The sequence below is a fragment of the Callorhinchus milii genome, unplaced genomic scaffold (genome assembly GCF_018977255.1).
Source record: "Callorhinchus milii isolate IMCB2004 unplaced genomic scaffold, IMCB_Cmil_1.0 Scaffold5, whole genome shotgun sequence".
Classification (NCBI taxonomy): domain Eukaryota; kingdom Metazoa; phylum Chordata; class Chondrichthyes; order Chimaeriformes; family Callorhinchidae; genus Callorhinchus; species Callorhinchus milii.
In genome coordinates this window covers 35,157,292-35,301,470 of record NW_024704746.1, presented here as the reverse complement: position 1 = coordinate 35,301,470, position 144,179 = coordinate 35,157,292, and the positions used below count along the sequence as shown (strand labels likewise).

The following is a 144,179-nucleotide window of genomic DNA, read 5'->3' as shown; positions in this document are numbered from 1 at the left end:
ATAGAACAAACACTGACCTTAACAAAGTGTGGTAGAACCAACAGGCAACCAGAAATTCTCCACCGTTTATCTTACAATCCATTATTCAAGGTGGGAAACCAATAGATTGAAGGAACCAAGGAAAAAAGGATCAAAATATTATAGGATTTACTTCAGGATGGGAAATTCAACTTTTTGAAGATTTGTCAGTTAAATACTCATTGCTTTAAATACCCAAAGCTTAAAGGATTATTTAAGAAATTGATTGGAAAATGGCAAATGCTTTCCGATTCTAATGAAATGGATCTATTTATTATTAGGTGCTGGTGAAAGATAGTGAAAGACAACAAATAAAGTCGAAGATACGTGTTAGATTTCTGGGCCTGTCATTTTGATTATGAGTGCCTGAGGGAGCATGACCCAAGACACCGGATTTCACAAAGCTAGTGGAAAAGGATTTTAAAGAGAACTTATTTGGCACAAAAAGATAACAGAGCTGAGCTAATTCAATTTTACTTATTGCGCCAAATATATTAGACACAAGCTGGAGAAGTTACAGCTTATCTTTATTTAAATAAGAAATGGAGTCCTGTAGCGTATTGGTTAGAACACTCGCCTCGCAAGCGAAGTGGACCTGGGTTTGATTCCCGGGAAGGCGAAATGTTGGGCAAGTTTCCTTACTCCACGCACCTTGGTTTAATTAGTAGCAAGTAGGAACCTGGTTGTTGGTCGATTGGCAGATTCCGGGGGTAATAATCCATTAAAAATAAATTTGATCACACAATCCACTGCTGTACGCAATTGGCTGCCTCATTTCGCCCATGTAATATACACTACACAATATATTCTGTGAAGCGCTTTGAGACGTCTTAATGACGTGACAAGATGCTATAATGAAATGCAAGGATACTTATCACAAGAAATGAGTTCCACCCCAATTGTCCACAATTATTATTTTTCAGCAGCGTCTGTTTTTATGAATCTTTGTATTTTACAAAGCACAACATACAATACAATATTGAAATAGATAACTATTCAGATGTATACAGATAACCACTTCACATTATGTTATAATTATATTTACATTGGATATACTAATCATCCACTGAACAAACATTTCATTTAACAAAATTGAAAATATTGACAATGTTACGAAGCTACATTTTACCTAGTGAATCCTCAGGTTCATTGCTGATGATAAGATTAATCTAAAAATTAGCTGTACTAGGAACTGTAAGCATGTTTATATCTATTTCATTTGGCAGCTGCATTTGTGAAGAGATTTACTTGTTGGTAAGGCAGGCTGAATTTAAAATAAACTCTAAATTTACTGAAACAGGAAAATCTGAGTTACTGTGAAGTGTAGTGACTGTGTATTCTTCAGATGATAATTTGAACAAAACTGAATTATTTTTATTCAATCTTTCATGAGAGGTTCATCCAACAAGAGATGTGAAATATCAAAGTGTGATACCATCCTCATTAAAATCACTTCCAATAAAGTCATTGCATCAGTCAAATTGTTGGTAAGATTTAACACTGCAGGATACGTTACCTATAAATATAATAATAATCCTTGCATTTGATATAATGTCTTATCACATCTTCGACACGTCTCAAAGTGCTTCACAGAAAATGCTGCAAGTGAATTGACTGTATATTTTGTGGGCGAAATGCACCAGCCAATTGCACACAGCAGTATCCCACAAACAGTCCTGGATTGAGTGACCAAATCATTATTATTATAATTTTTTGAGGGATTATTACCCCTGGAAAAAAAATTTGCCAATCGACTAACAACCAGGTTCCTATTTACTGCTAGGTAAACAGAGGCGAGTGGAGTAAGGAAACTTGTCCAATGTTTTGCCCTGCCTGGGAATCAAACCCAAGTCCTCTAGGCAGGTGCTCTAATCACTAAGCCACAGGACTCTCATCAATAGAGAATCTTTGTATGGCTAATTTAAAAAAACATTGAATTTCTGATTGATTCAAAATCATAGCTGGACTGCTTAGGTTTATACATGTTGAATATCAGCTTGCTATATGTACTTACCAACAACTTACTGATATGCATTTGTGCTACTGCCACTAATGCCATGATTTTGGCCTGCAGAAGGTTCCAGACATGAATTAAACAGCAAAATTCTAAGGTCAATCTCTAAACTTAAATTAGTGTTTTTTTGTTGCTTGCTTATAATATAGAAGCCTTAAATTTTGGTAAGTGACTGGCAACTTCTGAACTCCATCCTCCTAAAAAAATATATATTTATCAATAAATCCTGCAGGAGGTGGGAAGTGAAATTCTTCTGACTTATTCTCCTGCTCTCTTCTGACTTTAAGAATGATTTCATAGCACATATCTGGTCATAATTGATCACTAGCTGTCACTAAAGCCATACAGTGGGTTAATAGAGGGGCTGCTGCCCTATTCTTCCCTTTTGGTAGTAGCTTCCTAACCACCAGCTTTTGAGACAAGTAAAACAGCCTTGCCCATTTACTGTCATTGCTACAAGATAAAACCCCTCCACCACCCAGAGATACGACTCCAAGTTAATTCCAATTGGGGGGTGTGGGGGTGAGGAGAGAGGGGGAAGGCTGGGTGGGACCAATGGATTTTCTGGGCAAAGTTGTTGAGCAACTTTTAGCATCAAATTTAAGCAAACCTTGGACCTCACGATGCTGAGACTGACCCAACTGGATGAAGAATGTTCAATCCCTCACACTGACAGCTCTCACATTGATGACCAGTAAAATCCATGAAAAAATTCTAAATCATAAAGAATGCCAATGATGCCTATAAATTATTTGACTTTTACACTGACACCACATTAGCTCTTGATTGAGAGCCATTACAGAATCTCCCATCTATAATTATAATTTTTTTTCCAACAGCCACATTATTCACAAACTGGAATGTGATCCAGCCTCTGACTCTGACCACCAGTTCTATTAATATTTCCAATTTGTTTTCTCGATAAACACTGCAGATGAAGAGAGTCGAAAAACTGCTTTCAGTTAACCCTGACCATTGCTTTGCCTGTTCTCCGTTGTTTAGAGCAATACAAGTATCAATTGCAACCTCAACATTCACTCTGTGAAGTACAAGGGAGTTACACAACTCATTGTACCGTATTAAGTACCGTCTGTTGTTTAAAGCAGTTTTCACAAGTTGTCTCTCTATATAATTTTCTGCCCACAAATATGGAAATTTGTCCTATTGGATAGTCTGTCTGCCTTTGTAGGTTGACTTGAATCTGAAAGCCAACATTTACTCTTTACAGTAATGGTTCTTGCACACACTGCTGCTGTCTTAATCAAAAGGATATATAACAACAGGAACTGGTAGATGTTCAAACTAAAATTGTCATCAATTCTGTTTACAAACCATAGAACACAGGCTAAAGACAAATACAAGCAGAATATCAGAGACCAAAGAATATGACCCTACACTGAAAACATTTGGCGTTGAAGATTCAATTTATACTTTTAGAAGAGGTACTTTTATTATCATCTTGGTTCAATTAAAGCAAGAGGCCTGAAGGTAAGTAGAAAGGTTATCTTGGAATACTCTTCACAAGTTTTAGATAGCCAGATGATTGTAAGTTCCTTGGCTGTCAGGTGCAGCTTAAATGATTCCCTTGGTGCTTCACACACGTCACACAGTACATCTCAAAATCAAATGATTTGCAGTTAGGAACATGTAATCAAATGGGTCACTCTGGAAAGTCTTTCAGACAAAAGAGATCATATGTTGAGTTTTGTGCCTCTTCATTGGATCATGTAGAGCAGAATACAGTATAATGTATAATGGAGTCCTGTAGCTCAGTGGTTAGAGCACTCGCTTTGCAAGTGAGAGACCTGAGTTCAATTCCAGGCAGGGCGAAACCTTGGGCAAGTTTCCTTACTCCACACAGAGCCTAATAATAATCCCTCCAAAAAAAACAATAATAAATTGGTCATTTTCAATCCACAACTGTTTGTGGGACACTGCTATGCATAATTGGCTGCCGCGTTTCGCCCACAGATATACGGTCAATTCACTTTACAGTATATTCTGTGAAGCGCTTTGGGACGTCTAGAAGACATGAAAAGCGCTATATTAAATGCAAGGATTATTATTATTATTATATAATGTCCCAAACATGATATTTAAGTCACCCACACACAGATCTCCAAATGAAAGAATTCACTGGTTTGTGCAGTGAAAGTTGGATTTTATACTGTGTCACAAATGCTTCTCAGCTTCTGGTTCAAACCACATATTCACTTGTAAAGAGATCATGCAGGAACTCAAACTCATGCAATCAAATATTACACAATGTTCATTTTGAAAACTGATTCAAAACAAGTCTGACAATCCAAGCACTCAAATATAGTCTTGTATCAAACACCAACACTTCAGCAACTCCTGAGGGGACATCAGACACAATGTACAGAGGAATTACGGGTGCACTTAATCCTGTTACTAACAACCATTGAAAAGAATATATAGATTCTCAAATCCTTTTCAATAGTTGTCAATTATATAATTAAATGAAATTGCTAATTCCCTCTGTACACATGGTTTACACATCTAGCAATAACAGACTTCAATTGTATCTGCCTGGTTTAATTGGTAGCACTCTCACCTCTATATCAAAATGTTAACTGAATAGTTCTGTGTGTGTGTCTGGGCTAGAATATTGGAATTGAGTCAACCTTCTGTGGCGATCTCAGTAGTCTGGTTCTTTAGCCAAGTGTCTGGGCTAGAATATTGGAATTGAGTCAACCTTCTGTGACGGTCTCAGTAGTCTGGTTCTTTAGCAGAGTGGATCTGGATGACTTCAAGTCTGCTGATGACACACAAGTTATTCTGGATTGTTGACTTGACTAGTCGAGCCCAATAATGGCCAACCTTTATGGTCAGCAAACAAAATCAATTTTCTTGATTGAATATTTCTTGATTTATAAGAATAATCCTCGCATTTGATATAGCGCCTTATTACGTCTTCTGGACCTCTCAAAGTGCTTCACAGAATATACTGTAAAGTGAATTGACTGTATGTTTTGGGGTGAAATGTTATGTATTAAATCAAGGAGTATTCAATCACGAAAAAAAACGAAAACATACTATGGATCAAAAACGGATTTCCCTGGACTCGTGCAAATATCCACGGCCACTTCTGGCCCGTGGGCCACAGGTTGGCCATCACTGGTCTAGCCTGATACTTGAGCCCAGTGCTGGGGAAGTGCTAGATTATCAGGAATGTCATCCCATTACCGGCAGTGTTTTGATGATTAATCAGCCTGTCTAGGTTGTCAATAGGATTTGAACATACGAATATCGCTACACTCTTTTAACCAAAAGACAAGAATACGTACTGTGAAATATTGCTTTGTACTGGGAGGCTGTGTGATTGTCAATTCCCCTTTCTATTGTTTCACTCCTTTCTCATTTTTTCATCTGCCTGGCCGGATACCTCTGTCCAAGAAAGATGCCTCCCAGCCTGCCCCTCTTGTATGTGACCAGTAGGAGGCAGTAGAGATTACCAAAGCTTGACTCTTTCCTCCTAATTTTACTTCCTGTCTCCTGTTGGGAGATTGATGCAAGTGGATTGGCAACTGTGACTCACTCCTCAGTCGGTTGATAGCCCCCAAGCAACACTGAAGCCTTTAGAAAAGCAGCACGCACACATGAAATCAAAAACATGCAATCCCATGTGATTCAAAAGAGCCAAATAAAGTCACCGTGCAATCAGCAGGAGGAAATTTGTCCAGCTTTGGCAACTTCTCTTTAGCTAAGAAATGATAGCATATGCCTAGAGCTATCAAAAGATCAATAACGAACATTATTCCCTGGGGTTTGCAGTTCAATTGTGAAATTCGAATCATTTGTCAAGTTTGGACCAAAACAGATCACATGAGCAGGTCCTGCTCCTATTTAATGCGGGTGTAATTTGTGGTTATTAGTGCAGGTGATTTTTAAGTGTTCAATGACGACATTAGCTAGTTTGCACATGAATAGCATTCATCTGTAAGCAAATTGATAAGTCTATTGAATGTTTAAAAGCTCCTATTAATAGTCACAAAATTATACCCTATTAAAGAAGACCAAAGATAATTCAACACAAACACATCCAACTTGCAGATTGGCAATGAAGCAAAATTTTTAACGTGCCTTATTTACCAGTAAACTTAGCAGATTGATAATAATAATAATCCTTGCATTTGATATAGCGCTTTTCACGTCTTCTCAACGTCTCAAAATGCTTCACAGAATAAACTGTAAAGTGAATTGACCGTATATTTGTGGGCGAAACGCGGCAGCCAATTGTGCACAGCAGTATCCCACAAACAGTCGTGGATTGAAAATGACCAATTTATTATTGTTTTGTTTTGGAGGAATTATTATATGGAGGGATTATAATGATGGTGACATTATATAGCTCCAGTGTCTATGAAGGGAGCAAGGGAGAACATTTTTTTTCCACCAGTATCGTGTGTGTGTGTGTGAAAAGGGGAAGCCTACTGTTTGACCTAGGTTCTTGTGTTTGTATCAGAAACAATTAGTCACAAAATGCCCACTTCCAACATGAAGTAGGATTAAATTATTACCATGTCAGGGTGCTATAATTTTATTCTTTGGCAAAGGAGGACGACAGCAGAGGATTACAGATTACTATATGTGATAATGTTTTGGGGGTGTTTATCTTCAGTTTCCCTATAACAGATGTCAGGCAATAAATTTCTTTACGCTAAAATCTTATTGAAAATCGCACGATCAAAGGCACAATGGTGAGAAGGATTTTACCTTCACTGTGAGAAGGGAGAGAATGTAGAACAGCCATGTGTCACTTTCATTACATGATTTCAAGGAAAAGATGTGCCATCACTTAGTCTAGAGATCTTTTGGTATTCTCCCTCCAACATAGTACAAAAGAGAGAGCTTCTCAGGAGTTCACATGCCCTCATGGGATGTCATAATCTTCAGGAGGATACGCAATATAAAAGGTGCAGGAATCCTCGTTTCTTGCAAAAGGTCTTTAGATTTCTTTTTATAGAGTTGTCTGCTTCTTCAATAGGGTGCAATTTTTATTTGACGTTTACTATTGAAAGGCTATGCAGATTGCCATTTGTGCAGAAAGCCTTCAAAGAGGTGCTGGGGAAAAGCCATGTTATATAGTTAAGGCACTCACCTCAGAATCTTTAAAGAGAAGCTCATCACAATCACTTAAAGTGAAGCTATATATATGAAATAGAGAGGAGAAATTCCACCTGAGCCAAGATTTACTGCATTAACATAGCATTTTAGAATACTCAGAATTTGACAAATTGTCTTACTTTTGAAGCTGGATTTCTGTAAGATCTTTTAAAAAACTGTGAAAAGACCACTTTAATGTTAAGATTAATTTCAACAATTTACTGATGTTTGAACACACTGAAATTTTACATTAATAGAGTAAATATAGACCCAGGTGGAATTTTTTCCTGTTTATTTGTGAATGGACTCTTCTACCAAATATTCTGGTTTGTGCTCTAACATGTTGCACTGGTATGCAGCTGGTAATAAAGTTTTTCAGTTTTTTATCACTGTGGGAACCCTTGCGTGTCAACATAGCCCCATCTGTCTTATGCTAACCTGTGTTTTATGATGTTAAACAGAAATTTATCTGTTAAATAAAATTAAATAACTAGCCACATATTCTGCACAACATTAAAATAGCAGTAAAATCATCAGGTTAGTCAGTGAGACAACCAACAACAATGCTGCCCACAAGAAGGTTATGACACGAAACTCACAGTATCATTTTATTTATTTATTTTTTGCCTCCTGCCTTTTCCCTTCCTATTTTAGGTGATAACGTTGGTGTGTGCTTCCACATGCTCCAAGTGCACTCTGATCCCCAAATGACCATTCTGCACCATAGCCAAACTGAATCTTGTCTCCATTTCCTATACACACATACACACACTTTCCAGCAGAGGTCACTGGATAACAATCAATACCTGATCTTTACTCTGCTTAACCAAAAGACATTGAAACCAAATTTAGAATTCTTATTTGTGAGTTGGTTAGCATCAAGTGGAAACCGGGACCTTCCTGGTCCATATGGCTCAGTTCACAAAGCCTGACCTCACCTCATTTGGGCTGTCCCACAAACACAAAATCTGAAGAGGGTCCAGGAGCAGGAACCCTAGTTATTTTTTTCCTCCCTAAGAAGGTTGGGTGAATCTCGCGGTCCCAAACAACCCCAACCTCAGACCAGCAACCTCAACACAGACAGAGATTCGAACCATCAAGGTCTTGGTCAAGTAAACTGCAGTCTGCCCACTAGAGAACAGAATAACAAAACACCCCTCACATCAGGAGAAAATCATAGCTTTCTTCAACCAGCCATGTGTTGCTGCTGCATTATAGATGCCTTTTCTTACCCATTTCAGGTACTAAGTTGTTTGAATATTGCAGGATAAAAATGTACATTAAAGTACCATTGTTACTGGAAAACATTGCGGTAAGCCTATGCTTTGTATCCAATCGAAATTCCCTTGATGTTTAATTCACACTGCATGCGCACGTTGGCTAACACTGGCTGTTCAGTTACTCATGTGGAAAGCTTCACAGTGTCACAGTCAGTTTATGCAATGGCTGTTCAGTCTCTAGATGAAATACGTGGCTTATTGTTCTCAATGAAAATTAACCATAAGCAACAAAATTAGTGCTTCTAATTTCATTGGAAAAAAATAATAAAAATGAATCAATATGCAGAACCATTTGGTTCTATTTACAAGAATTACAAGCTTTATTGTTGTTTTAGATAATCTGTCCTCCACCAGAACAAACATTAGCATTAGTACTTCCATATTTATTGGATTTAAATTTGAGTTTGATAGCACAAGTTCTTTATAGGAACAGGAGAAGGTCATATAGCCCCTCAAGGCTGTTCCGCCATTCTGTACTTCAACTCCAATTACCTGCCCTTGCCCCATATCCCTTGATACCCATCAATATGAAAGACAATGCGAGTTCTGTGTGTTATAAGAAAACACAGTAAAAAAAAACTGCTGTGCAATACCAATTTGCTCAGTTAACAAAGACAATTTCTGACTAATTAATCTGTAAAATATAACATAGATGCTCATTTTAACAGTCAAAGTATGAAAAAATTCCAAAAATAGCTCTACTCTGTACATGTGTAACAAAACTTGCTGGTTATAAGCAATGTTCTTGGAATGTGAGGTATTACAATGAATTACTTTATTTGACAGCTGTACCGTGAAAAGCAACTACCACCTATTTACAGAAGTTCGACTCTAGCATTCAAAATGAATATTCCACTTGATATACACAATTATTTTAAAGGGTTAGGACACTTTAAAGGGATTCTAATCATTGAATTTGATATTTCAAGACGCACTGAGTATCAGATAAGAAAGAATATTATTATAGATATATTCTAGATTTGTCTTCTTATAACTCAAATTAAATGTGGAGATGCAATGTAATCTAGTCTACCTCCACTTTTTGGTATATCAAAGCCATTCAATTCTTACATGCATTTAATATTATCATCAGAAACGTAATAAGTTGTACCTGATTATGACTGCATAGTGGAGTTGAAAGCCTTAATTGGCATTTTAAATAAACAGATGCAATCTCTTTGTGTTAAGGGGTTTTACATTTTAGGCTACTATAACTGGGCACTGTGCATCAGATAGGGTTTCATTTTGTTCACGCAACAAGATTGTATCAGCATTAGAACCGGTGTCTGGAAAAGAGCAATGTTAATCAGCAGCTCCATGTAGCTCAACATCGGGGCAAAACAAAGCACTGCTCATCTGCATTTTATTACTTTGAAGTGTCCTAATTATGATCAGTTTTTACTGAGGATTAACTTGTGAAATTCTCCAAGCTAATTTGGTCTCTGGCCTTTTTAAGTGGATGCTAGTTTTCACAAGTGTTACATTTAGTCATTTTATGAATATCTCAAATCAAGCAATTTTAGACATTTGCGAATCAGAAGTCAAAATCATTGTATCAAATCCAATTTGTGAATATTACTACTGCGACCCGACTGTTAATAGAAGGTGAATGCCATTGTAACCTCTCTATCAGCACAGATAATGAGCTGCTTATGTCTAACGAGTTGGCCTTGAACAAGCTGGAGTTATTCCAGCAACAGCAGAGTTAGACTTCCTCCCTTAAGTGATCTCACACTGCCTTACTAAAGTACACCCCTGTGATTAAAGTAGTTACCATAATTGTCTCCAGAACAACATGAAACCAAGTTCCAGTTTCCACCTTTTATTTACAATGACCTCATATCACGGTGACATTTTTTTTATCCTTAAATACGGTATTGTGATTCAGAATTATTCCATAAGGAAAACTATATGTATGGGCCTCAACTTTTGTGATGACATTATTACAACTTTTTATGGGGTCTATTTTGAATCGTTAAGAGTTTCCTTTTCTATGCTGTTACAAAAGCTTTGGTCTCCTATGGGTTTATTAATAACGTATTGGAAGGATCCAGCCTCAAATTAACCAGATCTAACATATTACAATTAATCAGACAACAGATCTGTAACAACAGAGATAAATTTACCCTCAGTAAATGAACAAGGCTTTTACTTGTCTTTTGTGTTGCAGATTAGTTGTCCCATTAACCGAACATAGGAAGTGTAATTGATGTGGAACTGATGTATTGCTTCGCCTCAACTGAAATGCAAGCAAATATTTGTTTTGCCTGCAGCTGAAAGTTACTCTGTTTTAAATGTGTGCTATATATCAATACTATTGTGTACAAAAGTTTTGTGTGCCTACACTATTGTACACAAAGTAAAGGTTAATTAATGATTATCTGCAGGTTGGGAATCAGGTAATGCATGACAATCTGCTCCCACTTCAAACATTATCAAACCATTTGGTGGTATTAGAAGCAGCTTTTGTTTCTGGGCATTGACTAGGTCACAAGATTGCAAGGGAGGTTTTGAACAAGAAAGCCCTTTGGTCCAATTCATCGCATCTTTCCCGAATATCTATCCTACCAATGAAACATCAGGCTGTGTCTCAAATGAATGTAGTGTCCTAAACTTAACCCACGCTTCTTGGTATCACCAGAAATGCAATGGAAATAATTACTTGTAGTTTATAAGGAAATAATTCAAATACTCTGGATTTTTATCATTTTTGTTGTCCGTTGCAAAGATGGTCTGCTTCTTAACACAGCTGTGAGAAAGCATGGCTCCTAATTGGAAGAGAAATTAGATCTAATTTACGAGACTTAGAAAGGGATTTGTAAATAGTGAATATGTCATAGTCAAACCTGTGGAATGCCACCCAGATGCTGATCTTTTGACTTCTGTGAAATAAAATTACAGCGGGTCAGAATTGAGGGAGGGAGGGATTTGCTATTTGCAAGAGAGACCCCAATAACACATCTGTAGTAATATGCTGAACTGTAGAAATGACTTTAAAGCAAATATTACATTATAATAAAATATTCATGCTCTTATTACAACACCTTATAGAAAAATATAAATATAGTGTGCTCAACCCATTCTGAATCGCTTCTCATCAATGAGTTGGTGAATGTCAGCAGAAATGACATTGTTCTCTTTGCTGTTAACTTCCATCTGAAAGGTAAATAATGATCGAGTCACTGCAGACACGTATAGACAGAACTGAACAGCAAGTGGAAAAATACAGCAGTGTCTTAGCTTCAATGTGGAGACCATCAATGTTAGTAACTCGCTATGCCCTAGAGTATCAGAAGACAGAAGTTTTGCCATCTAACAAAAGCTTCAACCAAAGGGGTAATCAGAATTTCATTAAAAAACAAAAATGCTTTTCGCATTTCTCTGTAAGACTATTATTTATTTCCATCACTCCTATAAATCTCTTAACAGCACTTGATTTAACAATAGCTTATCAATTCTTCAACTAACTTTGATAGCCTGATTCTAACAGTTTCTAATACACCCTAATCGTTGCTCTAATATGCATTACTAATGATTCCCTCATTAAGAGGGAAATTAGGTAAACCATTCCCTCTGCAATTATGACCTTTGTTGTAACCTACTATTTGTATATTTGGTACAAAAGACCAAGATTTCATTCTGCTGTGTAAAAAAGACTTGTCGCAAATAACCTTTGACATGTTCTCACAAAGTCTGCTACTTACTCTTTTTAACAGATTCAGCCTGATGATTTGCTGGGTGAAATCTTGCTTGCAGCTTTAGAATTCACCAACAATTGTGAACGTTATAGTCTGAACTTCACTGTGGGTTCTGCAATTTGAAAAAAAGGTACTTTAAAAATCTGCAATGCACAAGTTAAGAAATTAAAATATTATATAAATATTATATTTATGTCTGCTAGTTTTACATTCCTGGGTAGAGTTACTATGTATAAATAAATATCACTAATTAGTTACACAAAATTGTTGAAAATTAATTCTCATACACATCTGTCGGTGATGCAGACTTCCTTTAAAGGGCATGTGAATGACAATTAATCATCTATATCCATCTGCTTGCACTTAAAATTACAATTTTACAATAATTATTCCTGTTTGGGTAATTTTATGTAGTCTAAATAATCTGAAACGATTGGCCAGAATTCAGACAAAATCATACATTTATGTGCTGTGGATTCTCAGGACCTTTGAGGTGAATGATGCAATTTTTGTTTTAGGGTGAAATGGCAAGTGCAGTGTAATGTTTTGCTTGGTTTGCAAATGTAAACAATTAATATGCGAGCAATAGTGCTCCCCATCTCGAGAATTAAAGGGGTGAACTACCAAATGACAGCAGTTTTCCTAAACTAAGGGGAGAAGATGGTCAAAGTCCAATTGATTCAAAATCTTATTGATCTAGGATCGCCTGATTGCACCAACATGTGAATTGCAATGAAACCTCTGTTTGCATAGATTTTGTCTGCATAAACTGATATCATGGTAAGTTTAAACTACCTGCATCTGGTTCAGGTTATATTTGATCAATAACCTACTAAATACACAGTCTCAACATTTTAAAGTATACCCTGTGAATCGCTTTGATATGCTTCTCTTGAAGTGAAAGGCGCGATATCAAATGTAAAGATTTTTATTATTATTATTATAGAATAGGAACAAGGGCAGTGCCTATTATTTTCCATAGAACTATTAAACATCTACTAACCATCTTTTTTTATTATTAATAATACACCTTTTGCTGTATTTATGAATTCCTTTTGTAAGTCAGTCCACCCCTGTAACAGTAGTTTAAAGGAATATTCTATTATTTAAAATCATTAAAAGATTAATGGTTCCATATCCAGATTTTGCCTGCATATTTTGTATGTTTTTTATCTGCAGAAGTTCTTGTTAAAAAAAATGATAGCTTTGATCTACTCACTTTCTCTAATATTGCTAGGACCACTAATTTCCCACAGTGCTGTAAGTAGCTTGGTGACCCTTCTACAATTAGGAAAGTATTTGCAGATTTATTTCAAATTGTAGTTTAGAAAAAAATGCAAAGCACGCTAAGATCTCACAATTTTGCGTCCAATTAAAAACAAGCCTCATTAGATAATTATTATGAATCTCTTAAATTTATGTGTTTGACATCAACAAATTGCCTTTCATATCACATCCTTGGTGCATAGTTCAGGATATCAGTAAAAACTGAGTCCTAGTAGATGAATCCTTTCAAGAGCCACCGATTTGTAACATGTTCTATAAACATTTAACCTACTGGACCTTTAACAGTTTGTTCTCCTGTGTGGTTTGCTCGAGCTGATAGCTATTGCTTAGAACAAAGACCGCTGTGTGCAGTCAAATTGCAAGTTCTCGACAGGTTTCAATGCTGTGAGGCTGTCATCGTGCACCAAACAAGCCAGTCTTGATTAGGTGGATGTGATCTAAAAACTGTTGGTGTACATTCTAATATGGAAGATCTTTCCTTCTCCAGAAGAGACAGCTGCCTTGTTCATACTGCAGATTTCCCATTGATTTAGTGAACACGTCCCAGCACATCAAGTTCAAGACTCACATTTGTGAAGAATTTTGTGCTGTTTTGGCTGTTTGCCAAGATCACCTTGAGGAGGTGGTTTGGCCTGGAAACCTATCCACACCACACCATTGCAACTATCAAGACAAACAATTGGAATTGTCTCTTAAAATTGCTGTTATCCTTCCGCTAAGCTGATCTCTTTAGTTCCTTTTTCCATTATTTCCTGAGTTCTAAATGAGGCAAAGACTTGGCTTGCACTCCAGTTTAAAATGCCAGCATGGAAGGTTGGCCAAATATATTTGCTTCCAGATTACCAATTAATAAGCACATTTAGGAAGATGAACTTTGTGCATATACAGATATAAAACAGATTTTGCTCAATTGAATAAAGTGAACATCGAGCCAGGAAGTTATAAATTGTACACTTGGCACCAAACAAATTTGAGTTGAAATCATTGTGGGAATATCCACCTCTTCAAACCCAATAAAGCACACCATAACATACCATACTGTTTTTTTTACTAAATTGCTACAGCAGTTCTTTATTAATAAAATAGTTAATTCACAGTCAGAAAAGAGAGAAGCACATTCTGCTAATTTTATTTTTAACAATTTTTCTTTGTCAAATTGTCATTTGCTTCCCTTTTCTAATATTGAGTGGGGAATAGTAATGGAGTCTGTGTAATGGAGTTTTGAAAAGAACAACAACAAGTTGCATTTATAGCACCTGTACTGTCGGAAAAGAAACTAAATGCAGACATAAATAGTAAAAAAGCAGCCTTATCCTTAAGCCATCAGCACAAGTAAATTCTAATGCCCCTTTACATAAGTAAAATAGCTCTTGGAATGCATTATCAGCGGGTGGAATCTTTTATTTATTCAGTGATTTCTCTTTGAAAATGTTCTTTTAGAATGTGTTGTCTAACGTGATACACTAACTGGGGATCAACTGTGGTTTATCATTTTTACTCTCATGGCATTTAATTGCTCTGTTTCTGGGCTGTGGAATTATTGACCACCAAATGAAAATAATTTTCTGCATTTAGCAAAAAATTAGTTAATCATATGACAACATCAATGTTACCAGGATCCAACCAGGGTATGGAAATAGCTGCACATTAAATTCTGCAGAGTTCTCTGCAAAATAACCTTTTTATTCATCTGGATGTGATTACACGCTGCTGGATTTTTTTAAAAAAAACTTCCTTTCTGGTCAAGCACACATTTTACATATGACTACCTTCCAGGTCCCAGAGATAACTGAAGCGTAGTAATCCATACGGATTTGTGGTCTCACAGCTGGAAGAAAACTCTGCAGAAATGGATTTAACCTCTTTGTGAGCACTTGTGCTGTGAACCTTAAGAATTGTTAGATACACACTGTAGGCAACATTTACATTTCTGCTCAGACTGCAAATAAGACAGACTAAATTAAGGTGATTAGAATCAAAATGAGGAATCCTATTCAATAGTTGAGACTATGATTACAATGAAAATGTTTGACTTTTGCCTATAAATGCACTAAATGTGGCAGCAAATTATGGGTGAAACTACAGGTGATATGTTTTGACGTTATGCTGCGGGTTCGAAATCAAAAGCAAAGTTCAATGTAAAATTTGAATGATAGCTCATTCTAATCCCTGATGGATTAGGAGATCACCTCCTTTGGGTTTCCAGAACATCTCTATACATAAGCAACCCAATGCCCTATTGAACTACAACATTTTGGACCCTTGTATTATCTGGCATTTTTGGTGTCTAATTTCTTGAAATTAAAGTAGAGAGTCTCTCCCTATAATGACATCTGTATTCTTGACAATTTATCTGCAATAACAATAACAACTACAACAACTTGCATTTATTCAATGCTTGAATTGCTGGTTAATTCAGTGAGTCCATGCTTCTATTTTTTTGGCCAGTTATTAACTTCCGCACACATTGGCTCCTCTGCACAATGGTAGAGAATAAAAACGCCAGTCATTTCCCAATGCTATTGTGGGAGAATGTTAAAACACTTCTCAAGGGTCACATAAGAGCCTCTGCTGCAGCCAAACAAAAAAAGCATTCTGAGCCTAGAGTACATAAAAGACACGACTCAAATAGCTCATAAAAGAGCTCTGGTACAGGCCAAGGAAAACACAGTGACCTGCTCTTCTCAAGCATAGAAAAATTACTTCAGTAATCTGAAATGCGATATCATGACAGGGGCACAAATCTGGGAAGTAGTTCACATGTATTCAGTGCAAAAAAAATCCACAATCCAATCATCAGGCATCTGCACTGGAGCGTCAACCTGGGCTATGAATTCAAAGTCCTGACATGGGACTTGAACTCACAATCTTCTGACTTAGAAGCCAGAGTGCTCCCAACTGAGTCGGGCTGACAAATGATATCCAATTGTGGTAAGTGTTTACTTGCTGAGTTAAACAAGGAATGTAAAATGCAGTGACTGTATAATATGCAAAGATTAAGGGATATGGTTTTCTGCTTGGAGGTAAATTAACATGATATTCCCTGAGTTTGGGGACAAAAGAAAAGCATTTCTTTACTTCAAACTAACCACAAGTGTGAATAACTAGATTACGTTTTCACACTTAGCAGCCCACAGGATTGCTTAATAATGGTTTTAATTAATTACATCCATGGACTGCTTACCCTCAGATGAGAGCTTTGTGAGTCTTATTTCTGTAGAAACAAATTCAGCTTTGTGATTTATTTGTACGCAGTTCACAGGCTGCTGAATTCTGCTCTTAAACTCACAATGTACCTTCATTTCATCAGCTGTCAGTCACAGTGGATGAAGAGGAAACAACAGTTTGCTGAACGATGAGATTTGGTAATATATTTTAGTTTTTGTGTGTCTGAAACAAGATCGAATAATGGGAGGATGGTACAGTTGAGATATTCTTGAAGGATGATAACAAATGGGCTAATGGGCCTTCTTTATCTACATCTCTCTTGTGGTATCATTAGTGGAGAAACATTGGACTTTCGAAAACTAGTTAAACTTTTGAGTGCTCTGACTCCAATATTAGATGAAGCGTACAACTGTTCAATACAGAGAGGTTTTTTTTAAGAGTAAGATACTGAAATATTCCATTTGCCATAAGGCTTAAGTTCATCTTAATGCATTTGCAGACATGACTCCAATTCCCAATATTTCACTTCATTCTAATTATTATTAATAATAATTTAGAACCGTTTTTGTACATGTTAATGTTTTAAATGGGTGGAATTCATTGAAAGCAGACCCAGGTGGTATGATGTTTACATACTGTGCTGTTGTATCATACCTCAAAGATGGAAATGAGAAAATCTGAAAAACATAAGGTACTCAATTCTGTAAATTGATTGTGGTATCTTTTGATGGGACTATTTCTATTACAAAAGCTGTTCTTTGTTTAAAAATGTTTCATGCAGCTCCATTAATCTGTTGCACCAGTTCTCAGCCAAGGGGATAGACCGACATACAAATTATATGTTCAACTACTTTCAAAGGTCACATCAGTTGGTTGAAATTCCCAATGACATAGTCTGCTTGTACACCTTTCTCTAACAGGAGGTCATTGCAAGGTAGTCAGGATGTAGTCTGGAGCAAGAACCCTGGCTCATCTATAATAATCCTTGCACTTGATATAGTCCTTATCACATCTTCGAGATATCTCAAATTGCTTCACAGAACATACTGTGGGCGAAACCCAGCAGCCAATTGTCCCACAAACAGCCGTGGAATGAGAGACCAATTATTTTATTTACTTTGAAGGAATTATTACCCCTGGAAAAGTGATCTGCCAATCGACTAACAACCGGGTTCCTACTTACTGCTAGGTAAACAGAGATACGTGGGGTAAGGAAACTTGCCCAACGTTTCGCCCTGCTGGGAATTGAACCCAGGTCCTCTCGCTTGCGAGGCGAGTGCTCTAACCACTAAACTACAGGACTCTTATCTGCTATTCCATAGCCAGGAAGGTTTCCTATCTGAAATTAATGGACAGCATAGATCTAGGATCATCCTGATCGTCAAACCACTCAATGAATTTACTTACTGAGCCATCATGTAGGGAGAAAATGTTTTTACAAAATTTATGCTGCACAAATAATTCAGTTTTTGATTTAGCACCTATAATATTGAAATGTCTCAAAGTGCTTCACAGATCCTTCCAAATATAATGACTGTGTGTACCTTTAGGCAAATACAGAAGCCAATTTGTGCAAAACATCCTACAAACAGTGATAAAATGAAAGACCGATGTTGTTGGCAACACTCCCCTCTCTCTTTTTGAATCGTGTCATGGGATCTTTAACATCTACCTAAACTGTCTGATGGGACCTTGGTCTTTTGAAGGCACCTCAGCCAAGTTAGCATTTCCCCAGTAATATATACTGGGCTCAGAGTCCTTGAATTTATCACCAGGTTTGTGTACATCAGCTAAGGAGAACCATTAGCAAAGGCTTGAAGGAAACCACGTACTGTGCCTTCTTACCCAAAGACATACATGTCTCTTTAAGTGAGAGAACTCATGAAGTGGGGGGGAGAGTTGAAAGAAAGTGCACTTCCTTCTTGTTTGACAACATAGTCTGACAAAGAAATAAGAAATTTGTATTATTGAGATAACGCGAGTTGGGATTTTTGCAACATCTGACGATACATATTAAAGTTGTTCATTTCCTTAGCTTGCTTATTATTAATATTTATTATTTTCACTAACACTATGCTTTTCACAAAGGTATGTAAGTACAAATTTCAGCAGCATTGAAACAAGCACATCTTCTTCATCATTTCTACTACTACCAGGGATTTGAGGAAACATTCCACAAGTTTCAACAGCAAAGTTATCTTGCAAACTACACGCAAAGTAAGATTTTAGAATGCTTTGCAGAGACACTGCTGGACACCCAATGCAGAGGAGAAAGCAGTAGGTAGGTGGCCATATGAATGGACAGTGAGTAGGTTTTTAGGTGGCACAGAAGAGCGGAGATGGAAGAGTTGGGAAAGGGAGTTTCAGAGGTTCGGTGCACAGCGACTAAAGGTTTCACTGTTAGCAGTGGGGTAGCAAATGTAAGTTTGCTGAGTGCAGAAGAATGAGCACAAGAGTGAGTTTAGAGAAGATCACTAAGGTAAGGAGCAGCAAGGGTGTGAAGGATTATGAAGTTGATCCGCCAGGAACAGTGGAGCTTGTTTAGGATGGGGGTAATGGATATGCAAAGTTTTCTGTGAATAAGGATGTCAGTGGAGGAGTTTTGGATGAACTGGAGCTTGTGGATAATGAAACTGAGGAGGTAAATGAGAGGGGCATTTAGAAAGTCAAATCTGGAAGTGCTGAATACATAAATGAGGGTTTTGTGAGTTAGGGGCATACAGTGAAGATGCAGAAAAGCAATCATTCAGATGGCTTACAGTTTACTGACTTTGAATAGCAATATATATATATACATACACATAAACACAGATAAAAACATTACCAAATACATTTCTGAAGACATAATGTCCTACCAATTTTTAGATGTCAAGTGGTGCAGTGGAGATGTTCCTCTCTCCAAACAATGGAAGATGGCTGTTCTGTATCTAATATCTTCCCATGCAGGTGTTGTCCTTATCTTGTTTAAATGGAAAACCTTTCAGATCTTGTTGAATTATTCTGCTCAAGCTTTGACAAAAGAATCCAAGATATTGTGACAAAAAAGTGTACAGATTGTCTTTTTAGTTCTCTCAGGGAGCTGCTGGATTGAATGCATGTTCTCATGAAAAAACCTGGATGATCAGCTTGATGTTCATGCATGATCTTGCTACTATTAAGTCTCTTCTTTCTCTAGAAGCATTATTGCTATACTTATTAATGTTCTCTGCTTTAAATGTCGGATTTCGGTAATTTACTTCCTAATTGACACACCATGAGACAATTTTATATTCTGCTCATAGGCTTAGCGAAGAGCTTTTTTGAATGATATATCACACAGATGTCTGCCTATATTGAATATATACTTATTTAATTTTTAAGTAAGTACCTGCTCATTTGACAAAGGGAAAGCTGAAAGCGATCTAAGAGAGTTAGTCGATTCATCGTTTAGAGTGTCAATCATGTGAAGCAGCAATAAAGAAGGCTGTATTGCCAAAACGCTAATATTAAACAATAATCCTTGCATTTGATATGGGGCCTTATGACATCGTAAAGATGTCTTAAAGCACTTCGTACTGTAAAGTGATGTGACTATGTGTATTTTGTGAACTTGCATTCAGATCCCCAGAATTTATATTCCAACCTAGTGCTCTGGCCACCTATAGTAGCATTCAGTTTGGGGTCACTGATGTGTTGTAATATATTATTATACTATTCCATTATACTATATTATATTAATCCTCGTGTATATTATAAAGGTTCTTTTTACATAAATAGCCTTTCTATTACATCATCATACTCAAAAATAAGTTCCCCTCCCTGTAGTTTCAAGTACTCCAGGTTGCGACCCCACATGAAGGGCGCCATATAAATGCAAATTGTTGTTGTAGTTATTTTCCTACGCTCTTTGTAGTTCCCCATGTAACACCCCATTTCTCAACCAAGAAATCAATCAGACCTATTCACGGGTTTCTATCATTGCTAATCTGTAATAGAAGTCCAGCTCTTGCCTCGTGTAAAAGTATTGCATCTACTCTTGACACCTTCCTGTGTCAACCACTCAGCCATTCAATCACCAACCTCCCGTTTCCCCTGTGCCTTTGTTTGGGATGCCAACAGCACACTTCTTAATTAAGCAAAGTTAAGAACCAAAACGGGAAATCATTACTTATTTGATTTGGGCCTTTTTATTCCAGTAGTGGTCTAGAGTTGAAGCAGATCCATCAGAATACCTCACATGAGCTGCTTAAGCAATTTGAAAGGCTTTCTGGTAGAAGGAAGCCACATATGGAAAATGTTTGCATTCCTCACGCTGCAAAGCAGAATGAATAATATGTGGTCGAGGTACATGTTTAAAATTATTACTCTTTCCATTGTGTTGTTGGGCCTTTAAATATGCTGTATAGTTTGTCTGATACCTATGATTACAGAAATTCTACCCAGAATCATTATCTAAGTTTCTTAGGCCATTTCACAGTTGACTGGAAATCTAAGCAGAGCCATCTTAGTGTAATTGAGCAGAAAATGATTCTCTCAAAGCTCGCTTTGCACTTTGAAACAAACAACTCAGGAGAAGAAAGCCATCTGCCACAAACAGTCCTATTTTAGTTATATTGAAATGAAAAATGTCAAATGTTTCCTGCCCTTTTTTCCTCCCAAAAGTGGGTTCGGGGAGAGGGGCATTATATTAACAATTTTCCACAGTTCAAAAAATGTTTTAAATTACACTTTGCTCTGTCGACTAAAGATACCATTTGACTTAGCATAGTGAAACCAACTTAGGTATATACCAAACTGATCCAACGTCCAGCAAACTTCAGTTTGTCACTGTTTCCTAAAAACTCTCCATCACGGAGGTAACCCTCATATAACAATTGCTCATGCACCCACGCCAGCACGTTGACAACTGAATGCTTCTTCAAGTGTTTGGCTATAACATGCCAGGCCGTATCACTATTGATTGCACTTTCACTGATAAAGAAGATTCTCATGAGTTATTAGCTTTTCTATTTGTGACAAGAAGATGGGAATGAACCATAACCGTGTGATGTCCTATGTTGATGTTGATAAGGAACAAACAAAGAATTTTAATGCCACAAAGAAAATATCAGTGGCATCTCAAGTCACAGTGATGGCTATTCTTCACTGATGTGTGCATACCTTTTTGACATCCCTTGGTTTTGGCTATATCATAATCATTTGGGCCCTTCTGTGATTTAAGACACTTTAAGAAGAGACAGTGATCGATTGTTGTAGGCTGGTTAATTGCGGAGAGCATTTCAGCCAACTTCAATTTTCTGCTCACATTCACATACACACGTGATCCAACGGGATTATAATAATAATCATCCCAGCCTTGGTTATATCGCACTTGTCATGTTGTCAGAATGTTTTTACAGGATTTTTACTGTGAGTTATAGTGACTATTTGTAGGCAAATCCAGCAGCCAATTTGCACCCAGCAATGTCCCACAAACAAGTCCTGTAGCTCAGTGGTTAGAGCACTCGCCTTGCAAGCGAAACACCTGGCTTCAATTCCAGGCAGAGCGAAATCTTGGGCAAGTTTCTTTACTCCACACACCTAATAATAATCCCTCCAAAACAAAACAATAATAAATTGGTCATTTTCAATCCACGACTGTTTGTGGGACATTGCTGGTGTGCAATTGGAATTCGTGTAATTGGAATTCGTGTGCAATTCGTTTCGCCCACAAATATCAATTCACTTTACGCCATATTCTGTAAAGCGCTTTGAGACATCTAGAAGATGTGAAAAGTGCTATATCAAATTCAAGGATTATTATTATGATTATGATTATGATTATTATTATTATAACAACCATGCAGGGAATGACTGTTTTTTTATTTGAGGTTATTATCAGGAGAAACTCCCAATTCATTTTGAATGGTGCCATGGGATTTTTAAAGTCCACCTGAACAAGCAAATGGAACCTTGGGTTAACATCTCATCTGAAGGACGACACCTCTGACAATGCAACACACCCCCACCAATGTACTGATTGAGTCCACAACTGTCTTAGAAGCAAGAGTGATACTAACTGAGCCAGGATTTACTTAATAGCTACCAGGGTCAAAATCCTTGGTTGATATTTCCCCTTCCCCAAGGCATTAGCACTAAGTCTAATTCTAGCAACCCAACTGCCACCCAGCTAACAAAATACTAGCTTAGCACAGACCAGGAGCACAATCTGTGGCCTTCTGTCCATGTGGCTAAATGTTACTTTGGACAATGATTTTACCCATTAAGTTACTGCAGAATCCATCTCTTACAGTTCTAATTTGATTCCAGTGATGTGCTCCAAACATTGCTCGCAAACCTGTTTGTCCGCTTTCAACATGAGAATCCAATTGGATTTGACATGTTCTCGTGCTTTTACCATAAGTGAATCAAGAACTTTAAGGGATATGTAGGAAAGGTAAAGAAATGAGATTAAAAATACAAAGACGTGTAGTAAAACAGAGGAGCAGGCTCAGTATTCTGGACAATCCACATCTTATGTGTATATTTCCAACTCTAAGGAAGTTTCACATCCACCTCTCACCTTATACTGGTAGAAGCAAGACCCATGGCCATAACCTGCTTAGCAGTTACTGGGCGAAGATTAGATCTGGAGCTGAGAATCGTGATTTTCCTTCCAACTGGAGTTCTCCTCTGTCCTCTTTACGTGTTCAAACCACAGAATGCTTGACGTGCTGAAAATACAAAGTAGATTGAGACAACCTTGCATTTTCACTCCAACTGAAATCAACCAGAAATGGTGCTCGGTGGAAGTTGCAGGGTAATAGTTAGGGATAGGAATGCTGTCTGTCTGTTTCTATGGCTGCAGCTAGAGCAGGAAAATATTTGATATTCTGAATCAATATTAAGGGTGCTGTGAGACAGTTGATTTGATTCATGAAATCCCTGCCATTCATTTATCTTTGATCCTCAGAGGCTACTAACTCTCACCATCCTTAATGATGCATTCCTATGGATTGTTACTGGATAAAAGATTAACTGAAAACAAATCAGATTTTTTTTTCAATTACGAGAGAAGAGCAGCAAGGGAAAATGTTTACTCTAGCAGCCTTCCACTTTTTTTAATAAAGAATATGAAGCATTTTGACAAATTAGGTTTCATTTTAGCCTTACTTTTTTTTCTTTAAAGACGCTGCATTCAGCAAAAGGAACAGCATCCTATCCTGATAGGATAAGGTGTGGTGTGCCGGGGAAATGTTGTATGTTATTTCCAGCATGTCATCTGTAGCTCCCCCCAATGACATTAGTAAACCTGAATTTTCCATTTTATTATAGAATTTTGCTGAACTCCACCTAAAAAACAATTAGCATGCCCTTGGTTTCTTGTGATTGCTGTTTCTACATGTGTAGACATCCGAAAAAATTAACAGAATTTGAGCAGAATATTGGAACCACTGTCCCGAGCAGGGCTCAGAGATTTAACTATGCAGCCAAGGGAAATGTATTTATACACAAGCTGGCAGATCTTTTCCAGTTGGGAGAATCTTGTCTGTTCTATCCGAAGCTGCTTCTATCTTCCTACTGTGAAATTTCAGACAGCTTGTCTGCCAAATCCTAGCCAAGCCTATTAATATTTATACCTTCCATTCACACTTCAGTCAGAGCCTGTAAGTTGCAGATCCTTCTAATTTTGTAGCTATTAAGATGCATAGCCCCCTTAGCTATTTACCCGGCAGTGAAGGAGCCCTTGCAATCAACTTACACCCGGAGAAGAAAGCACAAATCATTACTGTTCAAATATTGTTCTATATTGTGTCCATTTGTAGTCCATCAAGAAACAATCAGGAGCATTAATGCATTCATTTATATCAGAGACACAAGGTTTTTGTGAGAAACTCTTCCTTTGTGAGAGAAGTGCTGGAAATCAGTCGATGGAGGAAATATCTTCTAATCTTATTTTAATGGGTTTCATCTGCAGCCACTGTTTGTGGAAGAAAAATAGCAAACAATTCTGACTGAATCTTACGCCTTTCTATTGGCTCGCCCCACAGAACTCACTGAGGAGCAAAAGTAGTCAGCCTTTTCTCAAGACACTGGCACATAAAATTCTTCATAAATAGCTGAAAGAACTAAACATGCTTAAAAACAGAAGATTCAGAAAACACACAGTAGATCAATCCAGCAGTGGAAAGAGAAGACACATGCATTCTGAGTATGCATTCATAACCATCATAGAAAGGATACTAAATCCTAGAGGAAATGGAACTTCTCTTCCTTTATTTTAAATCCCACTTGCTCCCTGTGGAATGAGAATGTGATTTTTTTCTTTTTCAAAATAGTGTACATATTATAAAGCAAAAATATCTAAACTATAAACTGCTTTAGAAACTGCCTGTGAGGGTACCATCAGATTCTATATAATATGGTAAAAATCTAGTGCGGAGCCTAGAGTCTATCCTGTGATAAAATATAGGTTTGAAAAGCTCTTTCTTCACTCTGTGAGCACTACAACAGCACTGTAAGAATAGATTTTACTCTTACACTAATTCAGTCAAAAGTGCAGAAGAGGCATTTATGTGTCATTTAGTTTGACACCATTGCTGATGTTTCACAGTTAGATAAGTTTGCACTACCCCACTTTGTTCTGAAGTGGTGAGGTGGTGTAAGGCCAAAAGCAAAACCCAGCATTGTGACTACGAAATCACCCAATCCATAACATTGCCACATTCTAAATAGTTCCAAAAGTTACAAAACTGCTTTGGGGATTTAATGCCAGTTCTGTCAACGTAATAGTTCTAAATAAGAAATAACCGATTGTTTTTTTTATGTAAAAAGTTAAACCTCTAAGGGCCACAGCACGGCTTTGAATTATTTTTAAAGACATAATGGTTCAAAAAAGAAGAAACTCAAGTGTTTTGAACTTAATTTTCAATCATTCTGTATTGTAATTTTAAGGATTGCCATTATCAAAGCGATGGACAATATATTAAATTTCTGTATCTGCAAATTTCCATTGGGAAATCCAGAAATCTGAACCGATAAGCTCAGCTTTGTAATGAACTAGTTGACATGGCAGACATCTTCATCTGGAGAATTGCAATCAATTTTTTACAAAACATTTTGGCAAGTAAATCCTTTTGAATAATTTTAATTCAGGACCATGATTCTTATATTCTTTTACTGCTGCAAATGTCATTTTGAAATGCTAAAGGATATTAGTAATTTAGAATGATTTAGAACTAAATAACAACGAAAGCTTCACTGAAGCACCACACTGTGAAAGACAGAATCGGTCAGGGTAAGGTTACATAGTTTAGCAGCATTATCAATATTGTGTTTTTTTAAAAGTTTCTTCCTTTTAAAAATGGAAAAGCTAATATTCAAAAGATGATATTGGAGTACATGACCCACTTAGAATATAAATTAAATCTCTCCCTTAGAAACGTAAAGTAAAAATAATAATAAATAATCCTTGCATTTGATACAGCGCTTTTTCATGTATTCGAGACGTCTTGAAGCACCTCACAGAATACTCTATAAAGTGAATTGACTGTATATTTGTGGGCAAAACGAGGTAGCCAATTGCGCACAGCAGTGTCCCACAACCAGTCGTGGATTGAGCAACCAAATTATTATTGTGTTTTTTTCTTGAGGGATTATTATCAAGCGTGTGGAGTAAGGAAATTTGCCCAAGTAATAGAAAGCTATTTGTACCTAACTCTGTTGCTCCACCACCACCCTGTCCCCATAGCCAATTTCTTTACAAAGCTACATAGTAGACTACAACTACTAATATTCATAAGAATAATAGTAAAGATGATAATCTTTGCATTTAATATAGCACCTTTCACATTGGGAGGATGTCTCAAAGCACTTAACGTAGATGAGGCGAGTTCAAAGCACTGATGTGGAGCTTGTTTACTTATTGTGTGTCAATCTTCCCATGATAAATGTAGATATATATCACTTATTTATCTATTTTAATATAGAGAATTTACTCCATAGGTTTTGTCCTAATACACTTCAGTAGATGTTGTTTGTTTTCCGAAATATTGACAACCCTTATTATCCATAGTGTCATAATTTCATCATTACTGTACAATTTATAAATAAAAAATTCAGACAAGGCAAAATGGTTTTATTCTGTATGTAACTGCATGGGCATCACGTTAGGAGAATTAATGATGAATCTGCCCAATAATCATTTGTCCCAGGTATGCCTTTTATTTCAAAAGTGACTAGTTTCTTCCTGATCAGACATGTGTTGACAAATCTTTGACTAAAACATGGACTGAGCTAAAAATCCATGAATGAACCACTGTACATTTAGGTGCTTTTATAACTATATAATTAACCAATAAAAGATATTACCGAATAATCTGTAATTCTTTTAATGCTGGTTAATTACTTAAATCCATGACTATTGGTCAAATCTGCATTTTAGACCCATTAACTTAATATTGCTAAAATAATAATAATAATCCTTGCATTTGATATAGCCCTTTTCACATCTTCTAGATGTCTCAAAGCACTTCACAGAATATACTGTAAAGTGAATTGACTATATTTGCGGGTGAAACACAGCAGCCAATTGTGCACAACAGTGTCCCACAAACAGTCATGGATTGAAGTGAACAATTTATTATTGTTTTCTTTTCTTGAAAGATTATTATCAGGCATGTGGAGTGAGGAAACTTGCCCAAAGTTTTGCCCTGCCGGGAATCGAACCCAGGTCTCGCTTGCAAGGCGAATGCTCTAACTACTGAGCTGCAGGACTCCAACCTGAAAGGGTTACTCCTTATATGACTAATCAGGATCCATGAGAGAAATTGCATTCGGACTTTTAGAACATGAGAAAATATGAAACAAGAAAGACAATTTGGTCCGTCAATCTCACTCCTCTCACAGTGATACCCAATCATGGGATGCTCCTTGCCACTCTATTTCCCGGAGTACAGTATTCCATAGATATTCCCAGAAGCCTCAAAGAAAAGCTCCGGAAATATTAATCCATCCCTACATCTCCACTATTCAATTGTAGCGGCGTTATGTCAACAGATAGCCTTTATCCCTATTCTCTTGCTCTGCCAGGCCCCAGTATCACAGGGAGCATTGAGGCCCGTAGAATTTATTCAGCTCAATCTTCAGTGTTGCTTATGGATGAACAGAAACAGATATCATGGAGGGAGGCAATTTCAATATAAATTGCTGCCCTGTCTATACAAAAAAAACCTTACATTTTCATTTCAAAATATCCTGCTTAGAAAATATTGTAATATGAAACACTGCCAAGATCCTTATTGGGCCATAGATTTTTTCATTACACCAAGGGTGATATTTGATGTGCACATCAGGGAGCAAGTCCATAAAGAAACCCAGATACAACAACAAGAACAACAACTTGCACTTATATAGTGCCCTCTACGTAGGGTAGCGTCTCAGACCAATTAACAGTGGTGGATCCTGGAATTATATCTCAGTCCACTCGACAGCCAACCCCCATGTTTCCTTATGGAGCTAATATGGAAAAACTGTTAAAATTGGAGCTGCTTCCTGCTTTGACTCAAAATAACATGGACCGGGAAAAGAATCCACATATAAAAAAAGGATTTTGCTTTTTAGACCCATTATCGTATTAATGCTAGAATAATAATAACAATTCTTGCATTTGATATAGCTCTTTTCACGTCTTCTAGACGTCTCAAAGTGCTTCACAATAATCGAGCGCTCTTTAAACCAAATATTTTCGGAAAATATAAATGCACAAAACAAGACAAGGCCCTCACAATCCACCTGACTCGTCCCATTATCTAAAGTTACATTGTTCAATATCTTTCATCACCAATCCCATTCAGAAGAACACAGAAGTTTATACGACTCGAAAAGATCAATGCAGTCCATCTAGATAGTTCCAAAGCAATAATAACTTAAGAATCATTTGCTGCTGTCTCTCATACCGCTCAATTGAATCATTTGTCAAATAGCTATCCAATTATTTCTGGCAGCATCCAACAGTAGCCACTTCCACCACCTTCCTGGTTGATCTGTTGCACACACTCACGACAAAGTCGTTGACTCTAAACCTCATGTTCACATTTCCCTTTTTACTGAGAGCAGGGATTCTTCCCACTCAGCTCCTGCTAACTCTGCAAGCAAAAGCCCTAATGGTTAGGATGGTCCTAGATGGACAAGCAGTGGGAAGTTTGCCAGATATTGCTCACAACGTTAAGCAATGCACTTTTAGCTGTTTGAACTCTAGCCCCAACACATACTCTGAGGTTCCCAAGGTTCTTTCTTGCTAACTTGTGCCTAATAGTCTCTGGATGTATGAAGATTGGATGCATCTCTCCAGGGAGAAAGTACGCATTGCATTCCAGACAGAAAAACTTCCACGTGTAGGTGCCAAGCATATATGGAACTGTGTCTGGTTGGAAACTCTTAAGCATTAAGGCAGGTGACCCCATCACTCCCACCCTCGCCCGACTCCACTGGCTCCCCATCCCCCAGAGGATCGAGTTCAAGATCCTCGTCCTCACCTTTAAGGCCATCCATGGCTTTGCCCCTCCTACCTTTCTGACTTGCTGACTCCCTACCTCCATTCATCGGGCTCCGGCCTGCTCCAATACTCCTGCCTGACCTGCCCTACCATCGGTGGCCGGGCTTTCAGCCTCTCTGCCCCACACTCTGGAACTCCATCCCACGGTCCCTTCGCCTCACTTCCTCCCTTGCCTCCTTCAAGGCCGGTCTCAAGACCCTTCTCTTCGACCGTGCCTTTGGTCTCCTTCCTACCTCTCTGCCTTCCCTCATCCCTAACTACCCCGCCCCCATGCTCAGGCCCTGACACCTGACTGTTCAGTGCTTTGGGACGTCCTCCCGACGTGAAAGGCGCTCTATAAATGTAATTTTGTTGTTATTACGCATGTGACAGATACCCAGCTGTCCAACAAAAATTTACCCTTTGAGTTTGATACTGTAATTCCTTATTGTGGACTTCATAGTTTTATCAAACGTATTACTGGATTAGTAAAACTTTAATAAGATCAGTTGGGTGAGTCTAACTTTAATAATCTGGTTTGATATAGGTGGAGGAGAACTCTATACTGAAAATCATACTCTCTGTCCGATGCTTAATAATACTAATAATGAACCTTGCATTTGATTTAGCGCCTTATCACGTCTTCAAGAAGTCTCAACATGCTTCACAGAAATACTGTAAAGTGAATTGACTGTATATTTTGTGGGTGAAACGTGGCAGCCAATACTGCACAGCAGTGTTCCACAAACAGTCATGGATTGAGGTGATCAATTTATTATTATTATTTTTTGAAGGAATTATTATCCCCCAGAAAAGCGATCTGCCAATTGACTAACAACTGGGTTCCTACTTACTGCAGACATGTGGAGTGAGGAAACTTGCTCAACATTTCGCCCTGCCGGGATTCAAACCCAGGTCTCTTGCTTGCGAAGCGAATGCTCTAACCACTGAGCTACAGGACTCCGCAAATCAAAGTGCTCAGAGCTCCAAATCCTAATTCAGATCCCTCGCTAAAGCATATGGAGCTCTCATCAAGGGAAGACTATCAGACAGGATTACCAATTCATCTGATGAATGAATTATATGATATGAAGCACACTGATCAGGTAGATTAGCAATATACTATTAAATCCTGTTAAATTATTTTGAACACAATAGGTTGGAACCAAAAATAGATTAGTTACGACCGTAAGTACATGTATCAGAACTGAGTGCGCCAATACCTAATTATGTGAGCAACACATTAGGACTCTAACAATTTGCATACATCAGCAATCTGCATATATTAGGGCTACAAAGCTATTAGTCTTATTATCAAACATTTAAATCTATATTATTTGCAGGCTGTTATGCCTCCAGTAACAATAATCAAAGCTTTGCAAATGAAGCTGAATAGTGTCTATGACTTTATGATATTATCCACTAGAGGTCAGTATTGATTTGTTCATCTTCATACTGAGCATGTGCTTATAAATGAAAATATACCTTTACAACAGGTAACAGGTAATTGTGGCACAGTTACTTAATGTTATATTTAAATACTATTGAAAGGCATATCAGTGTAAAATCCATATAAGTTCCATATTGCGATTTAAATCTGAAGGGCTCCACATTCTTACAGAATTGAGGGAACCTCATTTCTAAAGATCACAATGTTTTATAATATATTTTATGTTATATAACATCTGGTCCATTACATGAAGATATATATCACAGAAATTCTCATCTTTACAAACCTGCATTATGGAAATGTAGAAACTAAAACAGGTAAAACTATTTTAGGACCAAACCAAACAGGTGCTAAATATTAAAAATAGAAAGAACTGTGAATACTGGAAATGCATCTGAAAGAGAAGCAGAGGTGAGCATTTCAGGACTGCACTATCTTCTGAAGCATCAACCTATCTTTTGCGTTCAGATGCTAGTCGACTTGTGTATTTTTGGCATTTATTTCAGAGCATTACAGGATTTAGAGTTGAAAAATATTCAATTTCTGGGAGAAAATATTGATATTTCCCAGCTAAAAGGAAGATGTGAAATTCTTCTTCTCTTGAAAGAGTGACGGACCAAGTGATTACACATCCCATATGCTTACTCTTAAATGGGCTAGCACCAGAGTGAAGAATGAGAAAGCAAAGAGAAAATGCAGAAAATCTGTGGCCCTCCATCCCCAGCAACACAGGAAGTCAGATTCAATTTGAATTATTTTCAAATAAATTAACTTATTCCAGCTTTTTCATTCTGCATGCACAGGGGAGACGTTGACTAAGATCAAAACTAATGCATGCTGCATCGCATTTCTGATTTCACACTGCACCTGCGTCAGGATGTGTGCCTGATGTGTCGAGAATAACAAGTCGTAGCTACCATCCGCATAGGTTGGATAGCTGGAGGCACACTCTGGTTTAATTCTATTCCATGTAGTAACACTTTTACGCCATGATTCTATTTCATTTGGGTCCAAAAGGTTTTCAGTAAACGAGAAGAAGATCACAAAAGGAGCCCGAAGGGTATGTGAATTTGTAACAGCATTACCGTTTTAAATGCATTCTTCACAAATAGTAACATACAAGGTCTGTCAATTGACCATTGAGGCAACTAGTGGAACAATTGCATTATACAAACGTAACAAAATATTGGGCATGAAAAGGCCCTTCGGTCCATCAATGTTGCTCCTTTTACAGAGCTTTTCCAGTCTATTGCATAATGTTCCATTTACTCTTCCCATTCAGATTGAAGACCTTCTGTATGTTTAGTTACTATGTATAACCTCTACATTTCTACACTTTTGACAGGATCATTTAACAGAATACAATTTCTTGAGGATCACATGAACAGTAAGAAGCATGATGATTCATATAAATTGAGCAGGTTGACACCCTTCCCTCTCCACCAATGTAAAGTATCGCTTTCATATTTTCTTCTATCAAAGGCTGAGATTGACAGAACTCATTCAAGCTGATGAAACATAATAATAATCTTTGCATTTGATATAGCGCTTTTCACATCTTCTAGACATCTCAAAGCACTTCACAGAATAGACTGTAAAGTGAATTGACTGTATATTTGTGGGTGAAATGTGGCAGCCAATTGCGCACAGCAGTGTCCCACAAACAGTCGTGGATTGAAATGATCAATTAATTATTGTTTTTTTTCTTGAGGGATCATTATCAGGCGTGTGGAGTAAGAAAACTTGCCCAAGGTTTCACCCTGCCGGGAATCAAACCCAGGTCTCTTGCTAGCAAAGCAAGTGCTCTAACCACTGAGCTACAGGACTCCACACTGCAAACATGTGGAGAATTGCCATTTGGGTGAGGTACTGCAGGGTTCCAGTGAAGCCACAAACCTAGAAAAAAAATAGGAACCAAGAGCCTGAAGGAGAGAGAATGCAGATGAGAGAAGAGAGAAAGGAAGCTTGTGTGATTTGGAACATTCGTTAGCAAAAGTAGACAACTAAACGGGAGTATACCTATCCTGCAACTGTGGAGCTATCTCTCAGATGTTAGAACATTCTCTGGCAAAGATCAATTGTATTTTGCTTCCTAAGCATATAAAGGAAAGTGTCTCCGACGTGTTTTGATACTAGCAGAAACCTAGAAGACAAGCAAGATTTAAGTGCAACTTCTTTTCTACCAAATATTGCAAAATATTTTAATAGTGGGCTCTTGGAAAATGATCCTGTTTATGTTACATTGGAACAGGCACACAATGAGTTCAGAAATCTAAAGAAATCTGTATCACAGATCATTCCTTCACTAAAATGAATGAAAACCTGAAGCTGAAAACTGAGCTATCATAAAATGTCATATTGGTTTCAGCAAAACACAAGAGTTTATTTACAGTGTAGTCCTGATCAGAATCAAGGCCTGCATTAAAGTAACTAGACCATAGTCAGATTAATAGTATATCAAACACAAGGAATATTATTATTATTAATAGCAAATAAGGTGACAGCTATAGACATACAGAATTGGTTCAGTGCAGAAGATTGGTTTCTTATAATATGATTTAACCTTTAGTGGATGTATTTTTTTAATGACATCTTAGAATCATTAAGCTAGTAGCAAGGCTACACAACTGCAAAGAACCAATGATAAGTGAGCTAATTGAAACCTGACAGGGAGATTTAGCCTTAAACAGGGAGGCTAGCTGGAAGTTGAAAGCCATTTCAAACATTATTCTTCACATATCTCTGACCTTTGCCACCTATAAGGAATGAGTTTTGAACAGATTTTGATATTCAAATCAGCTTTAATTGGGCTAGTTTTTGTAGACAAAAACGTGAATTTAGGCTTAATTCACTTAATCTGGCTACGGGTGTGCATTCATTTTAGTTAAATAAAGTGTGTACAACTGTGCCTGTGAAGCAGCACAAATTTTCTGTTTTATCCAAACTAATTGCCATGTTATTACTCTCAGCTTGGAACAGGGAGTAAAATGATCATCCACTGCAGCCCATGACTATGAAGATCAGGTTCAAATCCCAGTCTGCTTGATGGTTGTGGGTTAGGAAGAGGAATGTCACATCACTATGCAGAGATTCCTCTGTTGGTTGGTGTACAGGTATAGAACCCAGGTGAGACTAGGTACAGGCTCAGCTGTGATGCCCCTCCTGGTTGATCAGCCTGTCTCCACCCATGAATAATGGGAGAGGTATTGGTGGGCAATATGTACTCATGGGTACCCCAATGGGAAGGAAAAAGTAATCTACGATCCAAACATTTACAGATAATTATACAGAGTAAAAACTACTTTCTTTACTTCTAAAACCAAATAAACGAATAAAACTGCATTAAACTTGAGCCTGCAGGCTATAAAAGATGTTCTCTTTGTAATGGCTTCCTTTTCCAGTGGAAGAGTCACTCACCCATCTAATCTGGCAATTCCTCTCATTATTTTAAATACCTCAATCAAATCACCCCTTCTGGTTGAAGGAATTTAACTCCAGTCGACAAGCATGTGGAACTAAAAAAAACTAACCACATTGCTTGTATTTATTGCCTTTTGTTCATCCTTTTTGCAGCTCTTAATAACCTCAAATGATTTCCCTTTTCATTCCATATCCCACATTGCAGTTCCAAAACATCTCTTTTTGAATCTCTTGCAAACCACATCCTCAAAAGATCTCACCTATGACTGTCATAGCTTCAGGGAACAAACTCGGTAAATAAATCCTGAAACTCACATGCCATCAGGATGTACTATCAGTAACAACTGGGAATCAACCTGCGACTACAAGGATATACATGGAAAATTTTGCTCCGATACCTGGCTTGTGTGACTCAAGCTACATCTACTTTTTTAAACCCATCATTAGTTTAAGTTCTGGTCTTTGCAAACTTTATTCTAAATGTTGCATTTGAAGTTGTTTTTAAAATGTCACATTTGACAGCACATTCACCTTTATTAATACTTCCATAACAAGGTGCCATTAATTTTTAACAAACTGCTTGAATTATCCACTTCAGACTACTAGACTTCCAGAATATCTGTGTGGAATATGATTCTGCTATTAATTTAAATATATTTTCCATTCCAGACGAGTTATTGCTTTGAAACACACTGGATTGAAACAGTTGTGGTTTTCACTTCTCAAAGGGGCCTTGCTTTTACACAAATAAAATGCACTCAATGATGGTTATTTAAATAGAATTGATTCCTTTGCTTTCCATCATGATAAACTTGTATCTAACGAAATGACATAACAAGATTTTTATTGGAGTTAATCCACCTCCCATCATTAATTTTCTCCTCTTTCATCCCCCTATTTCTGCAGGTTTCTGACACCTTTTTCATTGCGCTGAGTTATGCCTGGTCAAACACTGGTTACCTTCAGGTACTTCTCCCAAATAGCTATTAAACATGGACAGTGAGGTGTTGGCTAACAATTGACAAAAAGAGGAGATAGATGGGGGGAAGGAAGCATGTAGTCAAGATTAATCCTGTCCTCACCCAAAAGTGTCTGGATTCAGAAACCTCTGGCTGATTTTCCACTCCCAGACACAGCATCATCGAAGCCTTTGAGATCAGTTAACACAGACTGGGATCTTCATTGTACCTCCCTTCAATCTGGATTTGGAGAATTCAAATTTTGCACCAACTACACCAAAGTCGGAATTAACCTGAATGGTGAAGCAGAACCTATCCTTCTTTAAGCCCTTTGCATTTGTGCTTTGGTATCATTCAGTACTTAGTAAATCACATGCAGACTTTTCTAGGATTGTTTCTGATCATGTTCAGTAAGACACTTGCTTTAGTTGAACTCCAAATGTGTCAAGGCAGGAGACCCCAAATAGGATCATTTGTTGTGTTCTGACCACAGGAATAACAAACATAATGAAAGAAATTCAATTAGAAAAAATAAGTGACTAACTCACCAACAAAACCAAATTATCTAATTTATCACTGTTTCCCTTAAGCTTAACCGTACATATATAAATGGCTCAAAATAAGATGACTGCACAAAAGCTTCATATAATACAAAGGTAGCTCTGTAATGTTAAGCATGATAATTTTTAGGCAAATATGAATAAAAAAAATAATAAGCCGATGCAACAGGCACACTTCGAAGAAAGAGGATCGGATTAGTCTTTGCAGTTTTGGATCAAATAAGCCAATATTTTCTATGCCTTTTGGGGGTTCCCTCTGATGAATAATTCACATGCTGCAGTTAGAAATAGTTTGCATATTGACAAGATAAAAAAGACTGCTTTGCCTGGGTTAAATTTACAATGTAAAAATTTCCTTTAAAATGTCAAGAAGGTAATTAATTTAAGGTAGTTTGCCAGGCAGAGATTCTGACCTTGTCAAAATAATTTCAATCATCCTGGCTGAGAGGGATACAGTATTCATTTACTTTAAACCTTTGTTCTTTTTCGCATTCATTACATGATCCTCGAAGTCCCTTGGAAATAAAAATTAGAAGCAATTACAATGCTTCCCACCACAGCATTTTTCCCAGTGAATTTTTAAAGGATGTACAAACACAGGCTGCAAATTACCACTGAATGGGGAGCAGCAGACAAGATAGACCTTTGACTTAACAGGATATCAGAGCTTTGCAAAGCAGAGTGCAATACCTCCACATTGAACCAGCGGTGCGAGCTATGGAGAAGAAATGCATAAATGCAACAGAATGTGTTGTCTCCATGGTTAAAATGTTGCTGTTTTGTTCTCACACTTCCTATATTTAGCAGAGATATTTTTTGTTGCACTGAACTAACTGCATTTTTCAGAAATAATAATCCTTGCATTTGTTATGTGCCTTATCATGTTGTTGAGACATCTCAAAGCTTCACAGAATATGTTGTAAAGTGGATTCACTTTAGTTGGTGGGAAAAATCCAGCAGCAATTCGCCAATCGACTAACAATCGGGTTCCTGCTAACTGCTAGCTAAACAGAGGCGTGTGGAGCAAGGAAACTTGCCAAAGGTTTTGCTCAACCTGCGATATCACAGCAAAAGGACTTATTTACATGTCAGCTTGATGGAGTGACGGGGGAATGGTAAGGTGGGTGTTCTGGAGCGATCAGCTCATCTGCATTCTTCATCCAGACCAATCTTGTGAGAGGAATCCAACGCCATACTGCTAGCTCGTGGTGGGTTTACTTTTTGTGTATCATGTCGAAAATTGGCAAAGCAATTCGCAAGCATTTACTGTCAAGTGTAAGTGACGGTTTTGCAGGTGAATTTCCAGCCACTGCACTTACAAGATCCAAGAAATAAGTGAATGAGGTTCCCTTAATCAGGAGGATTATTGGTCAGGACACCGGAAAAGAGTCTTCAAATAATGTCATGGGATCTATCTGAAGAACAGATAGACAAGACCTCAATTTAACATCTCATGTGAGAGATGGCTCCTTTAACATTGTACCTCTCCAAGTACTGCTCGGGACTCTCTTAGCCCTGAAATAGTCTTAGGCCTTGAAATCACAACCTCCTGATCCAGAGGTGAGACTATGAGCAAAATTAATCTTTAACCAATGGTCAGATCCTTAAGTTTACAACAAGGAAGGTTTGGTTACAAAAAACTAAAAATATAAACTTTTTAAAAAATATACCCTCAGAGGAATGTAACATAACCTCATTAAAAATAAAAATACTGCACAATCAATTAGAAGCATTGCACTCGTATCGATTATAAGATCAGACATAAATGGTTGGTAAATTTTAAATGGAAAGGCATTTGTGAACAAAAAATTTACCACTACAAAGAGTAGTCTTGTTATGAGGATCCTTTTGAAAAAAATATCAAACAGCTAAAAAAAAAACAATGATTGACATTTCCTTCAGGTTTGTATTCAATTAAATTCTGCTTTTTTTAAGAATATATTTTTCTTTAAATGACATTCCATGCATTCACACGAGTGACAGACCTGAGCTCATACATGTTATTGTAATATTCCTTGCATTTGGTGCAGAATCCTATCTTTGGAAAATTTCAAAATCAGGATTTTACTGCAGAGTGTCGTGATGTGTGTGTTGTAGGTGAACACAGCAGCCTTATTTGCAGCCGTAAAGTGAATGATCAATTTAACCTTGGGGATTGGTCAGGGCACTGGAAGAAACACCCTTTTCTTTTCAAATAGTGCCATGGGATCTTTAACATCCACCCAAACAGATAAGACCTCTGGTTAACATCTCAGCTGACATCGCACCCCCAAAACTGCACAGGAATATCAGTCTGGACTATGATCGTATAATCCTGACACGAGGCTTGAATCCTTCTGACTCGGAGGTAAGTGTGATACTAACTAAGTCAGTTACAGCCGAAACCTTGAGGCAAAGAATAAAAGCCAGTGGCAAATGTACCTATAATCTTGAATTGACCTCTACTCTAGAAATCTCAATAATAATATAACACTCAACCTTTTAAATTTCAATCTCTCCAAAGAGGAAGATATTTAAATGCAATTGGTCTTCTTAGCTCCTATCATGGCTTTTCATGGAAAAGCATGATTGAATCATGATGAGTGGTGATGAAATCTTTTGTTTGTGTCTTTTTCCCCAGGATAACCAGGACAATTTCAGAGGCCTTCAGTTATGGGAATACTGGATTTATCTGACAAATCGAGTACATAATTTCCAAATAATACGGGTTTAAAGTGACCAAAGTAATAATCTTCTCACGAAAATCTGTTTGGACAAATTTGTCTGTTTTAGAAAGCTTTGGAGCTGGAAGAAGATACAACAGTATAATTCGCAGCCTTGTGCATGCATTTGCAGACACTTTGGGCCAAGTGTTTTTACATGAAGATTTAAGAGGTGATTCTCCATCTATCAATAAATTTACCAACCTTGGAGAAGTGAGTGCATTGGATTCTCCACTGGATGGTAAATTACTGAATCAAGTCTCTGTTAAAGTACAGTATTCGTTATCACCTGACAAGGTCAATGCTGAAATATCTACAAAAGGAGTTCACAGAAAACTGATTCAACAAGGATTGGAGGAACTCAATGCACTGTCTGTATTTACGCGATGTCAGCAGATCAGATGAATAGACTTTTCCTGCATCTTATAATTGTAAAATTTGTATTGCTTCGAGGAGAAACTAAATCCAGTACCTCGAATGGGAGTTCTCCATAATGTAACAACACACGCTTTAGAGCACTTGAGCAAAGGATTCCATGTGTAATAGCAGATTTTGTCTCTGTCTACCTCCCTTCTCCCCCATTGTTGTGCAGTATAGTCTGAAGTATTGCAACAAGAATTGAATGACAGTTTAACAAAAGTTGCTAAGTTTCAGTGCATTTTAATTTCAACATTAAATGTGAAGCTTACACAATGCAGAGTATAGGATGGGTCTAACAAGCATCCATCTTCAGTTGAAAGGAGGGACTACAAGACCTATCTCTGTCCAGCAACTTTGATGTTCATTCATGTAAGACACCACCCTGGAATAGTTGCTGAAAATGTGTTACGTGTCATATCTCTGCTTCAGCAGAGATGATCAAAAACAACGCCATGAATAACTTTAGTTCACAAATTCCTCCCTCCCCTTCTGGTCTGAATGGCAAATGCTTCAGTTTGATGCCAGAGTATACTAATGACATTTTTGACATCTCTTCCATCTTTGGTAAAGTAACATTGGGAAAATCTGAAGTACTCGTTTTCCATGTGCCTAGGTTTGTGTCACTTGTACTGATGAGGGCTGATCTAGAACCATTTTCGGGCACATTTAGGTTGAAAGTGGGTGTAATTTGTAGTATTTCATGACAAATAGTTCCTCAAATAAGGATTTCTTTCAGTAAATGGAAACACTCCACCCTGACTGATGGGACTCCCAGTCTACTTCAGGAATTAAAAAAATACTGTTGGCAACTAGCTTTTAATGAATAATTCTGTGGGTGGGATATTGTTTCCTGGAAAGTTTTAAACAGCCACGATATTTACTTTTGATATATTTAATGGTTTGCTATCCTGCTAGAGGACGACTTCATCAGTGATTGAGAAAATATGCATAAACACAGTGGGAGGATTGGGAATTGGGACACAAAGATTACAGCCAACATTCTACAACTGACAGCAAAAGACGGGACAGTTTAAGGTAGTCAAATTGAATTCTACAGGGTTTTACTTACAATTCATTTTAAATATCCATCAAAAACGTGGACTGAGGAGATTTCATTTCAGAATGTAAGGGAAGAGACCACCTTGAATACTGCAGAAGATGCCTTTCTTTGTTTTTGAAGACAGTGTATTACAAGCCTATGTTCATTTTTCACATTACAGAGGGAAAGAAGTTATAGAGGGGCAAAACAGAGAATGCTGCTGATCACATACAGCAGAAGGCCAGAGGGAATTTGAGAGAGGGAGAGAGAGAGAGATTGTTGAAAAGAAAAGTCAAGGATCAATAAAAAGATGAGTAATAAAAAAGATGGCAAATAAACTGGAAATATAATACAGAAAAACAAGATTTTCATAATTAAGGTACTGGTGTCAGAACCTATTAAAGATCTATATTTTGCCAAATTGTAACAATTGCATGTCTTATAAGACTTCAATAAACCCATACAAGTGACTCCCATGATGCTATGATAGGAAGAGCAATTGTATTCTGAAGCAGTCAGTGGTGGAATACTGCAATTTCTGGAGGAACAAGGATTTATGTCCTTCAGGGGGTGCTAACATGTTGCTGTATATCAACCAATTAAAGGTACGCCATTTGCCCTCCTCCAGCTGATTTGATATCTCTCTCAATTCAAGATTACTCAAGAATTGAAGAGCAAATCAAAGTTTACTTTCACGCATTTATAAACGGGACATCGTTGTAATTGCCAGAAAAATTCAAATAGGTTCCATCCATCCTTCTGAGAAACCATAAGATAGATCTCTGTCTTAAGATTTAAGATTCAATAGAATCTTAGAAAAATTCTTACATTCAGCCTTAATTTAGAATCTGCTTTTCAAATTTTTGTCAAGATTAAATTAGGACACCTCTCGGCTGGACTACTCCAATGCCCTCCTCGCCGGTCTCCCATCCACTACCATCCATAAAATCCAAATCATTCAAAACTTTCCACCCGCATTCTCACCCGCACCAAATCCTCTCTCCGATCCCCGATCACCCCAGTTCTTGCCAGACTGCACTGGCTGCCTGTCCCAGAGAGGGATTTCAAGATCCTCACCCTTATATTCAAGTCCCTGCACTCCTCTGCACCCCCCTATCTCTCTGACCTCCTCTCTCCTCAAAACAGTACCCGTTGCCTTCGTTCATCCGGGTCTGGCCTCCTCCTCATCCCCAAAGTCCTCTGCTACACCGTCGGCGGCCGTGCCTTCAGCCACTATGCCCCGAGACTCTGGAACTCTCTTCCTCACCCCCTTTGTCTCGCTCCCTCCCTTCCCATTTTCAGGTCTCTGCTAAAGACCTTTCTTTTTGACCGCGCCTTTGGTCACCTTCCCCCCCCCTCCCACTCCCCCCCGGCTCGGTCCCGTGATCCGTTACTGTAAAGCGCTCTGAGACACCGTCCAGCGTGGAGGATGCTATATAAATCCAAGTTGTTGTTGCTGTTCACACAATTTAAGGATTTTCTCAAAGTCTTCACAATCTTAAATTTTAAGGCAATAGTTTTAAGGCCAAGACTGTGGGAAATTTGACAATCTTGGATACTTGTTTCTTAGACTGTTTAGAGCCAGTGAGACCAGCTGGATCCATATCTAGATGGGACCTTTTTTTTTAGCTGAGGTCCTGTAAACTGCAACCACGCGTGAGATCAGTGCAAGTAGGAAGCAGAAGGAATTAAAAATTCAGAGTACGCAGTCCAAAACCAGTTTATACTTCACTCTAGGACTAAAATCAATATGTTTGTTATTATCGGAAGCAAAGAAATGAATGCCCAGATGAGCAATAAAGTCAATAGATTCATTCAACCTCCTGAGAAAATTCTCCGAATTCCAGCCTATCCCTTCCTTTCCCTCCTCCGTCAGAGGTTTTAAGTCTCTTAGAAATTTAAGACTCTTATTCGAAAAGAGCATGTCTTTTCCTGGCCAACATCCCCCAAATAAAAAAAATGGTCTTTCACAAGATCTCTAACCATTGACATTTGTTGTAAAATACACGTTTGGGCATAAGACAAGGAGGATTGATTTGGTTGAGAGAACTCCACAGCTGAATTCTGTTATTGGACGAGTCCATTGTGTTAAAGCCTTTTTCCTTTTCATTTTCACTCTACAATAAGTAGGTAGGATATATTCTGGTAACAAAGCCAGGTAGCCTGAGATCGGATTTGTCCCTAAACACGCAGCTCCAACAGGACCCAGGAGTTTCCCCTCAACTCCTTTCTTCCTCTCTACACTGCGAGGAAATAACACACTCGCCAACCTGTTCATACAATGGTAGGATTGTCCTGCGTTGCACAATGATGGCACATTGTGGGCTTTTCCCATCTCCTTGGTCTGCTTGCAATCCCAAAACAGCATACAGCGTTTTTATATCACATCCTGCTAACTTTAACGTGGAGCGTGGTGTTTTATTATGACTTAAACCTACTCTATGAATAAGAATGAACTTTATTGTGAGTTAAACTGCCACGAGGGGCCATGGAAAGGAGAGAGAGGAAGACGACGGGGTATCTCTTGGAGCTTTTTATTCTCCTATTGAAAACAATGCCAGTCATGGATGCTCTTGCAAAATTCATTCTGCCTGGGGCAAAATGCAGATTTCCTGCCTTTTCACTCTCAGATTGTTTGTCAATGGGACTGCATATATAGATGCGTTTCAGAAGCAAGTCTTGCCTGAGGCAGGATGACTTTTACATGCACACTACAGGTTCCAGCATTTGCGGCAGCAGAAGAAAGCAACTACCAAATCATGAATAGAAAAGAAAATAATGTTTGCTTTCATTAAAAACACCACTAACTGAAGTGCAAATATAACAATTATATGGATACGATGGTATTGGATGTGACTAGATCAACAAGACGGATGTACAAATATTACAAAATATTAGTGTTTTGATATTTCACAAATATAGCATGCTATTTTCACTGTTGTGTAGTACACTGTCTTAAAACCTTAGATCAATAAGAGAATCTGATAAAGTGTCCAACCAGTCCCACCTTGTTAAAAACTGGCAGCAATTTCAGTCAAATCTGTACCGCATGCATGTTCAGTGAGGATTTCACCTTCTGTGAGAATTTCACTCACAGACTAGATGCAAGCAAGCAATGCCACGAGAAGAATGAACAGAAACACCTTTTCAAAATTGCCTGTCCTTTCTGACTCGCACTTTGAGCATTGAAAATGATGGGCAATTTACAACACTCTATACAGATTATAAATAATTTATATACAAATAGTTCACAATGTGAAACACGCTCTCAGATTTGGATTGCATTAGATAGACATCTTGACTCTATTTTGCCCTGAAAAGCTTCCACTCATGTGGTTATGTCTATAAGGCATTTAATAGGACCAGAGAAACAGGAGTAGCTCATTTAACCCATCCAGTCTGCACCACCACTTATTTTCAGCTCACATAAGCTCTGCACCTTTCCAATCCAATTTTCATATCTTTTCTTCAAATCCCTAACAACATTGGTTCCCAAGCACCTATCAATCCCCTCTCAAACACCTCAATTGATTTTACATTTATGACCTTGTGAGGCAGTGCATTCCACATTCTCACAACCTTTTGTGCGAAGACGTGTCTTCTAGATTCATTTTTTAAACTGTTTAGATCCAGTGTGTTAAATGTGTTAAATGGACGCTCTTGAATTGGTGAGCAGTGAATTGATTTCAACCATTTTTGTAATAGCAGATATTCTTGCAAATTCCCATTTAATAAAACAGTTGTTTTTGTGTTTTGCATTCAGGACATGCATCCTTTCTGAGCCAGGATGCACTTTCAACATCAAAGCGCAGTTGTTCCAGTAAGCCACCAGGTGGCACTAACATCTACACTTTGCAAACACATGGTCATAATAATCCTTACATTCGATATAGCACCTTATCACGTCTTCAAGATATCTCAAAGCGCTTCACAGAATATACTGTAAAGTTATTTGACTGAAAACTTTGTGGGCATACTTATATGGTAAGTACAAATATAATCCACATTCCCACAACCTTTTGTGCGAAGACATGTCTTCTAGAATCATGTTTTAACTGTTTAGACACAGCCTTAAATGTGTTAAATGCACATTGAATTGATGAGCAGTGAATTTCCTCAAATGAAATGCTTTACAATAATAAAAATCCTTGCATTTGGTATAGTGCCTTTCAGGTTGGCAGGACAGGATTTACTGTGAAGCAGAGAGGTTGTGTATTTGTGGAAGAACGTTGGTCATCCCAATCTATGCTGAGTTTGGTGATTTTAGTGAGGTTACAGTTGAGGTAAAAATTGGCTTCAGTGGGTTAGGGAGGTGGGAGAATCAACCACAGTTACTGCTCTTGAATGTTCACCAATGCTGGAAGGTATATGCGTGTGTGAACGTTGGGTTAGGACAGGATTGGGCTTGGCTGTGATACCCTCACAATTGTAGAGCCTGCCAGCACTCATTGCCAAATCTACATAAGGAAAATGGCCACTTAGGTGAGCCTCTCAATGGTGACAGTGAAACTGCACTCCAGTAAAAGAGAGAAACACAAAGTTAAACATCTTTAGGAAAGGTGGTGAAAATTAGCGGGAACAACTAAGAAAAGCAAATGTTTGTGGGAAATAGTGAACTCATTGCAACCCAATGGTTCCTTCTGAAAGGACAGTTAGGCATATAATAATAATAATAATCCTTGCATTTGATATCGCGCTTTTCACGTCGGGAGGACGTCCCAAAGCGCTTCACAGAACGCACTGTAAAGTGAATTGACTGTATATTTGTGGGCGATCGCGGCAGCCAATTGCGCACAGCAATGTTCCACAAACAGTCAGATTGAAAATGACCAATTTATTATTGTTTTATTTTGGAGGGATTATTATTAGGGCTCTGTGTGGAGTAAAGAAACTTGCCCAAGGTTTCGCCCTCTGCCGGGAATTGAACTGAGGTCTCTCGCTTGCAAAGCGAGTGCTCTAACCACTGAGCTACAGGACTCCACAGAGTAGGCAGAGATAGGGACAAGTTCAATCCCTGGGAGACTTGCTTGCTCTCTTTCTCCTGAATCGCATAGATCTATACTAATAAAACGCCAATGTCTGTCTGAGCTTCAAGAAGGATCTCAATAACCGAATGACGTAGAGACATGATTTATACCTCATTGGAAAGGTCTTGCGTCTGGGAGTCACATAGGCATATTTGTTATGGGGTATCTCCTTTTGTTTATGAGTTATTTCAGTTTTGCGTTTTTCACTGCAGTTACACCTGATTACCGCTGAGTCAAAGTGAGGCTGTGGTATTGTGCATCACAGAGCACCTATGTATGTACGCACGCAATGCAGTTACACATGGTGGCCGTGCCAGCTGACCGTTACACTGTGGCATCCTGCATCACAGAGCACTCACGTAGTCAAGCGGCCGGAATAAAATAAGGAACACAGGCAAAGCTAAGCCACGGCAACAGCAACAACAAAATTACATTGATAAAGCGCCTTTCGCATTGCGAGGTCGTCTCAGTGATTATAAATTATACATTTATATTATTATAAAGATGCCTAAGTGAAAATCAAACCTTTCAAGGATAAGTAAAAATGCTAGACAAAAGAGAGAAGGCCCATTAAATGAAACTAAAGAACAAAGTCCTTCTACAGGAGTCCTCCCACATGAGGAAAGATAAAGATGAAATATCTGCCTGTGTGTCAATCTACAACCATATGGGATTCTTCGGTTGCAAGCGGAGCTGCAACGGGTACAGCTAATAGTGTAATATAAAATGTAAGTGATTCAATAACAATTTGCATTCCTCTAGCATCCTTCATGTAGAATGATGACTCTGAGCGCTTTACAATAGTGCGCAGATACCGAGCGGGTGGGGGTGGGTGGTGGTAACCATAGGCATAGTGGGAGAGGTAGGATTTAAGGCAGGATTTAAAGACAGATAAAGATGGAGCAAAATGGATGCGTCAAGGTAGGGAGTTCCAGAATCTGGAGGTATAGAATTGGAGGGCCTGGCCACAGATGGTGTATACGCGTGGGGTAGGCCAGGGGATGTGCAGAAAGTGGGAGTTGGCCTCACAAAGTGGGCGAGCAGAGGAGTGGGTTACATGATCAGAGCTGTGCTACAGCATAAAGGGTGTATGCCAACAACAATGCAGCTGACTGATGAATCATAGGATGTGGGTTCCAGTCACTTACGCACAATCAATTAGCGATCATCACAAATCTGGAAGAAAAGCTAAGCACTTTCCTGCTTCCCAACAGCCAGCTCTTAAACACCACGGACCGAGCAGTCGTCTCAATGTGGCAGGAGATGTGATGTGGTGGGACTCAACATAAAGGGGACAAGGGAAACAACTATAAATGCAGAAGGAGCACAAGTATTTTTATTTCTCAAAAATGAAAGCTAATGGACAAAACTATATTTTAAAATATAACTTCAAACAGCACTGTTGAATTGACAATGCATCATTGGGATGTTAAAATACAGTATTATTAGTTTTTAGTCGGCCTGGCCAAATTTCAATGCCCCAGGAAGAAGTTCACAGAAGTTATCATAAGCCACACCACTCCAAAGAGCCCAGCTAAAGCCTTGTGCCCATTAGAATTCAATGGCCTGTGGAAGTATAGAATAGCGAATCCATTTAGGAATTATTCATCATTTGGGAATGGAGTGTTTAGGAATTGTGTAGTTTTAACTCTGTAGCTAGGATGTCCCATAACTCCTCGTGATATATTCTGTTATGCCACAGTTGGGGGTTATCACCAATTATAAGGAGTTTTAACTGGGTAAATAGGGAGAAATTAATTCTGTTGATAGAGGAGTCAGTGACTAGGGGATACAGTTATAAGATAACTACAGCAACAGCAAAAGGAGAATTTAAGAGGATTTTTTTTCGCCCATTTGTTGGGATGTTGAATGCCCTACTGACTAGGGTGGTGGAGAAGTCCATTGTAGCTTTCAAGAAGTAAGTAGATAGGCATATGAAAGAGAGGCGTTTGAAAGGGTATGGGGAATATGGCGGGATGGGGGCATTGAATTGGTCTCCTTGCTCTGTGAGCCAGTGTGCACTTAATGGACCAAATGACCTCATTCTGCTCCTAAACATGGAATTATACAGTACAGAAGGAGGCCATTCAGCCCATCGCGTCTGTGCCAGGTCTTTTAAAAGAGCTATTCAAATCAATCCCATTCCCCTGCGCTCTCCCCCTAGCCCTGCAAATTTCTCCTCCCCAAATAATTATCTACTTCTCTCTTAAAAGTTGTTATCAAATCAGGCAATGCATTCCAGATCACTGTGTGAAATTTTTTCTATGATTCTACATCTCCATACCTCATTCATTAGCTGTAGAAAATGTTTTGTCACCATTTATAATGGGATTTCCGATTTCAAGCATTCGGTGAAAACATCCCTGAAGCCAGGGAACAGCACTTGCTAATCTCCACCGGTGAATATTCAGAATAAAAATGGATCAATACAGATACTGATTTTGAATTCAGATACACATTTGAATGCAAAGTGTGCAGTTCCACAGATAATGGACAGGTTTTGCTGGAGTCACCTGATAATCAGTTGCAGATTAGTAATGCCAAGAATAACATATCAGTTTGCAACTACGAACATATATTAATAACAATCTGCATTGAAAGTGCTTTTGGTGCAAAACTCAACTTAAACCAACCTCTGCCATTTGTTTCAGACTGTGTGTCATCTTGGATGTGTCATCCTAAACGTGCCTTAATAAAACTATGTTTGCCTACAAAGTACTCAGTCACTACACTTCACAGTAAATCCTGTGAAGTCCAATGAAATGTTCTCCTGATGTGAAAGGAGTTGTATAAAATGCAAGAATTATTATTATTATTACATGCACCAGGCCAGTACATGTATTTTTGTGTAGTTCAGAACCATATCAGTTCCATAACAGGGTGGAGTTAGGCAGTACTTTATCATTTACCTGCCTCTTAGAAACACAGAAACATGAGTAGGCCATTCAGCCCCTCAAGCCTGTTCTGCCATTCTCTAAGATCATTGCTGATCTGTACCTCAAGTCCAATTACCAGCCCTTGCCCATATCCCCTAACAAATAGGTCAGGGCATCTAAATGAATCCACACAGAGAAACTGACAGATCTTTGATTGCAAAGAATGGAGAAGATCCGACATTTTACATGTATCCATCAGCTAATCCATACCTTATAACCAAGAACATTATTTTAAATGGAACATTTGCTCAGGCGCCATACATCTACCTAATGGGAACATTCAAACTAAGGGAAGGTTTTCCTTGTCACAAGCATGTACTGATTAAGACAAGTTTACAGTACACTTTATGTTTCTTCTGTACCCACAGGACATCATTCAACATATTTCCAATTTGTATTAAAGATCTCACTCCACCTCTCCATCTATTTTTTCAGTGTACTTATTTTATAGCTCCACCTGCTTAAACTTGGATCGTCGGTCTACATTTCATGTTGCATATCATAAATAAAAGGCATTCAAAATGATAACATTGATGAAGGCCTAACCAACACATCTGTCTAAAAAAATTGCCTGGAGCAGCTTTTACTATAAGAGAATGACATATTGAAGTGACTGTTATAAAAGGCTTTATGGCACAAGGGGTGTGGCAGATGTAAGAAGAAACAGCAGCTCTTTAGCATCTGTTGTGACAGTGATGGATCAGGGTGGTGATCTCCTTAGCAGGGCAATTGTAAATCCATTTGTATCAGGTGGACAACCTGGTTTTATTGTGTCAATGTTGGCAGCTTTCTGTTAAAGACTAGCCTCTGGCTTTCAAATCATCAGGTGGCACTTCTAAACCTGGAAGGACTCCAGTACCTGGAAGAGTACATCTGAGAAAAGTATATTTTACACATCATTAGATGCTCGCATTGTAAATAATACCCTACTGTTGCTCTGAAGGTGAGTTTACGTGTCTGTTGAGCACAACTGAACACAATGACTACATCTCACTCTCAGCCATGCAGCTGTAACCCAGTTGGGCCCTCCATGGGAAAGTGACTTTCAGTAAGTCAGATTGATGTATTTCAGTTGAATTGTACTTGTGAATAGTAATCTGTGAACTTCAGAAAAAATAATCTGATGTGTTAGAAAAAGAATGGAACACAATATATGAATTTGAAAGAAATTAATAATGCAGAATCTGCACTCAGCATTTAATAAAGAATGTGGGTTGGTTAAGGACTATGTGTTGCTCAATCCCAAATGACAGTCATTTGGTATCCACTCTTCAAAAGGGATCTCTGTGTGATCTCATGTTCTGCATGTGATTTTCAAAGACTCTGGATTTGATCTAAAAGTGAACATGTTAGCAAATTTTCCAAGAGAAAATTCTCAAGTGGAACTTTTCCCCTGGAATTTTATAAATAATCACTTTACAAGGTGCTCTCGGAGAGCACAAAAACATATGTTAGTCTGCCTTTTTCCTTTCTCCTGCTTCAGTGATCACTTCCCCCAATATTTTAAACTAAATTGAGTGCTTCGGAAATGAAACTTGAAAGAATCCCTAGATGTCTTGAAGCTCCTGAGGGGTTCTACTGGTGAACACAAGTTCAATTTCCAATGGTCAGAGAATAAAATACAATGGGAAATTGTACATATTTTAATTCAATCGTTTTCTAATGTACTGTATTTTCTCCCCTTTTTAGTTGGAAGCCATTCAGTTGACAAGTATACCCAGTGCATACCTCAGCGTCATCTCCGGTGAATGTGTCTCATCTCTTCAAATAATTTACAATGCAACTGTTCAAGATAAAACAAATGAAGAAAAGATCCAAAGTGGTTCAAAGTTCAGGAAGTGCAATGGCCAAAACAGGGAAAACTTCTTACCCATATGGCTGTCAGACAACCTCCCAGCTGAAAGTTTGAGATGATTTATTGGCTGAGCAGAGCCATGTACAATGCAAAACAAAATTACAGACACAGGAATTTTACAACATGATTACATGCAATTGCCAGCATGAAATACCATTTGGTTATGTTTTCTGAGCAAACTGTACTCGCATTCTCTCTCCTCACTAACACGTGAACTAGCAGAAGGCAAATTGCAGGGGTTCAACATTTAAGCATTTATAATCAGAATAGTTTAAAAGTACCTGCTATTTTGATTCAGTTAGTTTCTTGAGAAGGTTCAATGCAAATAATACAAGTTTAGTATTATAATTGCAATGTTCTAATTTCAATTAGGATTCAACTCTTGTTACTGAACAAAATGTATATAATAAATACTAATGATAATCCTTACATTTGGTAAAATGCCTTATCCCGTCGTAAGGAAGTCTCATAGTGCTTCACAGGAATTACAACAAAATGGAGTGATTGTGTGTTTGTAGGCAAATGTGGCAGCCCAATTGTGGACAGCAATTTCCCATAAACAGTCATGAAATGAATGACCAAATTTATTTGAGGGGATTGCTGTCAAGGACACTGGGATAACACCCTTCTCTTTTTGAACAGCACAGTGGGATCCTTAACGTCTGCCTGAGTAGACAGCACTTTGTTATCTCAACATTGCGTTACAATCCCTCTCCAACTTTCACCACTCTGCTTACAGAACCAAGACTATATATCTGATTTGCTGAAACAAATGAAAAACTGCTCTAAAAATAAAATCCACCCGAGACTAATCTCTGACAGCTCCCAGCTAAAGTTGTGTGTTAGTTATACACATAAACTGATGCCTTTATCCATCTATTTCCTAATTTTCTGTTCTTTGCTCATTAGGGTAGCCTATTTTCACCACACCTTTAGTAGGACTGTGCTGCAATATTTGCTATATAGTGAAAGTGTTGCTTATAAAACTATTAGACCAGTCAGACGCTATTATATGCCATCAGTCATATGCCTCTATTACCTTTGAATAAATAAGCTGTGTTTTTACTACTGCACAGTACATGAATTGAACACCCTAAGGCACGTGTTGTGTGAAATAAGTGAAAAAGTATTAAAGTATAGGCTGTGAGCGTGTCATTGCCGCTAATTGCAGGTGTTCACCTATGTGCACGTATAATGAGACATTCCCTGAATCACTGCAGTTAGCGGCAAGCGGACTTGTGAGCAGCAAACAGACTTATCATATATTATTTTAAAAATACAGCTGGCAGTGACTTCAGACATTAACTGAATCTGGAGACTCTGCTGTTCATAAAATGCTCTTCATTCTCATAGTTTATGACGCTAACCATTCAGATGAATTACTGACTTTTAACTCACTGCAAGCCATTATTAATTATCCCATGATTTTATTGCAAGAGTAGGAAAGATTAAAGGGCAACTCGAGGATGAATGCTTACCACAAGTGAAGATATTATTGACAATGTAATGTAATGTGTTTTACGAGCTGTTGTTTACTGCAGTTGGATGAAATACTAATAGGTGTACTGGTTTAAAAAAATCTGATTAGTTATTTCCTTTAGTTACAGAGGCCTGCATTTTCCAGTGGGAGTGAAGAAGGAGCTTACTGCCAGGGGCAAAACAGCAGCAGCAGAAGCAGCTATTTTCCATTGCTGGCAGTAAGCCTGCGTTTCAAATATTTAACATTTTCATTGCTGGCATCAAGCCATTTCAGTGCCCGAAAAGAAGGAGATGGCCAAAACATCCAGTCCAGCAGTGAAGTATAGGTTACCAGGGAAACTCAGCAATATTGATACCCCCTTACATTCCATATAAAATACGTGTGAAGAGAGCTTTGTTTTTTTTTAAAAAGGGCTTTTTTCATTTGTTCCTATCACTTGATGAAGCAAAGCTACAAATTGGCAATTATGTGTGTTTTTTTTAATTTATTCGCGTTTTAATAATAATCCTTGCATTTAATAATATCACATCATTGAGCAGTCTCAAAGTACTTCGCAGAATATATTTTAAAGTGGATTGACTGTATTTTGTGGGCAAAATGCAGTAGCCAATTGCATAGAGCAGGGTGCCACAAGCAGTCGTGGACTGAGTGACCTATTTGTTTTCCTTTGGGAAGGATTTTATTGAATGTGCTCATTGTTACCAAATGTTACCAGACTGAGATGTAAGGAAAGTGAAAAGCATGCCTCACCCACCCACTCTTCACAAAACTGGCTTTACTGCTAACTGTCGTGAGGTAAAAACGTTACCAAGTGGTCTCGCTGATTACCAGGGCTTACGTGCCAGAACATTGTACTTATGTTTAGCCTTGAGATCTAATAATCACGGAAAATAAGCAAGAGTTTATTGTGTAGTAGTTTGAGACAAACAAGTCATGTGATGGAAATGACCTGCCCTACAATTTGTACATACGCAACAAGTCACTGGAGTTTCCAGTGGGCCCACCAGGAGGGAGATCAGAAATCTTGGCTCCCATCAACAAGAATGACCTGGTAATAATGTTCTTTTGCTTTTTGTTTGAAGGCACAAAACTTTGCCGAGCTCCTGAATAAATTTACAGCATAGCAATGTTCCATTTGTCTGCTTGAAACATTCCTAGACAGACCTTCAGGAGCTGTGAGTCACTGCACACGAAACTGGAACGGCCGTCAATTACAAGTGCATAATAAGTAGCAAGCCTTGCTGGTACTAGACAGGAGGAAATTCAGAACAGAACAATATAATGACTGAAAGACTGAAATAAGAAGTTGTGATTTTCCAGTATATCCGCAAGACAAAACAATGAAGCCATTTCCATACCTTTCTTCACTTCTGATGAAGGGTCACACCTGAAACATTAGCCACTCTTATTGAGATGCCAATTGACCTACAGTGCATTTCAATGCTCTCTGTTTACATTTCAGAATTCTAGTTTTCACACTTTTATTTTTTTTAATCTCCATACTTATCTTGGTATGTTTCTAATCATGTGTACCCAAGAATGTTTTGGATCCAAATGTACTCATGCATTTAGAACTGGCTTCTCTCTTTCTCGATTTCTTTTTTTTTTGCTCCTGTTTTGTTCTCCACTCTCTTCTTATTTAAAAAAAACATTATTTTGCTTCTTTTCAGTTTATTTTGCTTCTTTTATATTTACCTTAAGCTTTTTTTCCCATTTCCTCCTGTTTTTCAATCCATTTTAATCTTTCTTTTAATTCTTGTTATTTTGCATTCCTTCCCCTTCTCATTTCGCTTTTCTCCAATTATTCCTATATATTTGTAACATGGACTTGTCACGACCAGTCATGATAAATACTGTTAACCTCACAATTGCCATCTGTGTTTGATATGACTGAGCTTTGCTCAGTTGGGCTGTGCGGTCTGCTTGTTGGGATTATAGATAACATCAAGCAAATGCCACTGCTGCAATAACACTTTAAGCTCCATTCACACAGTGATACATTTTCCAAGATTTTTTAAGTATACACCTCTGTAGAATATATTGCCTTCCTGCAATCCACCTCTGTAGAATATATTGTCTTCCTCTTAACATCTCTGCATTCTTTTTCTGCCCTCCTCTTCTGCAGCCCACGGATTCACCCTGGGATACATTTCCATGGGTGCCAATTTCCTTCCTGTTAACTCAGCCAAGTGGTCATTCTTCATGTGCTAGCCAACGAGTGGCATCAGGCAGAGAGGGTATCAAAGAGGCCCCACTGTGTTCTCACCTGTCTTACCGACATCTATGCTTTTCAGCAGGGAGCGCTGGACAGCGCGTTGCAGGAAATATCAACCTACAGGAGATGACTTGACCTTCGCAAGCTGAGGGCTGGGAACAACTTTTGTGCCTTTGCGGTCCTCCTTGCTGAGATAAAGAATATTTAAATAATTATATCTTTCGCTAAAATTTACAGGCTATAACAGCCCACTGATAAGTTTATTGCGTGTGAATGGAATTTGGAATGTTCTAAGCTTTCACAAACATACATTTACCGCCTTATACTTTCAATTTGTGGAGTCCTGTAGCTCAGTGGTTAGAGCACTCGCTTTGCAAGCGAGAGGCCTGAGTTCAATTCCAGGGAGGGCGAAACCCTGGGCAAGTTTCCTTACTCCACACAGAGCCTAATAATAATCCCTCCAAAACAATAATAAATTGGTCATTTTCAATCCACGACTGTTTGTGGAACATTGCTGTGCGCAATTGGCTGCCGCGTTCGCCCACAAATATACAGTCAATTCACTTTACAGTGTTCTGTGAAGCGCTTTGGGACGTCCTCCCGACGTGAAAAGTGCTATATCAAATGCAAGGATTATTATTATTAATTAGGTAGCATTACGTCTCACACACTGAGGCACTTGGATTATCTCTCACATTGCAGTTTTCAGATCAAATCCTAAAGGGGGCTCATCTTAAGTTGATCGCATGTTTGAACCTGGTCACTATCCAAACTTGCTTTTTTTTCTCTCTCCTACGTTAGATCTTTTTGTCTGAGGGAAACAAGTGTTTTCCTCATGTTCACTCAACTGGCAGAGTAAGTCATTCTGATGAAATAGAAAACATTAGGGATTTGAAGCCAAGTTATAGAAGTCACTTGGGAAATAAGTTTACCACATTGCTATAAATTCAAAACTGGCAAGCGTTTGAATTTCTGTTTAAACGCGTCTCCAGACTGTCTTACTTGGTTTCATGTCAGGCATATGTTCTCCAATGTCTCCACAGTCCAAGTTTGCCTCATCTGGTTTTAACTTTTTTCAGCTTTTTGAGACAACCTCTAATGGTAAAAGCAGCTGTTGGCATGCCTTCCTACAGTGTACATGGAAAAAATTACTAAAGTATTTTAAGCAGAGATGCTGCTCTATTCTCAATAGAAATCATCTTAAATGGATTTTTCAATGCAGTAAAATGAGTCAACACCAGGAGGTTTTTCAGGCCTGTAAACAGGGTTTGCAGACCTGTGGCGAAAACAGCTGGAATTTTACAGCTGTGATTGGATATATATATACATTCACACACTACACACCACACACACATATATACAGTGATGTATACAAACAAGAATAAACTGCTACTGTAATTGTTTTTTATTTTAGTCTGAAACTAAACCAATAAGCTTATCTGATGGTTCTGTCAGCAAAGGCAGTGTACAGTATGAAAAACCACAGCAGCAGCTGCAGCATTGTAATAGCCCTCGGCATCTTGCCCACAAGGGAGGGTAAAATCAGCCAGGGTTCCACTCTAAATTTCGCACCCCCCCAACCCCACTGCCACCACCAAAATGAATACATGTAGACATTGAGCGAGGAATACATCAACTTCAGTACATTGTTCCATGTGTTCAGATAGCTTGCTAACATGCATTGCCTGGGCTAAAAGAGAACAAGTGGCCAATTAGCCAAGGTCCTGGAAAATGACCAGAATCTATGAAAATGCTTCCTAGTATATGAGCCAGCACCTTACAGAGTGGAATGATGTAAACTGAAGCATAAAAGATAAAATATCGAAAGGAGAAATAAAATTATATTATCCTCTTGTTTGACATGTGCTGGTAGTATTTCTCCTACCTTGATTTATTTTTATTTCTCTATGCCTCTCATCTAAGAACTGTAGATAAGCTACCACATTTGGAAACATAAGGCCATTCTATATCATATCTTATTTTATTATTTATTTCCAAGTTGTCCTTTTTTTAAATCATTATTAACAATTTATGTCTGGTCTGCCTTGCTATTTAGGTTGACATTGGTATTCAAAGAAGTCTTTTTCCTAGTTATCCTGCTTCACATTCCACTTCTAATCCAAATATACAAGTCGCATATCTCACTGTTGTTTATGGGATAACACTGGTATAGATTAGCTGCTATGTTTGCCTATGTAACATTCAATATTATTTCTGATCAATTATGTTTCGTAAAATTCTTTGAGACTTTTTTTACTTGAAAAGCTCTATATAAACACAAGGGTATTATTACGGTGACTGGGAGGCTTGTTAGAATCCATGTTTGGCTACAAATGCTTCTTTTTGAAAGCAGATCGTGTTCTTAGGATTATGGTTTCTCCTAGTCAGTAAATTATATTGGATTATGTTTATACAGAATTATTAGTAGCTGCAAGTGAGTTACAAAGTAATGTAATTGAGAAGCACAAGTATTTTTATATCAGTTAAGAACAAAGCTCAACTGCAATGACCATTCCTTGATTTTTTTTTGATTCAGCAGATCAATTAATGGGTCAGGAAATGACTCACTAATATTTGTCCCTAAAATGGTCACCTTCAATTCTTTTCTCAGAGTATCTGATTCTGATATTTTGCCCTTCAAGGAGTTGAAGCCGTCCTTCAGATGAGACATCAATCTGAGGTTTCTTCTGCCTGTTCAGGTGCCCTCCTCGCCAGTCCCCGACCTGCTTACTCCTCACTCCATCCCGTACCACCTCTGGCCTCCTGTTTGTCCCTCGTCCCCTCTGCACCATAGGAGGCTGTGCTTTCAGCAACTATGTCTTTAAACTTTGGAACTCTCCCCCTCAATCCCTCCTTCTCTTTTTTCAGATACAACAGAAGACCTTCCTCTTTGACCGTGCTCATGGTCACCTCCTCCCTCCCCCCGGCTGGACGTCAAACGCCACCACTGTTAAGCTCTCCAAGACGCTGAAGGGGGCTATATAAATGCAAGTTGTTGTTGACATTAAAGATCCCATTGCACTATTCAAAATGAAAAGGGTGTTTCTCCTGGTGTCCTGGCCAACAATCCCACAGATAAAATTTGTCATTCACTTCACGGCTGTTTGTGGGGCTTTGCTGTATGCAAATCATCTGCTGCATGTACCTTCAAGTACACAGCAAAATCCCGTGAAGTGCTTTGAGGCATCTCAATTACACAATAAGGAGCCTCATCAAACACAAGGATTATTATTATTATCGTTGAAGAAGGAAGACATACACGTGTTCAGCACAATGCAGCTTAAATCTTCCTTTGAGAAACGTAGAGCTCAAGTATATCTGACCATGAGCGGTGACATTCGTGGAGTTCTATTCATGGCCTTACTTAACAAGATAAAGTGCTCAAGGCATTGCAGCTCGAGCATTCATTTAGGACAAGTACAACCCAGAGTCAGAACTTCCCTTGCAGCAGCCTTCAGGACCTGGATGGGTGAGCAATCTTTACAGGGAACTGACTCAGGTAATTGTATAAGAAAATATACAGCAAATCTGTTATCTTATTCTGCAATCTTGAATCAGGAAAACACTTCAGCAGAGTTCCAGTAGCTCAGTGTTCAAGGAATCAGAGACTTTACATCGAGACTCAGTGAACATATAGAACATACCATAAACTGACTGTAAGAGTACAAGGCAAGCTCATATCATTAAATGCCCTCCATCCTGCAGGAGCTAAGTCAACCATCAAATGAGTTTGTTACAATGAACCTTGTTCCAGTTGAGAGACCACTATTCCTCACAGACAAAATCCCATTAAAGAGTTGGAGCTCAATTATAAGCATTAATTCAATGTCACAGGCAAGAGACTTGGTTTACATCAGGGACAGCTTCCCAATGGTAATGTGTCACATGCCAGTCAGACACTGGCAACAGATTTATCATCTTCTTTAATTCACTTACTTGGAAATGACGTGAAAAAGAACTTTGAACATGTTGGGGCTAATAGTCAGAATCACCAGATAAGGATCTTGGTTTTATGTCTCATCCAATGGCACCTCCAATAATGTAGCATTTTGACAGTACTGTACTGGAGCCTAGATTTTTATTTGTGGGGGGTTCTTTGTTTTCTCGCTTCTTGGGGGGGCTGGGGTAAATCTGGGGGGACCAACAACAAGAGAGATGTAAAGTTAGATTGTATGCGAGTTGGAATGGGGGACTTATCCCAAAAATGAACCTCTGGTCTTTTTTATACAGATATATAGAAAGGAAAGAATGCGTCTCCATAATCTTCTGACCCAGAATTGAGAGTGCTATCAACTGATGCATTAAAGATGTCCATCCAAATTGGTAGCATTCAGATAAAATTTCCAGGAGACAGGAAAATAGCCAACGATGTCTACTCTTATGTGCCGCCACAGAATATGCCTTCATTTCCAAGGAATTGTGTATGTGGTTTAGAACATAAGAATTAAGAGCAGGAGTAGGCCATTTGGCCCCTCTTGCCTGCCCCACCATTCAATAAGATTATGGCTGATCTATTCTAACTCCACCTACCCACCTTATCCCCATATCCCTTAATCCCTTCATCCACAAGAAATCTATCAATCTCAGTCTTGAATATGTTCTAGGACTGAGCATCTACAGCCCTTTGGGGTAGAGAATTCCATACATTCACTACCCTCTGAATGAAGAAGATTTTCCTCAACTCAGTGCGAAAGGGCTTACCCCGAATTTTAAGACTGTGACCCCTGGTTATAGTTTCTCCAACAGGGGAAAAAAGTCTCCCACTATCTATTCTGTTGTGCCCCTTAATAATCTTATTGGTTTCTTTAAGATCACTTCTCATTCTTCTATATTCTAGAGAATATAGGCCTAAATTACTCAACCTATCCTCTTAACTCATCCCCCTCATCCCTGGTACCAACCTGGTGAATCTGCGTTGTACCCCCTCCAAGGCAAGTACATCCTTTCTTAAATAAGGAGACCAAAACTGCACACAATACTCTAGGTGCAGTCTTACCAGGGCCCTATACAGTTGAAGCAGGACTGCCCTACTCTTATATTCCAACCCTTTTGTAACAAATGCCAACATACCGTTAGCCTTCCTAATTGCTTGCTGTACCTGCCAACTAACTTTTTGTGACTGGTGTACAAGGTCACCCAAGTTCCTCTGAACACTAACACTATCTAGTCTCTCCCCTTCTAAAAAATAATCTGCTCTTCTGTTTTTGCCACCTAGGTGGATGACCTCACACTTCCCTACATTATACTTCATCTGCCACCTATTTGCCCACTCACCTATCCTATCTATATCTTGTTGCATTTTTTTTTATGTCATCCTCGGTGTTTACTCTCCCTCCTAGTTTAGCGTCATCCGCGAATTTGGATATATTAAGTTCAATATCCTCATCTAGATCGTTAATCTAGATTGTAAATAGTTGAGGCCAAAGCACTGATCCTTGTGACACTCCACTAGTCACATCCTGCCAATCTGAGAAGGATCCGTTTATCCCTCCTCTTTGTTTTCTTCCCGTTAGCCATTCTTCAATCCATGCTAATATATTCCCATTAATTCCATGGGCCCTAATCTTGTGGATCAACCTTTTATGCGGCACCTTATCGAATGCCTTTTGGAAATCTAAATACACTACATCCACTGATTCCCCTCTATCTAATCTACTTGATATGTCCTCAAAAAAATCTAAAAGATTTGTTAAGCATGACTTCCCTGTTGTAAAGCCATGTTGACTCTGTCTAATCATATTGTGATCCTCTAAGTATCCCACTATGATATCCTTAATTAAGGATTCTAGAATTTTCCCTACCACCGATGTCAGACTAACTGGTCTATAGTTCCCCATCTTTTCTCTCCCACCCTTCTTAAATAGTGGTATGACATTTGCGATCTTCCAATCAATGGGAATTGTTCCAGAATCCAAAGAATTTTGGAAGATCAGACACAAGGCCTCCACTATCTCATGAGCTACCTCTTTTAAAACCCTTGGATGCAGACCATCAGGTCCAGGGACTTGTCACTTTTTAATGCCAACAATTTACACGTTTGATCTTATTCCTCTGNTTTTTTACAAAGTGCTCATTACCTGGAGGCACCATAGATACAATGTCTGTTGTTACACCCATTGCTTCACCTCAATGTCTGTTTTTTTTAATTGTTTATGCACAGCAGTAGTTGCTCCATATTGGTATAGATGTTAACTTACCTTGGACATATCATAAGCGAGAGAAATATGACAACTACAAATTCACCAGAGCCAGCTTTCAGAGAGGTTTTAACAAAAAGGCAACATTGAAAAAAATCACGGGATCTTAAGGATCATTTTCAGACAGGACATCAGCTTCATGAGCCTACCTCAAAGCCCTGCACCTAATGGCACTGGCTTCATTCATCATTCTCAGTGCTCTAACATTCATTCAACAGATTGTACATGATCAACAGATACAAATGGATCCAGGTTCTCGTTGGCAGAAACTCCAGAGAAATATTTAATGCCACTTTTTCATGTATAACTCTAAACATAACTTGCATTTTTGCTGCTCAGGAGTTATGCTTACAACTGATGCTTCCGTGGGGATCAAATGAGCTGACAGCACCCAACTGCCTTACCAGACAGACAGAAATTCCAACAGGTTTGAATTACAATCAGTCGGCCTGACACCACAGTATTTGCGACCCTTATTTTAGCCCTTAACACTTCTCATATGGTCCTTACTATCACTTGGGAAGCAAACAGCAACGAGAATGCATTGAGTGTAAGGAACAAGAAGAAAGGTAAATTACTGACTACATTGTGGTGGTAATCGGTCTTTGAATGAAGATATGTGCCATGTAGTATATATTATTGATTTGCATTACTGTATTTGGTCAATAAATAGCCTTGTGGTGTTTTATAATAAAACATTTCACCTTAAAACACAGAATTTTAGTAACGTTTGTATGAAAGGTAAAGGCTACAATGAGTCATTTACTGACCTTATTTTGATATATTTTTACCCATTAATATATTGGAAAGTGGTGCTCTTAATACAAGAGGAAGATCAGTTCTCAATTGAATATTGGCTGGAGCATGTTGCGTATACATTCGTTCAAAGCCTGTCAATGGAACGGTACCTTTTACAATAAGTACATATTGTGCAAATTCCTTGACATTTGTCATTTTGTGATATTGCCAGTATCGTTGAGATATTCCAGTGTTCTGCTCACTGACATTCAAAGGTTACTTTCTTTTATGATACCGTTCCTTCAGGGGTACTTAAAATTATTTGCAAAAGGTTAAAGGGAAAGTTTTTTTATATTAAGTATTTTAAAAGGATTTTCAATAGCCTAACCTATCATCTGCACTGATGTTGTAAATTTACCAAACTATCCTGTTTGTGTGTTTTGCTGATCTGACTTCAATGAATTGCTTAATATCAAAGACTGACTGATCTTAAAACTATTTATTTCTGGGAAGTTTTGTTTGGCAGTGTAATCCATGAAATCAAAGCCATGAGCAGCTCTGTTAGTCCCAGGAATTGTGGTAATTAGAAAGTGACACTCCCTCAATGCCTCAGTCACCCTATCCATCTCTATCCATCTTCAAAAGCTGCCTAAAAACTAACCACTTTGATCATACCAAGTTTCTCTCAGTGTCTTGGCCCAATAACCCTCTAGGTAAAATTACTCACTTTATAACTATTTGTTGGACATTGTTGTGTGCCAATTGTTGGTCACGATTTGTCTACAGATACACTTGCCAGCAGTCCTCTGTGAAATGATTAAACATTTCAATGTTAAGGGTATTAACTGCAAGGATTATTATTATTATTATTAATATTGAATCCTACTGGTAATCAGATACGAGTTGAACTGACTCGCAGGAACTCCGCTCCAATGCAACTTTCTTTCCTGGAGTTCCCGGCAATTGACATGAAGCACATCCGATTACCGGCAGCATTCATTATTAGCGAATTAGCATCTTCAAAATTTTAGACCACATAGTTCTTGAAGGGACTGACACTTGGTAATGGGCTCTTATCTTTTGTTTGCTTGTCTTGATATGCAATGAACTCAGCGCAGCTTGACAGCACTGCCAACATCACTTAAAGGAACCTTCAGAGTTTGTAATTTTTATAATTTCAGATAGAAAGCTGCAAGGGCCTCATAATTGATTTTCGAGATTACTGAAATGCTGTGCTTCTGTTCTAGGGAATTGTTTCAGCTCTCGATTCGGACAGGGTTACAATGAAGCTGTCCCAGCTGTTTCAGAAGTGATTCCTTGTAACTTCAACACCGTTACTGCATGTGTATTACTTTTTACAAGGTCGACTCCTCATAGATTACAATAGAACACAGCGCTTTGCTGGAATTAGACAGTAATTGTGTGGCTTTTTGAGATACTGCAACATGCCGGGTAGTTTCCAACAACATGCCAGTGGTCAGCTGTGGGCAGGAACTGGCTCCCTGAGCACTGATTTGTGGTCTATAATGTTCCTTTACAAAGAGAGGAAATGTACATACAATATGCAAACTGAAATTTGTTCACATGATTTACTGAATTTCAGTGCCTTGTGCATTCTTATAACGTAAGTAAAAGCAGACATCACCCACTCTAAAGTACAGAAACTCCAAATTCAATTGTAAAATGGCAAACTGGTTTGATTGGAAAAAGCTCTATATTTTTCTCTTTCAAACAAATACAAGTAAGGCTGAACTATGCAACCTGCAGAAAGAAAATAAGCATTCGGTGTCATACCAGAGGAGCTAAACTTATGTAACACAGCATTATTGGAATAGTTGGCATTTACAATAACACTCAATAGGAAATAGCTGGAGGATGACATGAATGTAAACAACACTGTTGATCACAATGGGAGGGGAAATCACTTGCCCAGCCTTGTCAGAAGAGGTTAATGGAGTAACTAGCAAATACAGGAGCATTGCAGCATCTTTCCACTTTCTCTCAACAGAACGTATTTTTAACAGGCATGAAGCACTGAACTACTTCTTAATGAAAGGCTCTGTGACATTTGCATCCAGGGAACTGCTGTTACAAAATGTGAGTTATTTACTCCCATGGAAATCTATTAAAATAAGAACACACTTGGGGAAGGAGTTCACTTGTGCTGACTTCATTTGTGTTTCCTATGCAAACCCTTAGTTAGTTACCATTAGCAATGGTTCCACAGCCCATCAGAATGTACATGGATCTGATTGGTAGTTAATGATCTCTATTTGAATATATGGAAATAGACTACTCAATGGAGGCGGATTCTGTCAGCTAATTCAAGAGGAAACTGGATAGCATAAAGTGAAGAAATCAATTGAGGGATTATGAAAACTAGAGTCATGTAAAATTTATTTTTTCACTTTAGAATTGGCCAGACAGATAATAATAATAATACTTGCATTTGATATAGCGCTTTTCACGTCTCATTCATTTCTTCTGATCCTTTACATTTGTAGAAATGGCCCAGTAATGCCCAATAATCCAAAAATAGACTACATGCTAGTTTTAAAATCAATGTCAAAGAAACTAAATAACAATAAGCCTAAACAGCACGTCTTCAGAATATACTCAAAGATCAACCCTTTATAGCCGTCAAATTGAATAGTAATTTTCCTGACCTATTTACCTATTGAGCACATTTTATTATTCAGAAAAGTGAAATTTGCTCTCGACAAACAATCCCACTGTGAACTCTGCCTTAGTTTTTCAAAGTGAAAAGTTAGGAAGTCTGAGAGACATAACACTGGCAATGACAACATTAGGGGGTCTTAGAAATAAGCATGCATGTGTGCTATTGGGAATTGGGCCCTTGGTCAAGACTAAGCCAGAAGAATCCACCACAAACTCCCCTGTGTATGTATCGTAAAGCAATACAGCATAGTTTTGAATAAATTTTCTAAAAGCAGAATTGCTCTGTTCATTTATTTGCTTGTGTGCGGAGTGAAAGCTGGTTGTGGAATCGTTTGCGACTACAGCAAAGTGCCACTAAATAAAATGTTGCAGCATGGAGACTCCCCACTCCTTTTCCATCCCTTTCCTGAAGCAATGATGCCAGTGTACGATTTGACCTATTTACATGGAGCGATACAAGGTGGCAAAAGGCCATTCGGCCCAACCAATCCATATTGACGTTTAGACCTCCTATACCTCTCGCTTCCCTTTTCAGTCATGTGTGCATCAAGTAACATAAACCAGTAGCTCTCTGATACCGCACCACCCAAGTGACAGGCTATTTAACTGGAAGGTGAGGGGTCATTGAACAGAATACACAGAAAAATACAAACCAATAGCTTGGCTTTAAACATACGCAGTGAATTGAACTTTGTGCTGCATCAAATATCTGGATATTGAAGCCAAACCTAATCTTGTTCTCATTCAATTGCTCACAAATGCACATTTTCCAACAGATAGTGTACTTTGTCCAGCAGAGTGGGGGGAAATGATTTAACATAACATGTAGGAGCAGGAGTAGGCCATTCGGCCCTTCAAGCCTGCCCCGCCATTCAATCATGGCTGATCTTCTAATCTAACTCCAGCTAATAACATAAACCTGCCTTATCCCCATATCCCTTAATCTCTTTTGCAATAAGAAATATATCTATCTCAGTCTTGAATATGTTCAAGAACTGAGCATCGACAGCCCTTCAGGGTAGCAAGTTCCACACATTCACCACCCTTTGAGTTAAGAAGTTCTTCCTCAACTCAGTGCGAAAGGGCTGGCCTCTAATTTTAAGGTTATGTCCCCTGGTTTAAGTTTCTCCAACCAGGGGAAACAATCTCCCACTATCTACTCTATCATGCCCTTTGATGATCTTATAGGTTTCTATAAGATCCCCTCTAATTCTTCTATATTCTAGAGAATATAGGCCCAAATTGGTCAGCCTATCCTCATAACTCATCCCCTTCATCACTGGTACTAACCTAGTAAATCTACGCTGCACCCCCACCAAGGCAAGTACATCCTTCCTTAAATAAGGAGACCAAAACTGCAGTGTGCCAGTATCCCAGGTGTGAATTTAATATCCAGCAGCTGATGTATCTATGGATGAGGAGATGGGCTGCCTTGCCCAGTAACACTATCATTGAAATGTATTTTGGGAATTTAGCAAGTCCGGTTGTTATAATTTTAATGCTTCCTTTTAAGATGCTCCCTGCATTCCAGAAGCAGCTTTCAATGTCATCTTGCTCAGACGAGGTATGTGGACTTCCTGCTGTCTGTGACAGATGATAGCCCAAATGTTTTTCCCATCTGTTCTGTCTTTAGCTCTGAGAGCAATTAACTCACATTAATGTACAGTATAATATTTTTGTAATGGTCTCACTATTTCAGCATCCAGTTTACTATTCAGGAACATCTCATTATTCGATTCCAAAAGGAATTTGTTTTTGTCTTTAAAGAGAATTCCAGAGAGATTCAAAACTTCAGAATCCCTCAGAGGAGTATATAAAGAGAGCACTTAAACCCATCGATTCTGTATTTTAACATTTTGATCTGTTTAAGTCTTCCTAGCTTCTAGTGATTCATGTTAAGAGCTAAACACAGAGCTGGTGTTACTGAAGTGTTAGATAACAGAATGATGGGAATGCAAGTATAACCTTTGACAAATTGCTGCGAACCAACCTGAACAGTTATTTATGGATTTTAACGTCTCCTGCTAATATTACAGCACAGTGAAACCCAAGAAACCTCAAAGAATATAATTAATAGCAAACATACATGTGTGGTGAGCTGTGTCAGCACAAAGCATTACAATTGCTTTTGTTATTCGCAATCAAAAGACTTGAAAGTAATTCAGACCACCTTAAGTCCTTGACCACATACAAGATAAAGGTTGGGAAAATTGCATTTCATAAATTATTCAATGCTGACTTTTTTCAAGCCAACAGAAATTCCACCACATCTGAAATAAACCTCAACTGATTGCTTAAAAGCTTCTCTTTCTACATGGAATTTTATTGCAACAATCTCACAGATTTAATTTTTAGCTCTTTATTGAATTCTTACAAGCTTATTCGAATAAGTGGAGGGGGGGGTTTCTATTCATTAACTTTGTAATTTACTTTTCTGGTGTCATTTCATCTTTTCCCTGTGCCCGCACCCCCTCCTCTCCAAAAATGTATCAGGCGGACATTGAGTGAAGACAGGATCAGTCTCAGTTGCGATGCTCTCCAAATTTGCATATCTTGGCTATGCTCACCGGCTAGGCTACGACCATTTCGTTGGGTGTGTCAGAATGTTGCTGCTCCCTTGGAATTATATTTCACCACGGGCCAGCATTTGCAGCAACTAGAGAAGGGTGGAAAACAGGATGCAAACTCAAGTCTTCTAGTTTACCAATTGGGAAGCCTTAGAATTTTTCCTTAAAGGAAATATTTGTTTAGAATGCCATTTCATTTCCCTGTATATTCTAATAGGGACATTTGCCAGCACTTAAGAATCATTTAAGATGGTTTATAGACATGGCTGCCAGCCAGGGCTGTAACTCCCTGTTATTGGATTAGCAGGTGTATGTACTTAAAATGAAAGCAGTAGTTTCATTGGCATGTAGTTAACCAGTTATTTTGACCTTTTCTGATAACTCACAATTAAGTGTTTCAGCACAATTTGAAATCTAGCTGGTAACATTTGAGTAGATGTTTCAGAACCTGCAGTTAAGTATACAATAAATCCAATGCTAAATAGCACAGTGGGTCAGTTTTACATTTCATCACCTTGTGTAAACCACTTATGGGATTCAACAAGCCATGTTAGTTCCTGGGTACTTTGAAGCTCATTATTGACTATACACAGCAAAACGTGCAGTGTACCTTGAAAAGTTGATTCAAGCTCTGGAGTATTCAAAGTTCATCTCCAAACACACAGTCACTGCTCTTATAGTAAATCCTGTGCAGCACTTCGATAATAGAACCTTGCCAAATCAATACTATCTCAAACACAAGAAATATCATGTTTTGTAAGAGATTCCACATGTGTATACAAAGGGACTTCTTACTCAGTGCAGTGATTCCATCCAGTTGCCATCGCCTTACTGATTATGTAGCCTTTCCCTCTTTGTTAAAACTCCTTTCTTAAGATCATGACATGTGATGCAGTACACTTCTACAGAAGCTAACTGGCACACAACTCAGGTGAAGGTTCTTCTTGCGTGAATCTTCCTTGGTTTGAGACAAATGAGTTTAGGCTATGCATCCACAGATGGTAATATTGACGCATATTGTTTTCCCCTTCCTAGTCTTGGAAGAATAAAGTCAATCACCATTGGGTTGGCTTAGATCAGCTAATTCAGCACAGACTAGTGATCGAGCTGGTCCTTCTGCAAATGTGCTGTTCAGTAGCAAAACTCACTGTACCCTGCCTAAATAACAACAAAATTACATTTGTAATAGCACCAGGGAGGATGTCCCAAGAGCTGGACAGTCAGAGTTTCGAACCATAACTGAATCACCACACAATTCATTTTAAAAAAAATGTTTTGCAAATATTCTTACTGTCACATGAATTGTCTCTGCAAAACTGCCAACAATGCAACTAAAGGCAAGTTGCCATTCCCAGCTATCCCAGAAACCAAGCCTTATGACAGCATTCCAGAATGCTAATATTACACCTTTAAGTGAACACAATTGGATAAAGAGAATATTTCACTGATTGCCAAGTGCAGGGTTCCAATTAAGACTTAAGTGTTAGCAATGAAATCCAAAGAAACTAGTAAATATTTTATATTCTTGTTGGATATTATTCTAAATAAAAGCACCAACCGTCTTGATCCATCAATCAGTATTGCGAACGTTTAGGAATCCTATTTGAAACAAATATTTTAACATGCAATCCAAGTTTTCACAATGTATTTAGCAAAGCTATGCTGACAATTTGACAACTAGTAGATTTATTCCATTGCTGTTGCAATTAATTTACTAAATATGTATGCATGCTACTAATCTTATAATCTTCTGTGAAATTGAACAGATTTATTGGTACACGATAAGAATTTATGAATTTAAACTTAATTGTATTACACCTTTCCACTGATCAATGAAAAAGTATCACTATATTTGTCTTGAAAATGAGATAAAAATGATAAAAATCAAATCAAACAGCAATTTGATGAATATTTCCTATTTATTTTATTCATTAGAAGGCAGTTATTTGATATACAATAATTATTTTCTTTCACAGTAGGGTACTGAACCTTTTTTTGTGTAGTGTGCATGTATTTTCCATGCTTTTGTCCTTGCTTTCCCACCCAGAAGACCTCGACTTCTGTGCAGTGTTCTTTTCTTTCATGCTGATGCTGTGAATATCACAAGACAAAATCAATCAATAGTTCACCCAATATACTTTCTCTTCTTCTGTCAGTCATTTGTGTCATATGTAACAGCAGCTGTTGAACAAGATTGTTAATAGATTCAATGTAAAGTCAATACCCAAGTAAGAGGTGCAAAATGAGATGCCTGCTCTGTTCACAGTATGTCAATCATGCTTTTAACAGAAACCACCAGATATTATAGCAGTTCAGCATTCAACTAACTTTATGCAGCATTAGTAACTTATTCTTTGTTAGCATACAAAAAGAAAGCTCTCCAATTCATGCGCACAAAGCTATTTTCTGAAAATTGCACTTATACATCCAAATAGGAAAACATTTAGCTCAAAATTAATTTACATACAATTGTATGTTCATACTACCGGCAAAGTCATTGAATCCAGATGCAAATGGATATTCAGGGTTCTAAGTTCATTTTACTGGATTGCTCATGAGGAAAGCCAACTTGTTTTGCACTGCTCATGCAAGAAATGTAAATCTTCCCCAACCAAGACCTCGGAGGGATCCTTTTTGGCAGGTCAAGAACAAACATATATTGTTCATTGCTGACAATGCCCTATTTGTTTCTCACCCTGAGCTGCCACTAATTAGAAGCTTAGGTCAATTATTTTAAGTCAGCAGGTATCATCTTTGGCCTAATGTCATTCCCAAACATTTTGCAATTTCTTACCAATGGAACAGACTGTGCATTGAGGTACTGTATCAGCTAAAACCAAGTAACTTGTTATTGAGAGGAATATCTGGCAAATTTCTCGCTTGGAACTCAACTGGATTCTGATATTCTGTTGCCAAACATGTCACCTTGGAGCAAGCTCAGCCCAAACGATAATCTGTTGACCTTTTCCGCCACTCAGCCTCCCCCCTACAGAGAATAGATTGATAAATGTGATTGCCCACTGCCTACACACTGTACTGTGTTCTTTAGAAACCTTCAACAGTTGACAAATGTTCACTTAAACAGTAATGTACATGTATATACCCAGCTGTATCAATTTTACATATTCATTTATAGGATAATCCTTAGGATAATTCAAAATTTAAGCGATATGGAAAAAAAATCCTGCACAAACGGTAGTGTATGCTGCAGCGTGGCAGGATATGGATTAGCAGGTGTTATTCTGCTGAATTGAGGAAAGGGAATACAAAATATGCCACTTTACCAAAAGGAAGATGAAAAAAATCATATTGCAAGTCACAACAACAGCAACCAAATTACATTTATAGAGTGCCTTTCACGTCGGGAGGGTTTCCAAAGCACTGAACGGTCAGGTGTTGGGGCCCGAGCATGAGGGAGGGGTAGTGTAGGGGTGAGGGAAAGCAGAGGTGGGAGGGAGACCAAAGGCACGGTCGAAGAGAAGGGTCTTGAGACCGGCCTTGAAGGAGGCAAGGGAGGAAGCGAGGTAAAGGGACCGTGGGATGGAGTTCCAGAGTGTGGGGGCAGAGGGGCTGAAAGCCCGGCCACCGATGGTAGGGTGGGAGACATGGAGCAGGCCGGAGCCCAATGAATGGAGGGGGCGGGCAGGTTGGTAGGGAAGTCACCTCAGATTTCTTATGTGAGTGCCAATGTTTAATTAGCACAGACATTGTCAAAACAAAGAAATGTGCAGCGTGCGGAAAAACATTGTTAGTATTAAAAAAAACTTTAATGGCACTTTCATTCATGCACATCGTTGGAGACAAAACATCACAAAAATGCCCTTTTTGGAAGACCCCTTTAAATGTAAGTTAATCTCACAAAAATTATATTCCTGACACTTGATTTAGAGCCTTTCACGCCAGGAAGCTGTCACAAAATCCTACACATGATGCACAGAAACTTATAACCATACTTTTGTTGGCCAATGCAGGAGCCAATTTGCACAAAGCCATGTCCCAAATGAAGTGAATGACCAATTTTATTTGGGGAATTGTAGGTCAAAACACCAGGAGAAATTCCTTTCTCTTTTTGAATAATAATATTCCTTGCATTTGGTATAGCTCCTTTCACATCAAGAGGGTATCCCAAAGCACCTCACAGGATATGTTGTAAAGTGGAGTGTGTTTAGAACTCTCAAATCCTAGAAATGTTCAAACCTTAATACTGTGTTTTTAATTAAAGATATAAAGCATATAAACTGCTATAGATATGTACTTTTTCAGTAATTCTCAGATGCATATTGGTACAGCTGTTTAACAAGGTACATTTATTGCTGTCCAATAAATTTTTATTCATTATTATTTACTTATTTCCACTTTTAGCAATGGTCAAAGTCAGTAAATATCAGCTTACCTCAACTTGATGCCAATTGTACTCGTATCTCCTGGACATCAGTGACGACATGAATGAATACACATCACAAAGCAGAACAAATGTAGCAGACAACAGCAAACTTCACACAGAAAACGTAAGAACGACCAAGGACCTATTTTTTTTTAAAAACAAATTCTCCAACTATTACAGGATGTAGACACTTTGGTGTCCTACAGATTGGTGCGTAAATCATACGCGGAGGTGACCTATGAACACTGCAATGAAGTACAGGTGACCTCAGGCACAGGCACTGTATGTACTTAAGATGCATCCTTGGCACCCAAGTGCATTACTTGGCTTCAGAACCGTCACATTTTCTGCTTGTGATCTGGGACAAAGCGTTTTTGAGAGCAATGCTTCGCAAATAAATCTTTTCACTTGTTTTCTTGATCTTTCAGAAATCCTTTAATGATTTCCTTAAACGTATTTTTTTTTTGCCAATTTTCATCCCTTAATGTCTCCCCTTTTGACATGAAAAATGTTAAGCCTCCCCCACTCCAGAACTGTATTTTAATGGATAAAATCCCTACTTTACTGTTTCTGATTACAATACCAAAACTGAGTGCAGAGTAAGATTATTTTTCTCTATCTTTAGTTAATTTAGTTAAAATGCACATCCATTTTACCATTAATATCTTTACAACAACGTGCTTACATAGCACTCTACCTGTGCTTCAATACTGGTATTTTACTATCTACCAAGATCAATTCGATACACAGATTCATGGCAGATCTGGTCTGATCATTTTGGAGCAATTGTATATTCTGGGTGGGGAGAATTCTGGGTGGGGAGAATTATATTATGAGATCGATCAGGGAGGGCCAGAGGTGTAGGAGTTCAGATGACTCCAGGGCAGTGGAGAGGGAGGAATTTTTTTTCCCTCACGGATGATATGTGATGGTGGAGGGTTGAGAAAGGGGAAGGAGTACGGAGGTGCTGAGGGAGATGAAGTGGTGGTCCGAGATGGCTTTATCGATCAAACGCTGCAAGAAATATCAGATCATCACAAAGACATAATCACTTTAAAACTATTTAGTTCAAAGCAAAATGCCATTTTATTGTCATTATTAATGTGCAAACAAGGCACCAAAATTCTGACTTGGCATCAGATTTAGCACCACCAATTAACATGCTGTACTGCCAATTATAAATCCTAGAAAATCAAAACAAAAAAGGGTAGCTCATATCACAAATGTAAGTAAAATACTTATGGTAATTATTTACATAATTAATTTACAGGTGAAATTATCTAAAATATTCAGCACAAAAGTATAAAATAATTAAAAATATAGCAAATCATACTTCAGAAGGATATTGCTTCCAAAATAAAAGGGCATATAATGGCAATATTTCCTCTTGGCCCATTAACCAACAGTTTACAGAGATCTACGTTCTCTCCAGGTACAATGTTTTCCTGAAGGAAGGAGTCTCTTTTCTTGAGGCAATTGAAGCAAAATGGATTGTGAGGTAGTTTGTTCAAGTCGTTCTTTGGTACAATGCATTTCAATGCGACAGTTTATATTGTTCAGGTGATTATGTGTTAACTCCGTAAGCCTGAAAAGTTGGAGTCCTGCATTTATCAAATGTCTGTTCATTGGTACAACTGTGCTGCCCAATGACAGAAACTGCAAGTTCCTCACATTCTTCTTCAGCCTCAGAGTCACTGTTTATTAAGGTCTGAGGATTACTATGAAGAGTCAACGACTGAGATGCAGTTGATTGGATATAACCAGAATAAGGATCTTGATGTGCTCGCCACAGAGGCTTTCCAAATGTTCCTGCAAACGAATAGAGATGCAATGTAAGCAATCTGAAGGATACAAATAAAGCAAGAGAGTTCCCAAATTAATTTGAATTGTACATTGATAAGAGTATTTACTTAATCATGATCTGCCGAGTACTAAATGCCCCTTGCAGACTTCAAAATATTTTCTAGCAGGCAACATATAAATAGAAACGTGATCAAGAGCCCAGAGGGTAATCCAAACAAATGAACACAGCAAAGGTACACAAATTCAAATTATTGGGTAACATTTAAAGATCTAGCTTGCAAAAGATATTTGCCAACTTATTTTGTAACAGGCCATGTGATAGAATTATATATTTAAAACAAAAGTAGCACCATAACAAAACAATTTTGTTCAACACTGGAATGGAACAGTTAAGATAAACAAATAGAACAGAGGTTTTGAAGGGCTAAAAATACTCGCAACTTGTTTTTTTAAAAATTCTACTGAAGCATTTTAAGTTGGTGATACGTTAATGCCCATTGACAGATTCGGCCAGAAGACAAATTCCTTCTCCTCCACTTTCAGTGAAGCAGAAAAAACACTGTATGTGCAAATTTTTAATCCTGAATAAAAGCAACATTACAAAGGTGCAATCAACCACAGAATTCAAAGTATTCTTTGAACATAACTTGCGTTTCCAGAATGTAAGACGCATGTTTATCCACTTCCTAACTTATAGCCCCTCACTGAAGGAGCAAAATAATTGATGGGAGCATGGATACAGCATTAAGAGGACACAAGAAAATATAAAACGTTCACCTTAAAATAAGGCAAAAAAGTACAGCTACTTTTTTTATCATCACCAAAGCATACCGCAAAATACACAAAAGCTGACATATAGCAAAGTGACATACCACCATATGTGCTATGTGTAGTTCCTAGCTGTTCTGGATTCTTGCTTGAAACAGGGATGTCAATAGCAGCCCCTTTGCGCACAGTGTGAATAGAATTGAACAAGTTCACATTTGGTAGCTGCATCATAGTGCTTGCAACAGCGTGGTCAAAAGGATCTTCATGAGGCACTTGTGTATATGGACAGAACTCACTTTTCTTAGAATATGCGTTGGAATAGTCATAAATATCTGGACAAGCTGCCATCTGATCCAAGTTATCATCTGGTTTAAGGGAAATAAATAACATTAGCTTCAGACAAATTAGGTTTCATCTAATCCACAAATCTTTGTAAAACATTTGAAGATTGCAATGCTTTATGCATGCAGAAGGATTGTTCCAAAATAGCTTTTGAACTATGCCAAGGCATTACAAATGAATCCATGGCATAAGACAACTTATTAGCTAGGTTTGACAAAGCTGAAAACTTCTAAAAGCCGGGAGAAATCAATTTGGGAACTATTTATTCACCAACTGAATGAGAATGAGGTGTGAATATGTACCACCACAAACCTGCATGGGAGCTTGCATATCACGGTCTCTGTAACTGCTCACAAACATTACCCATTTCAATAGAAATGTACTTCACACCATTCAAATGGTGTAAGTGATCAAAATAAAAATACCCTCAGTGGAATATTTTGGTTTAGATCAAATTTTAAAGATAGTCACTAAAATGTTACTATACTTAGTCAAAAAAAATTAAAAAATCAAATTCAATTTAAATATAAAATAAATGCCATATGTGATCTGTAGAAAGGATTAACCAGATATTAATTCCAGAAACCTGCTGGCACTTTCAATTGAAATTCAGGACATTTTGGAAATGTTAAATTGCAATCCTGCTCAGTGTTCTCGTCTCAGTGATTTAATGAACTGCAGTTTGTCCTGATATGTTATTTACTCTTATGAGACCAGTGTAACAAATCTAAAAAGGTGCCACTATTTCAGACATATGAAGCAAGCAAAGCTATTTGCTAAATAAAATTAGAATAGTCTGAAACATCCAAGCAGCATTGAGTGACATGGGATGCCTGAGATAGCAATACAATAAGTCAGCCGTCACTCTGAACATGCAGGCATATTCTGTTCGTGGTATTTATTGGATTTTCAAGTCAAGGCTGAGTGCACATTCTACATCATTGTAAAGTGCCCCTACTTCTAATACTATCTGAGTGCCAATTGACTGGATGCTGCAGAAGCTTCTTTGATATAAAGAGTTGTTGCTCCGTGTGGTCTGTCGCAAAATGCAGCAGCTAATTACGCAGAGCAGTGTCCCACAAGCAGTTATGGATTAAGTGATCAAATTATCATCATTTTTATTTTGAAGGGATTATTAACCCCGGAAAAGCAATCTGCCAATCGACTACCAACCAGGTTCCTGCATCCTGCTAGGTAAACAGAGGCGTGTGGAATAAGGAAACATGCCCAACGTTTTGCCCAGCCAGGGAATCAAGCCCAGGTCCTCATGCTCTAACCAATATGCTACAGAACTCCACGCCACTAACACAAGTTTGATGCATATGCAGAGATCGACACAATTCCCCACAACAACATTTGTATAGCGCCTTTCATGTCGGGAGGACGTCCCAGTGTTGAGGTTATTTTGGCATGTTCCTCGGAAACATTCTAGACCAAAGTAGTAAATGTATCCAGCATACAGTTACCTTCATGACAGATACCTTCCAACGTGTCAGTATCGTACAAAATGCGTCCAATGTACATAGACCCTGCTCGGTCCTGGTCATGAAAAACCAGCGGATCAGCCATAGCTTCCAGATCAGTATCACTTCCATTGTCCATGTGGCAAAGAGCTTTAAGAAAACAAAAATATTTACTGATCAAATTAATCTGTAAAAGTTTTGTCTATTTTAAATAGTTTTCTTTAAAAAGGTTCCTTGGCCAGAGAAGGAATAATTTAACAAAGGAAATCCACTAGGAGTTGTTCTCAGAAACTGTATAATAGAAATACAACCAATTTCCCCTTTTTTCTCCTCCAGACTCTCCTAGGTGATGTCCAAGTATGAACATAAAAATAAAATGCACGACTGGAACAGTTGAGATAGAACCTGGTAAACAAGTTTGACGGTGGGCTAATATACACGCAAGATAAAACAGCACCAGCTCCCAAATCTCACTGTGAAAATTGACAATGTGGTTATCACAACAAATTGGATTTATATTACAATTTTCATGTTAGAAGTAAAGTTACAAAGCAACTGGAGACAGATTATTGCAGCATCTCAAAAGTTTCTGTGTGCAAATTATTTCTGAAAGCCTACCATCACTTCCTCTGTGTTGAAGCAGATACCCATTCATCGATGCACTCATAAGTTGGTGGTGACTTCCAGCTTCAGATCGGCCATAACCTTCCTGGTGATCTGATAGTGTTCCCTGGGATGACAAGTAGCTTGGGATATCTGCAGGCAAATTTGTCTCGTCTGTGGAACAAAAATAAATTGCAATAAGAGATGGTTTATAATTCTACAAACCTCTGTACAATACAAATATCTGTAAATCCCCCCAAAAAATTCATAAAACTACATCATATTCTCCCCATTCTCTCTTAAAAAAAGTACCACAAAACTATTTTATGTTTAGGTAAGAAAAAGGCAAATGAGAAGAAGCACTGCAGCAGGGATAGATTATTACTTTGAAAGCTAATTTGCAATTAGTTTATATATAATACAAATGTTAAGATAAATGCGGCATATTCAATTTTTGCAATACAGCATCTTCATTTTGCAATTTACATAAGAGAAATATGGCATATAGTCTATTTATTGTGAAAAAATGAAGAATCAGTATATTTTTAAAAAAATAACTTGGGATATGTTAGAATGTAAGAATTTGCTAGGATAAGACGCAGGTCCATCTATGGCGCCTTCTACCATCAGTAGATAAATCTAACAATTCTGAGACAGTGATCAGGAAGATTGTGGAATTGACTCTTGCTTCAGTTCTGAGTTCTGTGATCTTAGCTGAGACAGTGTCCGAAGGGGAAGGAAGGGTATGGTACATCAAATTAGCTGCTACTGCTCATCAACCAGTAATACTTGGTATGCAGTTTAAGAAGAGTATTAACTATCAATAAAAGCCACTTAGACTCTTATATGAAAGTACCAGAGGATTGCCTGCACTTCTGGATCCACACATCAGTAGAGTATTTTTTTTCCATAACTATAAAATATGACAAAAAACGGTAAGAACAATTAAACAAAGGTGGCTTTCACTCTCTATAGTGGGTTGAACCTTTGGTACCAATCAGACAACATTCACTGGTACTGAGGTCTGCTCTGCAATAGACAGAAATGTGCTGCAAAGCTTTCAACTCTGGCAAAAGATTGTGCAATTTACTATGCTTGGGCAAGCATCACTGTCATTTCAAAAACCCCAGAAGTGCAAAATATGTTACAAAAAAATTGAAAATATGTGCATCAAGGAATAAATTATCATTGTGGGACACAGCATCATTTTCATAAACAGGAGGGAAAGAAGGGAAACTGGGATAAATTGAATAGAAATGTTACAAGAAGAATAGATTTGATCATTTTCTTCCTCTTTCAAATATTTGAGGAAGGATCCATAAGTTACAGAATAGTAAGCCCTCTCTTACCTGTGTTTGTCACGCTGCAGTCCTCGCTCTTCCTTCTCGTATGGTAAATAATCACCACCCACACCAATGAAGTGCCAACTACACAGCAAACGACAGCTATAATTACAATTCCAATTGTGGACCACCCATCCTCTTCAAATGGTGTAGCGCTCTGCGTAGAATCACAGTTTGGCGTGGGCATGACATTGAGGAGAATATTGCCCCTCTCGGTTCCGAGCGTGTTGGACATCTCACAGGTATATTTTCCAGCATCCTCTATGCTGCTGTCTACAATAATCAGCAGCTGGTTGCCAGCAGCGAAGAAATGCCTTTCTGTCACAGTCAAAGGGCTGTCATCCTTGGTCCAGTTCAATCTTGGAGGGGGGCTCCCAGCGGCTATACATTGTAGGACAGCAGTTTCACCCTTTCCTACTGTTTTGTCAACCAGTGGTCGTACAAAAGATGGCGTTTCTGGATTAAAAATAAATCAGTAGTTGGTAATATTTTATATAACATTAATTGCAATTTTTTCATACAAGTCAGTTATCTTCTGAAATTCACAAAATAAGAATTTTTAAGGTTGTATAAGTAATCAAATTCCCAACAGAATTAAAACAAATAAAAAGAACAGATCTGTAGTTTTTGGGGTGTTGGAAACTGGATCCTTATTTTTACAACCTAATTTACTTTTGTTGAATAAGAATAAAGAGCATCTCCACTGTAAAATGCTTGGGTTTATATTGCACTGGTTCATTTATAATGCAAATGAGGAGAAGACTCGATTGACGGAGACTGGCTCACTTCTTGCACTGGCTAGCTCCTCTGCTAAAAATGGTCCCAATAGGTCACCGCCATCAACTCCAGCATGCTGAACATACAACAACAACATTTCATTTATAGAGCACCTTTCATGTTGGGAGGACGTTCCAAGGTGCTGGACAGTTGCGTCAGGATCCGAGCAGGGGGAAATAGTCAGAGTGAGGGGAGGGAAGGGAGGGAGCGAGGAGGGGGTAGAGAGTCGAGAGGGGAGCTGAAGGCACGGTCAAAGAGAAAGGTCTTGAGACCGGCTTTGAAGGAGGAAAGGGAGAAAGCAAGGCGAAGGCATTGGGGAATGGAGTTCCAGAGCCTTGGGGCTGAGAGGCTGAAGGCCCGGTTAACGTTGGTAGGGCAGTTGGGGCGGGGGATGTGGAGCAGACCGGAGCCAGAGGAATGGAGGGTACGGGCAGATAAGTAGGGGGATAGTAGGTCGGAGAGGTAGGAGGGAGCAAGGATGGCCTTGTAGGTGAGGATGAGGATCTTGAATTCGATCCTCTGGGGGATGGGGAGCCAGTGGAGGCGAGCAAAGTCTGGTGCGGGACAGTACACAAGCTGCAGAGTTCTGAATGACCTGCAGCTTGTGGAGGGAGGTGCCGAGAAGGCCGGAGAGGAGAGAGTTCCCATAGTCCAGCCTTGAGGTGATAAAGGCGTGGACCAGAGTTTCAGCAGCGTGAGGGGTGAGCTAGTGCCGTAGTCTGGCGATGTTTCGGAGGTGATGGAAGGCGGTGCCAGTTGTGGCGCGGATATGAGGAAGAAAGGACAGCTCAGGGTCGAACAGAATACCGAGGTTCCTGACTGGCTTTGAGAGGTGGAGAGGTGATGGGGGCAAGAGTGTCAAGTGTGGAGGAGAGGGTGTTGTGGAGGAGGGTGAGAACAGAAGAGGGGTCAGTGAGGGTTGAAGGCCAGAGGGAGAGGAGTTCAGAGGACTCCAAGGCAGCGGTTAGGGATTGTGGGGGGAACTTCTTCCAGGGGCAGTAGAAGATGGTGGTGGGTCTGGTGGAGGTGGGGAGGGGGGTGGAGGTGGTGAAGGAGATGAAGTGGTGATCGGAGACGGCCTTGTCGGTAATGGTGACATCTGAGACCCCGGGTGATCATCAAATCGAGTGGGTGGCTGTGACTGTGAATGGCAGAGTTGATGTGGAGGGAGAGGTTGAGCGAGGAGAGCAGGGAGAAGTCCAAGGAGATGGAGCAGGAGGGGGTGAAGTGCACGTTGAAGATGCACAGGAAGTAATGTCGGTGACAAACTGATGACCCAGGAGTTGACCAATGCACAGGAAGCAAACTGGTCAGCCTCACCATGATAATAAATAACTACCAAAACTTTGTTATTATACAGGTTACAATTTTATGGACCTCCAGCTAAAGTCTTATCAAGTGATTCCACTGCATTTGGTTAGAACGTACCTAGTACAGTTAGTGTTGCGTTAGCAGAAATGGTTCCTGCACTGTTTTGAGCTGTGCAACTGTAGACTCCAATGTCCTCTATTTTCACATTCACAATAAAAAACACATCATCCTCTGGCATAACGTGCATGCGTCTCTCTCGTGCAGCAGGGAAATCTGTTCCACCATCTTTTTGCCAGGCTATCTGCGGTATTGGGTGACCAAGCGCTGCACATTCCAAACGAGCCATGGCTCCTGCTCGTATAGTAAGGTCTGTTGGAGACTTTGTGAATGATGGCAACACTAAAAAGACACAAAGCAATTGGAAATTTGAATAAATGCCAACATATTTTTCTGAATTCCATATACAACCACAAGTTCAACCGCACAAAAAGCCTATCCTACATGGAGATACCCATGACTGCATTTTATTTGCCACCTGATGCCTCCTCTATATTTCCTGCAGATATCACTGCTCTTGGCAGTGCTGAAAGAAGTATATGCTATGTAATCACATATGTAAGACCTCCCACGAGAGAACTGAGCTTATGAATCTCAACAACCAACTGCAAAAGGGAATGGGAGGAAGGCGGCCTTACATTTAGGCATTGCTCTCGACCTCTGCTATGGTTATGTAATAATAGGTCAGGTTCATTATGGATGCCACTGATTTTCTGTGGATTCATGGAATATCATCTTGCCGCATCCAGGAAACCAAAGCCAGAAGGAAATCAGCAATTTAAAATATACAGGTCGAGGCAGCATAAAAAGTGGCCCTTGCTTAAGCAACACTGGTCGAACTGTCAGGAAATGATAAACCCTGTTGTTATTATCAATGAAATGCTTCTCTATGTCTCCATAGTATTTTTACATCTTATAGACAACTAACAAAATGATCAGGGTAAAGAGCATGATAAACTAAATACTAACAGATATGAATAAAAATAGAAAGTAGCTGCTGAAAGACAGGAGAAAGATTTTAAAGCCGCTCTCCAGGAGAAAGTTTGGGCAATACTTTGAAGTAAGCTAGAGCAAGCAATAGCTACTCGGATAATATGCATTAAAACTTTCTGGCATTTCAAATTAATAATATTCTTTAATTCTTTAATTAAAATTCAGTTGATAGACCTCTTAATAACATGATACATACTATTCACAGTCAGCTTGGCCTTGTTGGAATATGATGAGCCAAAGTGATTGGAAATCACACATTGGTATTTCCCTTCACTGCTGAAATTGACATGTCGGAGACGTAGAATTGTAGTATATTCCATAACTTCGCCACCTTGGGAGCGGAGGTGTGCATAGTTCTCGATTTCACTATCATGCAGCAATTCATTGTCCTTCTTCCAGGCAAATGTCATTGGCGAATCACTGCTGCTGGCTGCTGAGCAGATGAAAGTCACATTGGATTCCTTCACTGCTGCTTGGGTTTCTGGTTGCTCAATGATCTCTGGTTTGGGGAAATCATCTGTGAACAAAATTTAAAAGTTTAATTTTCATTAAAAAAACGAGATTTGCTGGATTAAATCTAGTTTTGAAGAAATAACTGCAATGCTTCATAAACGCAAGATGTAATGCATAGAATTTAAGTTTTAACAGTAAATGTAAATACTCTTGTCATCATGGCTAAATGATATGCCATTTTGATCTCGTAAACTCACCGCATACAAAATCCTCTGGTTTGGTGGCAAATATACTTTTTCCTTTCAGCCATGGAGGATGAGCACAACTAGCATTAATGAATGGCTGAAACCGATTGTCTGCCACCCATTCGTGCAGCCACTTTAGCTGGCAATCACACAGAAGACTAGAGGTATTCAAATGCCTGAAGAGAAAGAAATATTCATGAGACACACCAAATAAAATTCATGGAAACTCTAAAAGAATGTTGAGATCAAGAGAGATCACACATGAATTGGGCATTTGAACATTACAAGTTAGAGCCATCATTACCTTTCTCACTCCCTTATGAAAGTCCAAAGCTCTCCCTCGCTTTACCTCTTCCCTTGATTCAAGAACCAATGACCCGTCTGATTGATTTTTAGTCAGAAGTCCTGGATGAGTTTTAACTTTCTTTCACTAAATATCAACACCACCAAGACTCTCCTGCTCGGCTCCCATTAGTGCCTTCTCAACACGGATGCTCACTCATGACCTTGCTGTCATGTTCAACTCCCATCTGTCCTAAAATCATACGTCCGGTCTCAAACCAACAATATCACTCGCCTCTGCCATTACCTCTACCTCAGGGCTGCTAATACCCTCACGCACGACTTCATTACGTTCTGGCTCGTTTATTTCAACACTAGGAGTCCTGTAGTTCAGTGGTTAGAGCACTCGCTTTGCAAGTGAGGGACCTGAGTTCAATTCCAGGCAGGGCGAAACCTTGGGCAAGTTTTCTTACTCCACACAGAGCCTAATAATAATCCCTCCAAAACCAAAAACAATAATAAATTGGTCATTTTCAATCTACGACTGTTTGTGGGACATTGCTGTGCGCAATTGGCTGCCGTGTTCGCCCACAAATATACAGTCAATTCACTTTACAGTGTGTTCTGTGAAGTGCTTTGGGACGTCCTCCCGACGTGAAAAGCGCTATATCAAATGCAAGGATTATTATTATTACTATGTCTGCTGGATTCCCAGGTTCCTCCCTACACAAGCTGAGCACCATCCAGAACTCTGCAGCTCATGTCCTGTCTCGCACAATGTTTCGTAAGACTATCAACCTAATTCTCACTGAGATCCTCTGGCTCCCCATCTGCTTCCCCACGTGCTTCAAACGTAAGATCCTTGTCCTCGCATTCAAAACTCTCCAGCTCCCTCCAACCTACCTGTGCAACCTTCTGATATCATACTGCTTTGGCTGCTCCCTCCATTCATCAAAACTGGCTTGCTTCATGTCCCCCTGCTCAATCTGTCTCGCAAGCTTTCAATCATTTTGGCCTTCTCTCTGGAACTCCATCCCAGGGTTCCTCCACCTTGCCTAGCTCCCCACCGTCCAAACACACCTTAAAAACAATTTTCTATTGCACTTTTGGCCACCTCTCCCCACATACCCACCCTCAGTATGAGCTCCCAATTACCCCTGAGTTGCACTTTTTGAGACATCCTTCTGTTGTGAAAGGAGTTATATGAATGTCAATTGTTTTTCTTGTCGTGGTCGAACATCTGGAACTTAATTTAAAATGCAATTGCAACCGTCTCAGTTACCACACTGTGTTTCAAGCCAATGAATACTTACAATTCACGAAGCTTCTTCATTTGAGAAAAGGTATTGCTTTGAACAGACATGATGGCATTATTGTTCAGATCCCTGTAAAAAAGCATAGAAAATAAAACACCATGTCAGTGTCACCTTCAACAGAAACACTCTGCATTACAAGTAACTGTTTAACTTTCTTATACAACTATCATAACTTTGCCCATTTTTTTATTAAGCTAAACAGGTCCTGCAATGGTTGATCAAACAGTAACAATGTGTTCCAAAGGTCAGTAAACTTCACTTGCTCCACAGAAGCCCATTAATCCCCACTTTACATCTTTTGTAAAGCCCAAAGAAAACAATGAAACCATACTTCTTTAGCTAAGTGCTCAGTAATTCATCTCTATACCCATACACAATACCACCTATATTCTTTATGAAAATCGCTTACCTCTCACCCTATACTGGCTATTCAACTGAACTGATCAAGCATTCTGGAGCAAGTCAACTATTCAAGATCATTGACATTAATTTTCATAAAATATTAATATTTAACTAGCTGAAGCTGCATCAAATTATAGGATACTTACAGGTGTTCAAGCGCATCCAGGCCAGAAAAGGCTTTTCTCGTGATTGATCGGATTCGGTTCCCTTGTAGCCCCCTGGAATAGAAACATTTACTTCAGGTTGAACAATAATCCATATAGTACATTTGAATAACCTTGAAAATAAATTAAGTAGGACAGAATCGTTGAATATTGTAGGTAAATCAAACTTCTGGGTCGTATAAAAATCACTTTCTAATGGGGCTCATGCTCTCAAGCACTCTTAATCTCACAAGAAACCACTGAAAAATAACTAACACTTTGCCAAGCACCACATGAACACTGCCAATTCTGAAATTAAAAATCTGCAGACTCTTCAGTCAGCTGTCAGCTCGGTGTGACAAGATATCCATTTTTATGTTATATGTAGAGTCCTGCTTATTTTGTCTATTTACAATGTATTCAGCTAGAACTTTGTAGCCTGCATTCTCTCCCACACGAGGCGCTGTAACTCCATTACCCCATGCTGTCTGACTTTACTGGCTCCCTGTGCCCCTCCTAGTAGAGTGGCTTTAAGATCCATATTCATATCTTTAAATGCCTCCACCCACCCTACCTCTGCGTCTCCTGCAACTACTTCCCCAGCTATTCCCTTCGCTCTGCCAAATCTTGCCTGCATCACACCCCGTTCTCACCTTCAGTAGGCGACTGTTCAAAGACCTGTACAGAGTCCTGAACCTCTAGAAATCTCTTCCAAGATCACCTCTGCCTTGCCCCTCCGTTTTCAAACTCAGGGTCAAGAGATTTGCCCCCTTTGGCTACCACCACACTAACCCTCTTTTCTCTCTCTTAGCTCAGGCTCACATTCCATTTTAGTAAAGTGCTTTGAGATGTTTATTTACCCTGCACGAGCAAGTGCTATAAAAATGCAATTGTTGCTTTTATAACAATTCCTTATATTCAAGTTACATGTACAAAATATTGGACAATGATGTATGCAGAAAAGACTCATAAAATACTTACAATTTTCTAAGATTGCTTAATGCAGAGAATGCCCCATTCATGTCCTCAATAGTCCAAGATATTTCATTATTTTTCAGGTCTCTGTTGGGTATAAAATAGTTTAGCTATTTCAGAAAGTGTATATTTTAAATTGACTCAAACATTTTTACATTGAAACAAATCACTGCACAATGACTTCACTTCTACTTTTCTTTAGCTAACTCTTTTAAGTGACCTTTACTTATAATATGTACATTTGCCTGCTTCCCCTCCTTACTCAAATCTGTTGCACTGATTCATGCTAAGTACAGGACCAGACTGACAGTGGTCTTTCAGAACTTACCCAAGTAGCCAGTCTTCACGTATGAGCCTGCACAGTGAATGTTAGTGGGTTATCAGGCTGTGGAAGGCATCATAACTAAACCCAACCTGGTTGCAATAGAACATCATTTGCGTGCTTTCCAGCAGGGATTATTGGATAGTGATCAAGAACAGGAACTCTTAAAGATGATTTCTTCATACCCAACCACCCCTTTACAGCTCAGGAGTGCTGAAACCATTAAAACAATCCTAATCTTTCACTAGCTGCAATCAGAATGTAACTTTTGGAGTGTACGTATTAGCCCTGAAAAACTATTATAATTTCAACACCTAACAGTGCTCATCACTGAGAAATGAAAACTATTGTTGATCTAATTACTGACTAGAACAGAATTTAATTTAAAAAAAAGTACAATAAGATTGAGCCACTGAGGATGCATTTTGAAAATCAACAATCACCCACAGCCAGCAGTTAAGATTGCATAATCCGTTTTCTATTAAAAAATGCCTTTATAGTATAGGATCGTATTAGCTCCAGTGATACAAAAACAAAAAAAGGGCCCACATGAAATTGCATTGACTTGAATTTCAATCGTCAGTGGACTGAGCTACCCTTTCATCGTTCCAAACTACTAGTTTCCTTTCTGCTTGGCTGGCTTACTGAATGACCTCGGGGCTTTGGTAATCAGCTACACACTTGCCCTTCAATGACCTCGTGAGCATATCTATGCATTTCTTTGGTTTTTACACCACTAAAGAACCATCAGGCTTTCAGAACAATACTGCTTAATTAAGTCTCACTTGGTTCTTTTCAAACCTACTCAGCAACCTTTTAATTGTTTTGTTAGCATCATTGCTGTTACAGTATAAACTGGGGGAAGGAGTGATGATAGCAATACAGTTTGAAACTGCCCCAATATACCGTGGGTGTACCATGAACCTGAGCTATACTGGAAACATGACACACTTCTGACGATGAATGACTTACTTCCTGGGCGCTTGCCCACATAGGAAATGACACCATTTTATATTGCTCCTTGTTTTATGGACGCAAATCACAAAGCTATAACACGATTGGATTGTAATCCAAACCCCGCACAAGTGAAACAGATGGAAAAACAGACTAAACAAAGCTACCCATGTAAATGAAATAATGATTCTTATGAGCAAAGCCTTTCATTTCACCCAGCTATAGATTGATCTCAAAGACAACAATTACTCTTGGAAGAAAAAAAGAACTTAAGGTTTGCACTGTATGTCAACTATTTAAATGGAAATAGAGCTAGCACAGCACACATGTTCACAATATTGAACAATGGCAATTTAGCTGAACCAAATTTTTTTAAAAAAATAAGAGGAATATTTCTTGGCAGGAGGGTTTCTTCTTGGAAATAATTCTTAATGGGTGATTGCCTTAGGGATTCTTGGTCAAAATTCATCAGGCTTGACTATATCAATTTCTATAAGCATGAGGTAACACACTGGCACATGTAGGTGGAAATAAAGACTGTTCAACCCATACACTTTTCCTAATAGAAACATTCACAGGCAAAAACGTACAGACTGTATAAGCTGGAAAGTCCTCCAAAGGCACCATCGGCAATGTAGTTCACTTGGTTGTTTCCTATGTAGAGCTGTCCAAGTAGGCTCAGACCTACAAAGCTGGATTCTTCCAAACGACTTAACTCATTGAATGAAAGATCTCTGTCAACAGAAAACAAATTCAACATTGGAAACGAAATCCAGAAAGGCTCTTATATGCTGTATTTAAGCAATCGTAGATTCAAGTATAAACAAATCCCAGGAGCTACCTAATTGAACAGTTCTAACAAAATCATGTATTTATAACAACAATTTGATAAAGTGCCTGCAACACTGAAATACTTGAAAACGCTCAACTGGAAGTGGCTGTTAAGTGCAGTAAAGGTGCACATACAGCAATGCTCCACAAACAGTAATGAAGTGAATGACCAATTTATTAGGAGGACTGTTGGCCAGCCCACCTGGAGAAACGTTCAGAATAGTGGTGTAGCGGTTCTGCATTTCAGCCAACCTTCGACAATGTAATGTGTCCTCAGCACTGCAATGGCGTGTCAGCCTGGACTGTGAGCTCAAAGTTCCAACTCCCACAACCCAATTCACTCTCTTTATATTGCATGTTTGGTTAATAGAGCCAATTATATAAATGAAACATTTACTATTTAAAGGCGAAACTGTTGATTTCTAATATCAGTCAACATGCCATGGTCACATTTTTGTTTGCTAATAATGCACATGGATGCTGATATTATCATTAAATTACCTATCATATTACCCATTCATCATTACATTTGTTCATTTAAAAGTTTGTGTTTTCTTCCAATGCTGGGAGTTATTGCCAAAGCAAGATACCAAATGGTTAAAAAATATATTCATAGTGGTGCAGGTAGGTGTCCCTTTAAAAATAAAATACACCACACTGCATTTCTTCAAATCCAATTACATTTCATCCTCTCGTTGTAATTTTAGCGTCATTTTGATCTCCAACAGTAAGTAGGAGAATGAGGCAGAAAAATGAAACCCTTGGCAGATAATGCATCTGGTTCAGAAAGAAATGTAATTCTCCTTGAGAGATGCCTTTGAAATTTGATTCCGGAAACCTGAATATTTCTGAATTGTTAATTGGTACAGCTGTGCACATGCCAGGTGGCAGGGTAAAAGTTCATAAGTAACAGGCAGGGTTATAACCATTACAAATAGGAAGGATCAGCTAAATCATTTTGTTCATGACAGGAAGCCACAAAACTATCTGTGCTTCAAGAAATTGCTGTACATGAAAGACACTACGTAGAGACAAAGATATAGGATGCTGCATGGAAACAAAAACATCTTAAATCGATACATAAATCAAATAGCTTCACACAAGATGTAATAAGCGAATCTCCAGACATAGTGCTCATTTGCATTTTGAATTTTTCAATCAGAGGTTATATGAAGTGATATAGTATATAGTTGGTGTAACAATAGAATTTGTTTCGCCCACAAATATACAGTCAATTCACATATCATGTGAAGCACTTTGAGACGTCTAGAAGACATGAAAAGCGCTATATCAAATGCAAGGATTATTATTTTATGGAAGCACTAAATACAAATATATAAATCAGCTCTCAGAGTCAAGGTTCAGTCATGTTCAGATTAAATGAAATCTGTTTGCTGCTCCTAAACAAAGGAGGGCAATGCCTGATCAAGGACTCCAACAACCAGACAAAGGCCACCCAACTTCAAAACAAGGCTGCAGTGAGTCACATTATCATGTCAAGAGAACAGGTGACCCAGAAAGACTTCTTGATCCTGTGAGTTCATCTGAATCCCAGGTTGAAACAAAGTCCCAAGAAAATCAGTTATCATGTTTCCTACACAATGATTTGATACATAAAGTGTCTGGATATGTTGGGTGTGACACAAATGCTGAATTTATATTAGTGTTGCCTCTGGTGGCATTCTGCTGATATGTAGTGCTGCCTCCAGATGCACAATCATTTCGAGAAGAGTTTTCTCCTCCATCTCTTTGGGTAGCACAGGGAAATGGGAGTTTCTGCTGCTGTCTTGGACCGTGCCAGACGCAATTATTATTGCACAACTTTGCAGCTTTTGGTTTATACTGCAATGTACAACAACTAATGCAGCATTTGCGAGAGCGCCACCTTTGGAGGTGCTGGCCTTCATTTGAGATGCTAAACTGAGGTCCTGTCTGCCAGTTCAGGTGTGATTAAAAACCCACAACACTATTCAAAAAGAGGAGGAAGTTTCTCTTAGTGTCCTGACCAACAAAGCTCCAGTTAATTAGTCATTCATCTCCAGTGAATTAGTCACAGCATTCAGGACAGTGCTGTGCGTAAAACTGGCTGCTGTATTGGCACAAATAGTTATTACATGTTGAAGCAAACTCTGTGAAGCACTTGCAGACTTTGACTTTATAAGGGACTACATATCAAGTGCAAGAACTATTATAATGATAATGAAGCCACACACCAAGTATAATGTGCTGAGAGTATCTGATCAATCCTTCTCTTAAGATTCGGTTCTTGGTAACTTGTTTCCTCGAAGGGAAAGGTATAGGTGTATATATATATACACATAATATATAAATGTTATATATTATATTTACACACAAATAAATATATAAATAAATGGGGTGAGAATAACATGATGACAGTGGTAGTAAAAAGTTAAGCTAGGGTCAAGTTATCAGTTTGTTGCATATGAATGTTAAATTAGATCTCCATTATGAAACAGGTTACTCTTATTTTTCAGTGCCAATACATTGAAAGGTTCTCATAAACGATGATTTCCAAGTAATAATACGCAATGAATGTGTGAGTTACAATGCAGTGGCATAATAACGGGACTCAAATAACAGAATCCAAAAGTAATGCTTGATATTTCCTCGTAATCAGCTGCCAAATATTTCATAGTAAGTTGTAAGTCAATGCATCACAACTGCTGGTATATTTTGCACAAACATCTGCACGCAATTAAGAAGTTGAGACCATCCCTTTTGTTCTTGTGGTTTATGAAATAATTTGGACTCTTCAATCTGATTACTACCATTGTAAGTACTCAAAAGGTATCCCTTTACTGCGCAGTTCGTTCAGTTAGTGGCCATGATCATTTTTTTTATTGCAGTTGGTGAAAAAAATACACACAAGTTAGCACATGACCACTGAATATAAACATTTTTCATTGAAATGCCTCGTATATCACAGGGCAATAAGTCGGTTATCATGTGACTTGGCAGATGTAAAATTAACAGGAGGAAGGGAAGAGGAAAACCACCCACTACACAAAAGAACAAGTCATCTTAAAATCTTAACAGAAATCTGCCATGTCATAAGAAACCTGATTTGGTCACTTGGTTATGATAACTCTCAACACAAATGCCAATAATTTGGCATGATGTCAATGCATAAACTGAAATAGAATAAAAGTTACTTACAGCTCACTGAGTTTCTGGCAGAACTCCCATGCATCTGGGCTGATCTTATTGATGGCATTCTGGCTGAGATTTAGTTGTTGCAACATTAGCAAGCCGTACAGCCATCCCTTGGTTACTTCGGTCAGGTTGTTAAAATCTAGTTGTCTGGAATAATTTTTTTAAAAATCAACTCACAGTATCTTAAAAATTGTTTAACAGTTCCTATAAACATTTGTTACAGTTAAAATCATGATGAAAGCCATTTAAGAGATTGAAGAAACTGTGGCTGAATATTGTAAAACGAGCATAAATTTCTAAAGCTGCAAGGCTTAGAAGTCAGCGAACCCATCTTACTTTTTTTCATACTCTGCTATAAGTACTGTAGGAAAAACAGATTTTGCTTAAAATCTTAACCCAATTCTGTAACTTTTGAATTCTAATCTTTCTCATCTGCAATGAACTTCAGAATTTTTGGCCAATAATGTCCTACTTTTCTCTTGAAAGTACTGGCTCTTGCTTGGATGCAGTTTCATAAGCATTGCTATCACATCATTTGAGCAGCCGTTCTTCGCTGTGTGCCCAGACAGAGAGTGCTGATAAGTGGGAAGTATTACAGACAAACCTGATTCTAATCTCACCACATTTACACTTTCCATCATGAACCCTTTCACTCTATAGTTCAGGGATGCTGAGATAAACTGCTGTGCCCCAAATGTTGCTCTGAGTGGGATCAGCTCATCAAGGTGTAGACCAGGAATCAAATTTGAAATCGTTTTAGTCAGTATTTCTTATTTAAAACACTGAACTACCGATGTTTACCTACAAGACCATTTGATAAATCTTGTTTCATATACTACCCATTTCAGAAACTTGTCAATTATCCAGAAAATAAATTTATTGAAGCATTAAAACAGTACTTACAAAATCTCAATGTTGCTCAATCCCCAGAAAGCTCCATCCATCAGTTTATTAATGCCATTTCTTTGCATTTTAAGAGATTTTAAAGTGCCAAGTCCTTGAAACGTGAGGCCATCTACTTTCTTAATCTTGTTACGATTGAGTTCCCTGCAACAAAGCATAAAAATCAGACTTCTTTGATAGACTGACATTTTTCCCCTGACTAAAAACAGCAGCTTTGAGATTTAAATCAAAATAATAAATTAATGTTTATTAAATCAAAATGTGCATAAGGTCCAGCACAACTGAGATGCTTCAGAGCTGTTGTAGTAATATTGCTGCAAAGTGGACTTACAGGAGTTGAAGATTTGACAGCTTAAACATCTTTGGAGGAATAGCTGAAATTTTGTTCCGGTTTAATTTCAGAACTTGAAGTGTATTGGACAGATTGTCAAAGGCACCAGGCTCGAATGATGTTATTTTGTTACTGTTGATGTATCTGAAAGATTNAAAAAAGCACAGAGAATTAGTTATCTGTACAGCTATTTTTCCATGTCATGGTCATGAATTCTTCATTGAACTATTTAGTAGTCTCGTCACTTCTGATAAATACACACTCCAAAATGCAGCAGAGACACCATTCCCATCATAAACTATACATCCCGTTAAGTGGACAAACAAGCACATCACATTCAACTGATCTAACAGGGCTGCTTCATCTCTGCATTAAACCAAAACATATTACTAAATGTGTCCATCATACTAATACATTTTTATACTAAGCCTCCAGATGCATTATGAACAATGCTCGCTTGTAGTTCTGATTGACCCTGGAGTGTCAGTCAAAATGCAGCCCCATCGAGTGTTTAAGAATGCTGGTGTTTTCCACTCATGCTCTGGCTCCTCCCCTGCTTGACTTCCCTTTGCATTTTGGGGAAACTTATGTTTGGTGCTTGGTCACCGCCCCCTGTAGTTTTCAGAAGGCATCCTTGTACTACGGTACCACTCCTCACTGGCCAGATCCACCACACTGACAGCGAGAGTTCAATCCCGGTGTTCCCCATCTGTGGATTGCCTGTCTTTTTGGAGCCTCAGATGACCTTTTCAATCAGCTCAATAGTGGTGGTGGTGCCATTTCCCCACCACCCCCAAACAATTCTCTACATTAGCAAATCAACATGAAAGGTACTACACATTTTATTGTATTGTAAATTTCTAATTGAGCATTTGGCCTGTAGAACAGTGGATATAAAGAGAATTTCAGAAGGTCCTGCAGCAAAAGCTGGTAGAATTTTAAGTTACTCTTCAAAGACGTTTTGAATTTTTAAACAGTGTGAAATCTTCAATATTTTGATTCTCGCATGTCCTGCTTATTGAAGAAAGCACCACTGACTTAATAAGTTTCTAAATTTTCTGCATAAAAAAAGCATTTTATGAATTACTCCAGAAGAACTTTTAAAAGGCAGAACTCACAAATTTCGAAGTTGGAGATGAGGGAATGCTTTCAGTTCCAAAATGTGATTGTTACTAAGATCCAGAGTTTCCAAGGACTGAAACTGTTTCAGCTGATCAGGGTGTACCTCATTAATTTTGTTATTAGATCTGCAAAGTAAACAAAAAAGGTTGAACAAAAACTACTTTCACAGAGGTGCAAACCCTTTATAAACAAAACAAAGGAAGAACAAGACAAATATAACACTACATTTTATTCGGTAAACAGACTACAAGATAGCACTACTTCATGCCTTTTCCTGCTCATTGCAGTTTTCTTTCATGACATCTCATTAATGTAATGTCTTCAGTAAGCTCAGAGGCATTTCTTTCCAATTTGGTCCAATTTTGAGATCGAGTTTTCACTGGATCCAAACATCTTCTATCCATTATCCTGTGCGTCTGCACAAACACAGTAGCTGCTCAGAGTTTAAGACTGGTATTTGACAATTCTATGCAGCAGCTCACACCAGCAATGCAAAGAGCAGTTAAATACCTATGGATTTGTGTGTACAAACATGCACTTTCTAATGCGGGGTACACAAGCTGAAAAAAATGGAGAATTGGGTGGTGGGGGTCGGAAATAAGTGGACTTTTGGGTTCTAAGCTTGTGGCTTTTCCTTTACAAGTCTCTTACTTAGCCATTCATCACGTTGTTGGCACAATGAGACAGAATGTCAAAAGATATGTAATGTAAATAAGGACCATTAGTCAATTAGTAATAATAAAAAGAATCTTTGCATTTGATATAGCGCCTTATCACGTTTTTGAGGGGTCTCAAAGCACTTCACAGAATATACTGTAAAGCGCTGTATATTTTGTGGGCGAAGTGCGGCAGCAAATTGCACACAGCAGTGTCACACAAACAGTAACGAATTGAGTGATCAAATTTTTAAAAAATATTTTTTGAAGGGATTATTACCTCTTATTAATGCACAAAATAAAATCCCAGGATTTCTTGAGCTGTTCTTTCTGGGAAAAGAACAGGAGAAAATTGGGGGATGGGGTCAGAGAAGAAATGGATACAAAACACCCTGATAAATTTAGTGAAGATTGGGATTTTGGAACATCCACTTAATGGTCAATACGTGCACATTCACAGAACTGGCAATGTAGCGAGGCCTGCTCTGGCACATGTGTGAAGCGCCATGGATAATGGGGAAATAAATTCAAATGATTTTTTAAAAAAAAAACTGAATGACTTTCACTGAAGAGCAGTAAAAATCCATAAACAACACTTTATTGGTCTTGAAGTACAATGGAAGATTTACAAAAAAAAGCCAGAAACTGAACCAGTCTGATCGTGTTTTGAGAAAAACAAATACGTTTGCAATCTTGTCAAACCGTATCATCAATGGTAGAAAGTCAGCTGCTTAACTACATGACCTTAGGGATTCCCTCCTGCAAGTTTAGCCCCAGTTAGCAAAAACAAAGCTCTAAATTGAAGCACTGCAATCACGGCTGGTAATTAACAGATCTGTCTTTGTAAACTACAATGTTCGACTTGAACAATCATAAATTACATTCATTTTCTAAGAGCTTATCTGGTGTGTTCTTGTTTACCTGAAAAAAATATACAAAACCATAATGTAATCATCAAATTTCAACACAAAGAACATTTTCTTCCTGGATATGTTTGCATGATCCTTTTCTTTTTATGTCTTTCCCCACAGCTATATTGAAGATATTGATCAATACAATTTTGTCCAATACAATATTGTGCTTTGTGTTAGCATATTGTTCAAATCCAGAGGGAAACAGCAAAAGTTGGAAAAGATCTGCCAACTTCTATCATATTTAAGCATTTAGAGACACTACCGATAAATGCACGCTGTTATATTTGGAAACTAAAAGGCAAGATCAAAACACACAAAATTTAGAATCCTATTTAATCTAATTGATTACAGCAAAATAATTCCTATTTATTTTCAAATGACAATAAATATGAGGCCCAGTTTCACAAAGCCATTGAAACAATGTATTAACTGGGGGTGATTGGATCTTGCTTTTTTCTTAGATTTGAATTTGGTAGTTCTTTTTGATTTGTGGACAACTTTTCTAATAATCTCACTGTTTGGGGTCTGAACTGCTAAATACACAAAAGGATTACCAAACAGTAAATCCTGAATACAGCTCGCCTAAACTTCATGAAACTCAATACTGTTCAGCGTCTGAGTGGGAGCTCCAAATGCTTCCAATGGCAACCTCAATGGTAACTGCAACATGCATATTAGGGTAAAGTGTACAAAAGTAGTTTTCCAAACCTTGAGTTTGCCTACCCCACCATGTACGTGTATTGTGGGAGAGGGGGGGGGGTGGGAAAGAACCCAAAAGATTTTTATTTGCTTTCTTATGGTAATGGTACCATCACAGCTTACAAGTAACCAACGAGGAAAAGCTCTGGAAGAAGCCTACAAACTGACTGAAGTGCATAAGTTAAATGTAAACTGCAAGACTGATTTCAGCTCCAGTACTATAGGAACAGGAGGAAGCCGTTCAGCCCTTCGATCCTGTTCCGAATGATGGGCAGCAGCAATTTTATACAAAAGAGCAATAAGCCAAAAACATTTGGTTAACACAAAAGGCGGTTCATTTTGTTGCATCCTTCATGGAATTAAGTTACTACAAGCAACCTTGAAATTAAGGAAGATTACTTAATCAATTTTCTATTGTCTGAAAAATACAAAAACATAATTGTTAGCTTCTAAAGTGGCTTGATTTTAATGTCAATCAGCATTACAAAGGCTCAATAGGTGGGAGAAATAGCAGCTCCACACACAGTAGTTAGTGCCTCGAGAATGCAGAGCTTCAACAGATAGGACTGCAGCTGGCCACAGCTCTGCAATCTTAATGAGATAGATACTGGGGTTAATTGGGGCTTGTTTTGAAGATAGATAATATTGTGGCAGCATCTACAAATTCAGTGCTTCCTAAATGTAAAACTGAAAAGAAACAAAGTTATTGAGGAAGAACAAACACAGTAAATGGTGCAATATTCCCATTTAAAATTAAGGTTTTCTTCAAGAGTTGAAAGACTTTACTTCCACATTTGATTCATGCCCTCATACTCACTGACCGTACAAAGACCGTACAAAGCTCCTCCAAGTTCTAAGATCACTTACACAGACTTCAGCACAAGAGAAAGTCATTCTTTTTAATGGTTGCAGATGACATTGCTAAGACTTACCAATTTAACTTCAAAAATGAAAGGGACTGTGTACCATACAATCTTCAAAAGGAGGAGTAGCAAGGTTTAAACAATTATGTCATAATATGGTGCAGTTGGTAGAAAGCTCCTTGTCCATATCGTCGAGCAAGATAACATTCATACTTTTTAAACCTAGCTGCTAAATGCAACTGTTCTAATCTTTGCCTGTCATAAGGCACCTTTTGTACTTGGCTCTCCAATGGTCTTTCAAATGGGGACGAGTTAATCTTGCTTCTACAATGGACCTGCACATTGCGCAGGTTTCAGTTTACATGTGCTCAAGATCGAGTGGTCTCAGAGTCAAAACCTGAATATCCAGTTTAACTTTGGATGCAAACCCAATCTTTCAGGCTACAGCCAGCTTGTGAATAAAGAAACAACTGTCAGAAAGCTCCAAATGCTTCATACCTTTCGTACACAGTTCGGCCTCAGGCTTCTTAGATGGAAGCTGCAATGCTTAAAGACTTCATGTCCACAGAAACATTCTGTCTAGTTATTATTTCTCTTTCCTAAACTAGGTTGAATTTTTTAAATTGTAGAAACAGTAAAGTGGGCCCATGACTCAACAGTTTATACTTCTCTCCAGTACGATCAACTTGGGTGTTTCATGGATAACCATCCACCCATACCACTCGGTCACAGTAGTTAGGAATGAAAAGACGCCATTCAGATCATCAAGCCCGTTTTTCTTTAGCCACTTATGAACTTATCCCATTATGTTCCCTACCCTACCCATTTCATCTGAAGGAAAATTCTGCATAAATTCTCCTTGACCCACAGCCACGAAACTAACCTTCAGTAATAATTTTCCATCTTCGTATCTCCAGTACTCAACAATGTACTGCTCTCCACTGACAACATCTCACCCTTCCTCTGGCTTCAGTGGCACAAGAGCAATCTTGATTCTTCAACAGTTCAGTGAACTTGTGTTCATTTTCTCTGCCTGCTCCACCCCACCCCCACCCTAATTCAATGCAAAAGTATATAGAAAATGCATAGGCAAGTCAGAATAACGAGCTCAGGCTAGTGTTTCATATTGGAATATTCCACACTCGCATAAATTTCAGACATCATTCCTCAAATTCCAATATTTGTCTAGAAATAAGAGAACCAAATACTTAAGTCGTTTGCCAAAAGTTTTGATTCTTGTACTACAATTTGAGCTCAGAAAGACAGTAAAACTGTTTGCTGTACAAAATCAAAGGTCAAAATCCAGCTAATGAAAACAGATTTTTTGGAAAACAATATTTCACCTGATGGGAGAAAACAAAGGGAAATTAAAAATCACCTAATGAAGGAGATGCCACCTGTACGAGATTAATACAAGTGGCTTCCCATCTCATTTGTTTCCTTTCTCCTTAATCTATCATCCTCTAAATTCAGAGGTTAGTACTGTACAAATAATCTGCTCACACAACAACCAGAGGTTATTTGTTAGAGCTAACAATAGAGTCTGCCTTTGGGTAAGGCATAGAAAACCGACACTTATCTTTTCTAAAATATACTTAACACCATTTGAAAAGGAATTCAAAATGCTTAGTGAACTCAGACATCTCAAATAAACATCNTTTTTTTCCACACACATTTTAAGCAAGGGAAAAGGTACTTCAAGGGTCCAACATAAACTTGGATTATGCCATTAACAGCTCTTCTACAGTCAGTTATCTCAATGCAAAGGATGGGTGGTGTTGGGAAACAGGTGGAACTGATGTCACGTTCAGATGACAAGATACCCTGAGGCTGTCCGTTATGTGAATTACACCTTGTTTACACTGTAGGGTAAATACTCTCGCAGCAAAGGAGTCAACACAAGAAACAACTGAACAAGTGCACAACTATGCATGTATTGCTGATGCAACCAGCAAGCCTTCCTCGATGTTTGGGAAGATTCACAGAAGCCAATGATTCAAAACTTTAAGAGCTCCGCAACCATAGCTGAAGCAAACAACCAACTGCTGACTTTCCTCCTTGGAAGGTAAGCAGGGTCTCCTTGGAGCTGAACTGAGCTCAGCCAGGAACTCAAAGGCACTACTGATGGCAGCACAGCCGGCCTGGCTCATTGACAGGACTTGGAAGGGCAGACTCTTCACTTGGGGGTAGAGAATCCTCCCACTCAGCTCGTTGACCCTGCAAGCCACAGGAAAGCTTGCAAGACAGTGCTATTAATGGCACACTATGCAATTTTAGCTGATTAGACTTCAGCAGTAGTCTAACGGAGTTTGGGGTCCCCAAGCCTTGGCTCTTGCCAACCCATTCCTATTACGTTTCATTATTAGGTAAGCAGAATGTATCCCTCCAAGGAGAGAGTGCACATTCCTTTCCAATAATTTATCCCTGGAATTTCCATGTGTAGGTAAGGATACATGCAGTTCTCGGTTTGGATACACTTAAGCATCGTAAGGGATTCCGCATGTGTCAAACACCCAATTGACCAAAAAAAAGCCAAATGGCAGCAGGCTCCATCAGAAGCAATGGGGGGGGGGGCACAGTTTATCTCACTGTCACCAGAAGTGGGGGGTAAACCCACTTCTAGCTTTGGCAATTAAACACCCTGAAAGCAGCCACATTGTTTACCTTGCAGGGCCATTCTGTGGCAGTGCTCCAATATAAATGCAGCATGGGAAATAAAAGGACCCCATAGCTTTACAGACACAGGAGCTTACATCAATATTGCTTCATATTGCCCATTGAATTTAATCTTTCCACAAAGATGAAGAGCAGCAAATTTGGATTTACCAGGAACTTTTTTTTAATCTAAACTAAACTGTACTCAATTCACAGAAAAAAAATCTATCGACTTCAACATTCAGTCAATCATCTGTAATCCATTACATTATAGACAACTGATATTTTAAGTGCTACAATTACTATTTTTCGGCATTCCTCAGGCTGTACAATAATAAACATTGACATGGGGATTCCTTATTCCTGTTTGCATTCAATGTAGTAACTGTTTAGAAGACTTCTGAAACCATAGCAAAGACGATTAAGGCATAAAGAATACAAGCCTATGTTTGTTTATGAAGAACTATAACATGTTAATAATACTGGTTCTCATACTATACCTTCAAAAACATTATGGTTGTCCCACTATATAAAACAAAATGCCGCATAGAGTCTAGCTATTCTAATGTTATGAAAGACTTTACTAAAAGGGTTAAAAAGCTACAGAAACAAACATGCCATTCCTTTAAATCAGCTTCATTCTGGGTCACTGCTCAAGCCACAGATAGCCCTACTCCAGTGCCTTTAAACTATTTGTTGCTCTCAATTTGCAAATCTCAGATCAATAAACAGCCATCAATCTACTGACACGTTGAGCCTGAACATAGCAATCTTCTCCTCCTCTCCCTTTGCATTTCTACACTTTCATTTTGTGAGGAATCAATGCATGTTTATGCACTTCAAAGCTTTGTCCACTTAAATCTTTGAAGATAAAGTTACGTCTTTGTTGGTCAATCATTTGATAATGAATTTAACATTTGCATTTTAAACAGCAAAGAACAAAAACACTTCTTGCAAAAAGTGACTTGATAGGTAGTTTAAGCTTACCAGTGAATTTTTTCAAGCGGTGACTTAGAAGCAAAGTAGAAGTATTTTGGTTTCCCTCATTTTAACAGCTAAACTCTTTTTGAGGTGGATTCAGACCATGTAATCAGAAACTTGGGCTGCTGATTTTTAAACAGCCTGCTGACAACAGAATTGAAATAGGCAAAATTCTCTTCTGGAACCCACAGAATTCTCTGCCGGCTCCAGAAATGAATATGTTTTAAGCATAACCAATCCACAGAAACCTCAGCGATATCATGATCATTGATGACAATTCAATAAATTCAGAGAGTGAAGTGCCTCCCCTTGCTGCCACACTTCTCACCATCACTTCCAAAACCCAGTCATTTCTATAAAATACGCAGTTACCTACAAAATACACAATTACTACAATTAACATGAAATCTTCCAAAACACTTTCAGCCATTTGGCAACATAGGGAGCTATATATCAATTCTAAGGATTATTAATTATAGTATTATTGTAGACAATAATTTTTTTTTAAATTTCTTAATTATATTTCTTAATTCAGCAGCCTTTGAAATACAGCATTGTGCAAAAGGTAACTTTAGAAAATCACAGCCTTTGTTCATCTGCCAGAGCTCTGCACTCCACCCCCAGAAGCACAAATTAAAACGTCACGGCTGGCTGTACTTCTTGAAGGCCACCACAGTTGACTAAGTACAACTGCACTAACATGGGATTTCATGCTCCACCTGAGAAACTTACAAGAGAAATTCTTAAAAGTTCTCCCCATTTCCCTGAAAAATGGGTGCATGAAATAAGGGGTCACAATTTTAAGTTCAGTAGTTGTATTTTTCAATCACCATCTGCTTTTCTCTTTCCCAATTTTGATCTCTGGAAAACCCACATCCATATCATGTGTCACTTAGCTCTTATTCAAACAAGTACTGCAGACAGACCGACTGCACCAGCTGACCTGAGCCCAGTAAAAACAAACCCTAATAAATCACCAGATGTAAGTAATTGAGCTGTGATCAGATTAATTAATTGAACAGTTTCCTGGGAATTTATTGTGTTATTTAACCCTCATGACTCACGGCTCATTTTGAAGTAATTATCTTGGATGTTAATTGCAGGCTAGAACTGTGGTACGTTCGGTTTCAACATGAATGAAAGTCTTATTAGCTGAAGTTGGGAATCTCTCTAAAATGAACATATGGTGGTGGTATAGTGTTTGCATGAAGAAAGTCTGATTAGCCAGAGGTTCATGTTTATCTGGTAACATTCAGCACTAATTCCCAACTTTCATTTCATCTCATGAGTCAAAGTCCTTCAAAGTGTAGAACGATTCTGTTTTTCATTAAAGGCGCCACAGAATAAAGCATTTCATATTATGGCTTATAAATGTGTGTTCTTTCTCCAATAGGAAATACCACACATGCAGTGTAGATGTTGCCAACGTTGCAAATAAAGATCTCATACTACAAAGCACAAATCTTGAAAGATTAAAGTCCTCAAAAGATGACACCCTTAATGCGACATGTTTTCACTCACAAAAAGACAGTACATCCCCCTCCTCCCTCGATCTCATTCCCCCCCCACCGGACTGAACAGATTGTGCATTGGAATGCTGCTGGTGTTCGCAGAACTGCACTCCCAGCTTCATCGCACAAGACTTGCACAAAAAAATCTAAACACCGTCACTCCACAGCAAATCAAGCTACTTCTAAATACATTGTGTCTGTGGAAGCAGGTCTGTGTGGCTCCAAAGCAAAATCTGGTAGCTGAAAAAATAATCATTTTCAAAATGAACTCTGCAGTAATGAGGAAATTACTGATCTGTACATTTCATGTGAAAAATATAAATTGAAAAAAATAAGATAGTATCCAGTGTTTGTATTTAGTTTGTACTGTTCAATCCTTGGAATCACTGACAAATAATGCATTAGATTTTAGATCAAAACACATGTAGTATACTGTTCAAATCTTTTTTGAGTTGACCCCAATAGCCTACAGCATCAGTCTACTAACACACACTGCCACGTGTTGGGACATGGGTTTCAATCCCACAATTTATCACACAAGTCTTCAATCTCAGTAAAGCTTGTCTGGGGAGCTAGTTTGCTTGAGGGAAGACATCTGAGCAACAGCTAATCTGTATTACTCTTTTGTATAGCTTTTCCCAAATTTTAACAGCACAGTTGGAAAAGTAAGCCTATGGGTCCCTTCTATCCTCATGGCACAGCGATGAAGGGACCATATAAATAAGAGTTAAAAGCTTATGATGCATTTAAACTGTGTCTCTGGCTAACAAAGAGCAGTGCAAGAGAAGTGACCCAACAATTCGAGTGTCATTCTTCTTACCACCTCACTGTGACAACGGTGTTTAAGATTGATGTGCATACATGCTCCAGGCTCAGCCAAATATGCATGCACAACAGTATTGCCTTCACACAAATAATTGGTGCTTACTACCAGCAATGAGCGATTAGGAAGCAGTACTACAGGAGGCAAAAATAATTTACACTTTATATAGTGCTTTTCGTGTCAAAGACCATCTCAAAATGCTTTAGAGACTGGTTTGGAACACTGAGTTGGGAGAGGATGGGGGGAGGGGGAGAAAGCTCAAAAGACATAGATCTTTAGATCCGTATTCAAAGCGGACAGGGGTCTAATTGAGGAACTTCAGAAGAGAGCTCTGGAGGGCTGAAGTGGCTGAAGGTTCAACTGTAAACGGTGGGATGGAATGGGTAGGTGCTCTGCAGCAGTAAAGAGTTGACAAAGCAGGGAAAGTGGCAAGCAGTCACAGAGATATGGCTGTGAAGGCAGTTGAAGATAATGAAAGATGCTTAGGGATAAGGAACAGTGAATGAGAGTGATCCTTCCACATATATGCGGATAACACACAACTCTACCTGTCTGCCTCCACCCTAGACTCCAGGACCACTGCTGTCCTGACTGAATGTCTGTCGGACATCAAGTCCTGGATGAGAGCTAACTTTCTTCAGTTGAATGTCAACAAGACCAAGGCTCTCCTGATTGGCTCCCGTCAGTGCCTAACCACCTCAGGTGCTGACAGCATCACCATCCATGGTTGCGCTCCATCTTGCTAAGCCAGTCCGGAACCTTGGGATCTTGTTGATCCTCAACTATCCTTTCTACCCCACATCTGCACCATGACCCATTCTGCTTTTCCCCACCTCCGCAATGTCGCCCGGCTCTGCCACTGTCTCACACCGCAGGCCACTAAAACCCTCATACATGCCTTCATTACATCGAGGCTCGACTATGCAAACTCATTGTTTGTTGACCTCCAAACTCCTCCCTCCATAGGCTGTAGATCATCCAGAACTCTGCAGCCTTTGTCCTCCCCCGCACTAGGCTCCGGGACCCGAACACCCCCATCCTTGCCCAACTCCACTGACTTCCCATCACACAGAGGATATAGTTCGAGATCCTGGTCCTCACCTTCAAAGCCCTCCAAAGTCTTGCTAAACCCCTTACCTCTGTGACCTCCTAGTCCCTACGTTCCTGCTCGCTCCCTCCACTCAGTAGGCTCCAGCCTGCTTCACGCGCCTCGCTCGCCCCACTACTGGCGGGCGGGCCTTCTGCAACTCTGCCCCCACCCTCTGGAACTCCATCCTGCAATCGCTCCGCCTTGCCCCCTCCTTTACCACCTTCAAGACCCATCTCAAGATCCTCCTCTTCGATCGTAATTTCGATCTCCCTGCTTCCCCCCCCCCCACCCTCCCCGACCCCCAGCTTGGGTCCGTAACTGTCTGTCCAGTGCCTTGGGACGTCCTTCCAACGTGAAAGGCGCTTTACAAATGTAATTTTGTTGTTGTTGATGAGCCTTGTGCATGAGAAGATATAGGCTGCCGAGTACTGGATGGTCTAGATCTTGCAGAAAGTTGAGCTGGGGAGTCTGGCTAACAGGGTAATGGAAACAAATTAAAGGCCTCGATGAGCGTTTGACTATGTTGGGGGTGAGGTACTGGCAGAGGCATAATTATGAAACTGTTTCAGGAAAGACCTTTGGCACCACATACCACCTCTAACACTTTGCGAATGTATGGTGGAAGGCAGGTCTAGCAGTTGTATCAGAAAGGTAAGTAACAGGGTACAAAAGGCTCCTGTGAGAGAGCACAAAAGGTTTGAAGAAAGTAATTACTTTCATTATGATCATTTCTGGTGTTTACATTTTGTATTGAAATGCAAACGTTATGTTCCTGGTCAGGGAAGTGTTTGAACACATGAGGGAGAAGGGAATAGTATTGTATGGGAGAGAGATTTAGGAGGGGTGGAGACATGGACTAGTTAGGCTAAATGGCGCGTTTCCGTTCTTTAACAGTCAATGTAATTCTATGTAATGCTGGTAAAAAAAGCTGTTTCAAAAATTTATGGAGGGGTTAGGGAAAAGAGAAATTATATTTTTCTAATAAATTTCACATGGCATATGATTCTAAGTACACAATTCAGCAGCAGCAGCTAGTTTTTATAGGATAAACATTACATTTCTGATGCAATTAAAGGTTTATTAAACATATTGTTGCATTACCATCTTTATCTTTTAATCTTTAAATTATTTTATAGGAGATCAGCAGGACAGTAACTGTATGCATACATTTATGGATAGGCAGATAATTCTGCTGCAGTAGCGCTCAGGATATTTCCATACTAATTCTATTTCTAGTGTACATGAAACACTTCCACAAACACACACCTCTTTATTCAGAATATATTTAGCCAAGTCACAAGTCGTAAAATACTGTGATTTAATGCATCACTAATACCCCGTGTTAGTGTGAAAATACCAGTTATCAAAACAACCAAATCCAAAATCACCTAGAAAGTCCATTAACTTTGCTTTACCAAACATGTATATATTGTTATACACTGACCTGTTCAGATTCCACCAAATTCAGTAAACTGTGCAGGAACATGGATGATTCATGACACAGCAGACACTTAATTAACATGGTGGTGCTTAATTTCAGAGGAATCTGAAGGTGCAATGCATCTGGCACAGCACATTACCCCTCGGCATAAAAGTCAGGCTATTCCATTAAAAAAACATGAATTCATGTGCGTTTCAGCTGCAGTCTTTCAAAAGAAACCCCCAAAGACATTCCAACTTGCATAATCTTAGCTGCTGCTAAAAGTATTGCAACTTGCTCGTGAGTGTTTAATTGGAAAATTCAATGATAACATTTTTTAAAAAACTATAAGATTAATTAATTAAAGATTAATAGTTGAACATTTCTTCGAAATAATTGAACGATTGATTCGTTTTTACATTTAAAGTGAATTCCTTAGGTTATAATTATAGAATGTGACTAACACTGAATGTGCAAGATGGAATCAGCCACTGATCACTGAACAGAAATAAACAAGGTGTGCTTAATATTTTAATACTTACAGTGAAAGGAGGGTGAGGTTTGGGGCTACCGCGCCAAAGTCTGGAATTGCAGTTAATTGATTGTGGCTTATTTTTCTAGAAGTCAGGAAAGAGAAATATTCAGGAAATGGTGCATGAAAAATCAGAATCTGATATATGAGCTCAAATCATATGCTTCTTAGCAAACAAGAGTTACTTACATTTCCTGTAGGCTGTGAAGGTGGTTAAATAGGCTGCTATTGATAGAAGTCAATCGATTGTGGCTCAAATCCCTGTTAAGTAGGAAACACATTTAGTTCTTAATGGTCATTTCATTCCAATGTAAGCAACTTGTAACAGAACATTTAAATGGAACAATCAGGTATAACACAAATAATCGGTACAGACATACTGTAGTCGTTTGGAACAGTAGGTTACAAGTTTTAATCCTATGCTGACTGAACTGACCTAAGGGCCGTGATGTGGGCGCTACAATTTGGTTCAGTGTCCTGAGTACAGCCCCCTTGGACGTCATGCAGACGTGAAGGGTGCTGTACTATTGTAATTTGTTGTTGTTGAGTTAGGAAGGGGAAAGCTAGTCAGGGTTTCCACTCCTGATCATGACATGAGTGAGCTCAAGATCAGGCTTGACTGTTCCCTCTGCAGTTGAGTAGCCTACTGGCATTTCATGTACAATTCTCTCAATGACAACTGCACACCCCTAAACTTTAGTAAAAACAAAAATACAATGACTCTTAATATGGGCAAAAAAAATGGACAGGAGTAGGTGTCATGTCGAGCACCTGTACTCACTCCAGCAGAGTATGTAGAAGAGGTTTAGGGACTACTGTATGGAGAAACCAGGAGGGGCCAAAGTTAAACAGTGTTCCTCTTTCGATATCCAGTTGTCTCACATTGGAGTGGAGACGCAAGTGCAATGAGGTATCCAGGGTGGGTTTCCTTTTACGTTGAATGTCTATAGGAGAACAGCATCTTTGGTGCTTTAAATTCAAATAGCCGGTCATCAATTACTGTCCAGGCTCAACACATGAAGAATGTGTCACAAAATGTGGTGGTGCCTATGAAACTATGCCTCACAATAAGACACCATATTCATAACATGAGACAAAATTGAGAAAAATACAAAAAAGCATGTTCAACGGCTTGCAGTGCAACCTGCCACATCATGCTGAACGAACCCAAACATGTTCAAATTACATTATGCCGCCAATAGAGGCCAACTACTCAACACCAAAATACCTTTCAGCTTCAGAACAATGCTACTAGTCTTCTTTGGAACAGGATCTGGGCAACTAATCAAGTGTGCACAATACTACACTGTGCCTGCACTGGTGACATTGATCAGCACACCCCTAAACTTTAGCGAGAATAAAATAACTACTTTTAAAATAAATGGCTAACAACAAAAAAATCTTCCAAGTCAACAGTGCAGAAACAATTTATTTCGATCAATTACAACTGAATATAAATTCTCGTTCTATAGTATTTTATTTAACATTACTAAATCTTACAACACTGATTTAACACAGAAAGGTCAAAGTTTGATAGGTTTTAGTAAAATAAAAGGAACTGGCCATATTTAATTATGAAATCACTTAAAACAACATTCTAGTTGAAATTAAATCAGTAGCCTTTTCCTTATTGGGGGTGTACAATCTTTATATGCCCCAAATTGGTAAACTCCAGAGAACAGAAGTTTTACTTAGTATGGATTACAATTACGTAAAGCTGAATCCCTGCAAAGCTTTTATTTGAAGCACGTTTGCAGAGGGACCCACCAGACAGCTACAGACATGAGCAGATCTGTTCTGCTGGAGCCATAACATGTACAGAGCGGGCAAAGTCTTTGAACTACAAAATCCTCCAATTATTAACACTGCTGAACAAGATCACCACAGTGGAGCCAGACACTTTCACTTGAACTTCAAGCTCTATCTCATCAGTGATTATATGAATACAGCTTTCAAAACAGTTAAAATGAAATTGCTCCAATTGCTTTCTATGGAGGTTACAAAACTTCAACTATAGCAGACGTTCTATGCACTAATGTTTGGCAGTAGATTTCCATGAACCTCTGAACTCCACACACCCCAAACTCAATCTCCAGCAATTCCTGCACATACAACTAACAGCTGACATTTTAATTACTAGATCATATGTTTTATAATTAATTACAAAACAAGTATCTTAAAGCTAACACAGAGCTGTATGTGAAATGAAATGCTGCAAATGGGTTCTGAAGTTAACTTTTACTCCAAAATGGCAGTAAAGCAGGAAAAAAAAACTAAAAAATTCAAAACTGTACTCTTTCCATTAGTGGAAAAGACTCCCTTTTTATTACTTCTACTTTTATCCATTAGATTGCAGAAAGTGCTGACACTATATAGTCTAGAAGAAACATAGGTACAAGTCTCTACTGGAAGAACAGCTTGTTTTAGTAAAGGATTATTTTCAGCTGAGGAATTTTTTTCACACATGGCAACTTGCCCTTGGAAAGTGCTGTGTCCCACTTCACATATAAATTTCTTCATACACACAAAAATTTTTGAAGCCAAGACAAACACAATTTGGGGATTTTAGATTTTAGACAGTTGTTTTGACCAAAGTTACTTGTTCGATGACAAGTAATTAATTTCTCCACTATCTTTAGACACAAAATGGCTGCACTGTTTTTTAACACTACCTATTCAAATTAATACTTCTAAGCTTATACTTATTCTGCGGTTCAGATTGGAACCATCACCGGTTAAAAGACAGATAATGGTTTCTCCATTACTTCCCAAACTCAGTTGGTTGATTATCGGTTAATGTGATAGTTAACCACACAGATAAGGCATCAACCTCAATTACCTTAAAAGACTCACTTACCTCTGAGTCAGAGGGTTGTGGGTTTAAGCCCATGTCAGGGATTTTAATTCAAATAGTCTAGGCTGACAATCCAATGCAATGGGTGTGCTGCATCATTGGACGTGCCATTTTTCAAATGAAACGATAAACCGAGATCCTGTCTGCCTGTTCAGGTAGACGTTAAAGATGGCTTTGCCAAATGTAAGGATTATTAGGATTCCTGGTTCAATCCTTGGGTCTGAGTGGAATTAACTAATGTTAGCCGGGCAGTGTGCCTGAACAAATAGCCATCATTGTTGCCGTTAATCACTGCCTAGTGACACTGTTGGAAAATCTGCATGCGTCAGACAAGGACAGGATTGGATTTGGCTGTTAACTTGTCAAAAGATGAATTGCTTGTTGTCACCTGCTATCTATCCTTATTCATGCAGAATGGCCAATTGGGAGAAGCACCAGAGCACTGCCATCACCCGTGGAACTGTACAAAGATTCACCACCATCAGGAAAAAATAAAAAAAATTTTACCAATTAATAGCCTGCAACCAAAGGGCAGAACAGGTTTTACAAATCAGTTTAGAAAAAATTGCTTGCAGTCAGGAGATGCATGGCTACAGGAAAACAAAGTATAATCACTGGTAATGGGGAATTCCAGCAATTCTTTCATTCATATCAAAGGCTATTATAATGCATGGTCATTAAGGAGACCTAATCTATTTGTCTTCCAAAATGTCAAACTATTTCTCCAGTTTGCCTAATTTAGAAAATGTTTAATCAGTTGAGCACAGATGAGTTCAAGCTTTCAGAAAAGGCTTCACAAGGTGCCTATATAATTTTTATTTTTTTGTTCTTGAATTAGTGTTATTGTAATAGATCGTTTTCCACATGTCTCTTGGTGCTGGTGTCACCACACTGGCAGATTGATGAACATCACAAGCGGTATGTTACCAATTCTATCTGGACTCCCCCAATCTGACCTTTAGCTATCAAGGACCGAGTGGGGAGGAGGAGGAGTGGCAAGAATCGTAAATTTTAAAAAAAAATCAATCAATAACCTGTATTACGCCATCAAAATACCTCAAAGCACTTCAGGCTTTACTGTAATGCATAGATTTACACCAATCATAGTGCAGCATCAAGAGTTGGAGCATGCTCATGGTCTGCTCACTTGCTTGGGCCAAGAGTGCAGCACTGAAGGAAGCCGGGGGGGGGCAGGGGGGAGGAAAGCAGTAGACAAAAGAATTTGAAAAAACAAGGAACTTTTATATGGTTTCCAGCAGTGAAGGAAACATTGCTTTCTGTACCTTTTTTTTGTGCAAGACTTGCATAGGTTCACAGCTGCATGACATACTATTCAATCACGTGTGCATTCATTTATTTCAGCAAGTTACGGTAAGGCAAAGCAAAACCTATAGTCATACAGAGTAGCTCCTTTACATGGGTACAGACGAAGAAGAAGGAACCCTGCCCAAAATCTGGTTAAAAATTATCACGTATCACAGTAGCTCGCCTCGCAAAGGACCCAGGTTCGATTCCTGGATAGCAAAAAATGGCCTATAGAACCAAACTCCAGCATGAGGAGGCATAGAACCAGAAGCACAATATGCAAATTGAAATAAGAAAACAACTGAACAAATTGGATAGATCGAGTGTGAAAATGGAAAAATGGAACCGTAGACCAATGAAAAACTGAGGCCTTGTTCAGTGGGGAACAATGGGAGTGCTAATCGTACCTTAGGTTTACCTTGATTTCAAGAGTGTGGGGATGGGGGTGGGGGGCACGAGAGAGGGGAAGGAAAAAAGAAACCCGGGTTCTTGCTTCAGATTATAATAATACTTGCATTTGATATAGCGCCTTATCAAGTCTTCGAGATGTCGCAAAGTGTATAGTGAAGTGTATACTGTAAAGTGAATTGACTATATATTTTGTGGGCGAAACACAGCAATCAATTGCGCACAGCAGTGACCAAATTTTTATTTATTTTAAAGGAATTATTACCCCCAAAAAAGCAATTGGTCAATCGACTAGCAACCGGCTTCCTACTTACTGCTAGATAACTGTACTGCTCAGCGTTTCTCCCTGCCGGGAATCAAACCCAGGTCTCTCACTTGTGAGGCGAGTGTGCTAACCACTGAGCTAGGTAGCCTCTGCTATAAAGAGAATAGATGTTGGATGGGAACAGAATCGTGATCGGTTGTGATGCCCACACAGTTAGATAGCCAAGTGACATTCATTGCATTGGTTCAAGCATGGCCACTTGAGCAAGTTACCAGATGGTGATTGATACTTGTGGAATGTGTGAGTGAAGCATTCAGCAGAGACAAGTCAACGCAACAAAAGGGGAAAATAATTAAAATATAAAAAAAGAACAATTAAGGTTAGCAATGTGACTGCTTTATAAACCATTTCATCAAGTCAAACTTTTTGATCAGACAATGTGACTTTATATTTGGATGAAGATAATGTTTGTATTTGTGTGAAAGCTATTGCTGCTCAAACCACACAGCTCCTAGACCAAACAATTCTTCAAAACCATAAAACTACCACTACAGGGCCATACACAAAAAAAACATAATTAGCCTCTGGGATATTTTAAAAAGACAGATTTAATATTTTGGGGACAATCTAAACTTGAAAAACACAAAAGGAGACAAATTACTCAATCACAGGATGTGGGCATGGATTAAAGGAGCTTTATCAGGACCATGCGTATCAGACCAAAACAAACAATACTGTTTACAGCTTTTGCTCTTAATATATTGAAATATTTCCAATTTCATTTTTTTTATATACAGTATTACCATGAATTTGTAAATATTCAGGTCTACACACAGCCTGCACCCTTGAAATGTGTACCTTCAAAATGATTGATTCCATTAACCATTATGTTTTATTCACATAAAATTGGAGTGCAAAGCATTCTAAGAGAATAGTTAAGCCGTAACTAATTGTTGATCGTTACCCAGATCAATATACCGAGACAAGTCCTCATTTTTTTTCAAAATCCTTTTACTTCATTCCCTTGGCATTCTGAGAGGTGTTAAAGAAAGTGAACAAATGGCCTCAAACCATGCAAGACAATGCAGCCGTCACTTGTAAGAAATTAATACCTTCACACTGACTGGTGAGAAAAGACACACATCCTTCCCTGTGGAGAACAAAGAGAAGCTGCAAACTTCTGCACCTGGGGTAAATATTAGAGGCCAACAACAGGGTGGAAGGGGGGAACAAACTTCAAACTGAACTGAATTGCAAACATGAAATGAACTCTTTCTCCTCCCCACCCAAAAAAAAAATCAGTCTCAGGTAGCAGAACCTCTTCTGAACTGCAGTTTAATTCCAGTCAAGTTTCTGCACAAGAAAAGCTAAACTGGATTTTAATCAATACCACAGGGTGCTGCAGATCAGCTAATTCAGCAAAAAAAACGCAAGTACACTGGGGAAAAAAAGCAACGCTTTAACTGCTTTAAGACACCGATCCAGAGTGACTCATAAATCAGCTTGGTATGTTAAAAGTTTCAGGTCTGGATTGTACAGAAAAGCAGCTGTGGAGAATAGCTCATTGCTGTGTTTTCCCGACTGCCACAACAATAAATTCAAGTCGTTTTTTCTGGGTTCTAAGGGTTAGAGTTAATTTCAACCAAAATATCATGGTCGACTGTTACTACTTGGCATTTCCCATTACTTGGTGATAACCACTCAGTACAGTACTTAGTAAACCTCAGAATTACATGAATTGATAAGAAGTAGCAGAATTAGTTTCCTTTTAAAGTCAATGTCTTAACATCAGGTTTAGATTTTCTCATTAATAATAAAGAAACATACTCTCCTTCCCCCCCACCCAATTGATTACAAACAATAACCAGAGAATGATTTGAGGGTTATAATCGAATCTTGTGAATTATGAATAGCTTGATCTTTACTTGATCTCATTTTATATCATTTGAACCTGTCAATTAAAAGATTTGCCCGACAATCACTCCCAGATATCCAATGGTCTCTATCCCATTTCTTCATACAGTGTAAGACCCATCTCTGACTGGTCCTACCCAGTGTAAGACCCATCTCTGACTGGTCTTTTGGCAAATTTTAACCTCTCCTTTCAGATTAGTTAGTTGTGTTACTGTTAGTAGAGCTTTGAAATGTCCTCCTGATGTAAAATGCGCTCCACAAATGTAAATGTTTATTTCTGTTTAGTATAACCCAATGCCGGTATGAACATTTTTCCACAAAACTATCTGCAAACTCTAAATGCATTGTTCTACATGCATACTCTTCTTCCTTCCTGCTTCATCCTGGTGCTACACTTACAACTCTCTGGCTGTTACTCCTAATCCAGGACCTCGGGACTGAAGTACCTTCCCTACTTCTCTCTCCATTAGTGCTTCTTAACAATCAACAGGCTTTTAATACCCATCTTGCTTTCACAAAACCTCTTATTCTCAAATTACATAGTTTTTCTGCCCCTCTTTTCAACCTTGGTGGTGTATTGCACCATCAGCCTTTGGTCTTCATCAACCCCTCCAGCTCCCACTCCAGGTGTCCAGCAAGTTCTGAAGCACATGAGATGGCCTTCCAAGATAAAATGCGTTATATAAATTAAAATTCTATTGTATACATTCAAACCAAATCGACCACTTAATGAGAAGCGATTTATTTTTCTGTGGGAATAAATCCAGTTGTCCACTTGCAAAAACATAACATTTCAGTATTTCTATGATGTTTTCCTTCAGTTTGTACCTCAGTATCCCTCCAGGAAGCTCAATCATTTTCACTCTTATTATTATGGATGGTTCCTCTGCACCACTCCACTCATCCTTCCCAAAATTCACTTTTCCCATATTTTCCTAAGGTGCCCAAAACAGATGGAAGCCTTATGTGCAGTACAGTATCATGTAATCAAATGTGTCATTGATTTACTTTATTATTTATTTCCAAATAGGATAAGTTAATAAATGCCTTTTTGGAGAATGTAATATCAGAAAACAAATAACACAATGTTACATTAATTTCCAGCATAGTATTTTTCAATTTGTTACTTTGTGTTGATTTTAGCAAGCTTCCACATTAGACTATTACATATTGTAGCCCACAAGCAACACGGCAATATTGAGCACAAGTTCAAAGATCTATTTCATTCACAAGTTTCATTTTGTTAACATAAAGACATGGAGACCAGTTAACATTTTATGCTAATTTACAGATATGACAATCATTATGTTAATTTTTTTTAATCACAATTATGACTTTCATATTGAAGCACCGCTCAAATAGAATATTTGTAGACAAATATGTAGACAAATTTCCATGTCTACACTGCAACTGACAGGTGCTGAACTATTTAAAACAATTAGGACTATGACCACAGTTTCAAAAGAACAAATAAATGAGTCAAACTGCAATCCACCAACAACAAAGAGCTAATTCTCTGCTTCACTGCACACTACTGGAATACAAACACCACCTGAACATTTCAGTCTTCTTAGACAGCCCTACAGAAAAGCAAGTTTTCCCAAGGCATCCTTTGTCCAATAGTTTAACTCTATGCAAGCCAAAAAATGTTCTCTGTCAATTATTTATGAAGGTGATCAGTCACCTCGGGGTGTGATTTCACAGGTGCCGCTTACTTAACCACGCAAGTCAGTCTGGCTCTGTTCTCTCTCGTTCACGAGTTAGAAAATTGTGGGTTCAAGCACCATGTTGCAATTTTAAGCTCAAAGTCTCTGACACTCAAACAGTGATGGGAGAGTGCTGCAAGTTGGTGGTGCCGTCCTTTGGGTGAAATGTTAAACCGAGATCCCGTCTGGTGTTCAGGTGGATGTTAAAGATCCCACAGCACTATTCAAAAAGAGGAAGGAGTTTCTCCTAGTACTCTGGCCAACAATCACCAAGATAAAAAATTAGTCATTCACTTTTATGGATGTTTGTGGAATTTTGCTGAGCGCAATTGGCTGCTACCATTGCCTACAATACTAATAATAAGAATAATCATCCTTGCATTTGATATAGCCCCTTTTCACATCTTCTAGTCGTCTCAAAGCGCTTCACCGAATATACTGTAAAGTGAATTGACTGTATATTTGTAGGCAAAACACAGACACATACAGTCACCGCACTTTACAGAAAATTGTGAAGTGCTTTGAGACGTTTTATGATAAAGCACTAGATCAAGTACAAGGATCATTATTTTTAATAGTCAGTGGTCCTGTCACTGACACTGTTTCTACAGTCAAGCATAATCTACATATGTAGTTGTCAACAGAAACAGTAAAATTCACATAAGTCTTAGCTTTAAAAATTGTATAATTGCCCAAGTTGTATATTCATCCGAATCCCATTCAGTTTCCTTTCAAAGCCACTTAATTTCTTTGCACTACTCGTATTAACCACCTCCTAACTACGCTCCCCTACCTGCCATTACTCCCAGACTTACCGGCTGCTTTGAGTGGCGGGAAATGATGACCTGACCCATCGACACATGCGTACAAGACCTTCTTTCCCATAATTCAATGCGATTCTAATGCTTGCCGGTAAGTACGCTTGCAGTGATGGGTCAAGATGCAATGAATAGCGAGAAATGCAGTCTTGACCGTCACCACATGCCCACTTATCAGCCGCAATGACGAACTACTGCACGTGCACATACCGGCTGCATTGAATTATGCATGCGCAGCATAGATTGATAAAATCGGATTGAACACAACTGATAGCTTGCCTGCAAATCGAACGTTGTGTAAGGCATATTAAATGTTATGGTTTCGACTGGTGTGACTTATGTAGGTTTTACTGTACAAACAACAAGGAATATTGGTTGTGACTAGCTGATGAAGTATGGGTCACTGAGTAACAATCTTGTGGCTTGGGTGGCTTAGTTCTGCACTTTGCAGTGGTAGAGTATTGTCAGGTGTGAATTCATTTAAAGTTTGAACAGAAGTGACAAAAAGAAAAAAATAAATTTGCCTTCATACTGTATTACAAGCTGCTAAAATTAAATTTAGCAAAATTAAACAAATTTAAACTGAAGCCAATTAAGATCCAATTTTCACAAAAACTCCGCCTTTTTGACATACTGTCATTGTGAATATCTTTTCAAAGTTTTGATTAATTTTTAAGAGTATTTTAGCCTATCAATCGAATTTGAAACAGCATTAATATTGTATATAGAAAAATTGTTACAGAAATAAATGAACAAACATTACAAGCACAAAGTCCAAGTTATTAGACCCATAATAAGTAGTTGATCATTTGATTCCAAGTTTTTTTTTATTCTTCTAGCTTTTTCATTTTTTATTCATTGTATTTATAGATCTCCCCACCCCCTCCCTCTCACCAACTTGCTCCTCATAATCAATAACTTTGTATGAATGTTAAGATTTTTTTTCACCCTCTTGGTCAATGCCTTACGCCAAGGGCTGGGCAACAGTACAAACCAAGGAGCTGCAGCTGAAAACCCTCATTTTGTTCCACTGTGACGGATACCTACATGTGCACGTAACAGGGCTGCCTGGGTTGCTTGTGTAAGTAATGTTTTCCAGCTAGGGGCCACAGGAAATAAGGAAAGCTATCCAACCTGCCCTACTCCATTCATGGCTTTTGCTTGCCAATCATAAAATGGCTTGAACAGTGGTCAGACTTCCCTCACCCAGATCACCTTGTCCTCCCAGCTGGTAGTGTGCATAGTTCTAAATCGATTATAAAATAAATAACTTTGTTATCACTAATTTAAGCTGCTATATCAAATTATTTCTGAAAGCAGAGAATGTAGTTGATTAAAATAATCTTTGAATGTGAAAGTTCAATACATTTAAATCATAGTATTTTAGCCTCTACCAGCTAATGTCACTAACTTTCAATTCTTTAATTTCCTCTGCTTCACACAAATACGAGATTCTCTGGAAGCACGCATTTGAAAAATGCAATGTCACAAGAATCTTCATGGTGACAATTTTGTAAGTTACTATCGAACACCTCAACAACTCCCAAGACATAATTAAATGCACAAGGGCAGAGCAGAAACTGCCTCCACCCCCTTCCAACAAGGTGTAATGTTTCTCCAAGAAAAAGATTTGGTTAACGGCCAGCAATCCTGATTTGTACATTATGATAAACACATTTTTTGGCATAAATGCAAAAGATGTTCCCTGTGACTTTTTGATCAAATCGAAAGGGTGATCACAGCATGTGGACTTACACCACAGCTAGTGCTTATTTACAGAACTGGAAACCATTCACAGCTGCTCTTCTCATAAACACTTCTCTGTTGATCTGAAGGAATGTGTGGTGCAGATGGACATCTTTGAAGTGATTAAAATAAGGGAATAAATCATATGAAGCTTAAGTACAACACCAGCTGCAGGATTAGTTTTGTAGCTAACACTGAAACAAAAAGCCAACCTACTGCATCTTTTCAAAAGCCATTGTTTTACAATAATTTCAAACTGTAGATAAACACATTCATTTACCTATTTAAGGTTAAGGTTAATCTAACAAAATGAGATCCTGACCACAACTAGGTTATTGTATTTCAAGTGATATACCAGCCATCAGAAAATATGCAAGGATCCATTTCATGTCTGGAAGGTGTTGGCAGAATAAAACATTAAAAACTTAATATACTTTCCTAATAGCAAAACTTTTCTTGTTTGCACTTTATTAAGTTTATCATAGTTTGCTCTTTAAAACGGTTTCTACTGTCAAACTAGTTTGGTTAAGATTTATTACTGTTATTACATTATTCTTGGAAATTATGGATTCAGTAGACGTTCAAATCTTAGACCACATGTTTAAATAAGACTGTTCACACAGAGATGGAATAACCTCCAGATTAGCCAATCTGAAAGGAATTAGCCCCAACTAATTGCAAGCATCGCTACTTAAAGTTTTGCACTCTCTGCCACACATTTGTTCCCATATGAACAAACAGTTATAAAATTTACAACAGCTGGTTGTTCGATTACTTTAAAAGTGTATGGCACCAGGGACCAACAATAATTCATGGACAGTTGACCTTAAATCAACCAACCTCGAATTTTCTGCGGTCGTTTCTGTAGACAATGCTACAACAATAATTCAAACTTCAATGAACATTAATAGAAAATCTGAGAGCGAGTCCTCTGTAAAAACAGAGTCCGGGGGCATTGTTTACATTCTGAATGCAATACAACTGAAGTGACAACAGGACAACAATCCTTTCTACACTAATCCAAGTTCAAATCGTGTAGCTGTTGCAATTTTACTGATACCGTCCACCAATTACTTCAATGCAACCGGGGACGGTTTTTAGAAAATACATTTCAACGTCCAAATGAAAAACGCGGAATATCTGGACCAAAAATAAACCAACACACAGAACACACACATCAACGGACTTCTTCTGATCCAACGATTTCAAAGCACCCAACCCCACAGGATTCAAAACCGACCGCCATCATCGCAATGTTTGAAGTCCTCTCGTCTCTGACACGAGAAGCGAAACATCCGAAAACGTGCAAACCGGAGAGAAATAACCAAACGGAAGACCGACTCTGTCAGTGAAACACGGGGAGGGGAGGGGGAGGGTGTGTGTGTGTGTGGTGTGGGGGGGAAGAGCCACAAATTGAACTTGAAACTCTCAAAAGAGGAGAGAGGTCTCTCGAGCGGCGTTGTGGAGTGCGGTCACAGCCCTCACTCTCGCCGCTCGCACTGTGCAGGAATTTGGACCCGAGCCCGACGTGCAGTAACTCACTCGCGTCCATCTCCGAGGCCGTAACAAGGCCCACCTTTCTTACCCCCGAACAGACGTGTGACTGTAGGGTTCCCGCACCAACTTGGCAGCAAACAACAGTCGCCGTTAGACCTCTCTCTTTCTTTTTTAAAAAAAAATCGCCTCTGGAAACCAACCTCTTTTTTTCCTCTCTCTCTCTCTCTCTTCTCTCATCCGACCACTGGCAATAACTTTCCGCAGAAAGCGACGAACTCGGACTTTATGCGCCCATTCCCTTTATCCACACATATGAAAAAAGGGTGTGTGTGTGTGTGTGTGAGTGTGAGTGTGTGTGTGTGTCGCCCCTGGTCGAGGCACTGCCCACCACCACTCTCCCCACCACCACCACCACCACCTTCACCTCCTCCTCTCCTCTCCTCGTAACCCACGATACTCACAGCTGAACGATCCACCCGGGCAGCGGGTCGGGCACTCGGGAGAGTTTTCTGCGGCTGCAGTTCAGCAGCTCGTCGACGCACGAGCAACGGCTGGGGGGCAGACAGGAGCGGGGGCTCCCGGGCTCCGCGCTCGAGCTGGAGCAGCGGGCGGCTGCCAGGAGGAAAGCAGCGCTCAGCAGCTGCCTGAACCCAGACATCTTTTTTTTCTCTCTCTCTCTCTCACACACACACACACTCCCACTCTCTCTCCCCTTCTCCTTCTTTTTCCTCTTGTCCTCCGTCCCACGCTCCCGTCTCCACCGAGTCACAAACAAACAAGATAGTCCGCGTACCAGTGAACGTCAGGCTAACGCTCTCTGTGTGTGTGTGTGTGTAAGTCCGGGCCACCCCCGTGACGAGCTCACGGTAACGGCAGGTAACACGCACTGGCTGAGGGCGCTCCGCGCTCGAGCGCCGCCCACCCCCTCCCTCCCTCCCTCCTCGCCGATCGCCTCGCTCATTGGCCGTGACCCGCCACGTGATCTAAACAAAACGGCCCCCACCTCCCCCCCCCGCGTGCCCGCGACGCCTGCTGGGAGTTGTAGTCTTTCGCACACCCGCTCGGCCGTCACTGCATCTGCTTTGGACTGCCATTCCCAGCGTGCCCCGCACCACACCGTTTGGGAACCTTTCGACGTGAGCTTAACCCCTCCCCTTTCCCCCCCCCCCCCCCCGCCCCCCCTTTATTTCTTTGAGTGCAACAGTTCAACAACAAACTTATATCTGTGACTAAAGATAATAATCCTTGCATTTGATATAACCCCTTTTTCGATCATTGGAGACATCTCCGGGAAATGTCTCAATCGCATAAAAATGTCTCAATGACAAGCGCTCGGGGACATGGGCACTCTATACCGCAAATACAAGTTGCCGTTGTTAACTCAAAGCGCTTCACGGTTTATATGATAAAGTGGTGTGACGGTGTATTTTGTGGGGAACGCGTCTCACCTTTGAGTTTATTTGATCTCGAGGTGTCAGCTTGGTTCAGCTGGCAGGTCTCTTGCAAGGTTAGGTTATGGGTTCATGCCCTACGTTGGCACTTCAGTCTAGGGTATCAATTCAGGGCAGTGCTTTGGGAGTGTTGCAAGAATAATAACAATAGGCTTTGCATTTGAGATAGTGCCTTATCATCTCTTCGATACGTCTCAAAGCGCTTCACAGAATATACCGGAAAGTGAATTGACTGTTTATTTTGTGAGCAAAACGCAATGGCCTTCTTTGGATGAGATGTTGACTTGAGATCCCATCTGCCTCTCAGGCGGACGGTAACAATTTTGAAAAGAAAAGTTCTCTTGGTCTCAATGCTCCAAATAAAATTGGCTGTTTGTAATACTATGCTGAGCAAAGTTGACTGCTACCTTAAGAACGTAAGAATTTTTAAGACCATAAAAGGGCATTAAGACAAAAAAAATCACTTTCTGTTAGACCTCAGTGTGAACTTTTCTTCTCACTATCATGCCTCAATCCCTTCTCTAGTTGCCTCATGAACCCATTTCAATGTCTGTTTTAATGACATTTCCTGGAACTTATTTCACGTATATTGCAAGTCTATTGCCCTTACCCTTTATCTTTAATTTTGCACCTGACATCCCTCCTTATTCGCAAGGGAGATTGGGGCCATTTGATCATTTGATTTTCCAAAATATCTACCCTAATGTTTTCCCATTAGCAGGTTAAGCTGTTTATTAATTAAGTCCAGCATCCTGGCTTCAATCACCATTTCTGGAAACCTGCTTCTGTTGTTAATTATGCTCTGGATAAAGAAATGCTTACTGTTGTCTGTCCTGAAATTGTCCTTTGCGATCCTAAATCTATGCCCTCTTGCTGCTTCAGGGTACCTAAAAGTATTCGCAGTTTATTTTCTCAACCCCATTTAAAATGTTGTACATGTCTGAGACATCCCCTTTCAAGGCTGAGCAGCCCTAGCTGGTTATAACTCATTCCTCTAATACTGGGATCATCCTCAGTGCTCTCCTTAATTAGTCAATTTATACTCCTTGGTCTCTTTCAACTTCCCCCTTGGCAAGTTATATCCCTTCCAATGGATTAAATGTGCCTCCTATATTCCTATGTGTGGCACCATACACTTATCTATATTGAACTTTATTTGTCAGTTATGAGCTTACGTGCATACTCAACAAAGCTCTCTTTGTAAGGACTTTCCTGCCTCCCCCAATTCCGCAGTTCATCCCAACTTATTGTCATCTGCAAATGTAATTATTTTGCACTGAGTCTGTAAATCCAGGTATTAATGTACGCTAGGAACAGAAGTGATCCCAGCACAAACCTCTGAGGCACCCCCACTTAATACCGCCTCCATTTTGACCTAGCTCACCTAATGACTATTCTCTGCTTCCTTCCTTTCAGCCAATTTGAAATCCATTTCAGCCAATTTCAAATCTCCTGGCATTTGAAATCTTCACCACATTATACAATTTGCACCATTTCAATTCTGTTCTGTTAATCCCCTTCATAATCTTAAAATTACTCATAGTTGAGATTGCAGCATAAACTTTTTGGGGAAAATAGTTGGTGAGTTATCAACCAATTGAACTCTTTGTTTTTTGAGTGCTCAACTGACAAAGTGTGGATTGAAAAAAGTCAAAGGAAAAAAGCTGCACTAATAATGCACTGAGAGGCTTTTTTGCATTGTCTTATGAATGTCTGTATTTACTTCTCATCATAGTTAAGTCTTCTTTGTTGACAAAGAGCTGTAGAAATCCCTCAACACTGCAACAGGTTTTTTTTCACAAGCTATACTTCCTTTTTGGTAAATTCTATAGGGGGTAGTTTTATTGTTTTATTTTTATTGTTTTATTCATTGTTTTATTTTAATGATAATGTTTTACTATAAATTGACATGATCATTTCTGTTTACAATGATTCATACCAGAAGAACTCAGTAAAGCTTCAATGGCCTGAGAACTGGATTCATAAATATACAATGGAAATCTAAATAATATTTTTAATGGTTTAAAGTTCAAAATAATATATTAATGTTCTTAATGTTTTAAAGTTTGGCATTAAATATTTTGTGTTCCATTCTCCCTCCCATTTAAAAATAAAAGCTGGATGAGAATAATAATCCTTGCATTTGTTACAGCATCTTTGAGACGTCTCAAAGCACTTGAAGAATATGCTGTATAGTGGATTGACTGCGTATTTTGTGGGCAAATGTACCCATGGATGTTTGTAGACAAAAGACCAATTAACTGGATATTTGGAAATGTACCATATCATTATGGTTTTATTTTAAAATATCGCTAAATATGATGATCATTTGCAACAGTTCCTGTTGTCATTCATTATAATTCCAGATGCCTTTGAAGGAAACAATAAAGTGTACTTAAATAATTTCCTACTAATTCTGGCCCTTTTCTGGTGTGTTATAAACACATGTTCGATGTCCCAAGGTAAATGCAGAACTTCCCTCATTGGTAATAATTATAGTTGACTTTATGTGATCCCAGACTGAAACCATGGTAACTAAATTATGCATAATTTGAATGCTGTGATTGCAAACAGCAGAACCACATGAACTTTCATTGCACGTCCTGCCTAGGGCAAAGAATGTTAAAATCAGTTGATTTCATCCAAAATGCAAAAGAGTGTTTTTTTAAAAATCCAATTAAAGAAAACAATTGGACAGCCTAAGGCAACACATACCCGGTTTCACAAAAATACCTTCAAGATATACCACCATACGCTTCTCCCTTAAAAACATTCATTGGCGTACGAGTGTAGAGGCAATTACAGAATCAACATCCATAAGGCTAGACTGTGAAGATAAGCTTCTTTATAACAACAAAGGCATTGCTTGAATGGATGTGGTCAGCAGAAATTTACTCTTAATTTTCTTTGTGTGTAGTATTCATCTTTGGGTGTGTGAAGGCGACACAGAATATAGCAAGGAACAATGCTGCCTTAATGAATACACAATGGAGATTAGTTTGAATTACTTAAAAGATTATTGGTTACTATAATGGATTGTAATAAGGGCCACCCATAAATTAGATGGGTGATTGAAGAAACAACTAGTTTCAGTTTCACAATCTGCAAATTCTGGTTCTCAGTCAACAACAACAAATTCCATTTATATAGCCCCTATCACGTCTGGAGGACATCCCAAGGCACTGCCCCTGAGCTGGGGGTTGGGATCAAGAGTGAAGGGCAAGGGATGTGGGGGTTGGAAGATGACTGAAGTCACGGTTGAAGAGGAAGATCTTGAAGATTGACCTTGAAGGAGGCAAGGGAGGGGGCAAGGCAAAGTGGCTCCAGGATGGAGTTCCAGAGGTTGGGAGCAGAAAGGCTGAAGGCCCAACCACCGATGGTGGATTGCGTATGGTGTGGGATGTGGAGCAGGCCAGTGGCCCCCGAGCAGAGGGAGCAGGCAGGATGATAAGGTTTAAGAAGGTCGCAGAGGTAGGGAGAAGCAAGGACATGAAGGGTTTGAAGTTGTGGACAGGGATCTTGAACTTGATCCTCTGGGGGATGGGGAGCCAATGAAGCCGGGTGAGGATGAGGGAGAGTGTGGTGGAGGCAGGCAATGTTGCAGAGTTGGGGAAAGGCAGAATGAGTCATGGCATGGATATGGGATTTAAAAGACAGTTGAGAATCGAATAAGACACCAAGGTTCTGTACTGGCTTGGTGAGGTGGAAAGTGCATCCATGATAATTTGTGTACAGCAAGACTCCACAATCATGATCTAGTCAGATAATTTTCTTTGTTTCATTACAAGGTCTTTCCCATTGAACCTAAAATTGTTTGAAATATTGTCCCCATAGGCTGATGTTCCTGTGCAATAAAAGGGTCCACTGCTTTGCCAGAGGTGCCATCCTTCTGATGTTTGTTAAACCAAGGTCCTTGTCTACCTGTTCAGGTGAATGTTTAAGATCCCATGGCAGTATTCAAAAAGACAAGAACTTCTTCCAGTACCCTGGCCAACACTGCTCCAGATTTGTTTTTTGTTCACTTCATGGATGATTGTGGAGTCTTGTGGCACACAGTTGGTTGTTGTGTTTGTCTGCAAATCAACAAACACAACATTTGACAGCAATTCCTGTAAAGTGCTTTGCAATGTCTCATTGTTACAGATTCTATCATTTATTATTAAAATATTTTACTGGATGCCACTTTGTTTTCAGAGGTCACATCTAACATTCTAAAATGACACACCTCTCCAAACAGATTTGATTCCCTCCACCCCATCCCTGCTCCACAATTGCTGCACTGCACTAAACTCTAGATTTTAAGAGCAATGCTCTGGGAATTGCAAACTGATATGCATCAAGCACTTCTCTACTGGCAGTGCCAGCCTGCTCTCATGCATCTTCTGTGACAAAGGAGTCTGCCTGGAAATAATAATATTACATTGCATAATGATATTGCATTTGATATAGCATCTTATCACATCAAAATGTCTCAGAGTGCTTGAGAGTTTTTGCATAGTATAGTGACTGCGTAATTTCAGACAAACAGAACAGCCAATATATGCACAATCATTTCTCGCAAATCATGACAAAGTGAATGATAGATTAATCTGAAGGATTGTTGGTCAGGCCACAAGAACAGATTGCATTCTCTTTTTGAATAGTGCCATAGATTTTTAAACGCCCACCTGAACCAGCAGACGGGACCTCAGTTTTGCATGTCATCGACAATGCGGCACTACATTTGAGTGTCAGCCCTAGACTATGAGCTCATAGTCCCTTGTGATTAAGAGTGCTACCAACTGAGCCAGCCTGACACCTAGGTTTTTGTACTACATAAACAGGTGCTCCTGAGCTGGTCCTCTTTGCATACAAGTGAAATGGGAACTGTAAAAACAAACACATATTAATGTTGCTGGTGACTGAAAAGATAATGATGACAGATACCAAAATTTATGGTCAACGATTTACACCCACACTGTTAGCCAGGAAAGTGATTGGGCAGCAGTGCTGTATGAGTAGAAACTAGGTGTGATCAATCTATCAGTTAGCTCTGTAGCTGAGTAAATAAACCTGATCATGTTTTATTATTTTAAACTAAAATAACTTTTCAACTCTAAAAAGTTTTCATTGTGTTGTCCAGGAGCTCATTATTTTTTATGAATAATCCTGATGGAAGCAGTAAAACCTGTGAGGTCAAGCAACCTCACACTTTACCCAAATCTGCACATTAAACTGGGGCAGAAATATAAATCAATCTGCTCTGTGAGGATTAAATACAAGGTTTTTTTTTAAAATCAACAAACTTAGGAGAAGCACCAAGGCATTTGTTGCAGGACACCACAGTTAAATATGTAATACAAAAAGGCTTGGGTTTATAGATTTTAGAAGTAAGGTAAGACATTTCACTTGAGATGTTGAATTCCAATTAAATTCTTGTATTTTGTTGCATTCTACAACTTAGACTCAGGTTAGTATGCCCCTTTGTAACATAACAACAGAAACAACTTGCACTTACCTAGCACCTTTCATGCACATTAAACATTTTCAACAAATGCAATGGGGTCAATACTGAGCAATGGTGTACAGAATGGGGTATTTGAGGATGTTGATCAAAGAAAGACAGTCATAGGAATACGTTTTGAAGGCAGGGAGAGAAAGTAATAATAATAATCCTTGCATTTGATATAGCACTTTTCATGTCTTCTAGACGTCTCAAAGCGCTTCACAGAATATATTGTAAAGTGAATTGACTGTATATTTGTGGGCGAAACGCAGCAGCCAATTGTTTATTATTGTTTTTTGTTTTGGAGGGATTATTATTAGGCTCTGTGTGGAGTAAGGAAACTTGCCCAAGGTTTCGCTCTGCCTGGAATTGAACCCAGGTGTCTCGCTTGCAAGGTGAGTGCTCTAACCACTGAACTACAGGACTCCACAAAACAGAAGGGAGTTCCTGAGAGCAGTAACACTGCTGAAAGCCTAAGCTGCTGGTGGTGGGACTGAGGAAGGCAGCAACAAGCAAATTGACCATAGTTCTCAGGAGAATGGAAAACCCAGAGAACTCAATCCCAGGTTGGCACAACCAATCTTCTCATAATGTGGATAGGCTAGTTAGTAGCAGAGGTTTCTGAATCTTTCAGTGTGTGCATGAGAATTCCCTCATGTGCCCTTATAGAGTGCAAGAAGCAATGCATTTTTCATAGTTGCCTATTGGCATCGGATCTTTATTTTCACAAACCCTTGCATAGTGAGACCACTAAAGCCTCAATACCACATTAATACATGAGAATTCTACAGTCTCAGTTCCCAGCTGAGTTTCACTCAATTAAAAATGATTTCTCACCACTACCCCTCTTCTCTGAGGGAAGTACAGTACTTTTTCTACCCTCAGTGAATCTTACCAATGGCCCACCTAAAATTTCAAGCTTTACAACCAGAGAAATTATAGGGTTGAACCCTTGGTGCACCACAATTACCACAGGTCATTATAAGATGTGCCATCCTATTTCCATGCATTGTGATTCACTAATTATTTACACAGTTCACATTCTTACTCAGAATGTTTACAACAGTAATCATTTTCATGAGCATAGCCATTTGCTCAATAAATAACAAATACAACATAAAATTGGCCTGGAGCCAGAAGTTGCACCAGAAGGGCAAAATGCAGGAAAAATAACCAAGTAGAAGTAAATTGTTTTGCAATCTGTCTGAGATACTACTATACAATACAAAATTACATTTGTAAAGCACCTGTCAAGTCGGAAGGACGTCCCAAGACGCTGAACAGTCAGGGATTAGGACCCGAGTGGGGTCGGGGTGGGTGGGTGGGATCAGGGATGGTGGAGGGCAGAAAGGGTAGGAGGGTGGTCGAAGGCACGGTCAAAAGGGAGGGTCTTGAGACTTGCCTTGAAGAAGGCAAGGGAGGGAGAGAGGTTACGTGAATGTGGGATGGAGTTTCAGAGGGTGGGGCAGAGAGGCTGAAGACTTGACCACCGATGGTAAGGCGGGCTGGGCGGGGGACATGGAGGGCCTTGAAGGTGAGGACGAGAATTTTTAACTTGATTGTCTGAGGGATGGGGAGACAGTAGAGCTGGGCGAGGGTTGGTGTGATCGGGGTCTTGGAGCCTGGTGCGGTAGAGGACATGAGCTGCAGAGTTCTGGATGACCTGCAGCTTGTGGAAGGAAGAGTTGGGAAGACCGACAAGCAGAGCGTTGGCATTGTCGAGCCTGGTTGTAATGAAGGCATGCATGTATATTAAAACAATAACAGAGTTGACAAGTTGTACGGATTATTATAATAATATTTCTTGCATTTGAGGTCCTGCCTATATTATTGAACATGTCAAAGCACTTCATAGAGAATTTAAGGTTAAGTGCTTAACTTTGATAATATATGTGTAGCTAAACGCAGCAGGCAATTTGTGGATTGCAACATCCCACAAAATAGAAATATAATAATAATAATCCTTGCATTTGACATAGCGCTTTTCACGTCGGGAGGACGTCCCAAGCGCTTCACAGAACACACTGTAAAGTGAACTGACTGTATATTTGTGGGCGAATGCGGCAGCCAATTGCGCACAGCAATGTCCCACAAACAGTCGTAGATTGAAAATGACCAATTTATTATTGTTTTTGGTTTTGGAGGGATTATTATTAGGCGTGTGGAGTAAGGAAACTTGCCCAAGGTTTCGCCCTGCCTGGAATTGAACTCAGGTCTCTCGCTTGCAAAGCGAGTGCTCTAACCACTGAGCTACAGGACTCCAATAATAATAAAAATAATAATCCTTGCATTTGATATAGCGCCTTATCGCATCATTGAGACATCTCAAAGCGCTTCACAGTAAATACTGTATAAAGTGTGAAAAGTGAATTGAGAAGTGAATTGAAATAAAGTAAATGATCAATTTATCAGGCCGATTGCTGGCCAGGGCAATGGGAAAACTTCCTTTTTTCACAGAGGATCACAGAATCTTTCATGTTTATTTGACAAGGCAACAGGGACTTCGTTTTAAGCTCTCACCTGAAGGATGGCACCTTCAGCATTCCAGCTTTCCCCTAGTACTGTGCTGGAGAGTCAGCATAGGTTGTGAGTTTAACGATGGAGCTCAAATCAAAGACCTTCTGAATCAGTAGCAATAGTGATGGCAACTGAGCCAAGCTGACACATCTTGGATAGTTGGTAACAACAACAACAACACATTGCATTTGTATAGTGCCTTTCACGTCAATAGGATGTCCCAAGGTAGAGTTGGTAAAGCATTTTTAACACCTTACTTTATAAAGTGATTTATACAAACATGTGTGATTGCATTTATTTGTGTTATAATTAGCACAACTCTCCATTTTGAAAGATTACTTCACAGAAATATAAGCTAATGTGGTTTCCTTTTTCTCCCACTAAAAGCAAGAGGGGGTGCAACTTCACACACGATTGCCAGACTATCCAAGGGATGAAGCATTTTTCTTGGCCTCTCACACTGTCTTTGTTTGTTAGTTGAAGCAAGGATGTGTTGGAACAAGGCTTTGCATTGACAGATTTGAGAGGCAAGGAGGTGGGACAATAGTAATGTAGACGTTCTCTCAGGAATGTTTCTTTTGTCTGCCTCCATTAATCTCCTTTTGGCAAGATTCTGATATTTCTAGATTGGGTTTGACCTCATTTCTGTAATTTAAAGCAGAGATTTGTTCTTGCACTATGCCAATTTTGTGGGCAGTATGATGCTACAGTGCTCACAACTTCCTGTTTTAACAAATAAGACCTCTTTAATCAATTAGATCAGAAGGTTTGAAATTACCTCAGTTGCCTTGAAGCTGTGATCTCCCCTCTTCTCTCAAGGGTGCAAACAAGACCTCAGTGATTCTCACTTTTTTCCACTGGTGCAGTCAGGGTGACATTTCCCAAATGATATGAAACTGTGCTATTTTAAGTGAGATGCTGAATCTCAGTGGCTGAGATGCTGAATCTCAGTGGCAGAAGTGCTATACTGTCCATGTTATTTGGCGCAGTGGAACAATACAGAAAAATGCAGTGTCATTTGGTTGGAGGGGTTGGAGGGCAGAAGAGAATGGGAACCACCTGGCTTCCAAATAGTCAGTGATGGTGTGACTGTTTCATATCAGTAGTGAAGCATCATCATTGAGACATATTCTCTCTCAAGTATTTTGTCACTAGAACAAATTGTTAGTTACCATAATTTTTGTTATTGGAATCCTCCTCAGGAGTAGTTTACTCAAATAACTTTCTTAAATGAATAAACATTTTTTGTTATGACTTTTTCATAGGGTGCTACCCAGACAGGATAAACTTTGTGAATTTGAAATGTAATATGATTTTATTTCTATTTAGAAAATTTATCAAACCTGCTGTCTTTCAATAGATGGCATTTGGATGACTAAACAGCAAACATGGATGGAGTTATTACATGGCTTCACCTAATATTGTACCTAAATAAAAAATAGGGACGCTCACTTCATGGTTCTTTGAGAGACATCGCTGTGCGCATATTGGTTGCCGTATTCACCTACAAGTACACAGTCACTGTACTTCACAGTAAAATCCTATGAAGGGGTTTGAGATGTCTGAACAATGTGATAAGGTACAATATCAAATGCAAGGATTATCATATTGTATAATATGCAAATTGTCAGACACCGGTCAGTATATTTTGGAGTCTTGAAGGACAATAGAAATAGATGTATTTCCTTTGCCTGCTTTCATAACTTTTCTTTTGGCATGTTGTTCTGGTATTCCAAGATTAGCTCTGACCCAATTTCAGTTTAACTATAACCAGATATTGTGTCTATAATCCCAACAATTTGGCCAGTATGATACTGCAGTGGTCACAGCTTCCTGTTATGACAATGATGAATACAGTGGTTGGAGGCATGGTGTGTGGCTTTGCTTGCTTTTGGAGGTCCATTTGACATCAATCATAGATTTATGTACAATACACATCAATTAGTCTCTGTATCGTAGTTCCAGAAATCAGGGCCCTGATATGTGGTTGGTAGGAATGTAAAATGGAAGTAAATATTTTTCCTGCTCTTTATTGCTATTTTGTGTCTGGTAGTTGTAAAGCTAAGTGCCTAAGTTAAAACCAGAGCTAGAAGTTGTTGTGTAAACCTCAGAAACAACAACAACAAAATTACAATTGTAAAGTGCCTTTCATGTCAGGAGGACGTCCCAAGGGAACAGTCAGGGATCAGGACCCGAGCCTGGGGCGGCAAGGTTGGGATGAGCGAGAGCAGAGAGATAGGAGGGTGGCTGAAGGCATGGTCAAAAAGGAGGGTCTTGAGATGTGCCTTGAAGGTGGCCAGGGAGGGAGCAAGGCAAAAGGATTGTAGGATGGAGTTCCAAAGGGTGAGAGCAGAGAGGCTGAAGGCCCGGCCGCCGATGGTAATGCAGGTTGTGTGGGAGACATGGAGCAGGACGGAGCCTGCCAAATGGAGGGAGTGGACAGGTTGTTAGGGGTTTAGCAGATCAGAGAGGTAGGAGGTGGCAAGGCCGTGGAGGGCCTTGAAAGTGAGAACAAGGATACTGAATTCTATCCTCTGAGGGATGGGGAGCCAGTGGAGCCGTGCAAGGGTTGGGCGTGATGGGGTCACGGAGTCTAGTGCAGGAGAGGACATGAGATGCAGAGTTCTAGATGATCTCCATCTTATGGAGGGAAGAGTTGGGGTTCATGAAAAAGACTTGAAGATTATTCTCTCTTTTCTATATCAATAGGATGAAATCTACCACTTTATCACAAATGAGTCATCCACTGTGCATTTTCAGGAAGGTTCCCAGAAAAATAGTTACTTCCAGGTCAAATATAACTTTTAAAAAGCTATGGGATTAATACCTGTTGTGATATGGGAAGAACTTGCTTGATTATCATGGAGATTAGGAAGAGAATACGTGATCCTTAAACTGAAGGGCGCAAAGAACAAAGAACATATAGAATCAATGATGGAGTAAACAGGAATGGGATGCGGAAGGAATAGATTATTTGTACAAATGGCCTTTTTACATCCCAGCTTTGTTCTGTTATGGTTTTAAGGCTGAGTAAAATTGAGCAGTTCACTATCTGTTCACTTGTAAAGCTCGTAAAGCTTCTACCTGAGGGTTTGTACTTGAAAGATTATTTTGTATTTCTTTTTCAGTTTTGCTCTTGTAGATTTCCTGCATTTCTGTGTTTTTATTTCTGAATTCGAATGTACACAGTTTTTCTTTTTCACTTAAATCCAGTCTAACTCATGTTGCTTTGCATATTAGCCATTCATTAGATTTCCTTACATACAAAGGAACACCGGCGACCTCCATTCCAAGAATACCAATTTAAGTTCACCGATATGGAACACTACTCAGGTACACAGGCAGCGATCTAATGGGTTGATTTATGTGAACTTACCTATTTATGCTTGACTTATTACAATGGTAATAGGGTTGGCAGGCTTAATAAAATAGCCTGTTCCGAGGTCATGATTACATTTCAGTTAAAAACACAATCGTGTTCTAGTATGTATAGAAGCAACGGAGCCAAATAATGACCCAGACCCAACCCTTTAGTTGGGGGTTATTTGTGCAGTTGTAACATTTGTGTTTTGGAAGGTGAAAAATCGGTAATCTGAAATGCAAAAAGTTTCTCAAGCTACATATTTGACCCAACATTTATTAAACCTCTGAACTTACCTTTGTGAAGCTGTACAAACCTAATTGAAAGGCATCAATGATCCTGTAGCCATTCATTTAAGGCTACACTGTGAGTCACGTACAATGTAATCCTTGCTTTTGATATAGTGCCCACAACATCAAAACACTTCAAAGCTCCACACAAGGAATTGCTGTCAAGTGTCAGAACTGTGTATTTGTAGGTAGACGCAAATAAGCTTCAGAAAACTGATAACTTGTCATTCTACTGGAAAAGGGCTCAGTGACGAATTATCCAGAGTGGAGAGTTAGGCAACGTATAAATATATAAGATGAAGCTAGTCCATGGGTCAGGATCATTGAGAATATTAGCACTATTCAACCTAGAAGAAGCTACGATCAAGTAAAAATGATAGCCCTTTGAGCAATGTTTGTCCACACAGCAATACACTCCCTCTTTCTTGGCACTTAGCTGCTCAGCCTACTGAAGAATTAATATACCCCAGTCACAAATCTGGTAGACAGGCTGACTTTTCAGATGCTGAAAGCATTCAAGCATGCGATAATCTTAAACCCAGTGCTGGATTTCAATACAGGCATTGAGATCAGTGCTAAGATGGAGGCTACCTGGGTGCTCCCCACCCCACACACATAATATACATAACACACAAACCTTGCCCAGTTACAATCATGCTAACTAAAATACTTCTGGGCTTGACTTAAAAATGTATATTTACACAAAATGTTTCAAATAATGTAGAAATACAAGAAAGAAATATGAAACAGCACAGAGTTGGAGAAAGGAATGCAAATTGTATTATGGTATATCCATGTATTTAACTGAAACCAGGTTAATACAAGCCTCATTTGTTTTGTGTGAATAAATCTCACCATTATTACCAAAAATACTCAAAATATTGATGTCCTTATTAAAGAATTCTGTTCGAAATTGTCGCTAAACTGTGCGTAATTTACATCAAAGGAGCACTGGCATGGCATACTTCTGAGTCCTAGAAAAGTCCACATTTGGTGGCTCAAATTTCTGATTAAGGAAGCTTTTAGAAATCTTGCATTTTAGATCCCAGTTTCGATCTTTTTGATCTGGAAGCTAGAAGTGATGGCTTTGTTTCCTTATACTGTATTTTCTACTTCAATTTTGTTTCTCAAACATAACATTTTGAGAGATAATTATCTAATTATTTGGGGACGACAAGTTTGCAAGGCTATGAGGAGAGAGTGGGGGAGTGGGATTGATTTGGATAGCTCTTTTCAACGAGCCGACACAGACATGATGGGCCGAATAGCTCCTTCTGTGCTGCATAATTCTATGATTTAGAATTTTGATAGAGCCACTCTATTTCTAAAGCCTGGAAATTCCAGTTGCAAATGAGTGTTGATAGGTCAAACTGAGAAGTTTTGAGTCCTGGTTTGTCAATGGGCAAAAGTGCAAGACATTCTGCAGTAATGTTAATTCATTTTGTCATTAACATCAGTTGAAAATACTTTAGGCTCCAGTAACACTCTAGTTTGAAAACATTTGCAAAGTGAAGAGTTCACAAAAGGAATCCACAATGAAAATAATTACTTTCTTGAATAATTGTCTGCTTGCAGAGCAGGCATCTGTTTACTCTGATGATACCTTGAACAGTACAAGGCTGTTTTGTGTATTTTGGCATTCTCACTTCTGACTCTTGATTAACTACTGCTAAGATGTGATAAAAGGATTGTAGTGGTTGGTTAAACAGGATGAGCACTGTAACAGAGACAGTTGTCTGAGCAGATCAAGACTTGATCTACAGTTCTCATCTATGAAATATACAATTGCTTTTATTTGTTCAAATACAATAACCTCAAAAACAGAACATATTTGCCAATGCATGTTTACTATTTCATACATTAGCCAGCATTTTAGTGTTGTTATTTAAAAAGCGGATTCAATAAGTATGCATTTGGACAATCACTTAGTAGTACACTTTGTATCTTGTTTTCATAAAGACTGTTATCCCAAGTTTCTTGTAGCTCTGTATTGGAAAAATACATATAATTAGGTACAGTACATATAGCTACTGTATATGTTACTTTTCTTTTCACTCAACTCATTCATTTAATTATTTCAAAGTCCATTATCCAAGTAAGAAGGTGAACAGAATACACTATGCCCTATGCCACTTTCAGCTGGCCACTTAAAAGTGTGCAGACCCCATAAAATATATTAATACAATATACAGTACCATCAAAGACAGAATGGGCAGTTGTGACCTTGTGGTCTAATATTCCTTGCATAGCAGAATGCTAAGGATCCATGTCCACATTGCACTAGTGACACTCCACTCTGTCCCCTTACCCACATACACACAGTTCAAATCAATAATACACATATGATTTTAGATTTTCAATTTATGAAACTGATTTATAATTAGCAAAGCAAATCACAAAGTGGATTTTCAAATGTAAAAACATTCTGTTATGGTATAGAATTAGACATTATTTTGGCTACAAAGCTTTGAACCTGCAGCATTGATAAACCTTTGACCTTTGAATGAGAGACCATTAAAATCCAGACAGTGTATTTATATTCGCAATTCATTCAGCTGCCACCATTGTTCTCTAACTGAACCAGTTGCAGTAGTGCTTTGTTATATTCAATACACTACTAGCAATAAAAAGAACATAAGAATGCTAGATGAAAAAGGATCAAGGTCCATCTTGTTCGCCTTCCACCTTCCTGGCAGTTGAATGCACATGTGTCCCAAACTACCTATGTACTATATCGCATAATTTCCACCCTTGATTCCAGAACCACTGTTGTGCTGACAGAATATCTATCAGACATCAAGTCTTGGATGAGAGCTAACTTTCTTCTTTAGTTGAATGTCAACAACACCAAGGCTCTCCTGGTTGGCTCCCGTCAGCGCCTCCATCACCTCAGCATCACCATCCATGGTTGCACACTCCACCTTGCTAGGCCAGTCCGAAACCTCAGGATCTTGTTTGACCTTCAACTATCCTTTCTACCCCACATCTGCGCCATGACAAGCTCTGCCTTCCCCCACCTCTGCAACGTCGCCCGACTCTGCCACTGTCTCATACCGCAGGCCACCAAAACCCTCATACACGCCTTCATTACATTGAGGCTCGACTATGCAAATTCACTGCTTGTCGGTCTCCCCAACTCCTCCCTCCACAGGCTGCAGAGCTCTGCAGCCCGTGTCCTCTCCCTCACTGGGCTCCGTGACCCTATCATCCCCATCCTTGCCCAACTCCACTGGCTTCCCATCACACAGAGGATACAGTTCAAGATCCTGGTCCTCACCTTCAAAGCCCTCTATGGTCTTGCTCCGCCCTACCTATGCGACCTCTTAACCCCCTACCACCCTGTTTGCTCCCTTCGCTCAGCGGGCTCCAGCCTGCTTCACCCCACCATCTGCAGGCGGGCCTTCCACTACTCTGCATCCACCCTCTGGAATTCCATCCTGCAGTCCCTTTATCTCGCCCCCTCCCTCACCACCTTCAAGACCCACCTCAAGACCATCCTCTTTGACCGTGCTTTTGATCTCCCTGCTTCCCCCCTGCCTTCCACCACCCCCCACCCTGACCCTCAGCTCAGGTCTGTACTTCTGTCTCTCCAGCACCTTGGGACGTCCTCCTGACATGAAAGGCATTATACAAATTTTATTTTGTTGTTGTTGTTCCTAAAAGAAAACTGTCTAATCTGTGTTTGAAGGAATCAACACTTCCTGCTTCAACCGTCGCCCTAGGGAGCCTTTTCCACAGGTTCACTATTCGCTCACTGAAATAATGTTTGGGTAGATTTATTCTGAATTTAACCCCCCTCAATCGCAGGCCGTGTCCTCTAGTTTTACTATTTTGGACAAATTGAAACAGCTGTCACGATCTATATTGTCTTGCCTCTTTAGAATCTTAAAGGCAGCAATCATGTCGCCTCTCAATCTTCTTTTTTCCAGGGTGAACAATTTATAGTCCAGTTCCTCATAGTCCAGTCTTTCCATTCCCTCAATCATTTCGGTTGCCCTCCTCTGTAACTTCTCGATTTCTCCAATATCCTGTTTGTACTGCGATGACCAGAACTGTACACAGTACAAGTATGGTCTCACCAATGATTTATACACATCCGCAGCACTGCACTGGAGTTTCAGTTTAATGGCAGGATTACCCCACTATTTCGGCTTGCCATTGATCTTTTGATACATCCCAACATCTCGTTTGCTTTACTCACTGACACAAAGCATTGTTGGGAGAGCTTCAATTTATAGTAAATCAGGACCCCCAGGTCCTTTTCATTTTCCACACATATTATTTTCCTTCCGTTCAAATAATAGTCCCTTCCAGGATTTTTTGACCTCACGTGAAACACTTTACATTTCTCAACATTGAATTTCATCTGCCACTAATCTGCCCAATTCCCAAGTAAGTTCAAATCCTACTGTAACTTATCACAATCTATCACCTTTAGTAGAAATCAGAAATAGAAACAGAAAATTTTGGAATCCACAACAGGTCAAAGAGTATTTGAAAGAGTTAGGAAATGGGTTAATAACAATAGCTTGCAATTATATAGCGTGTTTCATGCTCGTGGTGTCTCAGAGTGGTTCACCTCTTTTTCAAAGAGGCCTCCACTGGCTCCCCATCCCCCAGAGGATTGATTTCAAGATCCTCATCCTCACCGACAAGGCCATTCACGGCCTTGCTCCCTCCTACCTCTCCAACCTACTATCCCCCTACCTACCTGCCCGTACCCTCCGTTCCTCTGGCTCCGGTCTGCTCCACGTCCCCGCCCAACCGCCCTACCATCGGCGTCGGGCCTTCAGCCTCTCAGCCCCCAGGCTCTGGAACTCCATCCCCCAGTGCTTTCGCCTTGCTTCCTCCCTTTCCTCCTTCAAGGCCGGTCTCAAAACCTTTCTCTTTGACCGTGCCTTCAGCTCCCCTCTCGACTCTCTTCCCCCTCCTCGCTCCCTCCCTTCCCTCCCCTCACCCTGACCATTTCCCCCTCCTTGCTCCCTCCCTTCCTCACCCTGACCATTTCCCCCCTGCTCGGGTCATGACCCAACTGTACAGCGCCTTGGGACGTCCTCCTGACGTGAAAGGCGCTTTATAAATGGAATCTTGTTGTTGTTGTTGTTGATGGGACTTGAGAATTTCTTGCACTATTCTTGTGGCAGCCTGGATTACTGGTAACATCTTGCCCCTCGGACAGAAGGTTGTGGGTTCAAAGCACGCATCATGACTTGAACTCAGATAGACTAAGCTGAAACTCCAATGCAGTGCTGGGGATGTGTTGCATTGTCGGAGGTGCTGCCCTTCGGATGAGTTTATGGTGATATGATATCTTTAACATCCACCTGAACAAGCAGAAGATTTAAACTGAGTCCTATCTGCTTGTTCAGGTGGATGTTAAAGATCCCGTGGCACTATTTAAAAAAAGAAGGGACTTTTGGATAGGATTGTAACATAGAGAGAGGTCTAAAATATTTTTTTTTACATCATATGAATAATAGTTATGATCAGAGCCAAATGTCTGCAATACATTTGGATTCGGTAAATAAACAACTTGCCAATTAAATACTGCACTTATCTTTGCCCGCTAATTTGAACAAAACAACTTTCTACAGACTTAATATAATGATCTATTTTATTTGTCCCATTGCTGTAGTCCTGCACGTACACGTATAGCTGTCAACACTGGTTCTGCATATCATCAAGACTGAACACGCAGGTTCGTAAATGCCTCCAGCTTTCCTTCGATTACGTTAGTCTAGGTTTCTTCATTTCAGTGATTACTTTGAAAAAACATATTTTTCCTCAGCCTATCTTCAGCTTTCTTTCTGCATCACCTTTCTTCTATCTACCAAGAAGCAGCCCAGTCAGACCATGTGTTTCCCAGCTGGAAGGCACTGCTGCTTGGCTTCTTGAAACAGCCCCTTCCCCCCTCCCTCCCCTGTTGATTGGCAGTACAAAGTGAAAATCACACCTGTGTACATAGGTATCAAGTTAAGCAGCTGCTATGTCTGCCACAATTCATTTTCAGGTGTGAAATGCTTATCCCAATGAATAGAATGTTTGAACTTCCATTTCCAGTCTTTTGTTGTTCAAATGATGAATTGCACATGCTTAATCACTTCCAAATAGAATGGTTGCAGGAAGTACTTACTCACTGCATTGCATTAGGCTACAAAAAAAATGACATAGCGGAAAAATAATAAGGTGCTAAAAGGGTTTTGTTAAGATCATCATTCTTTTTTTGTGTTCTGCAGGGCTCACACACATTCCTTTTCACAAAGTAATTTCAACACTGAAAAAATGTTTAGTTTGGGAAGTAACTTGCGTTTTGCCTTGGTCCTTTGTAGATTCCAGTTGTACTTGTTTGCACTAGAATTAATAGATGAATACTGTCACTTATTGGCACCAGTTCTAAGCATCACTGTTTAGTTGAGTATTACTTGGATGTGTCATATCTGTAGCCAACAGAATAAACCACTAACAGCAAGTTAAAAGTACTGACATGCCAGCAACAGAACTGCAGTAAGACCTGAATATTTGAATGAAGGAATCAGTTCAAGCAACAGCAAACAAATACTTTTTTATGTCTTACTCTAGTCAAAGCAGTGATAAGTGTGTCAGTCATAGCCTTATCTGATCCCAAAACAAGCAGTTAAGAGTGTAGAGGGAATAAACAATTTGCCAACCTATGATGCTTGCACCCTGTAATCTTTGACTGCGACACATTTTTCCTCAATATCAAGATAATCTTTCTTATCTGTGTGTGAAATTTGACACTTTGTATAGAGTTGCTATATACACTGAAGACACAGTGAAGGCTCACTGCAAACACTTGATTGAGTTCCTTCTGAATAACACGCAAGAAGCTATCAACTTAAAAGTTTTCATCTGACTCATTGAAAGTTCTATAACATATTTGCAATTGTTGTTTCTCTTTCACTGGGAGTCAAAGATTCAGGGAAAACAAGGGAAAGTTCAACTATGAAGCAGAACATTTCGAATACTTCAGAGCAGTTTAATTTGTTCAGATTCTGTAACATCACATACCTTCTTAACTTGGGCTAAGTTATTAAAATGTGTTTATGCTAATATAAAATGTACAAAAATAACACTGACACACAAGTATTCTGTTCATCTGGATACACTCGTTTTAAAGACTTGCTTTCAACCATGCAGCTTAGAAGCGCAAGCCTAAACACACCTTTGTTGCAACTTGAAAACTGTTCCATATTTGTGGTTCTAATCACCCAGAGATGTTGGTAAAATACAGATTTTTCTTCCTGGTTCTTGAGAGCCTTTTTAGGTTCCCCAATTATGATGTATTCACCAAGTTTATACAAACACTCAAACCATTTCTGTCACTTTACACTGTGGAAAGTATTGGAGTCATTTGCACATTTTCTGAAGCAATGTTTAATTCAGTAAAGTAACTAACCTAAATGTATACTGAGCTCCCCCTATGGCACACTAGGCAAATGTATCAGCTAATGCACCATTAACCTTACAGCTCAGAAGCAGGGCAACAATGCTATTTAATGTTTTTTCTCAAATACTGTATTTACACAAATCTAAGGCGCCTCTGAATTTAAAATGCAGACAGATATTAGGGAGTTTGAGCGCAATTTGAAGGCACCATCAATTCTGTTTTAGAGTTTTTTAAATAAAATAAAACTATTTGCCTTTCAGTAAATACAATAGTTAAATTAAAAACAGCATCAGCTGAGTTCAGATTTTCAGCCAGGACAGTTGTCAGAATGTTTAGGTGTCAACCTGAATTATTCAGTAGCACGCACCTCTAGGCGTAAAGGTTGTGGGTTCAAGTTCTACATCGTGACTTGGAGCTCATGATCTTGGCTGGCACTCCAGTGTAATGTAGGGGGAAGCAATGCATTATCAGAGGTGGTGTCCTTCAGATAAGACCTTAAACCGAAGGACCAGTGTTTTGGCAGCCCAGTGGAATGGAATTGCAACAATAATCAGCCCCTTTTGGGAAAAGAAAAGAATAGAAAAAAGGAAAAACATTAAACAAACAAACTTGCAGAATTATAAAATACAAACCGTATGGACATTCTTCTTTTTGTTTTATGCACTTTCGACATTTTAAAATTAGAATAAGATATAGCCAATACATAAATAAGAACAAACAAAACCCCGTAGATATAGCTGTGATATTTACATTGCTGTGCGCAATTGGCTGCCGCGTTCGCCCACAAATATACAGTCAATTCACTTTACAGTGTGTTCTGTGAAGCGCTTTGGGACGTCCTCCTGACGTGAAAAGCGCTATATCAAATGCAAGGATTATTATTATTATTATTACCTTTCCAATTGTTTGGCCTATTCTGATAGAAATTGGGTTATTGGTATATCATTTATAAAATTTCCATTAAACCTTTAATAAACCTATTTATTTGTTCAATAAAATACCAAATGACTTTTTTTGAGCTGAATGTTAATCTCTCTCTGATCACTTGGGGGAAATAATTCCTGCGTGGACATTGCTTACATGAAGGGGGTTCATTCCAGGTTAAATTCAAACTAAAGCTGGATTCCAGTGAGTTTGTTTTGGCTGATGACCATCTGGAACACACCCAGAATGGGGCTGCTGGGTGCCCCTGTCTCGTTAGGCTGCCTGGCCAACACATTATAACTTACAAGGGTCTGTTTCATGCTCACTTCGGTGGTAAAAGGACTAAATGTATTTTAAAGGATCTACATGGTATAAATATGGCCCAACTGCTGCCTTTTTAATTGAAGGAATCACTGGAATGTTTACTCTTAGATATTTTCCAGCAGCACGATTCATTTTATTGGCCACTTTTTATAAATCATGATATTTTAAAAAAATAAATGAGGTTCCAGCGAATGGATCTTGGGATATATTTGATTTATGATTTCAAAAGTTTGTTCTTGGAAATGTTAGGAAAAGATCAGGTGAATTCCCGGGCCCAGTTGGAGGCGTTAGACAGCACTCTCAGTATCAACTGAGCCAAACTGTGGGTTTGAGCCCCATATAGGTTTGAGCTTATTTGAGCTCATTGTATAAGATGGCATTCCAGTTTTGTATTGGGGGAGCTCTTCATTGTTAGAGATACTGACCCTCGGATTAAATGTTAAACTGTTCAGGTGTACGTTAAAGATCCCATGAGCTATTTGAAAAGAGAATTGCATTTCTCCAGATGTCCTGGCCAATAATCCTCCAGATAAATTGATTATTCACTTCATGACATTGCTGGGCACAAATTGATCATTGTGTTCAAGTGCATAGTCACTACACTTTACAGAAAACTCTGTGAAAGGCTTTGAGAGATTTCAATAATAATATGATGCTGTATCAAATGCAAGGATTAACTGAACCAGCAAGGGAGGTTCCTAGTTATCCAGCTCATTTGAATTTCCATCCAAAATATCACTACAAGTCACCCGAGCAAAGCTTATCCCAGATCACAAGCATATCAAGTGATTGATGGGGCATTACAGAAACACTACTCTATGACCTTATAGAATACAGAAATATAAAGGAAGCATATTTCTCTGTCTGCATAACTCAAATGATCTGTAAAAGTTTAGGACAGAAATAGGCATAAACTAACATTCTTTACATATCTCTGGATTCTAATGGGGCTCTACTTTATCGCACTTTACCCATCACGAATGTGAGTCTGATGCTTGCTGGCTATTATAGGTTTGCATGAAATGTTTTTGCACAATGTAACATTTTAGTAATGGTTGTTTGGCTTCCATTACAAATTTGTTTGGTCTAAAAACCTTTCTTTTTGGTTGCCCCCTTCAATGATCTTCCCCCCCACCAATCCTATTTGTGCTCGCAACTTATCTTTGTGAAATGCTTTGAGATGTTTTCCTGCATGAAAGGTTCTATATAGGTGCAAGTTTTTGTTGCTGCTGCACCAGTCATGTTATATGTGATAAACGCTTTTTTAGGATATCGATGAGAACTATTTGTCAAGCATATGAAATCCATTCCCAATCTTTAAATACAAACAACTATGCTGATAGTATAATTCAGACCAGGTTGTTCTGATGTTTAATTGGGATAAAACCCTTAAAAGCATAGATTTCAAATCTGTCTAAGAATCTGCCTTACAGTGGATAAAGCTTTTGTCTATGGAGGATTGAAGTGTAATAAGAGGAGAGGGCTACAGGTCTATCAATCTCATGTTTGCTTTCTGGGAATCATAGACACACATATCTATTGTATATATAGATTAGGTAAGACAAGTATTTGGGTTTCTGCCAGGATTAAAAGGATAATTTGCAACATTAGGTTGCCGTTTTGCCAATAGCAATAAAGAGCATCATTGTGCTCACCTTCTAGGCTGCTGCCATGTTTCAGACTCTTGCAGGAGAGATTGTGGGGATTAGAGTTAGTTCTTTACATCAAGGGAATCTCTCAGGTAACAGTAGAATTGGTTAGGAGATCAGGTTGTTTTATCTGTTTCCTTTAAGACCTCTGAGCAGCACAAACAAATCAAACTCTACTGGACTGGTAGAGTTCCCGAAGTTCAGAGAACCATTAGCTGGATGCAGGTTGAATGTAAAAGGCACCTTCTCACAAACCAAATTGAATACTGCAAGAGGAAAGAACTGTATTTAATTTTGTGAACATGCATACAGTTATACAGAACTACACATTTCCTAACTACACATCATGGTAATTTGTGGAACATTTCTAATGCAGTAGTTGCCTGCTGCGGTTGCCTGCCTACAAATACACAGTCACTACATTTTACAGTAAGTCCTTTTAAAACGCTTTGAGATGTCTTGTGTATGTGATAAGATGCTATATCAAATGTGAGGATAATTATGAGATACACATCATGACTTATCTTGTTCATTGCAAGCCTTTGAATACAATGCATGTAAAAGGTTTCCATGCTTAAGAACTATTTTGAAACAATTTCCCCCTCTCCCTCCACTCCTAAAATCAGTTTTCCTTTTGGGAATTGATGGACATTCGTCTCTTCGTTTTTGTTGTGTGACAAGTGGTTGTGATCTGAATCTATGGTTTATGTCACAATCATTGAATACAATTCATATAATAAGGCAAATCAGTCCACTTAGTGCATCACCAAACAGACCCAGGCTGAGGATGTATATTGCTAACTGAAGCATTTTGGATGTGTGCTACTATGTTTTCTCAAATGATCTACAGTGTGCTACATATTTGACTCTGGGACAATGAAATATTGTACAACTGCCCTGAAGTTGAGTTTCAGTAAACTTCTCATTGTAAGTATGAAGCAGCAGTGAAGAAATTTGCAGATACTTTGCATTTCTCTACCCTCCCACTCCCTCCCATTTCATCACTTCTGACTTAGGTGTCAGGCCCGTGACCTATTCCCCTATCTGTAACCGGATTCTTGAAGGCATTGGTGGAGTCACCTTTCAAATTTCTATCCTACGGTGTTGGAATGTTTGCTGATCTCTGCTTATCACCTTCCACAGATAAAGATCAAAACTACCCATACTAGAAGTCAAGCACATTTTTTGTGCATACTTTTCTTGACAAATCTTTAAAAGGAAAGCAGTCCGATCTTGATATGTGGTTTATTTTGGTGAAAAAATGCTCCCGCTGTCCTCAAGCATTTATGTGACATGCACAACCTATTCCTACAGTGCTTTGCAGTATAAGCTTCATAAATCACGTAGAGTCCAATTTGTAAAACTGTTGAGAGTCAGCATCATTGTTTGTGAAACATATCATGGAACTGATGTGGCCACTTCCTTTTTCTCTCTACCAATTAGACTGGCAACCAGCAGGGCAGTCACGTTTAATAAAGAGTTAAAAAAAATAATTATTAAAAAGACCCTTTGATGCCATGGCTGTAATAAAAAGCCACAGGTGTCAGCAGCTCACCCACCACATGAGATGACAGCAGGAAACTGATGCCAGGATATAGAGTAGCATTGCACGTTTTAACCCAACGTATCTGAACTGAGTGAACAGTTGGTATATTTGCAAGATAAATTCAAGCTACTTTCATTTTCTTCACCTCAGTTTTGGTATTTTTTTTGTATTCACTTGTTCCAGGGAGAAAGGTCGGAACATATTTGATGGCAATGAAATTCACTTTTGATCTGCTATTAAAATAGCATAGAAAATATTGGCATTTATTTGCGAAAATGAATGTTTACATATACCTAATACAGGGTGACCAAAAAGTCGTGATACCATTTATTTAACTAATAATTACTTTTTTTCTTCAGTTCCACAATTGCAGTGTGATCTTCATTACTCTACTTCTCCATGTCTAGATCAATTTTCTTATTATTCAGCTATCCTATTATCTAAAGCCACCCCCAAAAAAATCTTAATTTCATTAAGACTTATTAGACATTGTAATGGTATCACAACTTTTGGTCACCCTGTATATCTCTTGTCAAGAATTAAATGTTGTAATAGAATTCTGCTCTGACATTTTATTGAGGACACACCTATACTGCATGTTTGGCCTGGAATGTGCTTGTCCTTCAAAATTACGTTTTTTAAAGGTCTAAATTCTTTGAACTATTTTTGTTTTGTCAACTTCTTTGATTTGGGCACCAATCCTATCTCAGGGACCTATGCGAGTGGCACTCTAAAACAACAAGAATTTTTTTTGACCTTTCTTCCTGGAACAAGCAAATGCAAACAACAACATGCATTTATATAGTGTCCTTCACTCAGGTAGCATCTCAGAGCGTTTAACAACAATGTGACTTGGTCCCAAGCCTGAAAGGGAGGGAAGGTGACCAAAGGCACGGTCAAAGACGAAAGTCTTTAGGTGTAATTTGAAGTTGGGTTAAAGTGGGGCGAGATGGAGGGATTGAGGCGAGGAGTTCGAGAGATTCAGAGCATAGTGGATTTAAGCATATCAGCCAAAAAGCCTTGGAACATCCTTCCGACGTTAGAGGCACTATACAAATGTAATTTAGTATTTTGTAAAACTAGGAGACGCATTTCTTCTGGTGAATTTTGACCTTTGTGCTTTACAAATGCAAGTTATTGTTTTCCAAAAAAATCCTGTTCCTCTATTTTTCTGTTGAAAATAGTAATAGTAAGAGATAGGACTGTTCCCAATACCTTGGTTTCTTAAGCAGCACATTTTTTGGTATAATTTTTCTTTTTTGTTTCAGAAAAAAAATACCAGCATGCCTCTCCCTGCTCTCACATCTGGCCTCTAAGTCTAATGACCACTCAGTGGTGAGAAGTGGAGCAATGCTGTGCTTTCCTCCACAGAGGTAACAATATTGTGAGGAGACTACCATACTACCCACGCCAGGGCAGTCCCTTGTAGTTTCAACTAGTTTGTCTTAAGGTCTTCCATCCCCCACCCCTCCCTCCCCATGTCACCACTGAACCTCACCTGTTCTTTTGACCTGGGAGGATGTATTGATCACTAAACAATTTCCTGTTAGGTCTGCTTCCTCTCTGTGGGGTTTTAGCCAAGCTTTTTTATTCCCCAAAATGTTTTAAGGGCTTTCTCAATGAGGAAGATCACATTTACATCTGTCAACTATTCTTTGAACTGCCTCCCTGGACTGTTGGTCATCCATTTTGCCTTTCTCTCTGGTGTAGGTATCAGTGTCACAAATGTATACACAAGCATTAATGAATCAATTAATTACTTAATGATTTGTTTTGCATTAACACCAGTATTCTGTTTGGTGGTTGATCGAACCAGCTCCAATTTAGATCCCAAATGATATTGAAACAGATTTTGAGATGGTTCATAATTGTGACTGCAATTAGCACCATGAATCAACAGACTGAGAGGAGGCATTGACTTGAACAAGATACACTCGCTCACTCCCACTTTGAGATATCAAGCCATTCATCTATCTTTTTTAAGCAAATCTATTGTAAAACAAAGAAAGATTTTGTTTCTTTAACATCACTGCTAAATTTAACTCAGCATTTGGTGGCAGAAATGGTAAGCTGCACAAAAATAGAATCATTCCTTACGCAGCGCATTTCTGTCAGGCAAATAGTTGAGGTTCTCCAAGATTGGGATCTGTGCTTCACATATCAATAGAACTCCATATCATTATCTTATGTACTTTTTGTGTGTGTGTTTGTGTGTTTTAAAGTAAATTGTTAGAATGCAGCAGAGCAGGAAAGGCAGCTGTTGTTTCCAGCAGATGTGCAATCTGTTTTTCTCATTTAAAAGGTGGCGTCACATTCAAGAAGGCGAGGTCAGCTTCATAATGAACTTCCCGTGTCAAAGGCCAGCAATTCCTAAACCCTGTGCTAAATCCTTCTTTCAGCACTGTTTATATGACTGGTTGAAAAAGTGCAGCATTACCACATCCATATTGAAAGGATTATATGCAAACCTGAAATCTGTTTCCCCCCCCCCACCCCCCACTTCATAACCTCCCAAGATTTTCACTTAATATTTTCAGCACTGAAAGCAAACACATTAGCTGTATAAACATCATCAGTTGAAGGTATATTTTTAAGCATGGAGGGGGTTGGGGAGGAGAAAAATAAAAGTCTCCAAACAACATTTTAGTGTTCCACCACAAGAGGTGTTTAAACACCCAGTGAGTGGCTCATTGTTCAGTAATTATTCTTTTTTTTCATCATTGAGCCACAAGACAGGTACGGGCATGGTAGACTGATTTGGTTTGTGTATGCAGCTGGAATACAGACAGTACATCATTCTTTCAGGAAACTATAGATGCCGGGTTTCTGGAACTTCAAATATGATTTCTATGGTAACAGTGAAACTGTTCTCAGTCTGTGGCACATTTCTGAACCTCTGCCTTGTCTCCAGCACTTCCTGCTTGTGACCTAACTTTACTTGTATGGTGGGGTGAGGAAAGTGGCTTACTGAATGATCTATTATACACATTTTTATCCAGTGCTAAAGACAAACAAGGCTGTTTTTTAATATTATCTGACTGCACACAATGAACAATTACCTGAAAACTGTCTGGTAATGACCAGTATCTGCACATATAGTCATTCACGAGGAATTCCATTGTCTGCTACTTTTATAAACTTTCTTAGAATAAACATGCTTCAACAAGACCACATAACATGTCAAAGCCGCACATGGGAATTTCGCGGTTCTATTGTCAAAACAAACTTGAAAATTGAAAAATTTAACATTTTAAAAAATTGTCAAAACAAACTTGAAAATTTAATTAAAGACTAAATTTAGTTATAGGGTCTATTAATGGATTTGTATTTAAGAGCGCATTGTGTAGTACTGAGCCAGAAAAGTTCCATTTTCCATTATGTGGAGTTAGCTAATTTCTGCTAACTGATTCATCGCTTTCACTTCTGAAAGCACTGACTGGGCTGTGTGCAGAGTTGGGCTCCAGTGCTTCACAAAGTGGCTATTCTTCATGTCTGATCTTATTGAGTGAGAGTGAGTGTCTGCAGACTACAGCAGTTAACCAATGGGCAGCACAGTTACACCTGATCCTCTCAACAACTGAGATACACACAGACATGCTCATGCACAGATTTTCCAATGGGTATCTACGGACAGTGATGAGAAGCATTAAAATCAGCTGTAAAAAAAATCACAAAGCAAACTTTCAGAATTAATCCAAATGAAATTGCAGGGGTGCAAGTTGGACAAGCAGCGGGAAGCTTGCCAGACAGTGTTTGTAACGGCAAGATGTAAATCAGTTTTAGCTGTTTAAACTCTAGTGGTACCCCAACACACACTCTGGGGTCCCCAAGCCTTAGCTCTCACTAACCTATGCCGAAACTCTTAGGTGAGCAAGCTTCAACTTTCTAGAGGTAGAGTGTGCACAATCCATCCAGACAAGGAAGACAAAAGTGTTTGTGGA

The 144,179-nt window shown here is 39.0% G+C and overlaps 1 protein-coding gene across 1 annotated transcript; it reads right to left on the bottom strand.

Moving 5' to 3' along the window:
- Positions 1 to 70,775: 70,775 nt before the first annotated feature.
- On the bottom strand, positions 70,776 to 116,222 carry LOC103184752 (leucine-rich repeats and immunoglobulin-like domains protein 3). The gene is made up of 19 exons (XM_007902930.2): positions 115,745 to 116,222; positions 102,960 to 103,031; positions 102,781 to 102,855; positions 90,623 to 90,751; positions 89,505 to 89,648; positions 89,174 to 89,317; positions 88,274 to 88,417; positions 84,856 to 84,999; positions 82,996 to 83,076; positions 82,018 to 82,089; positions 81,467 to 81,538; positions 79,884 to 80,047; positions 79,370 to 79,690; positions 78,241 to 78,522; positions 76,042 to 76,491; positions 74,708 to 74,866; positions 74,093 to 74,239; positions 72,389 to 72,649; positions 70,776 to 71,522 (listed from the first exon to the last, which is right to left on the bottom strand). Exons 1-19 carry the CDS (start codon positions 115,939 to 115,941, stop codon positions 71,278 to 71,280), a joined length of 3,303 nt encoding a protein of 1,100 aa, XP_007901121.2. The 5' UTR covers positions 115,942 to 116,222; the 3' UTR covers positions 70,776 to 71,277.
- Between the last annotated feature and the right edge of the window lie 27,957 nt (positions 116,223 to 144,179).

What these genes read in the sequence shown, in the direction of transcription:
- LOC103184752 (XM_007902930.2), bottom strand. Translation starts at nt 115,941, where the DNA reads ATGTCTGGGTTCAGGCAGCTGCTGAGCGCTGCTTTCCTCCTGGCAGCC. An exon ending in ACCAGAGGATTTTGTATGCG is followed by an intron (nt 79,691 to 79,883) that starts GTGAGTTTACGA and finishes TTTTGTTCACAG; the next exon opens with ATGATTTCCCCAAACCAGAG. An exon ending in CTGCAGCGTGACAAACACAG is followed by an intron (nt 74,867 to 76,041) that starts GTAAGAGAGGGC and finishes TTTGTTCCACAG; the next exon opens with ACGAGACAAATTTGCCTGCA.